At 60.7% G+C, this 122,518-nt stretch overlaps 4 protein-coding genes and 1 non-coding gene across 13 annotated transcripts; 4 read left to right on the top strand and 1 right to left on the bottom strand.

The window, feature by feature from the left end:
* The first annotated feature begins 14,176 nt into the window (after positions 1-14,176).
* On the top strand, positions 14,177-24,835 carry AIRE (autoimmune regulator). Its single transcript, XM_045852376.1, has 14 exons — positions 14,177-14,323; positions 14,930-15,104; positions 15,343-15,498; positions 15,845-15,919; positions 16,522-16,635; positions 17,202-17,344; positions 17,505-17,585; positions 18,495-18,610; positions 19,737-19,821; positions 20,369-20,551; positions 21,233-21,351; positions 21,474-21,576; positions 23,831-23,899; positions 24,506-24,835. The coding sequence occupies exons 1-14, from the start codon at positions 14,177-14,179 to the stop codon at positions 24,584-24,586; spliced, it is 1,647 nt and encodes a 548-aa protein (XP_045708332.1). The 3' UTR covers positions 24,587-24,835.
* Positions 24,836-32,195: 7,360 nt separating this feature from the next.
* Positions 32,196-55,703, top strand: PFKL (phosphofructokinase, liver type). The gene is made up of 22 exons (XM_045852580.1): positions 32,196-32,339; positions 36,723-36,796; positions 41,508-41,585; positions 42,906-43,095; positions 43,786-43,951; positions 44,437-44,481; positions 44,717-44,825; positions 45,070-45,165; positions 45,769-45,861; positions 47,697-47,822; positions 48,772-48,836; positions 49,336-49,399; positions 50,737-50,883; positions 51,204-51,274; positions 51,785-51,872; positions 52,517-52,669; positions 53,070-53,234; positions 53,544-53,605; positions 53,843-53,954; positions 54,563-54,662; positions 54,750-54,855; positions 55,144-55,703. Exons 1-22 carry the CDS (start codon positions 32,255-32,257, stop codon positions 55,289-55,291), a joined length of 2,343 nt encoding a protein of 780 aa, XP_045708536.1. The 5' UTR covers positions 32,196-32,254; the 3' UTR covers positions 55,292-55,703.
* A 2,648-nt stretch (positions 55,704-58,351) lies between these two features.
* On the bottom strand, positions 58,352-65,188 carry CFAP410 (cilia and flagella associated protein 410). Its single transcript, XM_045852548.1, has 7 exons — positions 64,991-65,188; positions 63,467-63,485; positions 62,043-62,089; positions 61,291-61,520; positions 60,180-60,354; positions 59,402-59,492; positions 58,352-58,772 (listed from the first exon to the last, which is right to left on the bottom strand). The coding sequence occupies exons 1-7, from the start codon at positions 65,065-65,067 to the stop codon at positions 58,641-58,643; spliced, it is 771 nt and encodes a 256-aa protein (XP_045708504.1). The 5' UTR covers positions 65,068-65,188; the 3' UTR covers positions 58,352-58,640.
* Positions 65,189-70,311: 5,123 nt separating this feature from the next.
* Positions 70,312-122,056, top strand: TRPM2 (transient receptor potential cation channel subfamily M member 2). Of its 9 annotated transcripts, none has more exons than XM_045852518.1 (33): positions 70,312-70,455; positions 75,231-75,501; positions 76,248-76,333; positions 80,155-80,323; positions 81,709-81,889; positions 82,431-82,597; positions 83,572-83,752; positions 85,019-85,080; positions 86,131-86,331; positions 92,121-92,223; positions 95,511-95,632; positions 95,895-96,248; positions 98,432-98,569; positions 99,828-99,957; positions 100,192-100,337; positions 101,209-101,321; positions 101,898-102,111; positions 102,639-102,757; positions 103,308-103,440; positions 103,873-104,044; positions 109,386-109,569; positions 110,871-111,052; positions 111,351-111,483; positions 113,343-113,430; positions 113,876-113,963; positions 114,597-114,754; positions 115,472-115,551; positions 115,861-115,962; positions 116,885-116,971; positions 117,542-117,647; positions 118,429-118,530; positions 119,948-120,064; positions 120,535-122,056. In XM_045852518.1, the coding sequence occupies exons 2-33, from the start codon at positions 75,337-75,339 to the stop codon at positions 120,658-120,660; spliced, it is 4,509 nt and encodes a 1,502-aa protein (XP_045708474.1). In that variant the 5' UTR covers positions 70,312-70,455; positions 75,231-75,336; the 3' UTR covers positions 120,661-122,056. The 9 variants fall into 9 exon arrangements, with proteins under 9 accessions (XP_045708474.1, XP_045708473.1, XP_045708479.1 ...); XM_045852517.1 differs by lacking the exon at positions 70,312-70,455 and adding an exon at positions 70,480-70,756; XM_045852523.1 differs by lacking the exon at positions 70,312-70,455 and adding an exon at positions 70,987-71,130 and having other exon boundaries at positions 80,155-80,314.
* On the top strand, positions 117,601-117,654 carry LOC123828130. Its single transcript, XR_006787424.1, has one exon. It is a non-coding gene; the product is annotated as a Z6 small nucleolar RNA (small nucleolar RNA).
* Positions 122,057-122,518: the final 462 nt, after the last annotated feature.

Raw genomic sequence — 122,518 nt, 5'->3', positions numbered from 1 at the left:
TCAGACTAATGCCAGATGTTAATAATAGTTAGGGGCACCTGTGAGGTTCATGGTAACTCTACATAGCTTTGCAAATGTTCTGTAAATATAAAGCTAGTCTAAAATTGTTTTTTTATTATATACAGCATCATTAAGTACAGTCACCGTGCTACACATTACCACTTTCACCTACTCCCCGCCCCCCCCCCCGCCCCCGGCATTGGGCAACCACCCACCTGTTCTCCGTATCTGATGAGGTCAGGGTTTGTTGCTGGGTTTTGTTTTTTTTTAAGATTCCACATGTAAGTGAGATCATGTGGTATTTCTTTCTCTGTCTGACTTATTTCACTTAGCAAAATGCCTTCGAGGTCTATTCATGTTGCAAATGGCAAGATTTCCTTCTTTGTATGGCTGAATAATATTCCAGTGTGTGTGTGTGTGTGTGTGTGTGTGTACACAAAACAATGTCCTCGTCCAGTCATCCATCTCTGGACACTTACATCGTGTCCATCTCTCGGCTGCAGTGAACGTGGGGGCGCAGATGCCTTTTCTAGTTTGTGTTTTTATTTTCTTTGGATAGATACCCAAAAGTGGAATTGTTGGACCATATGGTAATTCTATTTTCAAGTTTTTGAGGAATTCCCATTCCATTTTCCACAGTGGCTGCCCCAATGTATATATATTCCGGGCAACAGTACACAAGGGTTCCCTTCTCCCCCCCACCCTTGCCAACCCTGATTTCCTAACCTTTTGGTAACAGCTGTTCCTACTAGGGTAAGGCGGTACCTCACCGTGGTTTTGATCTGCATTTCTCTGATGATGAGGGATGTTGAGAACTTTTTTATATTCCTGTTGGCTATCTGTATGTGTTCTTTGGAAAAACATCTATTTGCATTTTCTGCCTATTTTTTAAAATCGGAGTTTTTGTTTGTGTTGCTGAGTTCTGTGTGCTTTTGAAAGTTAGCCTCTCATCAGGGAAATCACTTGTGAGTACGATCTCTCACTGAGTAGGCTGTCTTCTCGTGCTGTGGGTTTCCTTTGCTGTGCAGTGTTTTAGTTTGATGTCGTCCCCCTTTATTTATTTTCGCTTTTCTCGATTTTGCTTTCAGTGTCACGTCCACCAATGGCATTGCTAAGACCGTGTTTCCTTCTAGGAGTGTCATGGTTTCAGGTCTTGCATGGAAGTGTGGCATCCGTCTGGAGTTGATTTTTGTGCGTCGTGGGAGACCAGGGTCTCGTTTCATTCTTTTGTGCGTGGCTGTCCAGTTCTCCCACCACCATTCACTGAAGAGGCTTTCCTCCCCCCATTGGGCGCTCCTGGTCCTTTGTCATAAATCGACCACTTACGCGTCCGCTCATTTCTGGGCCCCCTGTCGCGCCCCACTGACCTGTGTCTGGTTTTGTGCTGGCACCACACTGCTTTAACTCCCGCGGCTTTGTGACGTGGTCTGAAAGGTGGGCAAACAACGCCTCCGGCTTTGTTCTCCTTTCTTAAGATCGCTTTGGCTATTTAGGGTTTTTGCGGTTCCGCTCAGATTTTATGATTGTTTTTATTTCATTTCCATGAGAAGCGTCATTGGAATTTTGACAGGGATTGAAGTGCACCTGTAGATCGTTTTGGACAGGATGGATGGTTATAACCATATTAATTCTTTCAACCCATGAGCACGGAATGTTTAGAATATGTATTCTAAATAGTTAATTTGTTATTTTTTTTAAAGTGGACGGAAGAGAATTGTTATTACTTTTTTGGTGAGAGGGTAATTGAGCCAAACCGAGGACACACGCCAGGCGGCAATATCTCAAATGTGCCAGAGAACAAGCTTTGCCGTTTTTTTTCTTGATCAACTTTTTATTTATTTATTAAAAAAATCATTTCTAAATTTTTCTTTTCTTTTTTTAAAATTGTTGTTCAAGTACAGTGGTCTCTATTTTCCCTCCACCACTCCCGCCCGCCCCCCCCCCCCCTCCCCCCACCCTCGATCCTACCCCCCCCTCGGCTTTGTCCGTGGGTCCTTTGTACGTGTTCCGTGACCACCCTTCTTCCCTTTCCTCCCTCCATTATCCGCCCCCCACCTCCCCTCTGGTTACTGTCCGTTTGTTCTTTATTTTACTGTCTCTGGCTATATTTTCATTTGTAAATTTTTCAATAACAGTTGACATGCGATACTGTATGAGTTTCAGGCGGACACCCCAGTGATTAGGCGTTACAGAACTTACTGAGTGGCCATCCTGATAAATCTCACGCCCGTCTGACACCACACGAAGTTATTAGAATGTCTTTAACTGTGTTCCCTGTGCTGTTCCTTACGACTCAGTGCTGGGGGCAGCGAGATGGGCACGGGCAGAGCGAGGGCGGTGGGTCGGGTGCAGAAGGTCCTCTCGGCGGAACGCCTGGGGTGCCTGGCGAGAGGCAAAGCTGGGAGAACGAGGGCCTGGCCCCCAGGGTGACCTTTCTGCCCTTAGCGTATCGCTGGGCCTGCGGTTTGGACCTTCTGACCTTTCATATCACTGGTCACGGGGTTTAGATCTCCTTCTGACCCCTCCTCCCTAGAAACAGCATGGAGGCCTCAGCTGAGTTTCACCCCCAGGCCCAGAAAAGCAGCAAAACCAGGCAAGCGACACCCTGGCTGCCTCGGGACCAGCTGCAGTGACTAACGACCCCCTGCCCTGCCACCAACCAATCAGCGGAGACCACGACCCTGGAAGAGCACACCTGGAACGGCAGCGAACGTTCTACTGAGATCCTCCCCTAACATTCCTGCCTGCGAGGAAGAGATAACCTCAGGACGAAGGGTCCAGCACCTGCTCCTCCTCCTGGGAGCCTGTCCATGCCTCTCCCCTTACCCCTCTTCTCCCCCCATGGGCACACACCTCCTAAACTCTAAGGGTCCCCAGGAGATTTGCAACCAGGGGAGCAGCGGGCAGCCATGGCTCATCTAGGGCTGACCCCCCGAACCTGTCTCCAGGGCCTCCTTTTCCCTGGCTTCCCGGGGTGCTGAGGCAGCCCACCCGGCCTCTCCGGTTGCTTCTTCTGTGCTGAGCCCTCCCCTGTGTCGCTGTCCCCAGCGTGAATAAACACCCGTCTCAGGGTGCTCTGGCTGCGGCCAGGGAACTCTCACTTGCTTCATCGCATTTTGTCTTGACTGAAACCTTTCTTTCCAGAAGAAAAGAACCGAAGTCTCGTCCTCTCTCTGGAACCCCGTGACCGGCCTGTGGCCACCAAGCTGTGCTTCTGAATCCCGTCACCTTTGCCCCCCTCCCCTGGGCCCCCTCCCCCCTGGCAACTGTCCAAATGTCCTCTGCGTCTGTGAGTCTGTTTCTGTTCCGCTTGTTCACTCCTTTTGTTTTTCAGAGTCAATTGTTGGTAGATAGGTGTTTATTGCTGTTTTACTGTTCATCTTTCTTATCTTTTTTCTTAAACAAGAAGTTTATGTAAACAACAGGACGCTTGACTGGAAGGGAACACTACCTGGGATTCATTTCGTTTAGAGTCATTGACCCCTACCTAAAAACAGATTGCCCCACGCATAACAGCTACGTACAAAAAAGTTATAAAATTGTCCTTGGTTTTACAATGATAAGTGAAAACATTAAAATTCTCCAAGCAAACAAGGTATGCAAGGATTTTTTAATTTTATTTATTTGTTTATTTATTTATTTACTTCGTTAAACAGTGAGAGCAAAATAACTTACCAGAATATAAAGGTGAGAGCTGAATGCGCATGCCCCTGAGGGAGAAAGGGGGAATCTTCACGGAACCAGTATTTTTCCCCACCCCATCTCCACGTGATGTCCATCCAAATATACCATTGGCTGTTTAGTTAAAAAAATGCAAATGCTTGTGCACGTACATCAGTTACTTTACGTATGATAAGGAAGTGGGAAGAGGGAAAATGAAAGAGTGGAGACAGAACCCCACGGTAGCGGTCAGGAGGTGGTGAAACCGAGTCGCAGTTTTTGGATGGAAGGTATCTCCTCGGTCAGGAGGACAGAGCGCTGGGGGAAAGCAGGGGCTCCCTTTTCATTAGACGCCTGTGTCTGCGGCCGGAACACGCCAGCTGCGTCCGCCCTCCCCACTGTGCAGGAGTGTCTGTCTCACTGATTGGCTGCTCGCAGAATCGGAATCTGACCTGCTCTTTGGCAAACAAACCCCGCCGTTCACCATAGGCTTTCATTAGTTTACTAAGCGGTGTGTACCTCCTACTCTTAACCTGTGCCACAGAACCACCCAGCCCCGCCACCTTCAAATTAATGTGATAGAGCTCTGGCTGGCATAGCTCAGTGGATTGAGCGCAGGCTGCAAACCAAAGTGTCGCAGGTTCGATTCCCAGTCAGGGTACGTGCCTGGGTTGCAGGCCATGACCCCCAGCAACCGCTCATTGATGTTTCTCTCTCTCTCTCTCTCCCTCCCTTCCCTCTCTAAAAATAAATAAATAAAATCTTTAAAAAAATTAATGTGATCGTTGCTCTCAGTCTTGACTCCTTCCCTGGGCTTTTCATCAGCCACGGCGAGAGCCCAGGTCTCTTCAGCTGCTGATGCACCAAGGAGGTATTGGGGCCGTGCCGGAGGAGCACAGCAGCAATGCCAGGAGCGGCTGCTGCTTTTTCTTCTGAAAGAAGACCCTTTAGCATTTCATATGATACTTGTTTGGCGGTGATGAACTTCTTTAGCTTGTTCTTGTCTGGGGAGATCTTCATCTGTCCTTGGATGCTAAACAGTGGGTAGAGTAATCTTAGTTGTGTGTCCTTGCCTTTCATGACCTGGAATTCTTTCTTGCCAAACCCTTCTAGCCTCCAAAGTTTCTGTTGAGAAAGCAGCTGGGAGTTTTAGGGGAGCTCTCTTGTAGGTAACAAACTGCTTTTCTCTTGCTGATTTTAAGGTTTTCTCTCTTTGTCTCTAACCTTTTGTATTCTAATTATAATGTGTCTTGGAGGCGGCCTCTTTGGGTCTGTCTCGTTTGGGCCCGTCTGTGCTTTCCTGGACCTGTATGTCTATTTCCTTTACTAGGTTAGGGGAGTTTTTTCTGTTGTTATTTTTTTCAAATAGGTTTGCAAATTCTTGCTCTCTCTCTCCGTCCAGCACCCTCATGATGTGAATGTTGGTATATTTGAAATTATCCCAGAGCCTCCTCATTGTTTATGGATGTTTTTTTTCTTTTTGCTGTACTCACTGGCTGTTTTTTGCTCCCTTATAATCCAAATTGCTGATTTGATTCTTGGCTTCATTTTGACACCACGGGTGGTTCCCTTTAGTGTATTCTTCATTTCAGTTAGTGTGTTGCTTCATTTCTGACTGGTCCTTTTTCATGCATTTAGGTTCTCACTAAGGTCTTGGAGCATCCTTATAACCGGTGTTTAACTTATAACTCTGCCCCTAGTAGCTTGCCTGTCTCCATTTTGTTCAGCTCTTTCTCTGGAGTTTTGTTCTGTTCTTTCGTTTGGAACTTGCTTCTTTGTCCCCCCCTTTTGGTGACCTCCCTGTGTTTGTGTCTGTGTATTAGGTAGAGCTGCCATGTCTTCCAGGCCGGGAAGAGTGGCCTTATGTAGCAGGTGTCCTGTAGGGTTTAGTGGCACAGCCTCCCCTATACCTGAGCTGGGTATTCGAGGTGCACCCACAGTGTGGATTGAGTACACCCTCCTTTTGCAGTGGAGCCTTGATTGCTGTTGGCATATCAATGGAAGGGATTTACCCAGGCTGGTCAGCTGCAAGGACTGGCTGAGACTACTGTCCACCGACCTCTGACCACTGCGGAGGATCAGCTGTGCAGGGAGGGGCCCACCCCAAAGAGCAGGACTTACTTTAGTGGGGCTCTGGTGCCCACCGAGTCCACCCCTTGAGTGTGTCCTTTGCAGAGGAGGTTGGGTGGTGACATCTCGATGTGGTCTGAAGCTGTCCACTGGGTGAGCTGTCTCTGGGGCCTTCCAGGAGGTGGGGGCAGGGGGAGGCGCTGGTGGTCAGTAAACAGCCCTCAGAGGAGCTGACCTCTTGGGGACTGGCTCAATTCCCAGGGCCACCTGCAGAATCAGACCCTGGGATGCTCAGGCTGCTTTGCTGGCCGCTGGTGCTGGGCCCAGCTGGACTTTGGGCCGCCTGTCCTCGCTGCAAGCCCTAAGATCACACGTGGGAGAGTCCTGGCCGGGAGCACAGGGTGAGACCTAACACAGCTTCTCCACCTCCACAGAGCCTCCTGCTGTGCTAAGCCTCCCCCACCTGCCCTGGGCCACCCAGCGTGAGCTACAAAGTGATCTGCAGACGGCTGCCACTTGTGCTGGGCTTGGAGGTGCCCAGGTGAGACCAAGCTGAGAACCCAGGCAGGCTGCCGCTAGCGTCAGGCCTGGGGCTACTTAATAATAGGTGCTGGGTGTGCTGACGCCAGATGCTGCTTTTTTGAGCAATTTTAGGAAAATCCAAAGCATGAACCAACACAAGCCATTTGTATGGAAGAGCCACTGGAAACAGCTTGGGTGGGCCCGCATATTGGATGGATGGGGTCTCAGGAAATCACTGGGCTGGGGCAAACAGGGTGTGAGTCAGGTTGATGGAGTCTAGGATATGGCACCCGCCTGCCAGTTCTGTCGGGGAAGAGGACTCATCAGAGGAACAGTGGCCTCTGCCAGCACTTCTGTCTGGGAGAAAGCTGTGCCCCAGCTCTCGCCCTGATGCCAGATCCCCTACATGTCTCTGGCGCCTTTGAAGCTGCTGCCCCAGCGCTGGAGCTCAGAGGGAGGGAGTCCGAGTAGGTCCGTGCATGGGCCCTTTAAGAGGAACTGCCTATGACTCCGTCTCCCTCAGCTTCAGTCCTCACTGGTTTTGCAGCCAGAGGTTATAGGGACTTCCTTTCCTGGCATGGGAGCCTTGGCATGGGGGGCCTGGTGTGGGGTTGGGACCCCTTGCTCCTCAGGGGGGCCCTCCACAGTTGAGATATCCCTCCTGACTTTTATCCACCGCACGTGAGTGTGGGACCAGCTCATTCGTGTCTCCTCCCTGCCACCAGTCTCCGCGTGACTTCCCCTTTAACCCCCTAGTTGTAGGACTTCCACCCAGCAGGTCGCAGGTGGTTTGATGGTGGTTGTTCTGTAGCTTCGTCGGAGCTGTAGTGTGGTTGTGGGAGGAGGCGAGCACCGTGTTTCCCTGTGCCGCCGTTGAGAGAATGCTGATGACGGCGGCGGACTCTTTGTCCTCACGTTGGAGTAAATGTGTCTTAATTGCTTCCCCCTCCTTTTGTTTTGTTTATGTTTTTTAACGCTAGATTAAAAATGGTTACAAGGAGTAGGTGCGATTGGAGTGCAGGCTCATCTGTGACCTGACTCCAGGGTCACATCCCAGCCCGTGCCCCACCTGTCTGTGTTGCTACTGATGACAGAAAGGGAATGTGGGTGCTCGAGGGCCCGCGACAGCTTCACGCAGGGACGGTCTTCTCACTGTTGGGCCCATACAGCAGAGGGGGCATCCTGGCAGGCAGGAACGTCTGGCCCTGGCGCGTGGATGTTGGGGCTCGTGGAGGGTGCCACCCAGGGTGGGTGGACAAGCGCTGGTGTGGCCCCAGGAGGCTCCCATGCAGGTGCCTTCCCATCGGAGCCTCTGTGTCCCTGCGTGTCCCACTGCCTTTTGGCAGAGACCAGTGTCGACTTGTGTGGGGGCAGGGGGAAGGCCCCGGTGGTCAGTAAACAGCACTCAGAGGAGCTGACCTCTTGGGGACCGGCTCAATTCCCAGGACCACCACCAGAATCAGCTCAGGCTGCTTTGCTGGCCGCTGGTGCAGGGCCCAGGTGGACTTCAGGCTGCCTATCCTCGCCGCAAGCCCTGAGATCACACAAGGGAAAGTCCCTGCCGGGAGCACTGGGCGAGACCTAACACAGCTTCTCCACCTCCACAGAGCCTCCTGCTGTGCTGAGCCCTCCCCACCCACCCTGGCCTGCAGCCCAGCAGCATCCACGCCCCGGGATGGTGGCACCCCTGTCTCCAGGGTGTACCCCTGCCTTCCTGTGGCCAGGGCATCCTCGGGGCTGGTGTGGGAGCTGTTAGGACCCGCTGACACTCCCTGCCGAGCCCCTACCCGCTCAGAGCCACGCTGGGCATGTGATAAAGCCCCTCCTGGCCTAGCGGGGTGACCCACAGCTCGGTCCCGGCTGGGTTCAGAGGCTGGTGGAAGCCTAGCTGGGTCTGAGCGTGGCCATGGAGGGCTCCAACCAGCTCGACCTGCCAGGGTCACCCTTGTGTCCTCACCGTGGTGACAGACACCCCCCTTACCTCAGCCCTCACGCTGTCCTTTTGCATTCCTGCAGTGTCCCCCAGAGGGACGGGAGGGTCCCTGGGTCACACACCAGGCGCTGGAGAGGGTTTTCCAGCAAGTGAGGCAGAGAGGCGCTTGGCAGCTGGTGGACCAGGGAGAGCACAAGTCAGCCAAGGGGACAGTGGGGGCCAGCATCCTGAAAAGGCGGCAGGCAGGGCTGGATGCACTGTAACAGCAACCAACCCAGGCTCAGAGGTCCCAGGGTCCCCCTAGGGCAGATGGACTGGTAGGACCCTACCCTCCTCTGTCCGGAATGTGAGGCCACCGCAAGGGCAGGGGACATGGTGACCCCTCCCTGTTTCAGTGGTCCAGTCGCCTGACCACCTAGTGAGAGGGTGTGGGGAGTCGTGATGTTTTCTGTTGTTCCCTGGGGTTTTTTTGACCTAAAAAAGAGGTAAACGGAGGCAAGCTCAGTAAGAGGAATTTACTCAAAAAGGGCGGAGGGAAGAAGAGCAAGCTGCAGGCGAGGTCCCTGAGGGTTTGGGGTGGGCTGCATCTCTGGGCATGGGATGTAAGGACGGAGAACTAGTCAGAGTGAGTTAAAGTTAAAAACACGAAGACCAGCCTGGAAAACTTCCCATCAGACAAAGCGACACAGAAAAGAAAACAAACCCAGCCCAGCCCAGACGGCTCCCCCTGAGTCACCTCCCGTCCCCGCCTCCGGCAGCTCTTCCCCAGGTGATACCAGGTCCCCCTGCCAAACCCCTTCCCGCAACATCCAGGAGAATTCCAGCACTATCAGCCGTTTGCAGATCCGGTATTTACGGGAAGGCAGCCTCTTTGTTCTCAGTTTCGTCTCTCTGAGATTCTCCAGTTTGCCTCCTCTGGTTCTATTTCGGATTGTAATTCTTTCATAGGTGAATGAATGAATGAATGAATGAACATTCATTCTTCTCCTGAAGACAAAGCTGTTGGAGTGAAAGTGAAACTGGCCCTTTCGCTGGCCCTGACCTCGCCAGGACCGCAGAGTGGTGACCCGCTGGTCACTCGGGGCCACCCCTGGCCCTCGTCCTCCTGTCTGCCGCCCCTCCCCTCCCCACACCCAACCTGCTCTCCTGAACGCTGGTGAAGTCCGTGCTTTCAGTGTGGAGAGAGGAGGCAGCCGCTGACATCGGGGCACGCGTGTGCTCCTGGGGGATGTCAGCAGCCTGACAGAGCTGGCCTCAGACGAGACTCCTCGGTGACCGTGACGAAGACGTGAGTGGAAAACCATCAGACCCTTCCGTGCCCTGTGAGCACAAACACAGGGGCAGGCGCCACCACTGATATGGCCAGACAGCTCCCTCTCCTGGCCAAAACAGGCAACTGCCTCATCATCCCTGAAGACAGGAGCCCCAGAACAATGACGCTGCGTCCCAGGCCCCGTCACCGTGGGACTGTGGAGTCAAACTTTTATGAAAATAAAATCTCTCTTCTCTGTTTCTTTTTCAGCTCTTTAGTATTTGTCCCTGTGCTGACTGGGCCACAGGGGCGGAGGGCGGAGGCTGGCCGGGAAAGCTCCAGGCTGGGCACTGGCCCGGCAGGGGAAGGGCATGGAGGGGCCTCTGCCCTGTGAGGCCATCCTGGACCTCCACGCAGGCATCCCAGGGTGAGCGAAGGCAGAATAATGGGGAGCCTGTCAGGGTGGTGGTCCTCCAACCTGCCGGCCCCCTTCCCCTGGGATGTTTGGCGGAGGCTTGCCCTCAACCTTGACCTGGCCCTGGGTGCTGGATATGGAGGGGGGCCGCTGCAGACCAGCGAGGGCCAAGGTGACCACGGACTCTGAGTGTGGAGCCGTGAGGAAGTCCTCGTGAGGGGCTCAGGCGGGCCTGTGGCGCTGGCCCACAAGTCAGCTGGGCGACTCCAGCCTCCTGGGGGCATGCAGAGGCCTGTCGGGGATGCAGGCAAGGGGGGAGCCCACCCTCAGCCTGGCTGAGGGGTAGAGGGGCGCCAGGACAGCGCGGAGCAGTGAGGGGACAGATGTGTGGGCCCATGGAGAGAGCAGAGAGCCAGCCCCTCACACTCAAGGACAGGCCGTCTTTGACAAAGGAGAAAACGTCGTGCAGTGGGGGAAGGACAGTCTTTTCAACAAACAGTGCCGGGACAACTGGACACCCACATGCACACGGTGACCCTCAACCCTTGCCGCCTTCTCACCACGCACAGAGGTCGGTTCGAGGCAGGTCACAAACTAAGTGTAAAACATTGGTGATAAATGCCCTGGCTGGTGCGGCCCAGTGGATCGAGTGCTGGCCTGTGAACCAAAGGTTTGCTGGTTCGATTCCCAGTTGGGACACATGCCGGGGTTGTGGGCCTGGTCCCCAGTGGGGGCGTGTGTGAGAGCCAACCACACATTGATGTTTCTCTCCCTCTCTTCCTCCCTCCCTTCCCCTCTTTCTAAAAATAAATAAATAACATCTTTTTAAAAACGTTGATGGTAAAGCAACCAGCACGTCCTGTAGAAGGCGGGTGGATAAGCACACTGTGGCCCGTCCAGACAATGGAACGTTACTCGGTGCTCACAAATGAGCTAGGACACCATGGAAAGCCAGGGAAGAACCTTGAAGGAAAACGACTAAGTGAACAAAGCCGATCTAAAAAGGCTACAAACGGTCCGGTTCTCACAATGCAGCATTCTGGGAAAGGCAAAGCTACGGAGACAGAAAAAAGGATGGGGGTTGAGGAGGGGGTGGGGTCACCAGGCAGAGCGCAGGACTGTTGGGCAGTGAAACTACTCTGCATGACACTGTGGTGGCGGATGCCGGCCATCACACCTTTGTCCGAAGCCACAGCACGCACACCCCCGGGCGGGAATCCTTGTGGGAACTGTGGACCCTGAGTGATGATGGTGCCAGGCGGGTCCATCTGCTATAACAGGTGCACCACCTGCTGGGGATGCTGATAGTGGGGGAGGCTGTGCGTGCATGTGTGGGGGCGGGGTGGGGGGTGCATGGGAACTCTCCGTCCTTCATTTTAAAAAGAATAAAAAATAAAATCTATTTTGCAAAATTGTGGTTGGGGGCCAGCGTGGGGCCATGCAAGGCCATGGCTCACAGCCCTCCCTGTCCTCCAGCAGGTAATTCCCCCCTCAGTCCTGGGTCCCCTCCACCCCGGGGGGCAAAAACATATGTTAGGAGTTCCCCCAGTGCTGCTCCCTATTTCAGGGCACCTCTCTGCAGGGGGCATGCACCTGACATCGTCACCGCCCTCCCCCCACTCTCCTGAACCCACCCCACACCCCCCAGCCTGGCCAGTGGCCTCCAACTGACTCAGCTGAAGGTCGGCCTCAGCGCTCACAGGACATGGCCGCCGAGACGCCGCTGAGTGTCTTGGTCTCCCGGACGCTTTCTGGCTGGTGTCCTCACGCCCTTCCCCAGTCGCCCTGTATCTCAGGGGTGGAGCAGCCACGGGAAGGCTGGCCTTTCCCACCTGCTCTCTCGTACTCCAACTTCAGGGTGTGAAATGCACCAACTACCCGCTGACCTCCAGGCTGACACCTTCAGCCAGACCTCCCTGGGATTCTGGACCTGAAACTCCCCCTGAAGTCCCTGCATGGTGTCACAAAACAAACAAACATACAAACAAAAAAACCCCACAGGCCAATATACCTTGTGAATATAGACACAAAAATCCTTGACAAATCACTAACTAGTTAAATGCAACAATGTATGAGAAGAGTGATACGCCAGGACCCAGGGGGCTTTGTTCCAGGGATGCGAGGCTGGCCCCACATTCAAAAGTCAGTCCATGCCACTGACCATATTGAGAGGCTAAAGGAGAAAAATCATGTGATCATATCAACCGAAAAGCATCTGACAAAATGCAACACCCATTAGGATAAAAACTCTCACAAACATAGGAATGGAAAGGGACTTCCTAAACTTGATGAAGAACATTCACAAAAAACCTACAGCTCCCCCACAAAGATCAGGAACAAGACAGGGGTACCCGCGCGCACTACTTTCATTCAACGTGGTTCCAAAGTTCTCGCCACAACAATGAGGCTGGAAAAGGGGACAAGAGACACACAGATGGGAAGAGAAGACACGAAATGCCCCTACTGACAGAAGGCGTGGCTGTCTTTGCACAAAACCGCAAAGACTCCATAAAACTGGAAGTGGATGGATGGACACATACATCGACGGAACAGAATCAAGAAGCCAGAAATAGACCCACAAAAATAGGCCCAACCGATTTCTTAAATGAAGTAACTTTATTGTGGCAAAATACACATAACCTAAAACATCCCATTTTAACGACTGGGAAGTTTGAAATTCAGCAGCAATTGGCACATCGCAAGGTTGCGCAACCACCCCCTCTCTTTCCAACACGTTTGCATCACCCCAGTGGAAACTGCACACTCACCAGGCAGGCGGCCACCCCACCCCCACCCCAGCGCCCGGAAACCAACAATGTGCTTTCTGTCTCTGTGGATTCGCCCATCCTGGGTGTTTCATATCAATGGGGTGATACATTATGTTACCTTTTATATCTGACTTTGCTCAGCCTAATGGTTTCAAGGTTCACCCATGTTGTAGCGTGTATTAAAATGTCACCTCGTTTATGGCTGAACGTGTTCTATTGCACGACTGACCGCGTGTTACTCATCCACCCTCCTGTGGATGGACATTTGGGTTGTTGCCCGCGCCTCCGTGGCTGCTGTGACAGTGCCGCTGTGCACATGGGTGCACCGTATTTTGCACACGTTTTTGGCTGAGTGCACACCCCACCCGGGAGTGGGGCTGCGGGGTTGCAGGGCAGCTCAGTGTCCGACCTACTGAGGCACCGCCAGCGGGGGAGCTGCCACGCTCGCTCCCTTGCAGGGGAGGACCGGGGCCTGGGGGAGGCCCGACAAGCGGCCGGCAGGTCGCTGCCCCCGGTGCCTCACAGGGGGACTGAGGCTCACCTCCAAGGAGGCAGTGGCCCCGCTCCTGGCCCTGGCCAGGCCCTTGGCCCCTCTGTGGGTCACACCGGCCACCTTCACACGCCCTGGCAGCTGCTCCAGGTCCCCTGTGGAAAGAAAGGCGCTATCCTGGAAAGCCCCACCTGGTGGAAAGTCCAGAATTCTACGAGAGCCTCTTTGCTCATCGCCAAGCACACACAGGGCTGGGGGACGCCCTCGGCTGTCAGGCTCGGCTGGAGGACACGGGGGCGCCTGCCAGGGGTTCATGGCTTTGAAAAAGTGGAGTGAGGACGGATCTTACTGGCAGCTTTTACTTCCCCTGGAACCATGTCTCACGGCCAATGGCCCCTCAGTGGCCGCTCAGCGGATGGGGAGATAAGCCGCTGGGCGCAGGAGTGGCGATGGAGGAGGAGAGTGCTCTCGAGAGGGTGACGCCCAGCTACTGGAGGCCATGGTCACGGGTCACCCCCAAAGCCACGGTTCCCTGGCACCCCTGGGTGCCCTCGTGTGGGAATTTGGGAGTGTGCTGGCCTCGCAGGTGCCACTAGATGTGCGGTGAAGTGGCTCTGCTTTCCTCGGGCTGGGCCCACGTGAGCGCACAGGGGACTGGGCAGGTGGATCCAGAAGCTTCCTTGGCAAGGGAAAGAAAGGCCGGCAGGGTGCATGCAGGGGCAGAGTGGGGGCCGGCCGGCGGCGGGACCACTCTCACTCTCACTCAGTTGCAGGGAAGTTTCCAGGCCTGCCCCCCACCCCCGGAAGCGCCCCGGGCCCTGATTGGCTTTGGGGCAGCGCAGCCTTTGCTCTTTCCGTGGGGAGTCGGGTATAACCGGGCCCCGGCGGCCCCAGCGCTCAGCCCCACAGCGGCGCCCGCCCAGGTGTGTCCGCCCTGGTGCTCGGAGCGGCTGCGAGAGCCTGAGCAGACACGGCCCGGGCATTTCCCAAGCCCGCTGGCACCCCGTGGCCGCGGGACCCCAGGCGGGGAGAGGAGGCCCCCAGGCTCGCTCCCCGGGACCCCGCGATGGCAGGCGAGGCCCGCGGCGGAGACGCGGCGCTGCGCCGCCTGCTGAAGCGGCACCGCACCGAGATCGCTGTGGCCGTGGACAGCGCCTTCCCGCTGCTGCACGCGCTAGCCGACCACGACGTGGTCCCGGAGGACAAGCTCCAGGTGGGCGCCGGTCCGGAACCCTCGGCCTCCTAGCCTTCCCCGCACCCCGCGCCCAGGAGCTGGAGTTAGCGCTGGGGAAGAGAAAGTAGTTCCAGGCAGGCCGCCTCCTCCGCGCTCCCCACTCCTCCGCGCTCCCCACTCCTCCGCTTCTAAGGCGCCACTCCCCTCGCCCCTAGCCACCCCCTTGCCCTGCCCAGGAGCCAGATCGATGGTCCCCAGATCGATGGTCCCCAGAACAAGTTAGAGGCTGGCCCCTGCCTCCCATGCCCTAGCCTGCTCCAACCCAGCCACCAGCCTGGGGGATTGTCTCCAGGATTCGTTCCAGTTGTGACCCCAAAGCGGATCCTCTCCCAGCCCTCCCCAAGCCTGTGTTCGAGTCAGGGGCATGGTCCCCTAAGATGTGTTCCAAGTGGGGACCCCTCACCCCCACACCCCCATGCCATCCTCAAGCTTGCCCCAGGCCGAGGAATGGACACGGTGCCCTGGGGTGGGGGGGCAGCAGCCTCCTCTGGGCTGGCGGCCACCCTCTGGTCCCACAGTGGAGGTGGGAGAAAAGGGGGTACAGGGAGGCACAGGCAGGGCCCCCACCGCCTGCTCTTGCTTCAGGAGACGCTGCGTCTGAAAGACGCGGAGGGCTGCCCACAGGCCTTCTACTCGCTGCTCTCCTGGCTCCTGACCCAGGACGCGGCTGTGATCCTGGACTTCTGGAGAGTCCTCTTCAAGGACTACAACCTGGAGAGATACGCCCGGCTGCAGCCCGTCCTAGACAGCTTTCCCAAAGGTGGGGGTGCTGGGCGGGGGCCTGGGGTCCTGTGTGTGGGGGGTGGGGCCGAGGCTCCTGAGTCCCGTTGCTGAGCTCCAGTGGGACCTGTAAGATGGAAGAGGGTGGGAGTTAGGGAGACCCTGGGCATGACCCAGGGCCACCTTGAGTCCTCAGAGGCGAAGGCCTCAGGCCCCTTGTCCTCCTTGCCGGGGGACAGTTCTGGGCTTCGGCCTCCACTTCCGCCCATGCCTTGCAGACGTGGACCTCAGCCAGCCCCGGAAGGGGAGGAAGCCCCCTGCTGGTTCCAAGGCCACAGCGCCGATGCCCAAACCCCCCACCAAGAGGAAGGCCCCGGAGGAGCCCCGGACTGCGCCGTCGGCAGCCCTGTCCCCGAGGGGCACCTCTAGCCCAGGTGTGCAGTCTGAGGAGCAGGTCTGGCCACAGATCCCCCTGGGAGCCTGACACCTCCAGCTCTGGGAGCCTCTGTCCCAATGGATCAGCAGGAGCCAACGTGGGGAGGGGGGTCAGGAAAGGTCCCCTTTGGGTGCTTAGTGGACACATTGGAGGTTGTCCCAGTGCCCATGAAGCAGGCAGGCGCGTGCCACTTCCTTTTCACTGACGTGGAGAGAAAGGGAACGCAGTTGGAAGATGGGCCCCCCCGCCCCCGGCCCCCATCCCCCACCCTGTGCTCTCCACCCTGCCTGCCAAGTGGCTGTGGGCAGTGGAGAGCTGGCGGAATGCTGCAGCTCCCCCTACAGGCTCCCAGGCGAAGGCCAAGCCCCACAAGAAGCAGGAGAGCGCCGCGGAACCACAGCGCCTGCCGCTGGGGAATGGTGAGCCCGCCCCAGAGCCTCTGCTCCCGGGCCAGGGTCAGGGGGCTTGGCGGAGGGGGGCGCGGCTGTCCTCTGAGGGCCTGTCCTGGGACCCGGGACCACGCTGGCCCGGCATGTCACCCCGAAGCCGCATCTGGGAAAGAGAGCGCGCCCCGGACCATCCCCCCTGCCCTTTAGAGCCAGCTGAGCTTCCCTTCCTCCAGAGAGTCCTCCTTGGTCTCTTGGCTGGATGCAGTCTGGCCCTCCCAGCCCCAGAAACAGGACCCCAGAGACCCCTGTGGGCACCTGGTGCTGACCCGGGCTTAGGCCCTGGGTACTCTGCCTGCCTCCCAGCACGGTCGGGCCCGTGTCCCAGGGTCCCTGTTCGTTCCTGGCTGCCGTGTTCAGTTGTCCCTCACATTAGTGTCACACACACACACACACACACACACACACACACTGTCTGTGTGGAGGGGCGGGGCCCCCTCGGAGACCTGCCCCAAGCTGAAGGCAAGAAGGAGGACTCTGCCTCCAGGGGCCTCCTGCTCCCCACGTCCCGCCTGGAGTAGGTGCTCGGGCCGTCTCCCCAGCTGACGGCCCCCCTCTGGTGCCCCCTCCCCCAGGGATTCAGACCATGTCCGCGTCGGTTCAGAGGGCCGTGGCTGTGTCGTCTGGGGACGCCCCAGGCGCCTGCGGGGCTGTGGAGGGGATCCTCATCCAGCAGGTGTTTGAGTCAGGTAGACGCGCTGGTCCCTGGGGTCCACATCCCCCGCTTAGCTCTCCGGTGGCCCTGGGGCAGGCAGGACCGGGGACAAGGCAGCCAGCATCCCTGGGGGGTTCTGCTGTCTCTGGAGGGGTGGTGGAGGGGGTGGGGGGGGCACTGAGGGCTCCCCATGGGGGAGGGACTCCCGGACAAGCCAACCTGGAAACTTCTGGGCCCCCTTCCTCGGTCTCTCTGTGTCCTCTCCTTTTCTCTCAAGGACACCTGTCATTGCGCACGGGGCCAGCTCGAGCCCATTTTAACCAATTACACCTGCAGAGACCCTACTTCCAGACAAAGCCCCGCACCAGCTTCCCAGGTGCATGTGGACTTGGGGGGCTGGCAGCACAGTTCCCCAGCAGCCACCTCCTGGGCCCAGGACCCCGGCCCCAGACCTGACTGAGGCACATGGGGGAGAAGCGGCATCCAGCCGCACAGCTCACGGCCTCTCTGCCCCTGCTGGCCCCTGGCCTGGGCCTGCAGTGCGGCTGAGCAGGGCCCTTGGGCGGGCGGGCAGCCGGGCCACTCAGCGTCTCCCCCCAGGTGGCACCCAGAAGTGCATCCAGGTTGGGGGGGTTTATACCCCCAGCAAGTTTGAAGACCCAAGCGCAGCAAAGAGCAAAGCCCGCAGCAGCAGTGGCCTGAAGACCCTGGTCCGAGCCAAGGGGACCCAGGTCGCTGCCCCTGTAAGCGCTGCCCAACCGCCTCTGGGGAGGCACCGTGGCGCCCGCCCCAGGGACACACGATGGCAGCAGCATGGCCTCTGGGTCAGGAGCTCTGCCTGCAGGTGGGGGCTCCCTGCCCCGGTGTGCCCCTCCACTGGCGACCCTGTCTTCTCCCTGGCAGGCTGGAGGGGATCCGAGGGCCAGCCAGCAGGGCAGGGTCCTGGCCCCTGCTGCCCTCCCCAGCGAGCCCCAGCCCCACCAGGTAACTCCCAGATGAGGCGGGGTGCGGGGGAGGAGCTGCCCCAGTGGTCACAGGACAAGGCCTAAGCTCCCATTTATGGGGCAGAGCTCTTTTTCTTCAACACTGCCTTTTTTTTCTGATAACACGCAATTGTAAAAATTCAAATAAGTCGGAGAAAGGCTTCCCGGGCTTTTCAAACCATAGCGTTTGGTCCAGGTGCCAGCTGCCCCTCATCGCACAGCTGGCCCACGGCTGCTGCAGCGACCCCTGCTGGCAGCCCAAGTGCCACGCCTGTGCTTGGGCTCCCTCCCAGCACCGAAAGGAGGCAGAATCCCACAGAGGTCCCCACCCCTCCACAGCAGACACTGTCTGGGCCCTGGCACCCAGGGGCGAGTGGGCTCCATGCCCACCCCCACCGATGGGGCCTGTGAGGATTGTCACAAAGAGCATGTTCACTGCTGTGGAGGGCTGCCCAGCCCGGCAGTTCAGGGGGCTTCTGGGGCAGGGGGCCCCCAGGAGGGCATGGTTGGTGCCATGCAGGCCAGGGCACCAGCAGACTGGAGGCCTCAGGGGGAGGGAACCGCGGGGGCCCAGGGCCAACAGGAAGGGCCTACACCTCCTTGCCCTGAGAGGAAGGGGCAGCATGAGCAGGGGGGGGGGGGGGTGGGCGTGCAGTCTAGGGGCCGCCTGGAGCCCACGAGAAGCCGGCTTTCTAAAGGCCTGTTCTTCCCAAGAGAGGAGGACCCGGGAGTGTGCAGGGGCTGGAGTGGCAGGGATGCAGGGGACTTGGGGGGCCGGGGAGCAGGCATTAGCCAGCAGCGGAGCAGGCATCAGGGGAGCAGGGGACCTGCAAGGGGGCGGTTCTGGGGGCTCTCGGGGAGGCCGGGCCACACCTCTGCCCCCACAAGATGTGGGCCCCTCCCGCGTCAGAAGAATGAGGACGAGTGTGCCGTGTGCCGGGACGGAGGGGAGCTCATCTGCTGTGACGGCTGCCCGCGGGCCTTCCACCTGGCCTGCCTGTCCCCGCCGCTCCAGGAGATCCCCAGGTGAGCCTGGCACGCCGGGCACCTCCGCAGCACCCGTCCACCCCCACCTGGTTTCACAGCCACCTCTACCCGCTGACCCTGAGTGGGAGGCTGCCCAGAAGTCTCTGTGCCCCACGGGTGGGAAGTGAGGCCCACCTTCGAGGGAGCTCTGGTTCAGGTCACCGGGCCGTGTGGCTGGGGCCTGGGCTGCTCTCACTCCACCGCCTCGCGTGGCTGCACTGTCCCCAGCCTGGGCAGCAGGGCCCTGAGGCCCCCTCAGCAGAGCGAAGGCTGGAGGCAAAGAGCGGTCAGCCCGCCCCATCTCAGTCCACACTCCGGGGCGAACTCCCACCAGCAGCTGACTCCCCACCCCCAGCCCAAGCAAAGTCAGGGGTGCCAGAAGTCACAGAGTGGCACCCCAGGGGCAGGTCTACCCCCTGGCACCCCTCCCTGGCCCACCAGGAGAGTCCCACCCTCTACCACCCGTGCTCACAGGCCACGGTGGTCTGCAGGCAGGGCCCGGGGCAGGGAGGGGTGGAGCTGTAGCCCCGGCTCTGGCCCTGCTCACTATGTGACCTTGGCCGGTCCCGTCTCTCTAAGCCTCAGATGCTTCTGCACTACCATGTGGGGTTGGGCCCAGGTCATTGTTCAGCATCCATCCCACAGACCCTGGTGGTCTATCATTCTTCTGTCCTCTTCCTTCCTGCCCTTGACCGCCTCCCTTCTGCTGGTCACCACCTCCCTGATGCATGCAACCTGGTGGGTCCACGGGTATAAACACCCCAGTGCAGGGCGGCGCCGCCTGCAGACCCGGCCCGTGACAGCCAGGCCCAGGCAGCTGCGGGGGGTGAGGGTCAGGCACTCTCGGGGCTCCTCAGAGAAGCACACGGGGCAACACGGACCCGGCAGGTGAGGGCCACCCCCAGGGGTAAATAGTGGGCGTCCTTGGCCCTCCTGTCCACTGGCCAGGCAGGTCCTTCCAGTGTGGCTCTGCCCGCCCCCTGCCTGGGCCCATTTCCCTACCTGTGAAAGGAAAGGGTGCCTTGGAGGAGCCCTCCGGCCTCCCCTGAGTTGTGGGTCTGGGGCTCCGCCACACCTGCCGCCTTGCCCTGCATGCCTCTGGCCGGCGACAACCCAATCTGAGCAGCGGGACCTGGAGGTGCTCCAGCTGCCTGCAGGGAAGAGCCCAGCGGGACCAGCCCCGCGCTGAGGAGCCCCCGGCAGAAACCCCGGTAAGCGCAGGCCCGCTTCCAGGCCCTCTGTCCTCCCTGGAGCCTTGCCTGCTGGCCGCTCGTATGGGTCTGGCCTGCCCGGCCGTTGAACCATGTGTCCCCCCACCCCCCATGGCCTGGCCACGTCCATCTGACTTTCTGCAGTGGGGCCTGAGGGGTGCCAGCTCCTGGGTGACGGCCCCTACAGTGGCCTGTTTCTTGGTGCCTGGATGGGGGCTGCAGCTCTGTCAGCCCAACACAGGGGGTGCTCTCTGACCCCTGGTAATGTTCACCCCCAAATATTGCAGTGTCTGATGCAGCAGAGACATGAAGGATACAACCCACGCCTGAGTGTAGATAGAGTGTTTGCTCTGACGGTCCCTGAGGCCCCAGGCACCCCATCTTTAGATGGGGAGAGGGTGGAGGGCTGAGGAGCACAGAGCTGGGACTGCACCTGGGCCTTTCCAACCCAGCACGGGGGGGCCCTTCCCCAACACCAGCCCGCAGTTCCCAGCAGTTGGTGACGCCCTGGGTGGAGCCCCTCTGAGCGCTGACCCTCTGGTTCCAGGTCATCCTGGGACTGCGGTCCTCAGGAGAGGAGGTGAAGGGCCTACTCAGGGAGCCCCCGGCTGGGATGGACACTGCCGTGACCTACAAGCACCTGCTGCCCCCAGCTGCGGCAGCCCCCCTGCCCGTACTGGACCCCTCTGCCCTACGCCCCCTGCTGTTTGTGGGCCCTGAGGGGCAGCAGGTGAGGGGCTGGGGTCCTGGAGTCCTGGAGTCCTGGGGTCAGGGGGCTCAGGGCCTGCAGAGCAGCCTGCAGTGGGAGGAGAGGGACAGCAGGGGAAGCGACTGGAAGGGGAAAGTGGGTGGGAGTCTAACTGGGGTCCGGGGTCAGGGCTTGGGGGAGGCCTGTGGCAGGGGCAGCCAGACTGGCCATGGGGAGGGCAGGTGGGGAGCCGGAAGGAGGCACGGGGGTTGGGTGCTGTGGGAGAACACCCAGAACAAGGTGGGGGGCTCTGGAGGGATTCCTGCTCTGTGGAGACATTCTCTCATTGTTCCAGAACCCCATGCTCCACTCCCAAAAGCAGGACAGTAAAATAGGGTAGGGTGGCATTTTGGGGAAAACCCAGGTCCCCCAGCTCCTCCTGCCTCTTTTGGCATGTGCCATTCTAGGGACCTCTCAACCAGTCCTAAAGGGGGTTCACACCCACCAAGGGGGAGCGAGGTTGGAGCACCAGGTTTCTCCGGGCTGCAGCCCAAACGGTGAAAGGCGCCCCAGTGTCCCGGGGATTAGATCCCCAAACCGCCCCTCTCCTGTGTGCGCCCCACCACGCTGTCCAGCCCCGCGCATTCCTGGGTCAGGGCAGAGGACTCATGGTGCGTAGTGAGCCCCTCCCGGCCCCAGGACACTGCTCCGTTTGCCCCGCAGGGTCCGGCGACCGGCGCGCGGTGCGGAGTGTGCGGAGACGGCACGGACGCGCTGCGGTGCGCGCACTGCGCCGCCGCCTTCCATTGGCGCTGCCACTTCCCGGCGGGCGCCCGGCCCGGGTGAGTGTGAAGGCCTGGGGGCGGAGCGGCGGCCCCAGCGGCTCCGGGAGAGACTCCCGGTTACACCCCACAATTCCCGGCCCAGCCGGGGCAGCCCACAGCCTGTCTTCCACTCCGCGCAGGGCCGTCCTGCGCTGCAGATCCTGTTCTGGAGACCCTGCCCCGGCGCCGGGGGAGGGGGCGCCCGCCCCGAGCCCGGCCCGCCCGGTTACCGGGCCCGCCAAGGTTAGTGCCCCAGTGGGGGAAGGGGGACCCGCGGGGTGACAGGCGAGGGGAGCGCATCACGAGAGCAGGCTCTGGCGTCGGTTTCGCGGGTTTGCACCGTACCCCGCCCCCCACCATGCGTTTCTTATTTATATGCAGTCTTGTAAAAAAAACGACTCTTTTTATAATTTAAATCTATGTAAAAAGAAACTCGTCTAAGCTGCGGTGACTAGGAAGTCACAGGTGGAATGCACGTCTGCGCCCAGAGCTTCCCTAGCCCTCGGCGCCCCTCCCCCAGCCCGGGAGCGCCCCTCCCCCAGCCCCGGAGCGCTCCTCCCCCAGCCCAGGAGCGCCAGGTGGGGTGGGGTCGCGGCGAGCGGAAGGAGGCTCCGCAGCGGGAATGAGCACGCACTCGCCACGACCGAGGGTGACCCACCCGTGTAATCACCCCGTTCACGGAGTAAGTCCAAATTCACACAGAATTGTTATAAAAGTGTCCGAGTCCAGCAGGATGCACCTGGAAGCAAGATCTCAAAAACTGAGCAAACGCCTCCACAGAATCACAGATTCTCCTCTGCGTTGGTGATGAAGGAGGGGCCATAAGGAAGGCTCCTCGGAGGCGGGAGAAAGTGAGGCAGGAGCGGATCATGGACCTTGAAGACCCCTAGCTCTGTGGAGGGTGGTCACGCCTTAGAAGGCGATCCGAAAGGGCGCTGTTCAAAGGTGTGGTCACAGAGACAATGGGTACAGCCTCAGGCCAAGATAAGCCTTTTACCAAAGAAGTTTTCTGCCTGTGACCACCCACCATGCCCTGCCCAGTTAGGAGTTTCTGATCAGATGGCCCAGTGTGGTTACTTTGCATAGAACCCCTTTCTGTCCACACCCCAGTCCTCTAGCAGGCCTGCATAGGGACCCTTTGCAGCCCCCTCCTGCAGCCGGGAGTCCCTGGGGGAAGTCCCTCTCTCCACCCCTCCACCTTCCTCTGTCCAGGAGGAAAGGCAGCCCAGGCCCCTCAGCTCCCTGGGCAGGTACTTCATCCCGGGCTCCCTCAGAACCTGGGGGGTCCCGTGTGTCCCCGTCAGGAGTCCGCAGAGGGTGGCGCCTCTTGCCCTGGCTACTACAGGCGAAGGCCTTCCTGGCCACCTCCAGGGCTTGGAGGAATCTCTGGGGGTCTCCAGGGGTGGTGACGCGTGCTGCCCCCATCCAAGCTCAAGCTGCTTCCTAGCAGAGCCTCGAGCTCCCCGACACGCTGTGCGGGAGATGGCCCCCCAGGCACTGCACAAGGCCCCGCCCAGCAGGCACTTGGCAGGACCACCTGGCAGGACTCAGAACTGCCTGGGCCCAGACCCTGCTGGAAGCCCCCCTCATGGTCCCCGCCCAGCTGCACAGTGTATGTCCAAGCCAGCTCACCAGCGCCTCCTCCAGGCAGCCTTGGGGGTTGGGTGTCCCAGGATGGGGTGCCTCTCTCTAGAACATGCTTCCTTTATTGAGACCTGGGTTCTTTCCTCTTTTCATTATATTGTGAGATGTCATGCCATTTTGGAGTGAAAAGTTGCAGCTCCCTTTGCCCCGCTTCCCTAGGCATAGTCACGTGGCCCTTACCTGAACGCTCCTGCACACCTTGGGGCTGTGCCCCTCCTCCGAGCACCCAGGGCTGGTGGCGCCCCGCAGGGCCTGTGTTGATCAGACCACCCCAGACCTCCACCAGGTGGAGGTGCTGACATTTGGCTGTTTGGAGCTACCAACCCGGCTATTTCACCTGGTTCCGAGTGTGACTTCTCCCCTCCCAGCCGGGAGCCTCACTCCCTGCTCTGGCGCCTCGCCCAGTGGCCTGCTGGCCCTGGCCGAGCTTGTCGGATGGCCGAGTGGCTGGCATTGGGACAGGCACTTTCCTCTCTGGGCCTCTGTTTCCATCAGTGACAGAGTTCCCTAAGTCACCTCACATGCCCCAGAGGGCCACATGCAGCGTGGGGAGGCAGGCAGGCCTGGGCGCTTGGGGCAGCCAGCCAGCTTGCGGAGGTGTAGGGCCCTGGGCCGGCAGCCCCAGGCTCACTCATACCCACCTGCTGGTACCCACTGCCCCCAGAAGGACCCAGGTGTTAGAATTCTGTTCTCAGGGACCCCCAAAAGAAGTACCCACAGCATCCCCAAGGCCCTTGCACCTGCCACCCACCCCCAGCCCACAACGCACGCCTCTGCAGGGAGTCCTGTTTCTATGGGGGTGTCCCCAGCAGGGGTGTGGAAGTTGGGGTGACCTTCCTTTCCTGGGTTTTAGGCAGGGGATGATTCTACTGGTCACGAAACTGTCCTGCAGAGGGATGACCTGGAGTCCCTCCTGAGCGAGGTAACGCATCACCTGGCCGGGCCTGCACCTGTCCTCCACCTTGTCCTTTACTGCTGTCCCCACCCCCACCCCTACCTCCAAGGCAGCCAGCACCCAACCCAGGGAGCACCCAGGAGCACCTCTAGGAGACCCAGCCCTGGGTGCACCAAGCACCCTGGTCATTGAGCTCCAGCATGGCACTGACCCCTCTATGCAGAAGGGCGCACAAATGCACCAAGGGAGCCCCAAACCACCCCCATTCTAGCTGGCTCAGTGGTCCTGGTGCCTGGACATGGGGGCCAGGGGCTGCAGAGCCCCAGCACCCGGGCCACCAAAGCCTGCGTTGGAGGCCATGGCTTTCCCGGGGGCGGAGGCGGGGGGCGCCTCCGAAGCCCTGCTGTGTGTGGATCTCACCCCCGCCCTCGAGCCAGGCCTCTCTGCCCAGAGATGAGCAGCCAGATTAGTTGGGAAGAAAATGTGGCCATTAGGGGCCTCACCTTCTGTTGGCAGGAGGTCAGCACCTCCAGCCGTCCCCCTAGCCCAAGGGGCCAGATGTGGGCAGGGCAGGCCCACCTGTCCCCGGAGGTTCCAGCCAGGACCATGTCCTTGTTCTGCTCTGTCCCACAGCACTCCTTCGATGGCATCCTGCAGTGGGCCATCCAGAGCATGTCCCGCCCACTGGCCGAGGCGCCCACCTTCCCGTCCTGATGCGGGAGGGCCCGGGCCTCACGGCGTGGCGAGGGCAGGGGCTCAGCGAGACCGGACCCTCCCTTCCGTCCCTGCACCACTGGACCCCCGAGTGCCCACCTGTGCTCACGGTGACTCTGCTCTGAGAGGGACAGAGGGGACCTGCTTGCTCACCCTGGAGCTGTCTGGGTGAGGGCCAAGAACTGGGAAGTTCAAGTGCTGTCAACACCGTTTGTAAACACAGCCCATCTTTGTAAACACAGCCATCATGTGCGCTAAAATTAAAGTGGCTTCTGTGTGGTGTTAACCTGCTTTCCAGTGGGTATGTTTATTTTGGGGGTCTGAGCACCCGTGTTTCTAGCACCCGGAGTGTAGGCTGAGGGGCTGGATGGGGACTGGCCGAAATGGGAAAGGCCTGTGAGCGGGGCTCACACCCAGAAGGGAACAGTGCCCTCTGCTGCCGGAGCGCTCCAGCGCTGCCCAGGGGCCTGGAGTCAAACCCAGGGCTCGGTGTTCTGCCTGGTCCCACCCACCTCTGCCTCTGCCTCTGCCCGGCTGTGCTCCTCCTTGCCGCTCTGTTCCTTGGGGGCCAAGCTCACCCCTCCCCAGGGCCTTTGCAGGGCTGCTCCTCCTGCTCAGATTTCCTTCCCTTTGCAGTCTGTTTTCTCAGCATTGGGAGCCCAGCTCCAATGCCACCTCATTCATTCATTCATTCATTCATTCATTCATTCAAGAAACCTTCCTTGTGGATCTTCTACATGCTGAGCACTTTTCCAGGCATGGGGTCCCAGAGGGATATTCCAGTGGAGGAATGGATCACATGCAAGACTCACATACAAGAGGACAGTGGCCTCGGAGGGGGCGACTGCTGTGATCAGAGGCAGGACAGGGGCGGGGGGGCAGGATCATGCTGACTTCGGATGTGGCTTTTGTTCCCACCCAGGGAGGCCCAGGCAGGGAGAGAAAGCAGGAATACAGATCCCAGTGCAGGACCCCCAGCCCTTGGCCTCCTGGGAGTCCACCTGCCCCACACAGCCTCTCTGGAGACCCCCTGGGCCCCTCTGCCCGCACAGGGGCTCTTTAGGTGGTGTCTGTGGAGTGGGGTGGGGGAGGGGCAGGCCCACGTAGGACAGCTGGTGCCTAGGGTCTCTTTGGCCCTGTCACCCGTGGACTCGGCGTTCCAAGGACAGTGTTAAGAGGCTGCACTTCTGTTAATGCTCCCAGGGCCCTGGCGGGGCCCTGACGCTCACCCGCATGGGGTAGGTGCCCCATGCCTCTTGACTGAGCAGGTGTGCGTGAGTGGGTGAGCCGCTGTTCCAGGCTGGGCCAGGCCAGGAGGGCAGCGATGGGCCAGGCAGCCACGGGACAGCAATGCCAGGGGGAAGGAAGGAGCCATGCATGCACTTGGAGTGTCTCAGCTTGCAGGCTGGATCCTGCTCAGGGAGGCACACAGAGAAGGGAAGGACCAGAGAGCAGGATTGGGAGGGGCACCCACTGCAGGCACAGGCTCCGTCATTCGTCATTCGGAGCAGGGGAGGAGGGAATAGAGCGGGACCCTCCCCAACTCTCAGGGCCCCGCCCACCTAAGATCCCAGTGCTGCTGAGCCCTGCCCCACCCCAGGGGGACCCAGGGCTGGATGAAGGTTGAAGAAGCCAGTGGGGGTGGCAGTGGGGTGCGTGTTGGGGAGCTGACCAGGGCGAACCCGGATGCCACGGGCACCCTGCCCATCAGGGTCCACACCCCCTGGGGCAGCCTCACCGGGACATCCTCTGCCAATGAGCACACACGTGGGCCCGGGCCTCCGCCTGGCCTGGTGCGTGGTGCAGCCCTGGCACCACCGGTCTCACCTGATGGGCCCTGGGGACTGGGACACCCCGGCTTCATGGGAATCCCTCCAGAACCAGTCCATGGAGGCCATCCCCTGGGGGCTCCGTGCTCCCACTGGTGGCCCAGTGTCACGTCCTCAAACCCAGGCTTCTCTGTAGGAGATGGCCTTCAAAGTGCGGGGGCCTGGTTGACAGGTTGGGGGCTCAGCTGTCACTGTTCTGAAATTACTAACGATTTATGAACAAGGGGTCTGAGCTGCATTTTGTGCTGCGCCGCTGCCCTGCAGCGCCTGGCCCTGTTTGGGGACTGACAGGGACTGGTCAGGTTGGGGTCTTGACTAAGAATCAGGTGGAGAACCTGGTGCATGTGGACATGCCCAGTGGGCTCAGAGACAGACAGTCAGACCCGAGGCAGCGAGGCAGGCTGGGCTCTCGGCTCCTCACGTCAGCCGGACTGAAGGCTCACCTCGCACCTCGCTCCTGCAGCAGGAGGCCTGTCACCTGTGGACTCGGCGTTCCAAGCATGGTTTTGAGAGGCTGCATTTCTGTTCGTTCTCCCAGGACTCTAAGAACGCCCCTCTGGGAGGTGGGTGACCGCCCCTGAGGGCAAGGGTCCCAGGGCTCTTAGGCACAGGCTGCTCAGTGGGGACAGGTCTCCTCATTCCACCTGCCGCAGCCCACCTGGCTCTGAGCTGACGGATAACTGACGGGTCCCCACGGTGCGTTTTGTGTGCCGAGCTGCAGCCCCCACTGCCCCTGAGAGAGACAGAACCCCGCTGAGGAAGCCCTCCCCGCAGAGGTGACGGCAGCTGCGACCCGGCCTCAGATGGGCTCCACCTGCTGGCCACGGCCTCCCTCCATCCTGTCGGGGCATGGTCCCCTTTGTGACCAACTGTCCACTTCCGTGGAGTTACTTGTCCACTGTCCATCTCCCAGCCAAACCCTGTTGCCAGGGGCAGGTCTGTGTTGTTGGTGGCGCATAGCCCAGGCCGGCCAGAGCCAGGCTCACGGCAGATACTCCGGAATAAGTGCATAAGACCTTAAAATGAAGTAAATGTCCAGCAGTCAAGGACATGTTGAGAAACAATGTTATAGCCACAGACTGGGGTATTAGCCAAATAATAAGAGTAATAAGCATGCCCTGGCTGGGTGGCTCAGTTGGTTGGAGCATTGTCCTATACACCAAAAGGTGGGGGGTTCAATCCCCGGTTGGGTCACATACGGGAGGCAACCGATCGATGTGTCTCTCTCATATTGATGTTCCTCTCTCTCTTTCCCCCTTCCTCTCTCTCTAAAAATCAATAAACATGTCCTCAGGTGAGGATTAAAAAAAAAGCCTGGTGGATGAACATAGATTAGCATTACATTATATTCTTTATTTAAATATATAATATCTAGGTATACACACATAGCGTGTGTGTATGTATGTATACACATACATATGTGCAGAGAGATGGATTTAGTTAATTTGTTACCTACCTATGCATGCATAAAGAAAAAGTGTGTATTTGTATATATTTATATATACATACATAGAGAGAAACAGAGAGATGTCTATACTTAGTCTATCTACTTATTTATAGAGAAAAAGTGTGTGTATATATATTTAGAGACTATATTCAGGATTGGGCAAAAGTAGGTTTATACTTGTGGGTATGCAAAACACAGAGTTTATCTTGTATTACTACTTATTAATTGTTGTATTATTTTGCATATGAACAACTGCAAACCTGCTTTTGTCCCATGCTGTATAAAGAGAGAAGGGAGAATATGTACAAAGAGAGAATACAAGGTCTGTCCGGAGAAAGTCCAGCCGTTGTTAATATAACGAGAACGGTTTGCACAACACCGATGTAACCTGGCAGCCAAGGAGAGCGGACTGGAATGCGCATGTGTGAACAATGATGACTTCGCTGTACTAGTCAGCGGGGGATGGTAGACACTGTCGAGTGAGCATGTGTACTGTGTGGCCGTCACATTTGAAATGACTGAGACAATAGAACAATGAACCTGCATCAAATTTTGTGTTAAGCTTGAACATTCTCAGAAACTATTTGGATGATTCAGAAGGCCATAGCTATGGGCAACTGGTGCTCGGGAACTTCATCACGACAACGTGCCTGCTCACGCATCACGTCTTGCCCAGGGGTTTTTGGCAAAACATCAAATCACCCAGGTGACTTAGCCTCCCTACAGCCCAGATTTGGTGTCCTGTGACTTCTGGCTTTTCCCCAAACTAAAATCACCTTTGAAAGGGAAGAGATTTCAGATAGTTGAAGAGATTCAAGAAATACAACAGGGCAGCTGATGGTGACTGGGAGAACTGTGTGAAGTCCCAAGGTGACAACTTTGAAGGGGACTGAGGCATCATTGTCCTGTTGTACAGTGTTTCCTGTATCTTGCATCTTCTTCAGTAAATGTCTCCATTTTTCATATTACATGGCTGTATACCTTCTGGACAGACCTCGTATATGTATGTGTATATAGAAATGTGTGTATATGTACGTGTGTATATGAGTACATATACCTGTGAGCGTGTGTATATATATGTGCGTATATATATGCAGAGAGAGAGAAATACTGGAAGAAAACACAACACAGACAGTTGTATTACAGCAGGGGGTTACAGAGGATTTTTCCTTTGTAAGTTGTGATGAATGCTGCCATTCTGACTGATTTCTGAACAGCTGCACAGGCGTGACTTCCGAAAGGCAAATCCACTTCAGGCCGACAGTCAGCTGCCAGCCCGTGCACCTGCGGTGAGCTCCCTGGGCTGGGTTGAGTGCCCAGCGCGTCCCAAGCCCAGGTCTGCCAGTCTCAGCGACCCTGTGCATGAATAAATGAGTGAGTGAATGAATGAGCACCACTTCGTTCTCCCACGGGCTCAAGTGTATTGTGGGGGGAGCCAGCTGCCACGTTGTGAGGATGCTCAAGCAAACCTGCAGCCCTGAGGCCACACAGGGAGGGGGGGAGGCCTCCGCCAACAGCCACATGGGGGCGCCATCCCAGACGCACCTCCTCCAGCCTTCACGTGACGCAGCCCAGCCTGGTGGTGGCTGCAGCCTCTCGAGAGATCCCGAACCACAACAGCCCAGTGGAGCCACTCCCAAGCCCCGACCCTCAGAAACCACGAGATAATAGCTACTTGTTGCTGCTTCCGGCCGCTAAGCTTTGGGGTCCTTTCTTACACAGCAGCAGGTATCCAGCGCTGCTAGTTCCCAGGGAAATGGGCCAGCCTGCGGCCCATCTCCTCCGGGAGCCTCCATCCAGCAGGGGCTGCGGTGGCCTTCCCTGGCCTGGCGACATTGCATTTGCCCCTTAGCTTTTCACCGTGAAACCGTGTGTTTTTAAAAACACGCACGGGCACACCTACACATGTGAGAAAACTAGAAGAAAAGCCAGGAAGTGACGCTCAGACACGCCAGCACACTGGCCGCCCCGGAGGTGGCGCACGATTCCGTGCGCGTGCGCGTTACCCTGGGCTCTGTGCGCGCTCCTCCAGGTCCTCGCATTTCATTTCCCAGTGAACCGAGAGCTCGCTGTTCCGGCCCCTCCCTGCCCTCGGCGATCCCGTGCCTCCATGGCTTCCAAACACTTCGCAAAATAGAATACTGTTTTTTTTTAAAGAAAAATATAAAACATTTTTTTCTTGGCCTCTTTATTTAGTATTATTATCGTTTAGGACGAGAACACTTCCCAGAAGATCTGCCCCCGCGGTGAGGTGGACATGCGCGCTGCAGCATCACCGACCACACAGGCTCCACGCGGGTCCCCAGAGCCCCGGGACCTTCTGGACCTGAAAACTTATCCCCTTCCACTAATACCGCCCATCACCCCCTCCCCCAGAGTGGGATATTTTAAAGTAAACTTTCTGTTAGAACATAATGCATAAGGAAAAATGCACAAATCATAGATGATCGGCTTGCTAAATTTTCATAAGCAAACACACCTGTGTCACCACTCAGCCCAGAACGGTACCCTCTTCTGGCCTCAAGCCTCCTAGCGGCTGTCTGGCCTTTCGGACACAGCCCCTGGGTCAGCGCTGCCTGGGATGGACACCTTCCCTCGCAGCCCTGGATCCCGTCGCAAGTGTCAGACAGGGCAGGGGTCTCCAGGTCTGGGCGGTTCTTAATGTTATTTCTGGATAAATGGCGAAACACAGCACCGTGTTCTGCAGACGCGGCAGCAGACAGGAAGAGCTGACAGGCACTCAGCTGGATGCCGGGAGCCGACTGCAAAGAAGAAATCATACAATCAACCAACCAAAGATGGTGTGTGAGTGATGGCTTGGCCTCCCTTTGAGGAGGCAGAGCTTTGGAACATGAACTGCTGTCTCCTTTCTTCCTGCAAGGACGGTAAATAAAACCACCTAGTGACAACATGCCTCGGTTTTGAAGAGAGCACCCAAGTGAAAACCCTTTGAGTTCAGAACCGGGGGGAACGCTCCCACCAGCTACCAGGCTCTCTAAGGGCTGGGACAAAGCCCCTTCTGCTGACCACACTGAGTCCCTACTGGGTAGGGGTCTGGGGACACCTGGCTCAGCGGAGGGGCTCTGTCACTTAGCCCGACTGATTGTGAAGCTGGAAAAGCTGGCGATCTTGCTGCCGGGTCACCACCAGGGCTAATAAGCAGAGATTGGGATTGATTTTTTTTTGTCTTAAAGTGGGGTGGGTGGGTGGGTGGTGGTGGTGGTGGTGGTGGTGGTTGGTGGTGGGACTGAATTTTTATGGGTGCTTTATTCAGGCAGCCAGCGAACTGAGAAGACAGAGGGTGGCTTCATTCCAAGCCAACCTTGTTTATAAGGAGGAACGAGTGCAGTCCAGAGATTTGAGACTCAGGAGAAAGGTTAATCAGATAGAAGCTGCAGGGAAAGCTGCGGTTTCCCCAGCATCCTTTCATCTGTGGATGGGTGGTACTTTATCTGTGCTCCGGGTAATTCATTCTTTATCTGTGTCCTGGGAGGGTGGTATCTCTCCCGGGAGCACGAGGGCTCAGACACCGTGCCTGGGGCACAAAGGTCGAACGGGGGGGGGGGTGTATCTTCAGTTCCCGAAACAGTAGCTTTTTCTATTTGCTCGTTACTAAGCGTATTCATTATCACCTAAAACTAAACTTTTTCAGCTCTCGAGCTCCCCCATCAGCTGGACCCTCTGACCGTCCAAGGTAGAGGCCACCGTCGGCCCCAGGTCCCCACCCCTCCAAGATGCCTGGCATGCCAGAGCTTTCCAAGGGCCAAGCGCCTATTCACTGAAGTAACGAATGAGTGCGGCTGCGCTTCGTCCTAATCCCACTGGGCGTCGTAACCGGTGGCCCCTCTGGGCGGCCCCTCAGCTACGGCTGGAAAGCTGTCACTGCCAGAGGACTGCTTGCAGCCATGAACTTCCTAAGAAAAAAAAGTCAAAATAGGCCTGGGCCTAGAATGACAACTTCTGCACGTTCCTTTTGCAAAGGTCTGTGTCTGCGTGGCCCGCCTCCGGTCTGGCTACGCTAAGGGCAAGCCTTTCCTAACGCCTTGAAAAGCTCCGCTAGGTTGGGTTAACAACACCCGGACCATTACAGAACGGACCCTCAATAAAGGGAAGCCTTTGCTGAACAGGTTTAAACACTCAGAACAGTTTGCCAAGTTCTCCCGAGGTCGCAGATCCCCACTCGTGGTGGTGTTGGCCACCCCCGGACCCTGGGGATAGCTGCGGGCACTTTCCGAGCGGTGGCGCTGAACCCCCGTCGGTCGTCCCACTGGCGTGGGCAGCGGTGACCTCACACGAGGACGAGGGCGGGGCCCGGGGCGGGGCGGGGCGGAGGCGGGACCCAGGAGAGCTTGCAGCGCGGGCAGAGAGCGAGTCGCCAGACTCGGCGCCACCATGGCCACCGTGGACCTGGAGAAGCTGCGGATGTGCGGGGCCGGCAAGGCCATAGGCGTGCTGACGAGCGGCGGCGACGCTCAAGGTGGGCGGGGCGCGGGGTCTGTGTCGCAGGCGGGCGGGGGGCGTCCACCTGTCCCCCCGCCACTCAGCGCGCGCGCCTGCCACCGTCGGCCAGGACCTGGGCTCCGCGACTTCCCGTCTCCGGGGTCAGCGACTTCCCTTATCTGATACCTCCAGTCCCCCTCCTGTCCCTAACGCTTCTCATCGGTTCCCCTGCCCTCCCCGCCGCGCCTGGTCGCCCGCGTACGTGCCGCACGCCACGGCTTCCGCGCCCCGCCCTCGCGCGCCCGCGGAGGTGTGTCTGCGCTCCGGCGGTGGCCCGGGGATACTGCGCGCGGGGCAGGCGCAGGGGCTGGCTGCGGTCTCCCCTCCCTGCGGGGAAGCTCCCCACCCCGCTTCCCGGAGGCACGTGTCTGGAGACCTGTTTCCTGAAGGCCGTGCTGAGCTGGTCGGGTTCCGGAATTCCATGAGAGCCAGGCTTTTCCTGGTTGTGAAATGAGACCTGGGGACACTTGAGTCCTGCAGCCACCGCCTCCAGGGCGCCTCTGTCGCCTGCATCCCTCCAGTCCTCTCCCCTTTAACCTAGCTGGCGGGGAGGGCGGGGAGAGGTAGCATACCTACCCAGAACAGCCCCTCAGTCTCGTTTTGAGGCCAGTGAGGGAGGGGGTACCTGGGGGAAGTGGCTTGGGGCTTGCGAGTTCCCTTTAGCTCAGACCTGTTCTCACTCCCCTGTACAGGGGAAAACCTGTCAGGGTCCTGCAGTCCAGGCCTCGGGGAGAGGAGCAGGTACCCTGCCTGGGGGGCGGGGGGGGCGGGGGGGGCGGGGGGGGCGGGGGGGGCTATCCCAGCGGCGCCCCCACCTGGCAGCCCAGTCTGGTCCTGAGGGCTGTTTTTCAGCGCCTCTGACCTGGGCTGGCCAGCTCAGCACCTGTGGTGCTGGGCCAGGTGGCTGTACCCTGAACCCCAGGAGAGACCTTGAGTAGACCAGGAAGAAGGACTGGAAGGGAAGGAGCCAGCACCCTCAAGCCGCACAGCTGGGCTCGGTCCGCCTCCCTCCAGATCAGAGAGTGTGGACATCCCCACCCCTACCCCCACCCTGCCCCCACCTCAGGAACTCCTCAGGGACTCCCCGTTCCCCACTCAGAGGTGGAAAGAGGCTTTTGCAAGCCAGGGAAGGAAGGAAGAATTGGCCTCTGTCTGTGTCCCCAACTGCAAGGGGCCTTTCCAAGGATTCAGGCTGAACCCTTAGCGCCTGGCCTGGCTGGCAGTCAGTGTGCCCTCCTGTACCTCCACAGCCCCTGGCGGCCGGCGCTGGCTGCCTGTCCCTGTCTGCCCCATGGCCAGGGGGCCTGGGCTGGGGTGAGCGGGCTCCGAGGGTAGCCTTGGGGAGGACACATCCTCCTGTGAGATTAGACTTCCGGAGAGGACACACCCTGAGAGGGCTGGACCGACCTCACCAGACAGGCCCAGAGGGGCCGGTGAGGCCCCGACTTCCATGGGTGGTGCGGACAGAGTGGTCTCCACCCCACGCCGCTGCCTGCGCGGTGGAGGCAACCGCACCCGGGGGGTTGGAAGGGCACTGCGTGCATTTAGGTCAGGGTGCAAAGCTTGTCTGAGCTGTGGCCCTGGTGCCTCTCACAGAACAGGCCGCGCTTCCTGGACGCGGCTGGAGTGTGGCCGTCCACACACCCTCTGGCTGACCTTCACGCCTTTCTCTGAAGTCGCCGCTCCCCCAGAGCTCTGGCAGCCTCCACGTCTCTCCCACCCACAGACACGGGGGCGAGCCATGGTTTCTGGTTGAAGCCACACTGGGCAGGACCGCACAAACTCCCCCAGCCTAGGGCTCTGCCTATGCCTCGACACAGACGCAGGGCCAGGGGGTTCAGTGGCAGAACGTAGCCTTTCTGGTGTGTAAGTTCTGGACCCAGGCCGCAGGTGAACCCCCACCTGGCTCCCGCCGCTGCCTCTGCGATCCGGCTCCAGACGCAGGTGCTCGGGCTGTCTCCAGGCTCGCCCCACGGCTTCCACGGAAAGGCTGACCTCATGGAGACCTGGTGGTGCCCCCTACGCCCTCCCGGGGCTGCCTGCCTGGGTCCCGCATGGGCCCTCGAACGTCTGTCCTCCTTTGTCCTGTGAGTGCCCTCCCTGGTTGGCGCAGGGCTGACAGCAGTGGGCTGAACGGGGGACACCCTGATGGGCACTTGCCTCCACCCCCCCACCATGCTAGTCTGCTGCTGTCGGGATGTGCGCACCAGCCAACCTCCGGAGCAGAGGGCTGGACCCAGGTCCCGGTTGGCCCAGCCCTGACCAGCCCTGTGACCTGACCCCAGCACTTCCTTCCCTTGGGCCTCAGTTTCCCCTTTTGTAAACAGAGGGGGAGGAGGCAGGACAGGCCACCTGGCAGGTTCCTTCTAGTCAGCCTGGAAGCGGCGTCCTCTGCCAGCTCGGGGGCCTTACTGACCGCAGGCAGGGTCGATAAGTCGAGGGACGGCAGTTGTTTGAGGATGTCAGGGGACTTTGTGCAGAAGAAATGGGAGCTGGGTGAAGTAGCCCGTGCCGCCCACCGCCCCACCCCACGGCCACCGCCTGTGCAGGGCCTGCCTGGTCTTGTCGATCACTAGGACACTGATGTCCTGTATTTGCAGGTGAGGGTTGAGCTTCCTGACTCCCCTCCACATCTCGTGTGTCCCAGCCAGGCCGTGTCTCCACGTCACCTGTTACTATAGTGTCCTGCTGAGCCCGGTGTCATTTCACTGTCACCGTCTCGTACGTTTTGTTTTCCTGGGAGCTGCCCGTATAAAGCCCCAGACACACCGACCTCAGTCACTCGGGCGGCACGGTGGGTTTCCTCCGGCAGGAAGTCATGGGACGTACCGCCCCCCGGTCCTCTCGGAGGGACGAGGGTCTCGTGCTCCCTTGGCTGGCACACCGGCTGCTCTCCTGCCTGCTCGGCCCACGGGCCCGGGGACTATTCTGAGGAAGAAAAACAGATGAAAGGGCTGCTGTCTCCATGGCATCCGGTTCCGGTGGGGGCGTTCTTCTCCAAAGGGCTGAGGACGGTGCTCTACTCCTGGGGTGGCTGGAGTCCGCCAGGCTGGCTAGTGAGGTGGCCGTGCCCTCAGGCTGGCCTGTGCAGCAGCTGGCCGAGGCAGGGGTGGGTGACCGGAGAGGTGTCTGGATGGGATCGCGGGCGTGAATCCCTGGCCACTGCTCTTCCACCCCCATCCCCTCTCCTCCCCCTGTTCTCAGCTGCTGGCCTCCTTCCGGCCTGCCCACGGTGGGGCCTGCACCGTGAGCCTGCGGTGGGCCCAGAGTGGCCTTGCCAACGAGGGTTGCTGGGGAGGCAGATACCCCAGAGTGGACTGCCTGCTACCATGTTGGTGCCCACTGTGGGGTTGATGCTGTCCCATCTTCCTCAGCGCCTCCCACCCCACCTGGGAAGGCAGGGCGGGCAGGGCAGCCGGTGGCCCGTGAGCCCCCCCCAACCACGGGCAGCAACTTTCGAGCTTCCAATCTGGGCTCTTGGGGCAGCCCCGCTGTCTGGGGGGGAGGTGGGGTGCTCTCCGGGCTCCTGCCCCCATGGACAGACTCTGCTACCCTACTTCCACGCGCTGGAGGGACACGAGCCATTCATGACTTATTTAGAAAGGGGGTTCTCCGGTTTCAGCCCTGTGTGGAGGCTGCGAGTGTGGCCCCTGCCCTGACGTGCGGGCGCCCCATGCCAGGAGCCCCGGGTGCTGCATGTTGAGCAGCTGGAGCCTCGGCTGCATGTGGGGACAGGGCGGCTCACTGTGCCTGAGGAGGGGTTGGGGTGCCCTCCGCTGCTGGGGCTCTGGCAGGTCCCTACGGTCCCCCAGGGCCTGGGCTTCTCGCCTGTGGATGGGGTAGAGGTTGAGAGTCCTGACACTGAAGCCTCCACGTGGACCACAGGGGATGCGAGGGACCCCGGCAGCCGCGGTGCTCCCGCAGGACGCCTGAGCGACAGGCACTGCCCGCCCCCTCGAGCTCAGGGGCCTGGACGGCAGGGGCTCCCGGCGTTTGTATAGGCCTCCCGGGCAAAGGCTCCCGAGGGCGAGGACAGGCCGCAGGGTGTGCGTGTGCCCTCTAGCCCGGTGCTGGGATGACGGCACGGGGTGCTAGGGACTGGATGAGCCTGAAGTGACGTCTGCACACGCCTGGTGGCCACACTCACACTCAGGCTGAGTCAAGCCAGATGAGGGGGTTTCCTGGTTCAACACTGGGGCAGCTTGTTTCCCAACGCTCCCAGCTGGAAGGACTGGGCTTCCCCCTGTGCCCTGGGGCTGGGCCCCCCCACTCCCGGCTCGGTGCCCCCCCTGGAGGAGGCTGCTCTAGGGTCCCGACACCTGTGCATCTCTGCTGACGGTGTGGCCTGATTTCCTGGCAGGTATGAACGCCGCCGTCAGGGCTGTGACGCGAATGGGCATCTACGTGGGAGCCAAGGTCTTCCTCATCTATGAGGTAGGGCTGAGCGGGGTCCAGGCCCCACACCGTTGGGCTCAGCAGGGCATCACGGGGGACCGAGGGGCCACACCTGCCTTGTCCCACAGTGGTCACTGCTGTTTCAACTTGAGGCTTGGGCCCAGAGGGAGGGGTGAGTGACTGCTCCGGGGTGTGGGTGAGGAGCCTTTCCCCTAGCCTGGGTCCTTGTTTGGTGGGCCACGTGCCTGGGGAGGCAGGAATGCATAAGCTGCTGTCTTCCTCCTCGGAAGCCTCGGACCTCAGCCCCCACCTGTCGCCCCGCCCTCCTGCACCCCCTCACACACACACAGCCTGTGCGAATCCTCTAGGTGACAGCAGCAAACAACCTCCTTCGGACCAAGTGGCAGAGTACTGTTCTCTTTCGTCCTAGCCAAACTTCTGCCCCCAGGGCCTCATCCTTCACCTAAATCCCCGTGTCACATTTGGGGCTGACTCACACACACACACACACACACACACACACACACACACGGCGGAATTCCTTCATTGCCTCGTGGTTTCCTGGAGGCACTAGGTTATTTTGTTTTCATTTTCTTAGGCAAGAAGTAGCAAAGCCCGGCCTCTCTGCTTTCCCCATGCCTCCCTCCTCACCCTGTGGGCTGTCCCCACCCCTGCCCCTGGCCCCACGGTGGCCCGGCCACACCCAGCCGTGGCTGCAGGAATAAATGAGCAGCGGTTTGCAGGCCCCTCTCTGCTGCAGGGCTCTGGCCCCCCGATGAGGCTGGGGCCCTGCAAAGCCCCAGCTTGTCTTTGGGGAGCAGGTCTTCTTAGACTCTCAGCTGCTGGATGGGGGGGGCCCACACCCTGACAATGGTCTAGAGTCTTCTGGAGGACGGGGACATTCTGCAGGGAGTGGCCTAGGTTTGGTGGCTTCCAGGCCCGGAGGGGTGGGTTCAAACCCTGCCTGAGGTTGTCCCCCTGTGACGGGTGCATCCCTTCCCCTCCTGGACCCTCCGTTTCTTCTTCTATTAAGTGGGGATACCGACTCCTTCTGTGTGGGGAGGTTAGGGCACAGAAGCGAATGCGAGCTTGTGAGTTCACATTCACCGAGAAGGGCTCAGTGAGTGGAAACGGCTTTCATTCGCCCAGGAGCTGAAACTGAACCCCTGGGCTCCGAGTCCACGCAGAGTCGCTGCCAGCGACGCGTGTGGCCTGCAGCCGGTTCTGGGGCTGCCGGGGGCCTGCCCTGGGTGGGGGAAGGGAAGGGATGTGGGGAGGGTTGCGGTGGCACAAAGTGGACCGAGTTGTGCAGACACATTCTCGAAGGTTCCAAGGCTAGGTAGGAGAGGAGGGTTGTATCTGTGAGGTTTTTCTTAAAATGGTGTTTTATTTTTCAGGTACAGCTGACATACAATAGTATGTTAGTGTCAGGTGTACAATCAGTGACTAGACATATGACTTATAAAGTGATCGCCCTCACAAAGCCAATGCCCACTTGACACCATACATAGTTATTACAATGCTGTTGTCCACTGGGCCCGCCCCTGGACGGTGTCGCTTCTGCAGGTGGGTGGTTGGCACTTTGATGTGGCCTGAGGCTGTCCACTGCGGGCTCTGGGGCCTCCTGGGGGGTGCAGACCGGGTCAGTTGCTGCCTGTGTCCTGCCTGGAGACGCCCTGTAGGAGCTCCAAAGCGACCTGCAGGTGGCTGCTGCTTGTACTGGGCTTGGAGGGGCCTGAGAGGCCCAGCCGGGAACCAAGGCCGGCTGCTGCTTGTGCTGGGCCTGGGGCCACTTAGCAAGGGCTACGGAGCACGCCGAGGCCGGATGCTGCCTGCCTAAGAGGTTTTAGGAAAGTCCGCAGCGTGAACCAAGGCCGGTCATGTGTATGGGAAGTTACTGGAAGTGGCTTGAGTGGGCCCAAAAGTTGGGTGGGAGGGGTCTCAGGGAATCACCGGGGTGGGTGAGGCGAACAGCATGAACCAGGTTGATGGAGGTTCAGCCGCGGTGCCTGCCTGCCCGCTCGGTGGGACCGGGGATGCCCTGCAAAGTAACATCGGCCTCTGCCAGCACTTCTGTCTGGGAGGAAGCTGCCCCTTCTGCCCTCACCCTGATGCCAGACAGTTCAGTGCCTCCCCGCATATCTCTGGCGCCTTTCAAGCTGCTGGCCCAGTGCTGGAGCTCAGGGGGCGTGAGTCCGAGTACGTCCGTGCGGGGGCCCCTGGGAGGAGCTGCCTGGGACTCCAGAAGCCCTCCGACTCAGCCACAGACCCCACCGGTTTCCACGGCCAGAGTCACGGGGACTCCTCTTCCTGGCACTGGACCCCTGGGCAGGGGGGCCGGTGTGGGGCTGGGACCCCTCCCTCCTCGGGGGACCTCCCCAGCGGGGACACCCCTCCTGGTTTTTAACCACCACACAAGGGGTGGGGCCGTCTGGGCCTGGCTGCTTCTTTCCACCCTGAGTTGCAGGCCTGTGTTCAGCGAGGTCTCGGGCGGTTCTGAGTGATGGTGGTCCTACCGTTTACTCGTAACTCTGATGTGGTTGTGGGAGGCGGTGAGTGCCACGTTACCCACACTGCCATCTTGCCTGCAGGCTGTAATCTCCGTTCCCTGTATTCTGAATTCAGCAGAAATGGCATGCTGGAACTTACAAAGGCTAGACCAAAAAAAGTCTAAAGCTGTCTTCCAAGTCCCTCAGTGGAGATTTGGGGCGGGGGGAGGGGGCAGCTGCCATTCGAGAAGTCCTACCACCCTGAGGTTGCTGTGCTGTGAGGGTGGCCCAAGCTGCCAGGCGGAGAGGTCGGCTCAGCTCCCAGTGGCTCCAGCCAGCGTAGCCCAGGCTGGATCACGGAGGATGAGAAGCCCCGTGATCTGCAGGGTGCCGTCTGCAGGACCAGGAACGCTGGCCTAGGAACGCTGGCGGTGTGAGTCCCGTTCCCTGTCCGTCCGGTCCTGAAGGCCTGAGAGCCAGGAGCACCAGTGTCCCAGGGCAGGAGGAGGTGGGGTCTTGGCTACAACAGAGCTGTGTCCTGAGACTGTGATTGGAGCCGGTGCGCCGCGGGGTGGGCAGGGCCCAGGCTGGCTCTGTGCCTGGGCTCTGTGCCCAGTCCTGGGTTTTATAGACTGAGATCTGCCTGTCGGTGGAGTCGCTTGCTCCGGGCAGTGCCTGCTCTGGATTTTTGGGTAATTTTCCTGTTTTTCTGTGCAGGGGTGGCGGTGGCAGGGCTGGCTTGTGTCCTTGTGGTCAAATTCCTGGCCAGAGAGTGGGGGAGGGAAAGAGGCAGGGAAGGGAAGGACATAGCCCAGCCTAAGCTGTAGAAGGTAGCTTGGTGGTCCCCAGATGGGGGGGGTCTCGCTCCTCCTGTGCCTGAAGACCTTCCTCTAGTGTTCCTGCTCGCCAGCCCGGGCTGGGCTGTAGGCCCCGAGGTGGAGAAACACTGCACCCTTCCTCATGTAGTGGCCCACCTCCACTCTTGGGGGTGGGGGCATTTGCCCCACGCCCCTCCACGGCCTGCGGCCCAGGACCCTACAGACCTGGGGGACAAAACCACAAGGCTGGAATGGCCAAAGGGAGGAGGCAGAGAGGGAGTAGATGCCCAGAGCTAAGCTGGGTTCCAGCGCCAAGCAGGAGTGGTGGCTCATCCATTACTTCACTGGAGGGGCTGGAGGACTGCCTGGAGGAGGCGGCCCTGTTTATCTGAGCTCGGTGGTGCCACGTTGTTTCACCACTTATAAAATGCACCCGTCCTCTCTCCAGACTGTGTAAAGAACTCCTGATAAGAAAGGAGTAGCCACACAGTAGGGGTCATAGACAGGACACCTGACCAGGCGCTTCTCACAGAGCTGGTCCAGACGGCCAGTGGCTTATGGCGTAGACACACAGCATGTGGTCACCTGGGAAACTGACACACTGCCACCTGCAGGGACCCACATGCAGCCGCCGGGGCGAAGACTCGCACGCCCGGTGCTGTGGGGTGGAGCACCCGGAAGCCCGGCTGCGTGGCTGGCGGGTGAGGAGGCCAGCAAAGCCCGCGGGTGCCCGTGAGCCGCCGGTGGCAGGGCACGTGCCCCACACTCAGGAGCCCTTGTGCAGGGGACGCATGTGTGTTCTCAGCAGCCTTGTTTCTAACCGTCTCAAGCTGGAGACCTCCACATGTCTGCCATGGGTGCACAGGTCCTGACGCTGGGGCGTGCCCCGCGGTCTGGGGGACAGCAGCGGGCTCCAACACAGCTGCACGCAGTGACGTGGGGCTGAGGGAAACCCAGACACGGGGAGCAGACGCTGCTGTCGTTTCTGTGTCTAATCCAGGCCCTTAGGGGGCAGGACCATGGGTTCCTCTCGGAGGGAAGGTCCCAGAAGGGCAGAGGAGTGCGGGGCGCTGGGCCGCTGGGTGCTGGGCACGGTGGCCTGGGTGTGGCTCGAGAACCCTCACCTAGTGGGCCACCTGTGGCAGAAGTGAGTTCCCTGTGAGGTACACTGTGCAAAATGCCCTCGCCAGCCCCACAGGGGTGTTCCGGAGGCCCATCTGGGTGCCCTGGCGTCACCCTGGACAGCCAGCCCCTGACCGTTGGCCAACCTTGGCTTCATCATCCAGGGCCCTGGGGTGGCAGGGGCGGGCCCGGTGGTCAGGACCACTGGGCCTGCTTCCTGCCGGATGGGGTTTTGGCCAGGTTCCCGGTCCCCTGCTCTCAGGTGAGGGGTTGTCCGGCTGCTGCGGGCGCCTGTCTCATGCCTGCGCCCCCCGGTTTCAGGGCTACGAGGGCCTCGTGGAGGGAGGCGAGAACATCAAGCCAGCCAACTGGCTCAGCGTCTCCAACATCATCCAGCTGGTAAGGCCCGCGTGAGCCCTTCGTGTCTGTGAGCATGAGGGTGCACACCGGAGACACGCGGACACACGGGTGCATGCACGGGAGCGCCCCCGTCCCGCCTGGGCTCAGCTCCAGGCCGGCCGTGCCACGGGGCTGCCGTGGGTCGAGGAATCACAGGGGCCCTGACACATCTCCACTGCAACAGCTCGCCCTCCGTTGCAGCTAAGGGTGCGGGGAGGGGAGGACATGGCACAGCATCAGAGTGGCCTCTGTACCTGGCCTCCCAGTGACCAAGGCCAAGGCTTCCCTCCAGCTTACTGAGGGTGGGGGGCAGGCACCTTGCTGGGCCAGGACTCAGGAGGTGGCTTTCGAACCATGTCTCTGTGGGGAGTCCCTCATCCTCCCACAGAGCTGGGACAGTGGTGCAGGCATTTGTCACCTGTTTATGCCAGGCTACCAGGTGACACCTGGCTCATTCAAGGGGCTGGTCATCAATCACGAGGCACAAACGGGTCAGTGGGAGCAGCAGACAGACGGTTCTGGACCCCAGTACCTGGCCGACCCTGAGGGGGCCGCCCACCACTCCTGCCCAGAGCAGATGGCAGTGATGGGCTGTGTTCTCTTGGCACCTGGGGACAAGCGGGTTTGCCCTCTGGCCCTCGCTGGTCCAGCACATAAGCAGGGGGCAGGACATCCAGGGACGGCTGCGGGGTGCCGTGGGGGCAGAGGAGGGAGGGTTTGGGCTCTGCCTCCAGGGTGACACCACTGGGCCAGCCCATTTACGCCTGGGGCCGGCCCAGAGTGTCCCAGGAGGGGCGTGGTGGGCGGGGGAGGGGTGGGGTGTGGGGCTCTTTGTTCTGGTGGTTGGGCAGACAGGTGTGTGGGGGCAGGCAGGTGTGTGGGGAGGGCTCCCTGGTGGAGCCTGGCTGAAGCTGAGCGGGTGGCCGTCACGTGAATGCTAGCCTGAGCTGCCCCGTCCCCTTGGAGCTCAGGGTTCTCCCGCGTTGTTGCCTGGCCCGTGCACACACGTGTGTGCCCCCAAGTGTGTGTGTGTGTCCACACCCATGCGGCCCCTCAGTTTCCAGAGCCTGCTCACTTGGTTCCCTTGTTTGAACTTCCCAGTCCTGACAGGTGGATATTCTCCTCATCATCCATCTGAGGAGGAAGGCCCAGGGGGTGGGGGCTCCTGCCTGGGCTTCTCCAGGAGGCCTTGGACTCCGCCCCCTCAGTTCTACAGGGTCCACCAGTCCCCTCCCCCCCCGCCCAGCACCAGGTCCCTGCAGTGTCCTCACGGGGTCCCCCGCTGCCCTGTCGGCCACGGCTGCTGTCCCCCCTGTGCAGGGCGGCACCGTCATCGGCAGCGCGCGCTGCAAGGCCTTCACCACGCGGGAGGGGCGCCTGGCAGCGGCCTACAACCTGGTGCACCGCGGCATCACCAACCTGTGTGTCATCGGTGGAGACGGCAGCCTCACAGGAGCCAACATCTTCCGCAGCGAGTGGGGCAGCCTGCTGGAGGAGCTGGTGAAGGAAGGTGGGGTCGGGGCCAGGGCCTGCCTGGGCGGGCGGGGGTTGCACGGAGGCTAGCGCACCTGCCTTGCCGCTGCTGGGCCGTGGGTGCGGGCAGGGTGAGGGGAGGCGGGTGAGAGTCGTGGGCCTGGCCCAGCCGAGGTCAGGACAGCGACCCTGGGCGGCTGCAGAAGCCCTCGGCTGGGTTTGGCCGGTTGAGCCAGAGTCCCTGGAGCCCAGCATCCGGGACCGCCAGGCCTGGTGGGCGGCCGTCCTAGGCTGACTCACCCCACGCTGTGTGGGCCAGTCTTGTCTGTAATTGATTCCTGGGCGTGGGTTGCAGACTGTCATCATTTGCATAAGTGTAACAGTTAATATTCGGTAACACCCAAGGCACCTAGTCACAAGGTTGCCAGTCGGGGAGCGACCTCTTGAAATTCAGTCCCTGCCACTTGTGTGGGGTCTGGGAATGAGGGACACAGTCACTAAGGTGGCCCTGGAGGTCTCCTGCTTGCGGTGAGGCGTCTGTACTCAGCATTAGGGGTTCAGCAACCCCCTCCCCGCTTGGGAGTCCTGTGGCAGGACCGGGGTAGGGGGAAGCCGGGCCTGGGGACCTTCCCGGGCCACACTGCCGCATGGGCAGGGGGAGAGGTGGGGTCTCTTGCCCCGTGCTGTGGCCAGTGGGCCTCAGCCGGCCCCCGCTGCTGCTCCCCAGGCAAGATCTCGGAGAGCACGGCTCAGACCTACTCGCACCTGAACATCGCTGGGCTGGTGGGCTCCATCGACAACGACTTCTGCGGCACCGACATGACCATCGGCACGGACTCGGCCCTGCACCGCATCATGGAGGTCATTGACGCCATCACCACCACCGCCCAGAGGTGAGAGAGGCCCCCGGGCTGCGCCGGCCCAGGCCCGCCTTCAGGCGAGCAAGCGGGGGACCTGTCCTCCTGGCCAGGGGTGAGGCCGCCACTCTGCAGGGCCAGCAGGGGCCCTGGGTGCTAGTGCATCCCTCGGGGGGTGGGGGGGTTGGTCTTTGTACTGCTGCTAGCCAGCGATGGCCAGGCCCAGGCAGGTAATGGCCTTCAGCCCCACCGGCAGAGGTCAGTGAAGGCTGGCCAGGTATCCAAGGCCCCATGTGTCTCGGACGTGTGGCTGCCCTGCAGACCAGCAGGGCTGTCTGTCTGTCTGCTGCTTCCGTGCTCACCTTGCCACCCAGGCACTCCTGAGGCAGCGCTGGCCGTGGGTGGTGTGGCTCAGCCTCTGTGGCTCGAGGGCGGCTGTTTCCGCCGGCCTGCGAGGCCGGGCGGGGAGCCTAGCTCATGGAGGCTCAACATGGACGCCTCTGTCCTGTTCCTGTCCACAGCCACCAGAGGACCTTCGTGCTGGAGGTGATGGGGCGGCACTGCGGGTAAGGGGGCTGCCCTGGTCGCTGGGGGGTGCGGGGGCAGCCGGGAGCAGAAGCCGGGTGTGGTGCCTCCATGACACCTGGCCCAGGGCAGGGGCTCGTTGAACGCTGTGCATGTGGGAGTCCACCTCTGGGGCCGGTTGCAGGGGGGACAAAGGACGTGAGGCCCAGGTGACACAGGTCTGGGGTCCGGGCTGCTGGGTCCAGCCCCGAGCAGGTGGCCTTCCTGCTCCTCCAGGTACCTGGCCCTGGTGTCCGCCTTGGCCTCGGGGGCCGACTGGCTGTTCATCCCCGAGGCGCCCCCCGAGGACGGCTGGGAGAACTTCATGTGCGAGAGGCTCGGCGAGGTGAGTGCGAAGGGTCTTCTCACCTGTAGCCATTTGCCTCGCCCGCCCCTAGCCGGAGGGCCCCATTCCCAGGCCTGCAGCAAAGCGGTGCCCCCAGCCCGCCCCTCCCTGCTCCCAGGAGGGCCACGGGGTCCCTGCTGGCCCCTCCTCCCACGGGTTGTGGGCCTCAGGAAGGGCCGGTGGGTGGCAGCTGTGTTGGGGCAGGTGACCGAGGTCGCTGAGCCCGGGGACGTCTCTGACCCAGACCCGCAGCCGGGGGTCGCGGCTGAACATCATCATCATCGCCGAGGGCGCCATCGACCGCAACGGAAAGCCCATCTCATCGCACTACGTGAAGGACGTGAGCGGAGGGGCCCCGGAGCCGCCCGGGGGGTGTGGGTGGGACGGAGGCAGGGCCTGGTGGCGGGTTGGGCCCTTTATCTTCAGCCCCAAGCACTCTCGCTGGGGCTCTCTCCCCGGGCACAGGAGGCTCCCGGGGGCTCCCTTGGGGACAGCCCGGTAGGGGGTGTCCCAGACGTCCTGCCCCAAAGGCCAGGGCTTCCCCCCACACCCGGTGGGAGCCCTCCACCCACTGGTTTCCAGTCTGCATTCCGAGCATGTTCCTGCAGGGCCAGGCCCGCCTGGGACCCCCCCATCCACACACCCACCTGGAAAAACACAGGCAAACATGCCCCTGTGCACCCACTCACTCACTCACATGGAAATGCACACACGGACACGCACACCCACGTACACAGAAACACATCCACACACTTACACACTATGGACCTGAACCCAGGGCCAGCTCTCTGCCCCAGGGACCCTGGGGCGCTGACACCCTGGGATCCCTCAGGCCTAGCAGGAAAGGGGTGAAGGCCAGGGTTTGGGGCCTGTGTGTGTGGGGGTGGGACAGTGGGGGTGGGCAGCGAACCTAAGAACCCCCTCACTCTCTCCCGATGAGCAGCTGGTGGTGCAGAGGCTGGGCTTTGACACGCGTGTGACTGTGCTGGGCCACGTGCAGAGGGGAGGGACCCCGTCAGCGTTCGACCGCATCCTGGTAGGTGGGGTGTTGCTCTGGTCCCCGGTGCGTGTGTGTGTGTGTGTGTGTGTGTGTGTGTGTGTGTGGCACGTGAGCCTCTCTTCACTGTGCCTGTGCTCACGGGTGAGACCGAGGTAGGCCCCTCCGTTGCTCTGCGGGGGTGGGAAACGCAGACCTGGGGACCTGTGCCCCTGTCCCTGCCCCATGAGTCAGCAGCTTCTGACCCCCCGATGGCGGCTGAGGCAGATGCTGGGAAGCAGCGGCAAGGCCTGCAGCTCAGCCCTCCTGCGGTCCGATGCTTGGCGGTTCCGAGAGTGGCCCATAGCCGAGGCCACCCCAGTTCTTACCCGTGGGGGAGCCAGGCGTTGGGGAGGGGTGTGCTGGGTTCTGGCCCCAGTGTGCCATTCTCATCCTGATGACTGCTGGGTCCCCCCTCGTCCTCTGCAAAGTGGGAGCCAGGCTGCAGACAAAGGGAGACAGGGTCTCGGGCCAGGGAGGCCCCACGGGTGGTGAAGTGCCTGCGTGCGAGGGCTGGTCTCCCCAGGGTGGGGGATGGATGCCGCCTGGGCCGCCATGCTGGTGTGAGGCTGGATGACCTGCTCGGACCCTCAGCGAGCTGCAGCTGCCGTACTGCACCGAGCCTCTCCCAGGGGGCAGTGCGTGGTCTCCCCAGTCCCACACAGAGCAGCAGGACCCTGGCCTCACAGAGGCGCCGTGTCGACCTGGCCGGGTACCTCTGCACCCTGCGTGAGGCCTTGGGTGCACTCGGAACAGCCTCCTGATGGTCCTGGGACGTCAGGGCCGAGCACCGACCCTCCACCGAGCCTGGGCGGCAGAGATGGGCCACAGTGGGCCTGGGGTCTCCCTGGCTTGCGGGAGAGCCAGCTGGCCTGCCGGTTCATGGATGCTGGCGGAAGACAGGCGATGCCTGCGCTGGAGACACAGGACAGTGTGTTGCTCACAGCCGGGGCAGCAGCATTTTGTCTGGTCCCCGAGCCCCGCCCCCACAGGGTGGCACCTGCACACGCATGGGTCGGGTTACGGGGGGAGAAGCCTGAGCTCAGGGAGCCCCAGGCATCCCTGATGAGCCACCAGCACGTGCTCCTGAGGGAGACTGGAGCCTTCTTCTGTGGCTGTTGCGGAAACAAACCCAACCAGCTGGCGCCTCGCTCCCGGAGGGGCAGGAGGCAACAGAGGCCCGGGGCGCGGTCTGCAAACAATGCAGGAGCAGGGGACACACCTCGCTGAGCTGAGCACAGCGACTGCTCGCCTTGCTGTCTCGCACGCCTGTCTGTCCCCGTCGGCTGTGCCAGGACCTGCACTGGGGTGAAGGGAGGGTGGTCCCTAGATGTTTTAGCTGGCCCAGCCCACCAGCCCACGTCCTCCGGTGGCACACACGCCAGGGGAGCCCCGACATAACGGAGTCCCAGTCGAGAACCTGTGTCCTGGGGGAGAGAACCCTGGAAACCCCGTTCCAGTCCTGGCCCTTCCCGTCGGGCTGCGTGACCAGGGGCCCGCCGAGCGACTGCGGTCCTGGGGTGCGGGGCCACACTGCCCCGGTAGAGCTGTGCGGGACCCCATGAAGCGGTGCTGGGTGCGCTGTTGTGAATGTGGCGTGTTAAGTTGCTGTTTCTGCCCTCATTTGTTCTAGAAGCTTTGTCCGGTACATGTGGGAGGAGCTCTGAAAGTTGAGGGTTTTCACATGGCGTGGGTGCTGGCTCAGTGGGGCCCCCCCGAGCAGAGAAGGGCCAAGTGAGTGCGTGTGTGCACTTGTGTGTGCCCGTGTGTGCACACGTGTGTCCGTGCGTGCCCGCGGAGGGGTGGCACCTGAGCCCTGCACCTCCCCCGCTCAGAGCAGCAAGATGGGCATGGAGGCGGTGATGGCGCTGATGGAGGCCACGCCCGACACGCCGGCCTGCGTGGTCAGCCTGTCGGGGAACCAGTCCGTGCGGCTGCCCCTCATGGAGTGCGTGCAGGTGGTGAGTATGCAGCGCCCCCTGCCCTCAGAACCCCTGTCCTCCAGGCCCCTCAGGGCTCCGGGCAGGCTGCCTGCACAGGCCCCGCCCCCAGCCTCGCCTCCTCCGTGTGTGTGTGTTGGGGGAGGGTGGTGCCGGTCCTGTCTGGGGGTGTGCTGCCCCGGCCCCCTAAGCCGGCCTCAGAGTATCAGAAGCCAGCAGTCCTGGGGAGCGGAATGAGCACGACCGCAAGGTGGGAGGAGCCCTGCGAGAGTGGGCGGAGCCCAGCGAGAGTGGGAGGGGCCCTGCAAGAGGCTGGGCTGAGCTGTCACTCAGCTTCCTGGAGCCAGTGGCCATGGATCTACCTTGCAAATTGGGTGGTGCAGATTGGGGGTGTTGGGGGCAGAGATGGGAAGGAGGAGGAGTGGGTGGCTGGAGCCACTGGGTGAATTGCGGTAGACCGCGTGAGGGACATTTGATGTGGCCGGAGAAGGGGCCTCCAGGAGGGGGAGTGGGAAGGGAGACCAGAGAGGCTGAGAGGCTGGGCGTGGGGCCACTGGCCCCTGCCCTGCAGGTGGGAAGGACCCTGCAGCTGAGGGTGGGAGGGTGGGCAGGCGGAAGTGGGAGACTGGGCCTCCCTGGTGCTTCCCTTGGAAGAACCTCCTGCCGTGACTTCCACCAGCTCTGCTTCTGGGCAGGCTGAGCGCTGGCTATGGGTCTGGGGGCCAGAAATGGGCCTCAGCCTCTGTTCCCAGGACCCTGGCGGGGTCCCCAGAGGCTGAGACAGAGCCAGGGTGGCTGGGAAGGACCCCATGACCAGGCCAGGTGGGGCGCGCCCAGCCGCAGCCAGCTCTCTCGATCGCTGGCCTTGGCAGGGACCGCTGCTGGGCAGGTCTGGGGCGGGCCCACCGAGTCAGGTGGCTGCTGTGCATGCTCCAGGCCTCCCCCAGCCCGTGCTTTCCTCTCCTTTAAGACCAAGGAGGTGCAGAAGGCCATGGACGAGAAGAGGTTCGACGAGGCCATCCAGCTCCGCGGCAGGTGAGGGCCCGCGGGCAGGGTCCACGGCAGACTCCTGGCAGCTCGCACACGGCCGTGCCCCCGCACACAGGACATGCGTAGCTGTTGAGGGGGCCTCTGAACCTCTCCGGAGACCCCTCCTTCCATGCATGTGTGGCCTAGCAGTCTGCAGTTAGGAAGGGGGCCTCAGTGGTCCCCGAGGAGGAAAGCAAACCGGCTGTGGGGCAGCCGGTGGACGGGAGCTGCCCACCCGGGGCAGGCTGGACTCTGGGACTGGCTTAGCTGAGAGGGGTGTTGGGATCACGTGTCCTGTGGGGTCTTCCACCACCTAGTGACGGCACCCAGCCTGGGGTGGGGACAGCAAAAGAGAGGATGGGCCTCCTTCATGGCTGAGCAACGGGCCAGGCTCTGTGCTCTCTTGTGTGGCTGTGGGCCGTGGGACTGGGCTGTGGCCGTGGGTGGGGTTGGGGAGAGGACCATGGGTGTGGGCTGCACAATGGCCGACCGGCTTTCCTTCCAGGAGCTTTGAGAACAACTGGAACATTTACAAGCTGCTCTCGCACCAGAAGATCTCCAAAGAGAAGGTGAGGCGGTGTAGGTGGCAGAGCCCGTGGGTCAGGGTTGGCCCGTGGGGTCAGCCCGCTGCTGCCCGCCCAGGGGGCAGGGGGCTCCTCGCCGGCCCAGCTAGGCCAGGTACCTCCCTCCTGTGGGGCCTGGGCTGTGAGTTGGGAGGGTCAGGCCCGGCCTCTGCTAGACCAGCAGCTGCCAAACAGCCAGTGTCCCGGCCTGGAGATTATGTTGGCCGCTCGCTTCTCAGACAGTTGTAAGAAATTAAATCAGGCCCACAGAGGTAGCTCAGGAGAGAAGGCATCGACATTTACAAGCCATTTCAGGAGAGCTGACCCCCTGGGGAAACAGCCTCTTTTCAAGAGGAGAATGGTGGCAGGACTTGTTTCTGAGGTCCTGGGGGACAAGGAGAGGGCCCCATCATACCTGGGTTGGCCGGTGGGTGCTGGAGCTGCCGCCCCCCGGAGCTGCCACCATAGGGGTGGCCACCGGGGGAGTGGAAGCCACCTCGTGGCAGAGCCTGCAGGGTTGGTAAATGATTGGTGTGGCCTTTGTCACTGACATTGTCACCACCTTGAGGAGACCTCTGCAGTGTGTCTCTATCCATGTCACCGTCCATGGTCCGGCCCCCCTTTTATTCCAGGAGCTAATGAGGGACGGGCAGCAGCCCCCTCCACCTGCCCCCACCCGACACACACAGCAGAGTGGTCTGCACGTCCCCTCCCAGAACTGGCTGGGGCGGAACCGCCTCTGGGCAGCCGGGGGTGTCACCAGGACCCGCTGCCCGGCGGGGCCCCTGGGCACCTGTGGCCACAGAGGCCGGGTTCGTACATAGGTGAGACGGATGTGAAGTAACCTGTCAGTAATGCCTTACACGTTGATTGCAGGTGGAGGTGATACTATTTTGGTTGCACCAGGTGAAATGAACCAGAGTAGTATCATCTGCTTGCTTGTACTTAACGTGGGTCCTGAAAACTTACAATGGCGGTGGTCCTTTGTCTCTCTGTGCTTTCGCACCACCAACCAAAGCCTTGGGGGTGCTGGATGCTGACCCCCGAGTGTGGGGTGAGCGCTGAGGCTGCTGGGCAGGCGTGGACTCTGGCTGGAACTGCCCTGCAGCCAGGCAGGGGTGCTAGGCCAGTAGGGACCACACCCTGCTAACGCCCGTGGCCAGCCCCCTGCAGTTTGTGAGCGTTTGCGCTTCCCCAGAAGCTTGCGGTGTCCTGAGGACGGATACTTGCCACTCCTCCTGGGGTCAGGCTGGCGCGAGAGGCTCCCTCCCATTGACCTCGGTCTGGTCGGTGGTCCCTCCCCACCCCCGTGCTCATGCTCTTGTCCCGTCCCCTTCTCTAAGACCCCGTTCTCCCTGGCCATCCTGAACGTGGGGGCCCCGGCGGCCGGCATGAACTCGGCCGTGCGCTCGGCGGTGCGCTCCGGCATCTCCCAGGGCCACCGGGTGTACGTGGTGCACGACGGCTTTGAAGGCCTGGCCAAGGGTCAGGTAGGTGCGCGGCGGCAGGGCCTGCGGGCCGTCCGCTGACTTCCTGCCCACCACCCTCCCACCACCCAGCTTGCTCACAGGCAAACCAGGGACTGGAACGGGCCAGTGAAAATGCGGAAACGGCCAGTTCGGGGCCCATGAAGGAAACGGATCAGAGGATGGGGGAGAGGGGTTAGCTCCTGGGGTGGGGGCACGGGACCACATTAGCCGCCCGGCCCAGGCACCTGGGACACGCTCCCTCTGAGCACAGGCCCGTAGCCTGAGGAGGAGTCAGCCAGCACCTTGGCCTGTGCCCCTGAAGCCGTGCCTCCTTCCTGCAGGTGCAGGAAGTCGGCTGGCACGATGTGGCCGGCTGGCTGGGGCGCGGAGGCTCCATGCTGGGGACCAAGAGGTGAGCCGCTGGCCGCTGGGAGATCCAGGGTGCACACTCAGTGGGAAGGGGGGTGCACAGGGAAACCCATCCTGGGCTCTGGGCTAGGCCCCCCTTCCAGCTGGTGACCAGAGTGGGCTACAGACCCCCCCTGCCTGGGGCTTCCTGGCTGCGGGCTCACCTGGGGTCACCTGCGTAGGGGGAGGCTGCTAGGCTGCCCCGTCCCTGCAGAGAGCGCACACAGGGAGGCCCCAGGGTCGAGGGGCTCCTCCATCCCCTGGCAAGTGCCCGGCAGGGGCACTGAGTGGGTGCCGGGCTGCCCCCTCCCCGGCGGGCCCCACGGGACTCAGGCACTGAGCCTCTGCGTCTGCCTCTGCCCGGGAATTGTGTGCACCCTGCCCCCACCCGGGGCCCACACTCTCCTGCAGTCAGGTGCAGGCCAGAGGCAGGTCGGGTGCAGGTTGTGTGTGTCTTTCCAGCCCCGTGGCCTCTGCAGATGCCACGTGTCCACCTCACTGTCTCCCCCTGCAGGACGCTGCCCAAGGGCCACATAGAGAAGATCGTGGAAAACATCCGCACGTACAACATCCACGCCCTGCTCGTCATCGGAGGCTTCGAGGTGAGGCCGCCGCCGGGGATGGAGCCTGGGCATGCGGGGGCGGTACCTGAGAGCATCTCCCTCTGTCTGGGGTGCTGGGGTGGCCCTTCCAGAGACCCCGTGTGCAGGGCGGTTGTTGCCAGGGTCCAAGGAAAGTGGCGCTGGGCTCTGGGAGGTTTTACCTTCTCCCGAGGCTTCACAGCTCAGACTACAGCCAGCAGTCGGGGTGCTGGCGGGAGGTGGGGGCAGGAGCGGGGGTGGCTCTGGCCAAGGGACAGGGAGCAGCACTCTGTCTGGTCCCTGCAGAGGGGTGGGGCACTGTGGGCAGGGGTCCTGAGCGGCCTCGCCCCCACCTGTGTGGCTGCCTCACAGTGTGGCTCTCAGGAGGATTTGAGCCACCGGTGCTGCTGTGTGACTGTGCTGTCAGCAGCCCTAGTGACGGGCAGACAGATATTCTTGCTCTCCCTTGGAGGAGCCCCAAACCCCCGCCAACTGTAGGGAGTGGGTCGGGTCAGGGCAGCACCTGTGGGCCTCCTTCCTGTCCTCCCTAAACCCCACTTTCCTTGGCCAAAGGGGCTGAGGAGCTCCTTGCGGGGGGAGGGGGTCCTGCCTGCCCGACCCACCCCGGCCCAGCCTCTCGGGTCCTGACCGCCCACCCCCCACAGGCCTATGAGGGCGTGTTGCAGCTGGTGGAGGCCCGCGGCTGCTACGAGGAGCTGTGCATCGTCATGTGCGTCATCCCCGCCACCATCAGCAACAACGTGCCGGGCACGGACTTCAGCCTGGGCTGCGACACCGCGGTCAATGCCGCCATGGAGGTAGGGCCTCGCTCGAGGTGCAGACGCCAACCACCCACCCACCTACTTGAGTTCCCTTTTCTCAGTTCGGAGTGAGGAGCATTATTACCTCTCACGTCATCATTAGTATCTGACCTCTGGTGTACCACGGCCAGCACTGGCAGTGGGACCCTCCCCCTATACAGATCAGGGAGACCCCCACAGTGATGTCCTTGGTCCGTACCCAGTAGATGCCGGTGACACCCCCGTTGTCCTCCGGGGGCAGAATCACCCCGGCTGAGGGCAACCACATGGCCTGTGGTGAGCCCACAGCCTCCTCCTGACCCTTGGTCAGCTTTGGAGGGAAACTGGGTCCCTGCATGCAGCATGGTGGGTCCCCGGGGCCCGCCGGGGAGGACTCTGACCACCCCTGGCCCCCCAGAGCTGTGACCGCATCAAGCAGTCGGCCTCGGGGACCAAGCGCCGGGTGTTCATTGTGGAGACCATGGGGGGCTACTGTGGCTACCTGGCCACCGTGACCGGCATCGCCGTGGGGGCGGACGCCGCCTACATCTTCGAGGACCCTTTTAACATCCAAGACTTAAAGGTGAGCCGGGCTCTCGGCCTTCTCCTGCTTCGGGGCTGAGCGGGTCCCTTCCTAACATACATAGGAGGCTGGGCCTGGCCGAGGAGCTGCATCCCATTGCCTGTGGGGACTCTGGCCTGTGACCTACCTCGCAGTGCCCTCCTGCCACCCGCAGCCTGAATGCACCCCCCATCACCCCTGGGTCACATTGACCCCACCTGTCGGGTGGTCTGGAATGTTCCTTCCCAGACCACCTGCCTCCTGGCTGTGGGGGGCGGTGCTGGCTGCTCTCCCGGCCCTGGCTCACTGGGTGGTCCCTGGCTCCTGCAGGCCAACGTGGAGCACATGACGGAGAAGATGAAGACGGAGATCCAGAGGGGCCTGGTGCTCCGGTGAGGCTGCGGGTGGGCCTGGGCCGGGAGGAGGGTCTGCCTGGGCCGTGGCGGGGGCTTCCAGACCCTGGGCTGTGGGGTCAGAACAAGGTGGAGGGGGCCGTGGGGAGGGGCGGGGCGGGCAGAGTCGCCATTCCCCAGAGGCCTGTGGCCTGGCCCAGCAGGCTCCCCGTCCGTCGTCGGGGAGGCCTGGGCGGGCTCCCACTTATAACTCCGGTCCCCTGTCCTTCTCCCCAGAAATGAGAAGTGCCACGATCACTACACCACGGAGTTTCTGTACAACCTCTACTCCTCCGAGGGGAAGGGCATTTTCGACTGCAGGACCAACGTCCTGGGCCACCTGCAGCAGGTACGGCATGGGGGAGTGTGGCCCCTGCCTGCATCTGCACGTGGGCCAAGGGGCCCAACAGGATGCAGCAGGATGAGGACCTCCTGCACGCACAGCTTCCTGGGGCCCCCGGGTGCAGGTGGTTGCCTGCTCCTCCCTCCCAGCTGGGACCGAAGCGCTTATCATCCCATCCCTCAGGCAGGGACACCTCGCTCTGTCTGCTGAGGCCTCCTCACTGGCCAGGAAGGGCTGGGCCAGGCCCCCTGTTGTCACCTGTACCTGCCACTTCCCCTCCCTGTCTCAGCCACCTAGTGGCCCTGCAAGGAGCCAGAGTTGTGAGGTTTCCCAGCCCCGCATGAGGACTGTGTGTGCCCCAAGGGCTCCCTCCCCTGGTGCCCCATCCAGTGCCTAGTCTGCCCACCGCCTGCCCTCTGGTACAGTGGCGTTCGGGCCAGATCTGAGGCGGAGAGCGGCCGGGGTGCCACAGGCAGAGGAGGCGGGGTGTCAGAAACTGGAGGGCTCACCGGAGGCCTCCGCGGGGCCCAGGTTTGGGACTTGTGGGGACAGGGCCTGCCTCGGCCGGTCCCCGCCCTGCAGGCTGGACCGTGGTCTCACCCGCTGTGTTCCAGGGCGGGGCTCCAACCCCGTTTGACCGGAACTACGGGACCAAGCTGGGGGTGAAGGCCTTGCTCTGGGTGTCCGAGAAACTTCGGGCCGTCTACCGCAACGGTATGTACGTGGGGGAGGGGGCTCCTCCTGCCCTCGCCCTCTGCCCCGGCCCTGGGGGCGGGGCTGAGTGCGTGCCTCTGTCCACAGGGCGGGTGTTCGCCAATGCCCCTGACTCGGCCTGTGTGATCGGCCTTCAGAAGAAGTCAGTGGCCTTTAGCCCTGTCACCGAGCTCAAGAAGGACACTGATTTTGAGTGAGTCCCTCCCACGTGAGGGTGGCCAGCGAGTGCGCAGGGATGGGAAGGGGTGAGCCGGGCCAGCTAGGCTGTCAGGTCTGAGTGCACACACTCCCCGCTCTGTCCTTGGTGGGGTCCTGAGTCCGTCCTGGGTGCTCACCCCAGAGGGCCAGGGACCCGACACCACCACTGAGGGCCACTCCTGTGGGGCGGGCAGGGCCAGGGTTCGGAGGAGGGGTGTGGTCCCAGGTGGAGGCTGCAGCTGAGGAGGTGCCCTGACCCCTGCCCTGCCCCGCCCCGCCCCAGGCACCGCATGCCCCGGGAGCAGTGGTGGCTGCACCTGCGGCTGATGCTGAAGATGCTGGCGCACTACCACGTCAGCATGGCTGACTATGTGTCTGGGGAGCTGGAGCACGTCACCCGCCGCACCCTGAGCGTGGACAAGGGCTTCTGAGGCTGCCCGCCACCCCTCTGGCTGCCACGCCCTTCTCTGCCAGGCCGCCGCCTGGAGCCTGCAGGCAGGCAGGCAGGCGGTGGGCAGGCTGCGGCCCTCTCTCAGCCCTGCCCTGGGGGGCTCATGGCCTCGCCTCCAGGACAGAGCACCCAGGGCACCGACCTTCCGGCCCCAGGGGACACGGAGCGTCCTAGCCTGGACACACTGCCCCTCCTTGGCCCCCCCGCATGGCCCTGAGTCTCTCCCCATGCCGGCCCTTCACCCTCACTAGCTCTTGGGGTCCAGCGCCCGGGTGTTTGTGCCAAAGGCAGTGTGTCCCGGGGGGCCTTGCTGTGCCCCTGCTCCTGAGCACTGGGCGCTGTGGTTGGGCAGAGCTTGTCATCTTTTGTAGGAATAAAGTCACCCCAACAGAGGAGTGCCATTGATCTGTGGAAAGTAGGGCCCGTGGGACTCCGTAGGGAGGCTGGGCCTGCTGGCGGTCGGCAGAGGGGTTGTCCCTTGTCCCCTCTGGGGCTGTCCTCAGGCTCCGGGGCTGGGCTGGGTCTCCGAGATATGTGTCCTCTGCAGCCACACTCTCCTCCTATGACCAGCAGGCGCCTCTCTGCTGACGGGGCGGCCTGAGGCTCCCCGGCCCTGTCCCGAGCCCTTCCCAACTGTCCTAGGGGTGACCTGAGACCCCTCAGCCTTGTCCTGAGGGGTGACCTGCGCACCCCCTGCCCTGTCCTGACAGGTCACCTCAGCACCTTCAGCCCTGTCCTAAAGGTGGCAGGCCTGGCCTCCCCCAGGCCAAGGATTTCTCAGCCTGCACCCCAGGCTCTGAGCCTGACCTTTACTGGCCCCCAGACGTACCCTGGGCTGGGGTCTCTGAAGCAGAGTCAAGGGTCCTGGGCAGGTGGCTAATGTGAGAGAGGTTGGGGGAGATGCTAGTGGGGGTGTACAATCAGGGGCGGGGGGAGGCACCAGAACCTCATCGCCAGGGCCGGGGGCTGACCCACCAGGAGTCCCAGGGCCGCCCTGAGGAGCCTCCACCCGCAGCGCAGCGCCGACGCCCAGGAGGGTGAGCTGGACTGGACTTCGCCGAGCTGTGCCTTGGCGGGACCCGGCACCCCTGAGCTCGCGGCCCCATCCAGGCCTCTTCCCACCGTGGCTGCCTGGGCACCGAGTCCAGGGCTGCTCCAGCCTGCACCCCCGCCCTCAGCCGCTGCAGAGGCTCAGGACGAGGCTCTGGGGCCCGTGAGGTTTTGTGGGGAGGCCCACAGGCCACATCGGGGGTTCTGGGCAGAGGGTCTCCTGCTGGGGCCTGGCTTGGTGGCTCCAGGGACCAGGTTGGGCCTTCACCCCTCAGGCTGCCTTCATGCCCTGACAGGACGTTGGCAGGAAGCCTTGGTCACTCCGGGGAACAGCAGATGTAGCTGGACGAGCCCTGTGCTGGGGGCCTGCACCAGCCTCGCCGCGCTGGCCCAAAAGCCTGAGCGCTCCTGGGTGCTGGAGCTGGGCGCTGGGACCACTCTGCCTGCCATGAGTGTGGGCTTGTCCCGGGCAGGCTGAGCCACGCGTCCTCCTGGGCCTGTCCTGTCCTGCGCAAACTGGGGCCGGCAGGACACACACAGGGTGTGACGCCAGGATCTGTGGCGTCCAAGATCCCTGCTTTCAGGGCTGCTCGGGAAGGGCAGAGCAGGGACTACCAAGTGCCAGAGGCCATGGCTGAACACGCTGTCCTCGGTCCAGCACGGGGGCTCCAGAGGCCTCCCAGTGAGCAGGTGGCCGGAAGGGGGGGCCTGGTGGGCTGGCGGAGCCTCTCATTTGGCAGGGGGCCGGATGGGGGGCGGTGAAGGGCCGAGGCGGGCCGGCAGCTCACCTGACGGGTCTAATGCACAGGTTCCCGAGGTGCACCGTGTCCTGGGGCAGGCGGGAGGGAAGCTGCTGTGAGCCCCGCCTGGTGAGTGGGGAGAGGGCGGGCGTCCGTAATTCGACGTAACCGCCCCCACCTGTTCTGACCAAGGCACAGCTTTATGGGGAGCAAAACCCCATAAAGACAGGAAGACCCACCCACAGCTACACTCTGGATGGCCCCCGGTGGTGGCCGCTGGTCTCCTGCTGCTCGGAGCTCGCCCCCGTGTCCTGACAAACCACAAGGGCCCCACAGACAAAGCCCCCACCTCTGCCCGGGGCTCCCCCAGGCTAGTGCTGGGAGGCCTTCAGCGGCCTGAAGAGCCGGCCCCACGGTGCAGCTTCATCTAGGAGGGCTGTGGGCTGCCAGACGCCGGCACGCCATCACTGGTGTCTTGACTTGTCCATGTTGTGGCCGTCACCTCCTTGACTGGTGTGGCTCTCACACAGACCGGTGCCCTCGGCTTTCACAGGGAGGTGGGCATTCCCACCCAAAAGGGGGGGGAAGGGGCAGCAGGAATAACATCCTGTCCCCCTCCCCAGCCCGTCCCCCTCCCCAGCCCCAGTCATTTCTGTAGTGGTAAGAAGGGACTTGTCTCTAATGGCTTGGAGGAGGGGGGTGGGGCCGTGCTGCTCCCCTTCCTCGGCTCTCAGGGGCACACGGAGGCCTCCCGGGCTGCAGCACCCCCGCTGGGTCACGTGCGAAATGGCAAGGCCTGCGACTCTCCCCACAGGAAGCAAACATTCCAGATGCAGTTTCCAGGAGGCCCCCCTTCCCCAGCTGGCTGCTTCGCCTGCAGCCGCACCCGGGCCCGCAGGCAGACGTGGCAGGCCGGTCCCTGCACGGCCCCTGACTCGGGGTCTGCACAAACCCTCGGCACTGCCTCGGGGCTCATACAAAGTCAAGTGCCTTGTGCCCTGCCCACCAGCCAAACGCAACGCCCCCAGGTCGAGGGCGGCGGCGGCGGCGGCAGCTGTGCTGCCCGTGTCTGCCGGTGCGAGTCTGAGGAGGGAGCCCGTCTGGAAGGAGGCCATGGTGCGGGAAGGCTCCCGTGGCCCAGGGGTCTGCCCCGAGGCTGAGCCAGAGGCTGGCTGGGGCAAGTGCATGAGCAATGGCTCTCAGCTTTGCAAAGAAGGCCACGTCTGTCACTTAGGAAACCTGCTTCCGGGTCAGACTTGGGAAAATGTTTATTGGGGATAAGGGTCCTGGGTCAGGTGTGGCTGCCCGCACAGGAGGGCGCGGGAGCGGGGTCTGCCCCGCCAGCCCCCAAGTCCCCTGCTGCCCTCTCCGGGTGCCATCCGGAGAGACAGCTCGGCCTTCCTGGGCGGGCTGAGTCTTCCTGAGGACCCAGTCCTGTGTGCTGGCGCTCAGCCTGGGTCCGGCCGTGGCCCTGGTGGTCAGCCCCATCGTCCAGGTGCTCGGGAGGCGCTGGGACTTCAGCGCAGGGTCCCTGCCGGGTCACTCCATGTCCTCCCGCAGCTCCTGCCTGTGCAGGGCCTGCAGCCGGCTGACCACGGCCTGGTGCACGGCCTCCAGCCCCTCAGTGTCCAGGTCCCGCAGCAGCAGCAGGATGGCGGTCAGGACGTTGTCCTGGGAGCACAGAGTCGCTGGCTGAGCGCCGCGCCTGGCGAGGCCAGTCTGCCCCGCCACGACGTGCCGGAGCCCCGGCCCCCGGTCTGCAGTCCCTTGTCTGAAGCTCTGGGGTGATGCCTTGCCTGGAGGGCAGCTGGCACCTTCCACGGACGGGCCCCAGCCCCCCACCCCTGCCACCTGCTCCTCCCGAGCTTCCTATTGTAAGTGGCCACCGAACAAATGCACAAGGATGACACAGGCGGCGTGCGGACACCTGCAAGTGACCAGGACCCTGGCGGCATCCCCCAGCAGCCCCCTTCTTGCTAGGTCAACAACCCGTCCTCCTGACAGGGAAGGCTCCAGGGCCCCGGGCCCTGCTTCCTGGCCCACTGTGGGGTGACACAAAGCCACCTCGGCCAGGACGAGGTGTCCCCAGGCCAAGTACACAGCAGCAAATCTCTGCAGCTAACGTGCTGCCACGACCCTTCCTCCGGCCCCACAGGCACGGGCTTTCCCGGAGCCTCGGGCCCGCGGTCCCGCACACCCAGGCAGCGCCTCTGCCCCTGGGGCCGGGCTGCGCTAGTCTCTGTGGTGTCCCCGGCCCCACCCCACAGCTGCCACGCCCAGGGCCCCCCCATCACACTTACCCTGTTCCTGAGACTGCTCGCGGCCTCCCTCTGTGGGAAGGAAGGAAACCGGTCCCGGGCCGGGGGCTTCAGGCTGAGCTGTCCCTCGACCCTGTGTGGCGGGGGGATGGTACCACATGAGGCCTGAGCGGGGCCGGCTCCCTCGGGGCACAGCGAGGAGGAGACAAGGATGCCTGATGCCCGCCGTTTGAAGGGGAGCCCCCACAGCGTGACGTTACTTCTGGAGGGACAGAGGCCCTGGACGGGAGGGTGGGCAGGTGCGACAGTGACTGTTTCTCTCTGATTCCCTGGGGGATCCTGCCCAGGGTCAAGGGTCGCGGCACTACACTAAGATGATGGGTGCAGGACTCCAGGGAGACAAAGCGGGTTCATCTGCTCTGTGCACTGAACCTGGCGGCCCTCTGCAAACAACTGTCTCTGCAGCGTTACCCACGGTCAGTTTCTGCTCATAACTGGCCGTGACAATCAGAGAACAGCCTCAGAGGTCACCTCCCCTCTCACAGGGGCTCCTCCAGTCGGGACTCCCTCCTCCAGCTGGCCCCCGGGGGCCCCAATCCACCTCCCCAAGTGCCACCTCCCCGAGTCCACCACCAGGCACCCCGTGCCGGGCTGGTTCCGCACTCGCACTCACGCCGTGCCTTGGGCGTTCTCTTGGCCATCAAGGGCCAGAGGAGCAAGAACCCCCCTGGGCAGCTTGCTGCCCTCCCTCCCCGCTGAGGGGAGTCCTGGGTGGCTGCTCTCCTCGGGATGGCGGGCCCAGGAGAGGCCCCTGGCGCACCTTGCCTCCTCCTCGTCGCTGAAGCTCAGCCGGTCCCCTGGGGTCTCGGCAGCGGTGTCCACGGCACTCAGGGAATAGGACAGCTCGGGCCCGCCGTTCCCTGTGCTCTCTCTGCTGGGGGCCGTGACCTCCTCTCCCTCCATCACTGCCCGGGACAGCTCCTCCTCAGTCACAGCTTCGGGGGGGAAGGAGAGGGGGCAAAAACTCAGGGGGGCCCTGCCGCATGCAGGCCCCACAGGCTGGGCACTCAGCACAGTCTGCCTCAGAAAAAAGGTGTCTGTCTGTGCACCCCGACAGTCATTCCGCAGCCCTGCCGTGAGCGGGACACACAGCCGCCGGCTAAGGACTGCTTGTGAATCTGAGTTTCAGCATTTCCTGAAAGCAAATTCTCGTTTAAAAAAACGCACAAAAAAACCCTCAAATTAAATTTTAAAAACGCACAGAATACACCGCCTTCATTCCATTTGACTTAATTGCCCTGGAGTTTATTTATATTAAAATTGTTCATCCGGGAGAAAGATAACTGTGCACATAAAGGCGAGCACTAAGAGCCGGCATGCAGAGGACGCTGGGCACACCGGAGCGGGGCCCAGCCCCCGGGGACGGGCGGAACCCCGGAGGCGGGGGCACAACGCCCCGGTGCCCTCGGCACAGGGCAGAGGCTCGCATGCGGCTCCCGAAGGAGGTGCAGGTGGCACTCCGCACCCCGACAGGCAGAGGCCAACGGCAGGTAACCCAAAGCTGGGAGCACAGGGGCACCACCGCCCTGGGTCCCTGTGGACCAGCAGTGGCTGTTTGGCCCACCCGGACCTTCTCCCACGTTCCAGGGCACGTGGGTGAGTGTCTGGGCACAGAGGTCTCAAGAGAGGAAACAACGACAAAAACAGCCCAGTGTGGGTGGGCAGTAGGGCAGACAAACAAGTCACGTGAGGTTCACCCAAGGTCCCGTGCTCTGTGTGTGGGGCTGCACCCCCACCACAGAATCCCAGGGGGTTCCTTCCCGAGGCTCCAGAGGAGGCGGCACCTGCGACGTCCTCGAGGCCAGGGGTTTGCGGAAGGGGCAGAGGAGGGCGGGCCCCTCTGGCTGGGGCCGCTCAGTGCGGACACCTACCCTGGTTGTCCAGCTTCTGCAGGTTCGGCAGGGTGCGTAGGACGGTCATGCGGTAGAGGTGGGGGTCGGCGCCACAGCACGGGTTCTCGGCCAGCCACAGCACGCGCAGGCGTGGCAGGCCCTTCAGGTAGGAGAGCTCGGCCAGGCTGGCGATGCGGTTCCGCCGCAGGTAGAGCTCGCTCAGCTGCCGGCACTGGCTCACGGGCTCCAGGGTCGACACGCTGTTGACGCTGCAAAGACAGCACCGTGAGCACCTGTCCGGCCTTGCCTCGTGTTACAGAGAGGGAAACCGAGGCACAGAGGCCTGAACTTTGCCCCGGGTGGGAGAGCTGGAACTCGGCCTGGGCACAGCTGCAAACTGTTCGTTTATTCCACGAGAAGGCACCGGCTGCAGAGGCTCAGGCTGGGGCTAGGGGTTCCGTGAGCACAACGCGGTCAGCACGGGCACCCACCGGGCGACCGAGGAAGGTGTGAGGCATGAGTGGAGGGCTAGTGAGGGACAAACGGGGTGGTGCGCCCTGTGATCGGGAAGGTCAGTCACTGGGAGGCTGCACTCATGCATCCGCAGCGAGGGCAGGCGGGGACGCAGCAGCGGGGCAGGCCCAGGTGAAGCTCCAGAAAGGAGGGTGGAGCTGGGTGGAGCGGAGGAGCCAGCAGCCCTCCCAGACTTCCCCGGGGGGTTTTCAGATTCTCTGGGTCCCCCTCCTCTTTGAAGCCCCCGTGGCTTGGAGGGACAGCAGGCCTTCAGGTACCTGAGGGTGATCACTTCCAGGCTGGGCATTTCCCGGCATATGGAGATCTGGGGAGGAAAAGAACGTGGCTGCAGGCACTGCTGGGCGCTGAAGTGGCAACATCACGTCTCTCCACCAGCTCAACGGAGAAACAGCACGGAGCCCCTGCCACCTCCCCGTCCCAGGCCTAAGTGAAGTGGCCTCCCTCCCCTCCCTCCCGTCGTACTAACTGCACAAGCGCACATGGGCTCCGAGTTCCACTCTGCCCTGCAGCCCCGCGAGTCCCTCAGCCTGGAGGGGAAGTGGACGCTCTAACACTCTCAGATGGCACCGTGCGTCCAACACCGCTGGCCACCAAGACGGAGCAGTCGTCATTTTGGAAGCCCTCCAAGGACATCAGGTAAGGGGACCTCGGTGCCCCTATGGTGGACAGAGAACCTTTCTACCTGCAGTCCCTGCCTTATAGGAAAAGGACTTCAGCCCCTTCTTGCCAACACAGCCTGGCAGGATTGACAGGGTTGAAAATGGGACCTCAGATTGTGTTTACACTGTTGGTTCAGAGGGCAAGCGCAGCCATGGGCTTGGGGGGGGGTGTCCAGTGGTGCAGACCCCAAGTGTCTAGGTGTCTGCCATTCACCAGGCATGAAGCAAGATGGTCCCCAACCACAGCAAAGTCGTGGTCTGGTCAGGACGCTTCACGGTGCAATGGAGTTTTGTCCTGCTACAAGGGGCGTGTTTTTGTTTGTTTCTTCTGCTAAGTGTGCAGCTCTTCAGCTGCTGCCTGAGGCGGACTCAGCTTCTCTGGACAGCCCAGTAGCTCAGCAGCATTCCAACTTTGTTTTTAAGGAAAGCTACAGTTCAAGTTACAAAAGATAAGATAAGGGAAGAACTGAATCACTGGCACTCAAACTGTGCACGAGCTGTGGGCATTCATTCTGGGAGCGAGAGAAAGAAGACACCTGCTCACAGACGCACAGCTCACTCAGCTCTGTGCACTGCTCCCTCACCCCCCAGGTCCAGTCTCTTCCTGCCACTGGGACGGGGCACGAAGCAGGGTGTGACCAAGAGGAGGAGATGAAGTGGGGACCCTCTTCCTCGATGACACTAAGCCCAAGAACCCACAGGGGTCCCCGGCTGAGTATCCTTCTCCGTGAAGTAGGCCCAGCCCTGGGGTTCCTTCCCAGGTCAGAGCAGGGCTGCCCTCCTCTGTGAGGCCTGTGTGGGCACAGGAGCCTCTCAGCAACACGTTTAAAGCGCATGTGCAAGAGAACTTCAAAATAAACTTGAGAATGTTTCTTTTAATTAGTGGTTCTGCCTTAGAACAACTGCTAAATGTCAGAGCACCAGACCAGAGCTGAGCTGAATGCGTGCTGTTCTATCAATGTAACAATTCCCTTGAGGAAGAGGCTGCGACTTTAGAGATCAGGGATCCGCACGATACTTACATCTGTGAGGCGGCTGCCCCTGGGGGAAGAAAAGATATACAGGCATTAATTTTGTTAAGGGTTAATACAAAAAATTAAAAATCAACTCCAAAAATGAACAACAAATGCCTACGAACTTTAAGATAAACTTTCAATGGTAAAGTGAAAGCTTGCCCAGGTAACTGACGGAGATAGTCAAAGGTCGTTTCAGGTTGACTGCCAACAAAAGCAGATATACTGGGTGCCCAGAGCCACTGCTTAGACTGAGGAGCAGTAGAGGCCGCTCCATGGGGAGGACACAGATCGACTGATTGTCAAGACCATGGCAGACGGATCATTTCCCTCACCGACATAAACAAACAAAGGAGTCTTTATATGAGGCCAAGTTCAAAGGCTAAACATGCAACTTATGAAACACTTTGAAAAGCCTGAAACAGCTTGTTGTTTCTCCCTGCTTAGAGAAGGTATGACCATCCCATGTCAAACAAAGAAATGCATTATTGAAAATGAATGACGGGGGACATTGTGGCCAAAGTGCCAGATGGGCCAGAGCAAGGAGAAAAGCTTTTTAATGAACAAGCAGGGCTCCTCCACTGCAGTCAAGTGGCTGACCACAGCAGCCAGAAGGTCTGCTCTTGGCTGAGCTCCCTATGCCCCGCCTGAACTGTCCGGGTCACAGTCACGTGTGAAGCCTCGCTCTGACTCCCCGGTGAACACCTGTACCTCTTTCGGGAGTTCATGAAGCGCTTCTGGTCCTGCCTTGCCCCCATTAGACCACCCTGCGTTGGAACCTGCACTGACCCTATAGCACCTCTATCCTGCCGTCACCTCCCAGACACTGTCACCTGGGGACAGCTCCTGTCTCACAGGATTCAGTTACAAAAATGATTAAGTCGTTGCTGAAGTGTCTCAGTTCTCTTTCCTTTCCCTTAGAAATGGTTTTAATCCCCTTGATCAGCAAAGCCTTGATCTCCCACCTTGTTGGCAGACTTGCCTCCCAATGAGTGGCAATGCCAGAAACCAGACCTGTCCACAGAGGGAACCACCTGTCCCACTAAAGCTGTCTTCCCAAAACAAATCTTCAAGGTGGTTCTAACTTTCAAGCAAGGAGAGCAAGTTTGGAGACTGTGTCCAAATCGGCGCCACCAGGAAGGGTGGGGTGTGTATGAAAATTCTAGAACGACCTTTGCCAATGGCCACCTGAGCTTGTGGCAGCACCTCCCAGAGGCTGTGGGCTCTTGGGACCCGGAAGGCCAGCCTGGGACCGGGGACAGAAAGGCTGGGCTGGAGGTGCCCTCCTCCACCCCGACAAGCCTCTATAGAGGCCGTTTTCGGCCCCGCCCCAGAGCACAGTTGTAGGGTTGGGGGCCCCAAGTAAAGGCGGAGGTGCTGAGCGGAGAGGCCCCAACCCAGGGCGCGGTGCCCCATGCCAGGGCGGAGGTGCCGAGAAGGAGGCCCCAACCCAGGGAGGGGGTAGCGGGCGGGGATCCCCGCTCCGGGGCAGGGATGCAGGCAGGGTAGAGGCCCCCGGCTTTTGGGCCTCACCAGCAATTGAGCTTCCTCACGTTGTGCAGCTCGGAGGCCTTGGCCCGGGACAGGACCATCTTGCGCGTCAGCTTCATGGCGATGGGCCGCAGGGACCCCAGCCACCGGCCGGGCCCTGGACCCACCAACTACCCCTAGAGGATTTCGGCTCTGCCGCGGCGCGTCTCCAGGGGGCGTAGCCCACGTCGTTAGGGGCGTTCCCTGCGAGCCCATTGGCCTTCTGGCGAGGGGGCGGTGCGGCGCGAGCGTAGTGGGGCCATCTGGGCTTCCGCTCCCCGCGATGGCTCCGCCCCCTAGCGCCCCCAGGGCCAAGCACCCGGTTCAGCGCAGCTTCGCGTACGGACGCCAGGCTCTGACGTCATTCTTCAGCGACCTGAAATGGTAACCCTCTTTCAGTCCCCAGTCCCAGCACGAAGTTCTGAGCTCCAGCCCCGATCTCCGATCCCTCAGAACCGAGCCCTGACCTCCGAAAGACATGGGGCCAGCTTTAGCAGGGATCTCACGAGTATTTAACCTTTTAGAATTTAAAGGTTACCTGGGATGCAAATTACATTAAGGCATTTGGGATCTCAGATGAGTTAGGGGTCTCAAGACCAGCCTTCTTTTCCACTAGGCCCATGTCCTGCCTTTGGTCTGCCAGTCAGAGCTCTCATACACCGGCTTTAGTTGCGGCCTTTTGGGCACCTGGCCCAGGTATCAGGAGAAGAGGGTGGCTCGTGTTGGAAGCCTGCAGTCACAAAAGCCAAGGTTTTGGTGCTGGCCTGCAGGGGCACTGTGGGTCCATCACAGGGAGGAAACGGTCCAGGAATATGATGGCCCAGAGGCTGGAGAATGAGGAAGGGTGCCGTGCTCAGTTTGGCAATGAGTGGTTGGGTCGGTGTACGTTTTGGGAGAATAGGGCGCCTCGGTATGTTCCAAGTTTGTAGCTGGCAAGCAGGAAGAGAACTATCTTGACTAATGAGGCTTGAGCTAAAAGAAACCGACACCGGGCTCAGCCTTGAATAGAGTGGCGGGAAGCTTCCAGCAGGCCTATGCTGTATGAGCTTGCAGAGGGCCCTTGGCTGACTCAACTGTTCACCCACATCAAGTGACAGGGACAAAGCAGGAGATACCAGGGACCATGGAGAGCAGGCTGGGCCAAGAGGTGGTCCAGAAGCATCCAGAGAGACTGTCCAAGGTATGGATAAGCATGCTTTACCGCAGATGGGAGAAAGCAAGTGTGTGCAGAAGCTGGTTCTGGGGGAGGCCGGGTGTCGTACATTGTGACGATGCCATTCGACCATTGGCTGATGGGAAGAGGGCTTTAGGGTTGTTGGTTCCAGGCTTGACTGCACCTGGCTGAGATGGCCCCTTCTCCTCCTACACGGGCTGGTGTGTCCCAGTCACATTTGGGGCAGGCCGTGCCAGGGAGTGCTGTGGCCTGGGCCCCAGCCCTCCATCCTTGTCAGTCACTCGAAGTGGCATCTGCCCCATCCCTTGACAGTGCCCAGGGGGGTGGGCCTTCCTGCGAGAGGACTGTGCCCGGAGGGTTTTGCATAGGTGATGGGGGTGCGGGAGAGGGGTGTAAAGACCCCGGGGGTCTGCCCAGAGCGGGTCAAGGATTGGGACTGAGGACGTGTTATTTCCCAGCACAGAGGAGTCACTAGAGGGCAGGGGCCATGCCCCCTGAGTCCAGGTGGCGCAGGCATCTGACAAGAAACACCTGCTCCTCTTCTCCACTGAGGCCGGGGCCAGGCCCCAGCCAGGCCTCCGCAGAGCGGGGAGTGGGAGGACACAGACAGGCTCCCTCGGGCGCTCCTGCCGCTCTTGCCTCCTCTAGGTGGCTGATCAAGAGGGTGCTTGGGTGTGAATTAGTTGAAGGTCCTTGTGAGTCAGGTGACATTTGTAAAGCGAGGACTCTGCACAGTAAGGACAAGTGCGGTGGCTTGAGCTGTGTCACTGTGCCTTCCCCAGAACTCCCTCCCTGTGTGGCTCCAGGGGCACTTGCCCCAAAGAGAAACTGGCCTGCATGTCGGAAGGTGGAAGAGGAACAGTGGCTGTCACTCCCCGAAGGTGGCCAGAGGGGGCAGACGAATGGGATGGGTGGTGGAGTCTCCCCTACAGCCTGTGCTGTTCTTTCCAACAGTGGCCCTGCTGGGGGTGGGGGTGCTGCTCAGTGACCCCCCTTCTCCAACTTCTCTTTTTGGATGTCTAAGCCCCTAGCTCCTCCCAGAGTTGTGTAAAGTGAGATTACTATAATATATTTTGTATTTCATAATTCTCATAGGGGTTTTGCTTCCTTTAATGAACCCTGACAGAAGTGCAACCAAATTTGCTTAAACCAAAAGAGAAACTTCGGCTCACATCATGGAGAAGACAAGGGTACGGCTTCAAGCATGGCTTGATCCAGGGTCTATCTTAGTTATCCATCCAGGCCTCTACCCATCCCGACCCCTCCAATTGCCGAATCCAGGTGCTCCACACCCTCCACTCCAGGCCACACCCTAACAGGGTCAAGTCCCGTGGGAAGAATGCTTTCTCCCAGTGAGCTAGGTGGAAGTTTGGAGACTGGCCCGGCATGGGTCCCGGGCCACCTAGAACCTGTGGCCGTGGCTGGCCGTGCGATGCCTGACTGCGGGCCTGAGCGGAGGAGACCCAGAGGGACACTGGAGGAGAAGGGAACATCACGGCTACCTGTGGGCCTCCGTGGCTGAGGGAAAGGCGGCCACCGCACCCTGCCCTTGTGCTCTCTGCTCAAACTGCGTTATTCGCATGGAGACTCCCCTCTCCCAGCGGTTGCTCTGGAGCTTCCGTTCACAGTGTTCCCACGTGGACAGTGCCTTGGGGTTGTCCCTGTGGGCCTGGTAGTCTCTGCGCTCTCTCTCTCTCTTTCTCTCTCTTTTCTTTAAAAGGAATTTAGCCCGGGCTGGGTGTCTCAGTTGGTTGGAGCATCATCCCATGCACCAAAAGGTTGCAGGTTTGATTCCTGGTCAGGGCATATACCTAGATTGTGGGTTCAGTCCCCGGTTGGGGTGCCCATAGGAAGCAACCAATCGATATTGGTTGATATCACATTGATGCCTCTCCCTCTGCCTCTCAAATCAATAAACACATCCTCAGGTGAGGATTAAAGAAAAAGTAATTAGCATCTGTAAAGACCTTGCTGTCTGAATCCAGTTCTAACCCAGCTGTGAGTCATGAGCTTCATTTCTGCCACTGTCGGTGCCCAAACCTGCGCAGCTCCCCAAACTGCCCAAGCAGCATCTCCTGTGTACCTCCAGGGACTCCTCCTTCTGGGACCACAGGGAGATGGGAGGCCCTCCTTGTTGCCAGATGGCCTGGGCCCCGTGCAGTTCTGGTGATGGCGCTGCTCTGGCAGAGACGACGTGGACCCAGGGAAGGGGTCTGCTCCCCTCCCGGCCGCCCACAAGCATGCCCCTCTGCCGATCGCTGGTGGTAGGGGCACACAGGCAGGCCCCTGAGGCTCAAGAGGCACAGCTCCCTGGGCCACCTGGCCTCAGACAGCACCTGCTTGGCAGGGACACGGCCTGGAGCTGCTGGTCTTCAGTGAACAGAACCCTGCCTTCTGCAGTTGGGCGGGTCCGACACTCCCGGGCCTTAAAAGGTGGGAAGCGGGTTTCTAGCAGTCACTGCCAGCAGTGCTGGTGCCGGGAGAGGGACTCCACTTGGGCCAAGCTGGCAAAGGTGTTCTGACCACACAGCGCGCTGGGCCTCCTCTTTGCTCTGTCCACCCCCGTCCTGCACCGAGGCCACAGCGTCTCATCTTTCCAGCTGTGCAGGAGGGCCGTCAGTGGCTGCATCACCAACTGCCCCAGGCCTAGCATCTCAGGACAATGGACATTTACCATCTCAGTTTCTGAGGGTCGGGAGTGTGGGAGTGCCTGGCTAGGGGCCTCCCATGAAGTCAGGCTGTGGGCCGGGCTGGCGTCTTTGATGACCTGGACGCGGTCTTCCAAGCCCATTCAGAGAGCCGTGGGCAGGAGGTTTTCCTCTCACCACAGGGCCTGCCAGAGTGAGTGCTGGGGGGGGGGGGGGAGGGACAGAGAGGGTGGGCCCCCTTGGGGGTCCTTGGGCAAGTTCCTTAGGTCGCCTGAGCCACAGCTCTGTCACAACGAACAGAGGATGAGGTTTCCTGCCACATCAGATCTCATCTGCAGACACGGGGAGGTCAGCGTGGCGCCCGGCAAGGCGGGTGTGCATGGTGACCTCCTCCAAGGGCCCTGAGGCTGGTGCTGCGAGGCCAGGAAGGAGGGGCTGCAGACACACTTCAGACCTGCATTCGGACCTGGAACATACACGTAGAAGAGAGGAAGGGTGACCTGCATTTACTGACTCTACCCAGTGTCCTGAGAGATCATGCAGGCGAGGGGTCCTTTCCAGCTCCAGGCTCATCACCATGGCTGCAGGAACGCCCCATTAGCGTGTCCTGGGCAGGTGCACGCAGCCACGACGGCACCTGCAGCAGCTGCCCCACCGGCTGTGTTCTCTGCACTCCAGTGCTGCACCTTCACCCTCGTTCACGTTCACATTTCACGGGAGGGCTTCTGTAACAGGACGGTTCTGGAATGCAAGTGACCTGCTGACCCAACATTAAGAAAAACGACGGTGTCCCCTGGCACGCAGCCCACGTCCCTCGTGCCCGCTCTAGACCAGGAGGCGGCAAACCAGCCCACCGGCCCGCCCCAGCCACTGCCTGTGCCTGTAAGCGACGTGTTGGCACCTGGCCGCGCCCACCCATGTTTCGCTAACGGCTGCCTCCTGGCCGCAGCGGCGGAGCTGAGTAGTTGGGACAGAGACCGTGGGCCGGCAGAGTCTGAAACATTGACCAGCCGGCCTCACCCGCCTTCCGCTGTGCCCCTGTGCACTGTTCTCGGCCAGAGCACGCCGGTGTCACGGGGTCAGATTGCCATCTTACTCCGTGATTGCGGTTTTCTTCTGGCTGCCAGGGCAAGGGACTTTTTTATCTTGGGCAAGATGTCCCCGCTGTGAAAAAAGCCCCAGCTCTGCACTGCCTCTATCAGAACTTGAAGGAACTCTGGGGTAGGACCAGAACGTGCTGTGTTCCTGCCTCGCAGGCGAGCGCCTTCTTACTTCCATGGGAGGGACGTTTCGTAATTGCCCTTGCTGTGGCGGCCTGGCAGACAGAACAGGGCCTTCTTGTGCAATGTGTGGTTTTCTAGAAGGGAAGGGGCCGTTCGGGGACAACAGGAGCACAGATGTTTTGTCAGAAGCCTGTTTCCTGAATTACTTTGCCTCAAATGAGGCTCCCAGGGGGGCCTGTGGCGGTTGGAAGCAGAAGCCGGCTGACCGGCTCAGCTCCACCGCACGGCTCCGCCATCATCCCCGCCTCATGAACTATTAACAGCCCCCAGCATGCTTTCCGTCAGTGGGATGGCGCCCCTGGGACGGCGAACTGCATGGGGTTCTGGACGCAGCTGCTAACGTCCAGCGGGGGACGAGGGCAGGTCTCAGGCAACTTCCCGGGCTGCGGCAGGGGCGGCCAGCTTTGTCCTGTAGCCGGCAGCCTCCTGGTGCCGACGGGCTGCGGGGCTCTGAGGGTGGACGCAGCGGTGATGGGTGGAGGGCTGTGCACCTGTGGGGTGTGGTCCAGCGGGGGAGAGCTACGGGGTCCACAGTGACACCCCCTGTTGCCCGCTCCTGTATTCCGTGCTGCTAACTGCTTTGCGGGAGAGGCTCCGGCTGCCTTCACGCCTCTCAAAGTGTCTGAACAAAACGATCAAGTGCCGCCCTGCACAAGGGGCCCTGGTGGGTTCTGGCCCCTTCCCCACGGCTGCTGGAGGTCTCTGGATGGCAGGATGCTAAGACAGGGGACATCTGCCAGCCCATGGACCCGCAGTACTGCCAGCTGTCTCCTGTGTGGGGAGGCAGGGGCAGGTGGAGAGGGTAGGGGCTTTCCAGAGGAGGGCGCTCTGGGCAAGCGCAAGGACGCTAGGTCAGCGAACACAGTGGAGGAAGTGAGGGGGTAGCTGGTCAGCCAGGAGTCAGCTGGCAACCCTCAGGCCCTTTGGAGAAGCCACAGGACACTCTTCACTTCCTGGGACTCCCAGCAGGGGCCCAGGGGTGGCTGTGGGGCATTCTGAGCTGGCAGCCCGAAGGAGAGGGCAGAGGGCCTCTGTGGGGTGAGAGAATTGTGGTTTGGACCTTCGGGAAAGCCGGGTCTTTGCAGGTGTCAGAACTCAGTCTCTGCCAGTCCTGGCAAGGGCCAGCACCTGCCTAGTGGGGTGAGGCAGCTGCAGAGTCCAGGGGGGCTCTCTGGGGGTGGCTTACGAGCCCCAGACCCACTTGAGTCTCACGCCCCTCCTGCTAGCACCCTCATCCCTTCCCTGCCCCACCCCCATTTGTGGGTTTAGGGCTTGCGGAGAATGGCTGTTGAACTGAGAAACTTGCCTCTAGCCCCTCAGGAGGCAAACCCCCCGCAAGAGTGCCGGTCCAGGGGTCTCTGGGGAGGCTGGATTCCGCAGGTCAGGTGTTTGGGGTAGGCTGGCTAGTCCTTGGCTCTCTCTGCCGGCGCGGGCCGCCGCCGCAAGCTGCGCTCTCCAGCTGAGTGACGCAGAGCGCGCTGCGGACCACGCGGAAGGTGCGGAGGACAGCGGGCGCGGGGCTCAACCTCGGCTCCGCTCGGGATGCAGGCGGTCCTGCGGGGCCAGGGCGGCGGTCCTGAGCAGCGGCGCGAGTAAGGCGGGCACGGGGCGCTCCCAGTAGGTTCACGCTCTGGCCGCGCTCTGGCCTCGGTGAACACCAGCGGGGTGCAGTGGCGAGGTAACCGGACTGGCGCTGGGTGGAGGCGCTGGGTGGAGGCACGGGCCGGGGAAGAATGTGCCGCGGTTGGGGGACGCGGGCTAAGGTGCGTGCGCACCCGCCACCGGGTGCGGAGACCTTGGCTCTCGCCAGCAAGGGCGCGGGCTGGGGCATGGCTGGGACGCAGGGAAGAGTGCAGGCTCACGGGTCGGTGTGGGGGTCAGGGCGCGGGGAGGGGCTGGGGTGCAGGCATCCACTGAGTTGCAGTGCCATAGCCTGAAGGGCTCGGGGTCACGGTCTCTGCGATGGGTGGAGGGGGGGGGCATTGTCTGTCCCGGTGTGTGTTGCTGGGACCTGGGTGATAACGTAGCTGATCTTGGGCCCTTGCTCTGGGCTGCGGGACAAGACCACAAAACCCACTTCTTCTGCCCGAGATGTGTAGCCATTTGTCATCTCCAAATACCTTCATAGCCAGGAGTTCAGAAGACGCCGGGGAAGGGGTGGCAGGGAGCAGCTACACGGTTGAGAGAGGAAAGGAGAGGTGGGTGCACTGCCAGCCACTGGCCAGCGTGCCCAGGGCCAGCCACACATAGCAAGTCCATCGCTCTGTCTCCTGGTCCGTCTTTTGGGCTGAGGTGGGTGGGGCACAAGGAGCCCCTGTCTCTGTGAGTTCCCATGGTCTTGGGTCCACGTGGCAGCTGTAAAAACTGTACCCAGGAATTTCATTCTTTTGGCTTTGGTGTCTGTTCCTGAGGGTAGGTGTGGGCTCCACCAGGGGTGGGCTCAGAGCTGAACAGATGGTGTGGGCTGCGTCTCCCTCCTGCACCTGAGCTCTGCCCTGCGAGCTGCCCCCCCCCACCACACCTCCAGCAGCTCTCTCCCCCGGGGGATCGTGCAGTGCAGAGCTCAGGTGCAGACGCACCTGCACGTGGGTCGTGGTCGTGTGCAGGCTGCTTGCTCTGTGAAGACAGCTCCGCATTCTGGTCAGGTGTCCTGCACCAGGTGACGTTTGTGGGTGTGCGTCTTGTATGCCATATTCTTCCTGTGTGCCTGTCCCTCTATCATCTCTCTATCTACCTATCAGTCAATAGTCTATCTATCTATCCGTCCTCTCGGAAGTCATGCACTTTCCCATGCTCTCAGCATGGGGCTGAGGCGGGCAGCCGTCTGAGAAACGTGCACGAGAACAAGAGCGCTTCTGAGTTTCGTACGACGAGGTCCTTCATGGCACACACATCTCTCTGCCGCTCTGCCCATCTCATTCCTGCCATCCTGTCGTCCTTGTCCTGTGCAGCACCCCGACAGAGTGGCTGTCTGCCTGTGAGATGTCCAGGGCCTCGTTTTCCTCTCTGGCAACTGGGAACCTTTCTAGCTTGTCTGTGTCCTTCAGAAGTGGGCTGTGTGGCCAGGTGAGCCACTGCCTGTGACAGCAGGTGGCCCTGCAAGGGCCACCCAGGGGTGAGGTGTCACCTGCACACGAGTGCTGGGCCAGGACCCTGGAGGGACTGTGGAGCCAGTGCTGGTTCCTGTCACTCTGTCTGTTTGGGCTGCTGTCTCGGAACACCACAGCCTGGGCGGCTCATAAAGGACAGAAGTTTATTTCTCCCAGTTCTGGAGGCTGGAAGTTCGAGATCGGGGTGCGGGCAGGGTTGGTGGGGGCTCCCTTCTGGGGTGCAGACATCTCCTTGTGAGCTGGCATGGCAGAAGGTGGCAGGGAGCTCTCTGGGGTCCCCTTTCTAAGGGCACTAATCCCTTCACGAGGGCTCCAGCCTCATGACCCACTCGCCCCCCCAAAGGCCCCACCTGCAACGGCCCCATCCTGGGGGTTAGGGCTTCGACACGTGAGGGGTCACGTTCAGACACAGCATTCCACTCCTGTCCCCCCCAAATCTGGGTCCTCCTCCCATGCAGAATGGACTCACTCCACCCCGGAGTCTTAACCCGTCGCAGCGTCAACTCTCAAGTGCAGATCCCCACCTAAACCTCGTTTGGATCCGATGAGGGTGAGACGTGGGGCAGATTCGTCATGAGGCAGGTTGCTGTGAACCTGCGAAAGCAGACGAGTCATGGGCTTCCAAAATGCGGTGGCGGGACAGGCACAGGAGGGATCCCAGACACTGGGGTGGGGTCCTGCCTGGGCGGGGACCCCATGTCGGGGGCTCTGGGGGTCTGAGTCTCTTGCCCCGGTGGCTCCGCTGGGCCTTGCAGTGGCCTTGCATGACCCGGGCAGAGGGCCATGTTCCTGCACCTCTGAGTGCCCCCATCCTTCGAAACCTGGTGAGAGGAGCTGCCCCCCCGCCCAGACTCGTGCACGCCTCGCACAGCAGTGTAGGCTCTTTCAGGCGCCACCTCCAAACTCTCCCAGGCTTGCTGGTCATTCAGTTCCAAGGCCATGTCCACATTTGCACGGTTGGCCACAGCAGCACAGTATTACCTTGGGGAAGGTGAGCCTCCTCGGGGGCAGGCCTGGATCCGGGAGGGGGCCTGGCCGAGGGGCAGCGCAGTGGGAGGGAGGGAGGGAGGATGCAGAGGCGAGGGCTGGCCTGCGCCCTGGACGGCCCGAGAGCATTTGCCTGAGGTCAGCCGCCAGGTGGCTGGATCGCAAGTGCCCTGTGCTGAGCCGAGCCGAGCCGGGAAAGGGCCGGCTGGGTGCCTCCCTCCCCGGCAGTTCCCTCGCACCTCCCCGGAGCCCGTGACCGCGTGTGGAAGCCGGATGAGTGGGCAGGGGAGGGCCTGTCCACGAGGGACCGTCACATGTGGTGGAAGGTGATGTGGCGGAAAGGGCTTCCAGGTGGGGGAGTGAGGTGAGACCTTGTGCCTCTCTTGCCCCGAGAGGCCCTTCTTCACACCTTCAGGGACACCAGGTGGAGCAGTGCGGCTCCACGGACGACCTCATGGGGTGACACGGTGGGGCAGCATGTGGACGATGCTGTGGGGCGACACTGTGGGAGGGGACCCCGGGCATCATGGCTTCAGGGCGTTGTGTGCTCAGTGCACCGTAGGGGTGGAGTCAGTGGCCTCAGCGCTGAGAGCAAAGGGTCTGAGGAAAGGAGAAGTGTTCTTTTTAGAGACTTGTTTTGTGGGCAGAGAGCTGTGCCTCAACCCGAAACTACTTTGTGCTTAGTAGGGTCTTTTTTCTCTTTGGAAAATGGAAGTGGTGAGCAGATGTCAGGATGCACGGAAACGGGGTGGCGTGCGCACCCCACGTGGCCGGCCAGCCCCCCCAGCTCCTGGTTGCTGCTGGACACGTGCACGCTGAGTGGCCGGTCGGGGTGGAACGCTCTCTCTGGTCCTGCGCAGTGGGCCAAGGTTGCCACCCTTTTAAATGGGCGCCTGGGGGTGTGGCCTGTGCTCCCAGATGGCCAGGGACCCCAGCTGAGGGACAGAGTTCGGGCAGATGGACAAACGGCCGGGCTCCACACTGGAAGCCTGATGGGCCATCTCAAGACAGCTGCCTCTTTCCCCCTCCAATCTGTTTTAGCCGCCCCCTCCCCAGCGTGTTTCTGGAACCCGTGGCCTAGCCAGTCTGAGCAAAGCCTGTCCTGAGGGAGGCGGGGACCCGTGGAGGCTGCAGCGCGGGCGTGAGGATGGAGCCCTCGGCCCTGACGAAAGCTGGCTCCAAGCAAGAGGAGGGCTTCGGGGTGCAGTCCAGGATGGTGGCAGACCTGGGCCTGGTCCCCAACCTGCGGAGAAGCAACAGCAGCCTCTGCAGGAACAGGAGGTCGCAGTACCCGTTCAACAGCTGTGAGAAGGTAGGCTTCCCGTGGCCCAGTGACCGCGGGAGCGGGGACGCCCTGCAGGGCAGAGACTCCCGCTCTGGGCGCTGCCGCCCAGGAAGACCTGGAGGGAAGAGGACTGGAGAGAACGGGGCGGGGTGGGGTGGGGGGAGGCCGTGTCCGTCCCCCCATCCTGCTCCCCAGGTGGGTGCTCTGGGTAAACACTGTGTCCTGGGCGAGGCTCATGGAAAGCTGTCACCCCTGACCTCGTTGCACAGTGACTTCCTATCCTCCATCCGACTGGGGAGCCCCCCCCGAGCACCACCCAAGTCCGGGGCTAGCCGCGTGGAAGGGCCTGGATGAGACCTTGGGGACGAGCACGCCTGAATGTCGCAGTCCCTGGGAGGGGGGAACGAGAGCGTCTCAGCCTGCCGTCCCGCCAGGACCCAGGGGGGCATCCTGACCCTCATCGCCACCCTCCCGCCACCCCACGGTGTTCCCAGGAAGGCAGTGCAGTGATGGCGTGCGAACCGTAAAGTGCCGGACACATTCCAGTTGGAAGTGCTTCCGCGGGTTCCCACATCCTGAGCCGACACCTGAGCGCCCTCGTCAAGGGTGGTCTAACCCTGGGTGTGGGAGGGCTCGGGCCCCCCTCTTCTGACAAAAGCCCCTGGAAGCTCGTTGGGAGAACAGGGGGTCAGAGGGGGGTGTAGGGCGTGCAGGTGTGAATCCTGCTGGTTTCACGCCCGAGGATCTCAGAGTGCCACTTTCACCCCCGGCAGGAAAGTCTCAGCACGTGGATTCCCGAAAATATCAAGAAGAAACAATGCATCTACTTCGTGGAGAGCTCCAAACTGTCTGATGCCGGGTAAGGGACCCTTTCTCTGTTCCCACGCGGAGAGGCTGGTGGGAACAAGACCGAGCAGGCCTGGGCCGGGGCCGGTCCCGCGTGTACCGGCCTGGGGTCAGCGGGGCCTTGAGCTCACCCCTGAGCTGGCTGGCGGGGGGAAGGAGTCCCGCCCCACCCTGCTTTGCAGCTGAGGTGCAGAGACTTTGGGCGACTGGCTCAGGTCATAATGTGGCCGCTCTGTAGCGAGGCTCGGCCCCACTCGGTGGGTCCCGCTCCGTGTTGCCCACCTCGAGGGCAGCTCATGTGCCTCTGGAACAGCGTGTGGGGCTCAGGGACTGGAAGGGGCCTCGGGGGCCACCCACAGCTCAGACCCCTCACTGAGGAGGGCACTGAGTCCAGACAGGCCCACCAGCCTCGAGGTGAGCCAGGCCAGGCGGGGCCACCAAGGCTGCCCCCATGGACAGCAGGGGCCACTTTGCCTCCAGGCCGCCAACCTTGCCCTCCTGGGCTGTGGACTCCCCAGCCGGGCGCCCCTGACTCGGGTCAACCCGAGGGCACCTGTGGAGGGACGCCACACGTTCGTGTTCCTGGGGCGGTGGTTCCCTCGTTTTATTAAATCCACCGGAGTAACACTGGTTAATAACATTGCCTGACTTGCAGGTGCTCAACGGTACACTTTGACAGCTGTGCATGCCACTGCGTGCTCGCCACCGGAAACCTAATCTCCTGTCACCATAGGTGTGACCCCCTTTACCCTTCAGCCTCCCCCGCTTCCTGCCCCGTCTGGCAGCCACCACACTGTGGTCTGAGTCTGTGGGTTGCTTATTTTGTTCATTTGTTGCTTTCTGTTTTATATCTCGTGTGTGAGAGAAATCATACGGTTCTTGTCCTTTTCCACCTGACTTATTTCACTTAGCGTGATGCTCCCAAGATCCATCGATGTTTTCGCAAATGGCAGTATTTTATCTTTTTAACGGCTGTGTGATATTCCATGGTGTCTATCAAACATGCACACTAAGCTTATGGACCTTGGTCCCAGAGGGGTTATGGTAAATTTGACCCCAAAGGCAAGGAAAGTAAAATAGAAAAAAATATAAATGAACAGACTCCATGAAACTAAAAAGCTTCCGCACAGCAAAAGAAACCATCAACAAACCAAAAAGTAATGAACCGAATGGGGGAAGGTATTTGCAAAACAGTACCTCTGATAAGGGGCTAATATTCACAATACATAAAGAATTCATACAGCAAACAATCCTATTTAAAAAGGGGCAGAGGATCTGAACAGACACTTTTCCAAAGACATATTTGTGCCCAACAGACATGTGAAGAGAGGCTCAGCATCACTAGTCATCAGGGAAATGCAAATCAACACTCACACCTGTTAGGCTATTGTCACTAAGACAAGAAGTAGGTGCTGGTGAGAGCATGGAGAAAGCGAAACCCCCGCGCACTGCTGGCGGGAAGGAGAGATGGTGCAGCCGCGGTGGGGAACAGCGTGGGGGCCCTCAGAAACTGAAGACAGGAGCTGCCGTGCGACCCAGAAACCCCTCCCCGTGGGGACTCCTTGGGGACCAACAGAGCGTGGGTTCTAGGCTGTGTTTCCCTTCTGGCCACATCGCAGTCTGTGCCGTGCAGCAAACGGGCCATGCTCCTTCTTACTTCCTGTCACCTGGAGCGCTCCCACATAGCCTTCAAGGCCTGGTGCAGATGCCACCTCCGCCGTGGAGCCCTCCTTGACCACTCCCCGGGGAGTAACGTGTTCCTCCCGACGCCCTTTGCATAGTTAGTTCTCTTTCCTGAGTTCTGCCCTCTGACTGAGGCAGAACCACTTTTCGCTTCCCGTGCTGGACGAATCGTCGGCAGCCAGCTCACACGAGCTGGATAATACGGGAGGCGGGGCGTCCCGTGTGGCGAAGATGGACGATGACTGTGACCCGGGATCGGACGTGAATGGTCACTGCCGTTTCTGGGGTGCGGTGATATGCCCAGGAGTGTCGTCACTAAAAGTGCCCTGTGGGGGTTGGGGGGGGGCAAGTGACACCCTGTCTTAGCTCCTTTTCAGACAACAGCCCGCATTTCTCACGGTGGCCCTAGGGCAGACCGAAAGTTAGAGAAACTTGCCCCGTGCTCCCGCTGACAGCTCTGCGGCGGGTGACCTCGGACGACCTTGGTGCGTGATCAGAGTGTCAGGTTTACGGCGTGCCTTCCCAAGCGTACTGAATGCTGCACGTGGAGCTCTCCGGTCTTAGTTATTTTAAAATAGGTTTCTAAAAATAGCCTTGGAGAGAACTTGTGATTCGCAAGCTTCGCACATAGGAATCACTGGTTTCAAGACAATTTGAAGACTGTAATCTGGTTTCTGGTTTGTAGGGTTCAGGGGTGCCATTGACTGAGCCCCAGCCCTTTCCTTCTTCTGAACTCAGAACCAGCGGAGAAACGTTGACAGTGGCCAGTGAGGGCTGGGGTGGGGAGGGGTAGGGGAGGGGAGACAGCTTGCATCTGAGGCAGAAATGGGGCTCCTTCCTCCTTTAGTGCTTCTGTCCGCCTTGCAGAAATGGTGCTCAGTGTGCGTTTGGTTCTGAAAACTTCCAGAAGCACCTTTGTTGGCACGAGGTTTAATGCAAGCAGTTGCTACAGCGAGCGAACAGGTGGAATGTCCCGCTCGCTCAGGGGTTACCTGAGAGCGCGAGAGTGCGTGAGTGCGTGAGTGTGTGCAGGTGGGAGACGGTGGGCAGCAGCTCCGTCCGGCTGCAGGGAGGAGCCCGGGGGGTGGGGAGGAGGTGCCGCCCCCTGCAGGGGGCCGGCGGAGCCGTCCCGGGGAGGCCCATGTAGGCCAAGCGCCGGGAGCGGTCCCCGACCGGTTTCTGGGTCGGCGGTTTCCAAGCCGTTTCCTGCACTGGGTCAGGCCGGCTTGGCGTCGCTGCGGATTGAAGTTCTGATCGCATCAGAAGGCGGCAGTTTGGAGCGGAAGGAGAGGAGGCCCCAGGGTTGTCACAGGTGGACGGACCGTTAGAAACCCGAGAATCTGGGGCAGCCGTGGGCCAGCACGGGAGAGCTCGGGGCCTCGCCCTGCACCTCTGCCCTGCCTCGGGCCATAAAGCGGGGCCACGTGGGCCATTCCCTAAGGTGCCCCATGTCTTCCGGAGGGGTCGTAGGGGAGGGTCAGAAACACGGGTGGCCAGGGGCCTGCTTCATGAGCAGGGAAGGGACCGTCTGAGGGGACCAGGAGCACTTGGGTTCGGGGCACGGGGTGGGTCTCTTGTCCTTGGTCCTCTGTGTGGTTAGTAATTTGCATTAATAAAATACCTTTATCAGTTACTACCCATCTACGTACTCATCTGACCTTCGCAAATTCTGCAGGGGTGGGGGCAGGGGTGTCTTCTTTCTTCCATTTAATGATTGAGAAACTGGAATTCAAAGCACCTGAGATCACACACTTAGCAAGTGGCAAGAAACCTGTTTTCTTTCTCCTGGTCAGTCCAGTAGTCTCTCCCCTGTAGCATCTGGCTGAGGCTTTAGACTTTCTTTCTTTTTGTTGTTTTTTTGTCTCATCTGTATCTAGACTTGTAGGTCATTTGTTAACTCTCAGAAGGTAGGAATCTAAAACATGTGTAGATTTTTAGTTAAACAAGGTGTGATTGGCTGGGTGAGGCCGGGGTGCCTCCTTACTGCCCCCATGTGGCCATCACAGACACTGCAGCTGTCTCCTTACTGCTGGGTGAGGGTGGGAGTCCCCGACTCGCCACTGGGCCTCCTCCCACACCCTCAGTGGGGAGTGGGGGGCAGGAGGAGGTGGGGGCACCTTGGTACCCATGGTGACCTCACGGCCTTTGCAGGAAGGTGGTGTGTGAGTGCGGCTACACGCGCGAGCAGCACTTGGAGGAGGCCATCAAGCCCCACGCCTTCCAGAGCAATGAGTGGGACCCGAAAAAGCACGTCCAGGAGATGCCGACAGACGCCTTTGGTGACATTGTCTTCACAGGCCTGAGCCAGAAGGTGGGAAAGGTTGGTTTCCATCACCCCGTTGCCCTGACTGTGGACCAGAGCCCGCCCGTGGTGACCCCCAGTGGCCAGACTTCTGGGGTGGGGGCGGGGGTGGGGGTGGGGGCTGGCTGAAAGCCCGGGGGCGCAGAACTCTCCCAACATAAGGGATGGGGCGGGTGGGGCTCCGCCCAGCTGCCAGGAGACACACGGTGCTCTCAGCGTCCTGGGCTCCCGCAGAGCAGGTCGGGGCTGCAGCCAGGCAGTGGTGGGAGTAAATTCTGCCCTGGAGGCCCCGGGCATTCTGTCAGGCCTTGGGGGGCACAGGTCAGGAGGGCTGGCTGTGAAGAGGTGGGGAGCAACTCCAGGGCGGCCGGGAGGGTGCTGGTAGCAGAGGTAGGAGGCAGCCGATCAGGGTGGATGGGGTCCAGCAGAGCTTCAAGTCTCAGGCTGGTCCCTCGGTCAGCAGCATCAATAAGCAAGTCCCCAGGCCCACCCGATCTGTGGAATCAGGGGCCCACTCACCTGCGTTTTAACTAGCCTTCCGGTGTCACAGCCCCAGACACCACTGTCCCGTGGGGCCTGGTGGGACCCCTTAGTCCTGTGATGGGTTTCTGATTGAACCCTGAACCTTGTACCAGCTGGGTGAAGCTTCTGCCCTCAACATCTCTGAGTTGCTGAGATTCTGCCCGCGTGGCTGTGGAGGTGGAACGAGGAGGACCCTGGGGTCTCCAGCCCCAGAGTCACCCTGCGTCGGCACCATCATGTTTCGGGCGCTTTCCAAGCCCCGGTCCCTTTGAGCTGCGCTCCAGGCTGGCTGGTCTCCCACTGGACAGGAGGAGTTCCCCAGGAAGATAGGGACGGGGGTCTTCTGCAACACGGGGGCTCAGAGCGAGAGCGGACCCCGAGGGGAGGGTCTGAGGACAGCTGACTTCACATGACAGCCAGGGCGTGGGGACCCAGGACACGGGCGCTGGCCGTGGGGGAGGTGGCACTGGGCGAGGAGAAGGAAAGGCGCTCCGGTGCCACGCCAGGGGGGTTGGCGGCAGGCATGGCTCCTGCGGTGAAGCTGGAACTGGGACGAGAGGCCTCAGGCTGAGGAGCTGCCGGACAGAGAGGAGTAGTGGTGGGGGGGGGGGTGCTGCGGCTTCAAGCCGTCCTCGGGGGCGCGAGGGCGGTGGGCTGGCTGCACGACGCCCCGTCGTTCCCACCGGCCTCTCTTCCCGCCCTCGCCTCCCCCTGTCTCTCTTTGCGCACCCTGCCTGGGCAAGGCTGCTTGGACTTGCTGGACCCAGACCCAGGGCCTGAGGGCTCCCCTGCCGGCCAGGGCCGGATGTGGGGTTTCTGAGCACTCGGGTGGGTGCCCACTGACCTGGGGTCCCCTCTGCTGTCTTCCAACTTCCCTGCAGTACGTCCGCCTCTCCCAAGACACTCCCTCCAGTGTGACCTACCAGCTCATGACCCAGCACTGGGGCCTGGACGTCCCCAACCTCCTCATCTCGGTCACGGGCGGGGCCAAGGACTTCAACATGAAGCCCCGGCTGAAGAGCGTCTTCCGCAGAGGCCTGGTCAAGGTGGCGCAGACCACAGGTAGGCAGGCCCAGGACACTGGGCCCAGACTGCAGGTAGGTCCCGGAGACAGTGGACGGGCTGAGGAGACAGCACCAGGCGAGAGGTCCCTGCGAGGCAGAGTCGGGGCTTTGGGCCTGGCGGGCCCTCAGGAGTCGCTAAGGCCATGCCTGGCAGAGCGGAGGAGTGCCCGGTCGGATGCACCCGGCCTTGTCTGCCAGCAGCCCTGTCCTCCACAGCCGCCGCCGCCCCGGGCTTGCTCAGTGGGACACACGTGGCTCCACTTAGCTCCCCGACGGCGAGGCCCTGCTGGGCGTGGGCAGGAGGCCTGGGAGCCTTGAGCCGCCGCTGCCGGTGGGGAGAGGAGGCCGGAGGAGGCCGTGTAGGTCAGGGTTTCTATGTTCACTAGTCCTTTCAGACCTGTGCCTGAAGGTGGGTTTGACAGCCCTGCAGGTGCGGGGTCTGAGGGCCAGAAGCACGCGGGGCCCTGGGTGTCAGGCATGTGCGTGGCAGGGTGCACGCTGGGACCCACGGCCTGCCCGCCCTCTGCTCCTTCCCCCAGGAGCCTGGATCATCACGGGGGGGTCCCACACGGGCGTGATGAAGCAGGTGGGCGAGGCCGTGCGTGACTTCAGCCTGAGCAGCAGCTACAACGAGGGAGAGGTCGTCACCATCGGGATTGCCACGTGGGGCACCGTGCACAACCGCGAGGGCCTCATCCACCCGACGGTGAGCCGCGAGGCCTGTCCCGGGTGGGCAGCTCGGGGAGGTGCTGCTGGGACCTCACAGGTGCTGCAGTGGGTAGACTGTCATCTGGACACCAGCATAAATGCACAACGGAGGGAATGGCTGGACAGGGACAAAGGAGACTGGGGCTCGAGTCCCCCTGGTGACCCGGGACAAGTGGCTCACTTGGCTGGACCCTGGTTTCCTGTCTTAAGACCCTGTAGGATGAGTTTATATAAAAGTCCCTAACTCGCCACTACTGGCAACCATAACAGCCGCTCGGGCGGGAACTGGTCTTGCGGGAGGGAGTAGCGAGGCCGGGGCCACACGGGCAGGAGCAGCTGGGTGGACGGGACCCGCCGTTGCCTGCGGACAGCAGGGGTGAGTGTGCGCTGCTCCAGCACGAACCCTGCCGGCTCCGCGTCCTGGGGCCGCTGTGGTTAATGACCACAGACGTGGAGGCCTAAAGCAACAGAAGTGTCCTGTCCCGCAGTTCTGGGGGCCAGAGCTCAGGTCAGCGTCACTCGGCCAAAATCAGGATGGTGGAAGGGCCTCGCTCCCTCCAAAGGCTGCAGGGAGAAGCCATTCCTGCCTCTTCCCTCTCCTGGCAGCCGCCTGCTCTCCTTGGCTTGGGGCCGCATCCCTGCAGTCTCTGCCTCTGCGGTCACGTGGCCGCCCGCCTTTCACCATTGAATCTCCCTCTGCCTCTGTCTTACAAGTACACTTATGGTGGGGGCATTTGGGACCCACCTGCAGTCTTGCAGGGTGGTCTAGGGTCCTCTGCCCACGTTGAGACCCTTAACTTAGTCACAATTGCGAAGTCTTTCTCCTAATAAGTTCGCATGCACAGGTCCCAGGGATTCGGACCTGCTGTCCCTGGGGGTCGCCACCAGCCTGTCAGGCCCCCGTTTGTAGCGTTCACCACATACAGAACCTCTCAGCCACATGCCCGCCTCTCCCCTGGCCACCACCCCCAGGGCGGCTTCCCTGCCGAGTACATCATGGACGAGGAGGGCCAGGGGCACCTGACCTGCCTGGACAGCAACCACTCCCACTTCATCCTTGTGGACGATGGCACCCACGGCCGCTACGGGGTGGAGATCTCGCTGAGGTCCAAGCTGGAGAAGTTCATTTCGGAGCAGACGAAGGAGAGAGGAGGTGGGCGAGGGAGCACATGTCCAAGGGTGCCCGGGGTGGGGCGGGGAGCAGGCTGGTCGCGGTGACGGGGACACAGCTGGCTGGGACTGGGCCGTGCGGTACGCAGGGTGAGCGGGGGCACTTGGGGCACAGTTAGAACACATCCGGTTTCCCAACACCTGTTCAGGGGGGTCATGTTTCCGTGCCCCGGTGGCCGGGGAAGGAGAGTGAGGGCTGGCCCTGGCGTTTCCGCTCACTGTCAGGCCCGAGACCGCCCTGCGCGGCCTCTCTCGCGCCCAGTGTCAGGCCGGAAACAAGAACGTGTGTGCCTTCTCCATCATGGGTGGGACGGATCCTGGGACAGTGGGGGCCAGACAGTGGGGTTTCGCACAGGCTGTGGGGAGGGGTGTGGGTGGGACCTGAGCTCCCGGGGGTCTAGCTCTGTACCTGGGCTCACGAGGCACCTCGAGAGCAGAGCTGTTCAAGCTTTGCTGCACACGAGTCCCCTGGGAGGCTCGTCCATCGCCGCCTGGTCTCTGGCTCGGGTCTGGCAGGTCTGGGTGGGCGGGAGCTCGCACCCCGAAGTTCCCAGGTGGCCCTGACCTGCTGGCTGGGGACCACACTCGGAGCTCCCCGCTTTGACTGAGGGACCCGTGCTGGGACTGTCCGGGATATGTGAGTGTGTGGTGTCAGTGAGACTGACTGGCACTTGGAGGGAAAGTTTGCTGCCCGGGCAAAGATATTTCTGAGGTCTTCCTGAGACCCCTGGCTGCAGGCTGGATGGTAGGTTCTCACCGTGGGGCTGAGTGTGTGGACGGAGGGTGAGGACTGGTCCCTGTGGTTCTGACACTGCTCTCCCGGGCTGCACGGCGTGTAATGCCCACCCCCTTGGGGCATCCCATGGCGTGCCCAGACTCGGGACGCCGTGGACGGGCTGTGGGAAAAGCAGGGAGTCGTTGCAGTCTGCTGGGCAGTGGCTGGGGGGCCCTGGGTGTTGCTCCGCCGTCCAGCCCTCGCCTTCTCCTCCCACCCAGAAAGGGTGCAGGGCTGGCAGGTGTGAGGAGAGGAGCCATTGCGGGGTCTGGAATTTGCTCACTCACGTAGAACAAGCAGTCGGCGTGTGACTCCAGAGCGTCAGCCTTTAGAAGCTGCTCAGCCCCCCGTGACGTGTCTCCCAGCTGACGCTTCTTCGCGATGAGGCTGGGGCCCGCAGGGGGGAGGGGAGCGTCCCAGGTGGGGCTTCTGGGCCCCCCGCATCCCTCACCGGGGCTCTGTGCTTTGTCCTAGGCGTGGCCATCAAGATCCCTATCGTGTGCGTGGTGCTGGAGGGAGGACCCGGCACGCTGCACGTAAGTACTGGCCAGCTGGGTGGGGGGGGGCCCGGGGGATGGGGTCCTGCTGCGGGTGGGACCACCGGCCCGAGCTGCTGTTATCAGCGTTCCATTGGGGCGTTGGCAAGAGCAGGCAAGGAGCCTGCCCCCCGTGCGGTGGGGGAAGGGCGGTGCCCCGTGTGGCAGGGCCGTCTCCTGGTGAGGGGGAGAGAGCACCGGCCCTGGGCAGTCGACCAGTAAGCCGGGCTCCAGAGGGGACTGCACAGGGATGGAGCTGATGGCCCCTCCTCCCAGGGCCCCGGGGCGGCCGTGGGAGGTCTCTGGAACTCCGTGCCCACGCTCAGGCCCGTGGGACCAGCTGCTGAATGTAAGGCAGGTTCCTCAGTGGTCTGAACACGCTGCCCTTATTCAGAGCCCCCTCCACAGTGTGGGGTTCCCCTCGTTTGTGGCACCTCTGATGTAGGAACACAGGTGACATCACAGCCCGTCAGTTTGGGGCAGGAGCACAGAAAATGTCACTTGTGTTTCATGCTCCCAGGAGGAGGAGGAGGGAGACCCTGGGCTTTCCTGGGGAGACGGGGTGCGCCTGCGCCCCACTGCCTCCGTACTTGGACTCCCCCTCACATTCGCCCGTGCACGGGGCCCAGGCTGGGGTCAGGGGCCCCGTCCTGAAGTTGAGGGCCACCCTGGGTCCCTGGAGGTCTCCCCTTGTCATCCTGGTCTCCCCTGGGCCTTAAGGAGGGGGTGACCCTGGCCAGGCCGCGCCCTCTCTTTCTGGAGACGCTCTCGTGCTCTCTCTCGCCGGTGCTGTTGAGCGATAGGCCTGGAGGAGGTGGGGTGTCAGGCGCGCGTACCCCACAGAGTATTGGGAGTGGCCGCCTCTCCCCTCTGCCTGCCGGTGCTGCCGCCCCATCAGTGTTTTTGGTGAATTCCGTTTGCCCTGAGGTTAAAGCGCCCTCAGAGATTTCTCTATCTTGGCACCTGCATGCAAGGGGGGGTGAGGGTCAGGTCCTGACTTGCCACCCCCCCGCCCACCCCACCCCCCCGCCTACCCCCCCTGCCTTGCAGACCATCTACAACGCCATCACCCACGGCACCCCCTGCGTGGTGGTGGAGGGCTCGGGCCGCGTGGCCGACGTCATCGCCCAGGTGGCCAGCCTGCCCATCTCCGAGATCACCATCTCCCTGATTCAGCAGAAGCTGGCCGTGTTCTTCCAGGAGCTGTTCGAGACCTTCACCGAGTGCAGGATCGTGGAGTGGACCAAGAAGGTGAGGCGGGCAGGCGCGGTGGGCACCAGGTGTGGCCGACTCCCAGGTGCCGCTGGCCCGGGAAACAGGACCAGGACACGCGGGACCCAGAAACAGAGGTCCTGGGGGTTGGAGGCGGGGTGGGCACAGCAGTGACCTGGAAAAGACGGGGCCTGCGAGCCCCGGAGGTGGAGGGAGGGCCCGGGGCAGGTGGGCCCCCTTCAGGAGGCAGCAGGCTGCCAGGCCAGGAGGGGCGTGTCCCGAACCCGTCACCTGGAGAACAGCATCAGGCCTGGGCTGGGACGCTGCAGGTTCGAGAGCACAGCTGTTGTGGGGGGAGGAGCTGCTGGACTGGAGGCCTGGAGGCCGGTGCTGGGGCAGGGGGGTGGGGGGGGGGTGGGGGGGGGGTGGGGGGGGGGAAGGACAGAGGGGCGGAGCTGAGACTGGGGCAGCCAGGGTGCTGCTGCTGCCTGGTGGCAGCAGCGGTTGGCAGGGTCCCACCCAGCCTCCTCACCTGGGGAGCTCGGGGTCTCGGGGTAGATTCACAGGGGCGTTCCAGGGGGCCAGGCAGGGAGGCAGGCAGAGTGTAGTGAGGTGGAGTCACTGTGGCGCCCACCGCCACCAGGTGGCCCAGGAGGCACCTCCACGCCCCTTGGAGGAGTCAGTGGGCATGGGCCTCTCCTGGGGATCTTCAGGTCTGGTGAGCAGTCCGGGGCATCCCCTGGTCTCCAGGGCAGTTGGGGGACTTCGAGGGTCGGGAGGGACGTACTGAGAGAAAACAGAGGGGTTTTGAGCTGTGACCTGCAGTGGACAGGCCCCCGAGGCGCCGAGGGAGGACAGAGGATGCCCAGCCCTGCGCTGCCCGCCCTCTGCTGGTGGCTCAGGCTCCTTTTCCCTTTCCTTTGGCTTGATTTCCAGGGCCTGCTCTTTCTCTCTCTCCCTCGCTTTCTGTTTGGGGGTCACGTTAGATCCGTAGAGCAGTTGCATAGACACAGGTCTCCCCACCCCTCCCCCAGCCCCTCCCGCCGTTGCACCTGGCAGCCTCGGGGCCTTTGTCGGAACCGAGGGGTGACTCTGGTCTGTCGCTGTTGCTGAAACTCGGACTCTTCGGATTCCTGCTGACCCACGAACGTCCTTTCTCTGCCCCGGGGCCCAAACCAAGACAGCGGACTGTGTTTAGACTCTGTGTTTGTTGTCTTTTTCTTTTCCTCTTAAAGCATGACGTTAACTAGCCCTCCAGAGTTCAAAGACTCTCTGGAACATCACCATGTGGACCAGGTGACAGAGAGGCTGCCCATGCCCCCCACCCAGGGGCACCCTACCCCCAAGATCTCAGGTTGGGACCCTTCACCTGGTCTCCCGGCCCCACCCCTTCTCCTGGCCCAGGCAACTCATGGCTGTTATGATTAGGGACCACAGTGGCCCTGCAGCTCAGTAATTTTGCTCTCAAATGCATTAAAGGAATTTTTTAGCCCTGTGTGGTGAGATACATTGTTGCAGGCGAGCAGAGAAGCTGCGAGGACCCCTTGTAGACCCCGCCCCAGGCAGGGCGTTCACCGGAGTGGAAGGACTCCTGCAGGTCCTAGAGGCTGTCTGGCTCATCCGGAAGCCCCTGGTTAGTGGGCATGGACCTCAGAGGCAGCTGTCTCCCCAGTCCAGATTTCAGGGGGCCCCAGTGAGCCCACAGCCATGACCCCGTGCTCCGACAGTGTGAGGGAGTGGGGCTGGGTCAGCTGCTCAGGGGAAAGCCCTGTGTACCCCATTTCTCTGGTCATTCTGGCTGCTGTCTCAGCCACATCCCGGGCTCGCCTGACCCCTGTTTCCCGGCACGATTCTCAGGGGTCACTCAGCGCCTCTCCCGTCCTCGTTTCCCCAGCAACGAGTCGGGGCTGCAGAGTCGTCAGGGGCCATACCTTTCTCCAGCTCTGGGAACGGTGGCCCCGGCTGTGACGCCTCCTGGAAATTCAGTGGTCAGTGCCCGGCACGTCCTTTCCGGGGCGAGTCAGCCGAGTGGCTCAGCCTCAGCGATGTCTAATTTCAGGCCACGTGGGCAGTCCACGCTCACCAGCCAGAGACCACAGGGACGTGTCGCAGGCGACAGAGTGTGGGACAGACACTCCCCTTGGGAGCCCTGCTGCTGTGCTGGGGGGAGGCCGAGGGGCGGGGTCCTGGTGGGGGCTGGAGGGGCGACGGCAGGAGCGCACTGGGGGTGGGGGCGGGGCCCTCCCTTGGGTGTTCGTGGTGGCTCGGGGGCCTGTTCTTGTCGGTGCTGCTTGTGGTCTTGGGTGACCTCGTTCCTCGAGACCATTCTGCTGCGTGGTCAGGTCAGTGTGTGAAGACACGAAGTCAGTCCAGTCCTCACAGAGCCATCGGGAATGGCCGGTGGGCCCTGGGGCCTTTCCTGGGTTAGTTTCTAAGTTATTCAGGGGACTCTTTTTTAAAATATATTTTATTGATTATGCTATTACAGTTGTCCCATTACCCCCTTCATTCCCCTCCACCCTGTACACCCTCTCCCATCCACATCTTCCCCCCCTTTAGTTCATGCCCATGTGTCATAAGTTCTTTAACTTCTACATTTCCCATCCTATTCTTGCCCTCCCCCTGTCTATTTTCTACCTACCATCTATGCTACTTATTCTCTGTACCTTTTACCCCCTCTCTCTTCCTCCCACTGCCCTGTTGCTAACCCTCCATGTGATCTCCATTTCTGTGATTCTGTTCCTGTTCTAGTTGTTTGCTTAGTTTGTTTTTGTTTTTGTTTTAGGTGTGGTTGTTAATAATCATGAGTTTGCTGTCATTTTACTGTACATGCCTTTTATCTTCTTTTTCTTAGATAAGTCCCTTGAACATTTCATATAATAAGGGCTTGATGATGATGAACTCCTTCAACTTGACCTTATCTGAAAAGCACTTTATCTGCCCTTCCATTCTAAATGAAAGCTTTGCTGGATAGAGCAATCTTGGATGTAGATCCTTGCCTTTCATGACTTGGAAATCTTCTTTCCAGCCCCTTCTTGCCTGCAAGGTCCCTTTTGAGAAATCAGCTGACAGTCTGATGGGAACTCCTTTGTAGGTTACTGTCTCCTTATCTCTTGCTGCTTCTAGGGTTCTCTCCTTCATTTTTACCTTGGCTAATGTAATCATGATGTGCCTTGGTGTGTTCCTCCTTGGGTCCAACTTCTTTGGGACTTTCTGAACTTTCTGGACTTCCTGGAAGTCTATTTCCTTTGCCAGATTGGGGAAGTTCTCCTTTATTATTTGTTTAAGTAAGTTTTCCACTTGTTGCTCTTCCTCTTCCCCTTCTGGCACCCTTAGGATTCAGATGTTGGAACGTTTAAAGATGTCCTGGAAGTTCCTAAACCTCTCCTCATTTTTTTTTGAATTCTTATTTCTTCATTCTTTTCTGGTTGTATGCTTTTTTCTTCCTTCTGGTCCACTCCATTGATGTGAGGTCCAGCTTTCATTCCATCACTATTGGTTCCCTGTGCATTTTTCTTCATTTCACTTACTGTAGCCTTCACTTTTTCATCTAATTTGCAACCAAAATCAACCAATTCTGTGAGCATCCTAATCACCAGTGTTTTGAACTGTGCATCTGATAGGCTGGCTGTCTCTCGGTCACTTGAAAGTATTGGTTCTGGCACTTTCATTTGTTCTTCTGTTTGAACCATCTTTTTTGCCGGGAGGGGGGGGGTCTGGGCACGCCTGTTACATAGGGGCGGAGCCTTAGGTGTTCACCAGTGCACGTCAATGCAGTCTCTGGGTTGTGACGCTGTTTGTGGGGGCAGGGTCCAAGAGGGAACAATGGCGCTTGCTCTGCTCTTTGTTGGACCTCAGTTTCTTATGCCACTTCCCCTAAGCAAACTGGGCCTTTCTGGTGCTAATTCCCGTGTGGGTGGGCTTGTGCACGTTCTAGGACGCTGTGGGTCTCTCCAGTGATCTTTTCTGTGAGGCTGGGAGTCTCTTCCTGGGCCTCAACCCCCACACATGTTTTCAATCAGTGCCCTGAGGCTCTATTTCCCAGCACTGGGACCATGGGTTGTGCTCGGTGCCTCGCTTCACAACCTTCACAACCGCCCCCTCGCTGGGTCTGCCAGTTGCCACCCCTCGGCTGGGGTCTGTCAGCTGCCGCCTGTGCGCCCAGGGTCGACCCGCTGCGGTGTTGCACATCCGGGATGCCTTACGCGACCCCTCTCCGCCCAGCTGCCCGACTCTGCCCCTCCTACCGGTTGGGATGAACGTGTCTATTTTAACTCCTTGGTTGTCCGACTTCCATACACTTCAATTTTCTGTCAGTTCTGGTTGTTATTCTGTTTCTAAATTGTTGTCCCTATCTTGGTTGTGCAGGGAGGCACCGTGTGTCTACCTATGCCTCCATCTTGGCCAGAAGTCCTATTCAGGTGACTCTTGAATGGGATCTAACCCACTGTTGTTGCAAGGCACCTGTTCTAGTCCCCTGTCCATTGCTGAGTCGAGCCCCTGAAGATGGGGCTGATGCAGAGCCATCTCGGCCGTGCCAAGGGGGCGGCCCCTTCTTGTTACTCTGGTGATTCGTGCAGCAAACCCCAGAGCTTGGGCCTGCGCTGCTGGGGCAGTGGGTGCAGGGAGCGGGTGGCCTTTTCCCTCAGATGCTGTGACTGGTGCACGTGGACACCAGCCACGGGGGTCTCTTGCGGGGCTCTCAGCCAGCACCAAATAGCTGTGTGCTGGGGACACACTCGCCCTCTCTCGGTGCAGCTCTTTTGTCTGCCCAGCAGGGACAGTGACACTGACACTCAGAGGACAGGACAAGGACGTTTATGCAAAGGGCTGAGTTTTCATCCGCTCGTGTGCACTCCAAGAATGGTGTCTGCCCTGGGAGCCAAAGGCTGGGTTAAGTTCAGGAGACACTTTGGCGGGAGGATGGGTGGGGCTGGGAGACCAGGGGTTGTGTTGGAATTGAAGAGAAAGCTGCACCCTGGGGGAGGGGGAACGGTGGGGTCTGAGGGGTGGAGGTGGGGTGTTCGGGGTGGGGAGTGGCCCGTATGGGAGCCAGAGCAACAGGCTGGGGGCGGAGGGGGAAGGCAGGGGAGGCTGCGTGTGGCCAGTCTGGGGGCCTAGGGGAGGTGTCTGAAGCTTCGGGAACCATGGGGGACCCGTGGGACTTGTACCCTGGCCTCAGGGTGAAGGGGTTATGGGGAGCAGCAACTGGTAGCAGGCAGGAAACAATGTAATAGATAGGCAGATGGGTGATAGATGATAGGTACATAGGTGGGTGGATGGATGGAGTTGGTAGGTGTGTGTGTATATATATATATATGGGATATCTTTGTAGAAAGGTAGGTAGGTTGCTAGGTAGTAGGGCAGGTAAGTTGGTAGATAAGTAGGCTGGGCAGATAGGTGGATTCATGGATAGGTAGGTGAATGGATGATTGGATGGATGGGTAGGTGGATGGATAGGTAGATAGGTGGGCAGGCAGGTAGGGTGGGGAATGACAGGGCCTGGGCAGGAGGACCAGGGGGATAAGTCACATTAAGCAACGCTGGGCGTTCAGCAGACACCCCTCACAGGCGGGGTGGACAGGCCCCACACTGGGGCTGCGTTTTCTAACCACAGACCGCCGACAAACATCGCGTACTTGGTCCTTTGGCATCTCCACCTTCACTGTCCAGGGTGTGGGAGCCGAGGCATGGCCCTGGCCACACGGGCGGGCAGGACTTGTGCCCAGGGCTCCGGCTCTGTGTCCAGGGCCTCGCCTCCCCAGGTGCCCTTGGAGGAGGTCGGAGGCCGCTCGTCCCTGGGCCCACTTGGGGAATGCTTGTTGCAGATCCAAGACATTGTCCGGAGGCGGCAGCTGCTGACCATCTTCCGGGAGGGCAAGGACGGCCAGCAGGACGTGGATGTGGCCATCCTGCAGGCCCTGCTGAAAGGTGAGGGTCAGGCAATGTGGGGACCAGGGGAGAAGCCAGAACAAGGGTGCTGGCGGGGGGCACCCCGAGTTCTAGTCAGTCAGATGCAGTGGTCGAGGGTGGCTGGCGGGCAGGGGCGCCCACTGCCCATGCTGGGATACAGGCGTCCCTGTCACCTTGTCTCTTTACCTGAAACCGGAGTGTGGTCCCCAGCACTGCACCCCTTCCTGATCAGCATAGTCCCTCACAGAGCTTCAGGGTAAAAAGGAAGGACCTTAGAACTCCCTCCTGACTCCGCATCCTCGGCCCCACGCCTACCTCCCAGCCGCCCCCGCGGTAGAGCACCAACCCGGGGGGTCCCTGTGAACCGTGGAGCCCTGCGCTGCCTCCTGGGTCTGGCCTCTGCCCTCCGGCCGCTCTTCCTGAGCCCACGCTTCCTCTTTCCTCTTCTCCGCTGCGGGGGAGGCCAGCACTTCCCTGTTCTTTGCACTGGCCGCCCCCTGGCTATGCTGGGGACGCGGCCCCCAGGCGGACCCTGACGCAGAGCGGGGCGCTTATATGATGGGATGGCAAACGTGACCTTCACTTCTGTGCTCCTGCTCCATGCCCCTCTCATTGACAGAAGGGCTGAAGATGGCCCGTAAACCCTTGCCCAACGCATGAGATGATTAAAGCTTAGACTAGAGGCTTCCGTGCAAAGGCCTTTGTCTAGGAAGATTCTTGCCGGAAGAGAGAGGAGCCGGGAAGGGCTGGTCCAGCAGAGTCTGAGCCGCTCTCTCCGGGCGGCAGTAGGTGAACGTGTGGGCGGGGGGCAGGGACGAGGAGCCGTGACTCACCGCGTGACTGTCGGGTGGAGCAGGGTCTCAGGGTGCCCCCGTCACGGACGGGCAGCAGGAGGTCTGTCTTTTCTCTGAAGTGGACAAAGGACCAACAAGAGGGTCACCAGGCAGCTCGTGTCTGGGGAAATCCAAGGCAACCGTGGCCTCCAAGGCTGTGACAAAGGGCCCGTGGGGGACCCTGAGTCTGACCATCAGTGCACAGCGCTGGGAGAGGAAGAACCCCAAGATGGACCTCAAGGCTGAGGAGGCCCTCTGTCCTCAGTCTGCTGTGACGATGTTCAGAGGCAGCAAAGCTGATGCCATGGGGGTGGGTCCTTCTGGGCAGGTGCTGTGTGGCAGGGGCGTAAGCAAGCCCCGGGGCTGTGATGTCTGGGTCTCGGTGGGGGATACACGGGTGTAGACGGCAGTAAAGGCACAGAGCCATGCAGCTGTGCCTTTAAGACGTGTGCACTGGAGAATTCCGTTGACCTCAGGGAGGGGTTTAGCAAGACGGTCCTGGCGTAGCTCTGTGTGATGTAGGACGGCGTGGGGAGTACCTCCGTGTGTGCGGGGTGGGAAGAGGAGAGATCGGGAGAGCCACGGGGGCACAGAAAGAGACAGAGCTTATTTCTGGAAGCGAACACAGTGTAAGTGGTTGTAACTAGTTGCTTCAGGGAAGGGGGTGGGCTTCTGGGGTCAGGTGTGCGTGAAAATACACGTGGCTATAGAAATGCATTTGGGTTTTTCAACAACAGCCCTTTTTAAAAATCGATTTCATTGACATACAGTTTATATGCGGTAACCCCAAATTCTGAGTTTATTGCTCCATGGGCTCTAACAGGTGTGGACCCCCACGTCCCCACCTCAGCCCAGACAGCTCCCTCCTGCCCCTTTGCCACCAAACCCCCCTCCACCACGCCCTGGGGGATCCTCTCTCTGCCACCGCAGTTCAGAGCTCCGTTCTTCATGGAGTTCCCGAACTTCACAGAGACGGAGCCAGGCGTCCATGTTCCTCCGTGTCTCACTGCTCCCGCTCAGTGCTGTGGTTTTGAGGTGCTCCCGTGTTGTCACGGGTGTCAGAACGTGGTTCCTCTGTGCTGCCGCGTGGAACTCTGTCATGCATGGTAGTCTGTCGTCCATTCCCCCGTTGATGGACAGTGCGGTGGCCTCCAGTGTGGGGCTGTTGTGGACACAGCTACTGTATTTTGCCGTGTGTATAACATGCACTATTTCTTTGCCCAAATTTTTGAGGGAAAAGTAAGGATGTGCATTGTACGTGGGTATAATGATCACATACCACGGGTATGATAACGGATGCGATAATCCTGTGTATAATGTACACAAAACCATGGGTGCACATCATACCTGGAAAAACACGGCATTTGTTTTCATTCCTCTTGGGTCCACCTCTAGGAGCAGAATGACTAATTCTTTAGGGTGCATGCATGTTTTTAAGAAACTGCCAAACCATTTTGCAGAAAGAGTGCTCTGCTGCACCTCTGTGCAGCCTCCCCGCGCTGTGGGATCGTCAGTCTCAGGCGGCAGCCCTCCTGGTGGGTGGGAGGTGGCGTCTCAGTGTGGCGGCCCCGATGACTAGTGAGTGATGTGAGCGCCTTCTCCTGGGCTCCATGGCCATTTGGATGTCATCTCGGCGGGCTGTCTTTCCGATCATTTGTCCGTATTTCCGTGGTTGTCTTTTTATTTTTGCACTGTAAGAGCTTTGATGTATTCTGGTACCAATCCTTCGTCAGATCCAGGTGCTGGGTTATCTTCCCCCTCGCTCATGGTCTGCTTTTACATTTTTGTCCAGGCGTTTGTGAAGAGCAGGAGGCCTAAACTTCAATGCGTTTTAACGTGCCAGTTTGTTGCTTTATGGCTCACGTTCTTTGCAAACATTTCCTCTGGCCCTTGTGGCAGCTCTGCGGGCTCAGCTCTCGTGCCTCAGTCTGTGACCCCCCTCAGGCAGCCTTGTGTGGGGGGCGAGGTGAGGGTCAGAGTTCTCTGGCTTCTTTTTTTTTCCCTTCCCCAAACAGCTCCCTGTGTTGTAAAATGTTAAGCCGGGGAGAGCAAACGTAAACAAGCTGGGCAAACTATTTGTCCCGACGGGGCGGGGTGGGTGGCTCTGCAATGCAGACGGGAAAGGAATGGGAATTCTGACTGTTCGTGTGGAAGTGCCCGCCTTTTGGAGACGGAGACTGTGTGTTCTTTAAACTTAGGGCTTGACCAGGCAGTGGGGCTGGGCAGGGGAGCTGGGCTGGGGGCAGAATGGTGACCAAGACCCCCTGATTCTAACATGGGAGGGAAAAGCTTTGATAAAGACGTGGCGTGGGGGGGACTTTGCAGCTCAGCCCGGAACTTAATGAAAAGCACTGGGAGGCTGAGGCCGGGGACAAGCCCCGCCCCTCTGGCTTTGATAGACAGCAGAGATGTGGACCAACAATAGTCTGGAGCTGCATGTTGAAGCCCAAGATGCTCCATTCTTACCCGCAGCCTCTCGGAGCCACGACCACTTTGGCCACGAGAACTGGGACCACCAGCTGAAGCTGGCAGTGGCGTGGAATCGCGTGGACATCGCCCGGAGCGAGATCTTCACGGACGAGCGGCAGTGGAAGGTGTGGCTCTCGGGGCTGCCCTGGGGGGGCAGTGGGGGGGTGGGGGTGGGGGTGCTGGGCCCACACAGGTTGTGCCCTAGGAGCAGGGTGGGCCCTGCAGGATGGCCTCCGTCGAAATCCAGCCCTTCCCTCGGTGGAGGGTGGGCTGGCCAAGGTTCCCCCTCGCTGAAGTGGAGACAGCAGTTGTCCCCAGGCAAGGGCGCCGAGGCCAGGATCCGGGAGGCGGTGGCGCGGTGCAGCCCCCCATGGTGCTCTCTTTCAGCCTTCAGAGCTACACCCCATGATGACGGCCGCCCTCATCTCCAACAAGCCCGAGTTCGTGAAGCTCTTCCTGGAGAATGGGCTGCGGCTGAAGGAGTTCGTCACCTGGGACACCCTGCTCTACCTGTACAAGAACCTGGACCCCTCCTGCCTGTTCCACTGCAAGCTGCAGAAGGTGCTGGCGGAGGAGCCCGAGCGCGCGGCCTACACGCCCCCGGTGCCCGCCGTGCAGATGCACCACGTGGCCCAGGTGCTGCGGGAGCTGCTGGGCGACTTCACGCAGCCACTCTACCCCCGGCCCCGCTCCAGCGACCGGCCGAGGCTCCTGCTGCCCGTGCCCCACATCAAGATCAACGTGCGTGCTGGTGACGGGGGGCCCCCCCCTCCCTGCACCCCACCTCATCCCCACTACCCCCCAGGGCAGCCCCGAGAGCCTCACCTTCCACTGCCGTATCCCTGGGGTCTTCTAAAAAAATTTTTAGTTTATATTTTTATTAGAAAAGAAATATACTTCCTGCCATTGTCTGCTCAGCCACCATAACAAAGCCCAGCAGATGCAGCTTATTCTCCACAGCTCTGGAGCCTGGAGGCCTGAGACCACAGTGCCCGTGGGGCTGGTCTCAAGAAGGCTTTCCTTCTGGGCTGGCAGGCGGGCAGGCTTTCCTCTGCTTGCACCACGCAGGGAGAGAGGGCTCTGTGCTGCTTCCTCTTCTTAGAAGGACTGTCTTCCTGTCGGGTCGGGGCCCCATGCATACAGCCTCATTTACCCCTAACCGCCTCCTTAGAGACCTGTCTCCAAACACAGTCACACTGGGGGCTGGGGCTGCAACGTGTGAATTTGGGGAGGGACATAATTCAGCATAATTCTCCTTCTGAAAACTTAGAGTGCTATAAAAGGTTATACAAGGAAGATGACCCCCACTGTGCCCTGTACCCCCAGTCCTACTCAACAGGTGTAGTTAGTTTTCATGTAGTCGGGTCAGAATATTCCAGCCGTGTCTGCGGGAGGCGCCCGGCGTGTGTGTTGCAGCCATGGGAGAGGGTGCTTCTAGTCTCTTCCCTACTGGATGGGAATCCCGCGGTGTCTGTGTTAAGCACGATGCTGGTATATGCATGAGGGAGTGTTTGTCTCCTGATTCATTAAGGTTCTACAAGTGAAATCTCAATGCTGGATTTGTTGGTTTCCCTTTGGGAAGTTGAACTGCTCTTTAGTTTTGGAGAATTATTTTAATAGATTTCCTGGTAGTAAAATGTTTTTCTTGTTGTTTTGAATCTCGACTTGATTGCAGTGTAAGATGTGTTTAATATGATGCTGGATTTTGTTGCCAGTATGTTCAGTGTTTTTGCATCAGACTGGTTAAGGCTTTGATTGTAGTTTTATTTTGGGGCTGTCTTTGTCAGGTTCTGGTACCAATTTTACATCAGTCTTGTAAAACCCACTGAGAAGCCTTCCTTCTTTCTCTGCTCTGGAACAGTTTGTGTGGCTGGGATTCACTGCTTCTTACAAGCTCAGCAGACTCCCCTGTGAGTCCATCGGGGCCCGGTGCCTTTTTGGGTAGTAGCTCTGATAACTCTCTCAGTTTCTTTCCTGATGATTTCTTTGTTTAGGTTTTCTGTATGTTCTAAGATCACGTGGGGTTTTGTTTTTTTTTTTTTTTTCCTGCCAGAAGATGACCTACTTCTTTCAGGCTTTCAAACCTGTTCATTGTCCCGGGCAAGCTGTGCCTGGCCCCTGAGAGAGACATGGTTGTACCTCAGTTTTACATTCACACTCTGCTCCTCTTGACTCCGATGGATTTCAGATGCCCAGTTGGAAGGCACTTAAAGAGGGTCCGAAATGGAAGCTCACACTTACCCGTGACTGCCATTTAAGAAGATAAACTCATTTTTTATACAGACAAGCCTTCAGGAAATTTTCAAAACCACTTAAGGAAAGTGCAGTTTTGTGTGTGAGATGGGAAATGTGTTCTCTACCTCTGAGATTTGCTTCCAGGTTGTCTGAGTCTGTGTTTCCTTACTGGTCGGCCAGGACCCCTGGGTTCTTATGTCGCCATGTAGGCTGAGTGTGTCTGCAGCCCTGGTGCCCTCCCGTTCACGTGGCGCCTCAGTGTCTGTTCAGCAGGACATTTTCTGTGGGAGAAACTGTGTAGCTTTCTGAGGAGCTCACAGCCATGCATCTGTTCACGGACTCTGTGTTAGAATTCCTCTTCGTACAAAAAGGCTTTGCTCCCATCTGATAAGACGGAGGAATCTTGAGCTGCCTGGAGTGTGATCAGATCTGCAAATGTTACTGCAGGAGTTGGTTGGTATCCCACTTTCTGGATGTTTCTCTGTGTGTCCAGAAGGATGGTGTTGGAACCCCCCTGTTCAGGAGAACCATCTAAGGTGTGGTTGCAAATGCAGGTCACAGGGCTCACCCTTCAGGGACAGAGGTGAAGGGCTGGGCTGTGCTTAGGCCCTTCCCCGCCCCAGGCCCCACGGGGAATCTGATGCCAGCAGGGACCTGGGCGGGGGCTCTGACTGTCCGCTGCTCACCAGGTGCAGGGAGTGAGTCTCCGATCCCTCTACAAACGCTCATCAGGCCACGTCACTTTCACCATGGACCCGGTCCGCGATCTTCTCATTTGGGCCATTGTCCAGAACCGCCACGAGCTGGCAGAAATCATCTGGGCTCAGGTAACCAGACACGTGGTTCTGTGACCATGGTGACAGGGCTCCAGCAGCGAGCCTGGCCAGCAAGCCCAGAACCGGCAGCAGGCGGGGTGGCGCATGGCCATGGAGGGAGGGCAGCGGACATCACGACACCTGCAGGGACTCAGGGTGCTCAGTGTTGAGAACAAAGGGCTTGGCTATAAGCAAGAAAATACTTTTTTGGAAGGTGAGCCGCACACACTCCTGCAGTTCCATGCAGGGAGGAGGCTGGCCGGGAGGAGCCATCCTCCATGGCCCACGTGGGTTCTGGGGGTCAGCACACGAGCTGTGGCGTTCCTGTCCAGTAGGGACTTCAGGGCAGGCTCCATCCCTGGCAGGGCTGGGTCTCTCTCCATTGGCCATGGTGGATCTCAATGGAGGCCCTCTGTTCCTTAGATGGGAGTGGGCCACCATGCCCCTGCCCTGAGCCTGGTTTGAGCTGATTGTATTCTTAAAAGGAAAGTAAAATTTTATATACTTTTTCTCAGTGAGCCCCTGCTTTTTGGGCCTTGCAATTTCCACATTGCTCTCGAGGAGTTGGCTTCCTCCCCAGTGTCACTGGCAGCGTGGAATTGGTGGTGGTTCCAGGAGGTTCTCCCTCTCCCAGGGTGCAGGGAGGGTCAGTGGCTGGGCCTGGCCTGTGGCCTTGGTTGCTCCGTGTGGCTCAGGGGATGCAAGGACGAACACAGACTTCTGGGCTCTGACACGGGCCGCTCGTGCTGGGCCAGTGCTGCTTTTAAGGCTCAGCTCTGCCGGGCTTTGCTCGGAGAGCCTTCCTTGAGATTTTCTTAGTCTCCCTCTGGTGCCCGGGACTTGCGGTGCCACTGAGGCAGGGAGCCCTGACCCCAGGCAGAGACTTGCATAGGTCTGGCCCTGTTTCTCCCCATTGGCTGCTCTCTGACCCGCAGCCCCACACCTGGGGTTGACCAGATGCCCTGGGAGCTCTGGACCTTGTGCTGGCAAGACTGTGCTAGCAACGCTGTGTCCCGTCTGTGTTCTGGGTGGGCAAGCAGGCCTCCTGGCAAGCAGACTGCTCCCGCTGGCCAGTGCAGGAGCCTGGGCCCCATAAGGGCTTATGCATCCACTTGGATGGCACAAGTGGTCCGTATAGTCAGGAGCCACAGCAAGTTACAGCCAGCGGCCCATGCTGTCCCGGGGCCTCTGCCTTTACCGCCCTTTGGCAGTGTGTGTGGGGTTCCCAGGGCGGACGTGCAGATCCTCACTGTGGTTCCCCGGGCTCCAGAGCCAGGACTGCATTGCCGCGGCCTTGGCCTGCAGCAAGATCCTCAAGGAGCTCTCCAAGGAGGAGGAGGACACGGACAGCTCCGAGGAGATGCTGGCGCTCGCTGACCAGTTTGAGCACAGGGCCATCGGTGAGCTCTCCGGGGCCGTGGCCTGCGGCCACGCCCAGCTCTGTGTGTCACCCTGGGGCCCTCATCCCAGGTCTCAGCCCCTCAATGTCACTCTGTGTCACCTTGCGGTCCTCGTCCCAATCTCAACCCCACTCCTGCCCAGGCCGTGCCCCCTGAGGGGGCCGCTCTCTGACACTGTCCCCATGGTGGCGGTGGTGACCCTGCTGCTGTGACACAGACCCCCCCCTCCATCAGGGGTCTTCACCGAGTGCTACCGGAAGGACGAGGAGAGAGCGCAGAAACTGCTCATCCGCGTGTCGGAGGCCTGGGGGAAGACCACCTGCCTGCAGCTGGCCCTGGAGGCCAAGGACATGAAGTTTGTCTCCCACGGGGGCATCCAGGTGACCTCCTGAGGGCCTGCTTCCAGAAACAGCTGCCTGTGGTGCTGTCGGGGAACGCAGCCCCCACTCACATGGAGGGCACCCACGTGCACGCGTCTCAGGTCCCTCGGGGACCCAGGGACGGTGCCTGGCCCACTGGTCACGTGCCGTAGACCCCGTAGACCCTCCTTCCTCCCTGTGACTCCCTGTGACAGAAGAGGAAACTGACGCTGACTGAGAGTGGGGGGTGGGTTGTGAAGGTCATTGGTCACCTCCATATGGGGTGTTCCCACTTGGGAGCCCTGGCGGCCCCCCTGGAGGCCCCAGGAGCCGGGCATCAGTGCCACAACCTGAGGCCTCAGGAGGGACAGGTGGCAAAGGGCGGAGCCCCGAGAGCAGGGAGCTCCTCCGCGAGCGCCGGAGGCCTGGCATTCGGTGGGTGCCCTCAGAACACCGGCGTCCCCTTGAGCATGGCCTCGTGCCGTCACCATGTCCCCAGAGCATCATCATGTGCCGTGCTGTGTGGGGGCCTGGGCATGCGGTGGGGGGAGTCCTGTCGCCACCCCACCCACACACGTACACCCAGTGCTCAGAGGGGCCGGCTGGTGAGAACCAGGGAGGAGGAACCTTGGAGCTGGAAGCCCAGGTACAGGCCCCGCCTCTCCCCGCTTACCTCTGGGAGAGCCGGCCTGGCCCATCTGGAGCCTCTCCTCAGCTGGCAGGTGCTGGGGCCCGCCCTGTGCCACCCACAGCATCGCATGGTTGGGGACCCAGAGAGTGCTGCGCCTGAGCCTGTGGAGTCACTCACCCTGAGGGGTGGGGCGCAGGGAGTCTGAGGTCAGAGTCGGGGGGGAGGGGCCCCCATCCTGAAACTGGCCCCCTCTGTCCTCAGGCCTTTCTGACCAAGGTGTGGTGGGGCCAGCTCTCCGTGGACAACGGGCTCTGGCGGGTGATCCTGTGCATGCTGGCCTTCCCGCTGCTCTCCACCGGCCTCATCTCCTTCAGGTGCCGCCTGGCTGCAGGGCTGCAGGGCGGCCCAGGCTGCGGGGCTGCGGGGCTGCGGGGCTGTGGGGCTGTGGGGCTGTGGGGCTGTGGGGCTGTGGGGCTGTGGGGCTGTGGGCTGGGCCTGGGGTTCGGGACCTTCGATCCCAAGCGCCCCCACCGGGGGCAGGGTGCACGCATCCTCAGGGCTATGACGGGATCCTAGAATGGCTGGGATGCATGTGGGAATAAGGCAGAGGGAAGGGTGCCCCCCTGTGCAAAGCACCCACCCTGCCTGAGCATTTACTGTCTCCAAGCATCCACCTGCCCTGAGCACCTGGGTGGGATGAGGATGTGTTGCAGCCCTAATGGAACCAAGCTGCAGGCGCTTTGGGGGTCCAAGCTCTGCAGGGCGTCTGGCGGGGCCCCTCTGTTAATGGCTGCATGTGCAGGGCCACAGGGGGACATCCTCCCTCCCTGCTGCATGGTGTGAGCACCTGCGAGACCCCCCACCCCCAGCACATGGCCCGGTCCTGGGGTCCCTGAGGTGGCCGAGGTCCCCAGGCTGCCAGGCCCCTCACGGCCTCACTGTCACCGCAGGGACAGGCGGCCGCAGGCGCTGCGAGGCCTGGCCCGGGTCCGCGCCTTCTTTAACGCGCCCGTGGTCATCTTCCACCTGAACATCCTGTCCTACTTCTCCTTCCTCTGCCTCTTCGCCTACGTGCTCATGGTGGACTTCCAGCCCTCGCCCTCCTGGTGCGAGCACCTCATCTACCTCTGGCTCTTCTCCCTGGTCTGCGAGGAGCTGCGGCAGGTACGTCCCACCTGTCCCTGCAGTCCCGGGGGCCCCTGGTCTACTGGTCCCCTCCCACGGGCCGCGGGCTCCGTCGCTGTCTCACGTGCCCCTCGGCCCACTTTGCTCACGCTCCGTAAACACCACCCCCGTTGGGACCTGGAGCTGCAGGCCAGGCGGTGCCATCACCCCATCTGCCGGCCCCTCCTCGGCCCTCCCCTCCCCATGGCCCCCTGCAGCCGGGCTCCGTGGTCACCCTGGGGGTCTCCCCCTCCCCCTGGAGCTGCTGCAGGAAGCCAGGGTGAGCTGATTCTGACAGTGGGGAGGAGGCTTCCCCAACACACTCACTGGCATATTGGGCAGGGCTGAGGGCAGGGCAGCCTGAGGAGCTTGGTGACACCTCCTGCCCAGGAGCTGGGGGCGGGGGGGGGCGGTGAGAGTCCACCCCCTCCCCAGCTAGCCTGCTCTCCAGGAAGGGGAGAGCGTGTTACTGCGGGTAAGATGAGTGTGCCAGGGGGCCAGGCCTCGCCTGACACACCCTCTCACAGCTCCTCTACGACCCCGATGAGTGCGGGCTGGCGAAGATGGCGGTCCTGTACTTCAGCGACTTCTGGAATAAACTGGACATTGCCGCCATCCTGCTCTTCGTAGCAGGACTGACCTGCAGGTGAGCGGCCCTCCCCCCATGTGGCACCCACAGGGGCGGGCTCGGGACTGGGGTCAGAGGCGGTCACCTTTGTGGGCTCGGCTGCCTCTGAATGAGTCTGTCATCTGTCCAGTGGCCGACCCTGCCCACCCGGGGGACTGTGGGGAGAGCGGAGGATGGCTGTCCACGTGCATGGGTGGTGGGTCCGTCCCACCAGGGCCCTGGCTCTCCACTGCCCATCAAGGCCGAGCATGCCTGCCACCCTGCCATGGTCCCCTTTCTCCACGAAGCTCGAGGGACCCTGCCCAGCCTCCTGCCCCAGGATGCCTGCACAGCCTGGTTACCTGCCCGAGCCTAAGCTTCTAGAACTTTCTGGAGACTGCTCTCCCCACACCCCTATCAGAGTCTCTGCCCTTGAGCTCACACCCAGTTTTTAGTGTGTCAGGGCCCAGAAGTGGCCAGAGCTCTTTGCCTCCAGGGGCCACCCGTGGGCTTGGGCAGGGGAGCCGGTGGCTGGGGACAGGGGACACAGAGGCGGCAAGCTGAGCTGCCTGCCTCTGCCCCGAGCCAGGCTGATCCCGGCACTGCTGTACCCCGGCCGCATCGTACTCTCTCTGGATTTCATCATGTTCTGCCTCCGGCTGATGCACATATTTACCGTCAGCAAGACGCTGGGGCCCAAGATAATCATCGTGAAGCGGATGGTAAGGGGATGAGGAGCCCTGAGGCCAGGTGCAGGTGAGGAGCTCCGGGGCTTAAGCACACCCCTAGGTTCCCACGCGTCTGCTTTGCCCCTGGGCCCTCACCTCCTGGCATGTCTGTCTTGGGTCTTTTCCTGTATGTCACCTCTTCCAGGCAGCCTTCCTTGATCTCCACAGAACATTCCTGATCCCCGTGACAGCTCCAATGTTCCCCTCTGTGGGTCACAGTGACATCCAACCCCTTGTACCCATTGTGGGGTGTGCAGGGGATCAGGACATGGGGGCAGCCCCAGAGCTGAGCATCTGCAGTGTGGGTGTCAGCCACTGTCCCCCCACTGCAGAGTGCACAGGCAGGGCCCGGAGGGTGGGGTCCTCCTGTGGTCAGGACGGCACGGTGTGTGCGTGGCTGCAGCCGGTGCCGCCTTGTCTCTGCAGATGAAGGATGTCTTCTTTTTCCTCTTCCTGTTGGCTGTGTGGGTGGTGTCCTTCGGGGTGGCCAAGCAGGCCATCCTCATCCACAACGAGAGCCGGGTGGACTGGATCTTCCGGGGGGTCGTGTACCAGTCGTACCTCACCATCTTCGGGCAGATGCCGACCTACATCGACGGTAGGAGGAGGTCCCTTTTTTTTTTTTTTTTTAAGATTTATCTATTCATTTTTAGAGAGGGAAGGGAGGGAGAGAGAGAGAGAGAGAGAAACATCAATGTGCGGTTGCTGAGGGCTGTGGCCTGCAACCCAGGCATGTGCCCTGACTGGGAATTGAACCTGCGACACTTTGGTTCGCAGCCCGCACTCAATCCACTGAGCCATGCCAGCCAGGGCAGGACAAGGTCCTGACAACCGTGGGAAGGGAGGTCCCACTCCGGCAGGGGCACCGTGAGCCCAGGGGACAAGGGGATGAGGAGTGGGGGGCATGTCCCCACCTGCTCAGCACCGCCCCGGTACGGGAACTCCTGGAGTCTCCCCCGGGAAAGGAGGAGGCAGGGGCTCACACTGTCCACTTGAGGGGGGAAGGCGTCAGCTGGGGTGGGGACAGGTGCTGAGCTGAGGTCCTCACACAGCTTCGGCTGAGATGCAGGTGGGCCGAGGGTGTGGCCTGGGGCCCTGGGGCATCAGCGACCCACCCTCCCCAACTGGAGTGCCACCCTGTAGCTTCTCTTCCACCCCTGTCAGAAATAACTTCCTCCTTTCCTAGATGGAGAGAACACTTTTTTGGCACACTGAGTTTTTTCTTTCTGTACTAATTTTAGAATCTAACATTTAGAATCTAACTTTAGAGCATTTGCTTCGCCCCCCAGAGACAGCCCATACAAATTAGCAACCAGTCACTCCCCAGCGCCCCCTCCACTCAGCCACAGGCAACCTCCGACCCACTTTCCATCCCTGTAGAATGTCTGCTGTGGACCCGGCATCCACAGTGGGTAATGTCATGTGTAGTCTTCTGTTTCTTCCTTGTCCTGAGTTAATGTTTTCGAGAGTGTCCATGTTGTAGCCTGTCCTGGCGTTTCATTCCATTTCTGTGACTAAATAATATTCCATTGTGTGGATGGACCGCGTTTTGTTTCTTCCTAAGTGGGTGAACCTTTGAGCTGTTTCCACTTTTTGGCTACTCTGAACAACGTAGCTGTGAACAGGTATTTATGAGGGTTTGTATGGACATGTTTTTATTTCTCCTCGATGTGTAGCTACCAGTGAAACCGCCGGCTTGCATGGTGGCTACACGTTTAACTTTCCGAGAAACCGCCGCACTGCCGTCCACAGCGGCTGCACCGTTTCTCTCCCACCAGCAGTGCCCGAGGGTTCCGACTCCCCCTCATCTTCGCAGGCACTTGTTACTCACTGGCTTTTTTTGATTCTAGCCCGGCGGGCGTGAGGTGTGGCTTCGTTTTTGCATTTCCCTGCTGACTGATGATGCTGAGCACCGCTTCCTGTACTTACGGAGCTGTTTCTGTATCTTTGGGGAAATGTCTATTCCTAACCTTTGCCCTTTTTTCCCCGTGGGTGATTTGTCTTTTTATTGAGTTGTAAGAGTTCTTTGCATGGGGGTGCCAGTCCCTCAGCACATAGATGATTTGTGAATAATAATGTTGCCATTCTGTGGGGTGTCTTTTCACTTTCTTTATGTTGTCCTTTGCAGCACAAAAGTTTTTATATTGATGAAGTTCAAATCATTAATCTCTTATCATTCGTGCTTTTGGTGCCGTATCTAAAACCCATTGCCCAGCCCAGGTCATGAAGATTTATGCTATGTGGTTATTCTCAAAGCTTTATAGCTTTAGCTCTTACTTTGGGCCTTTGATCTACTTAATTTTTGTGTGTGTATAGTGTTGTTTTGTGTGTAAATGTTCAGTTATATCTGGATATTTGTTGAAAAGATTTTTTTTTTTCCTTTTGGAATGTCTTGGGGTCTTTGTTATAAATCAATCGATTTGTTATAAATCAATCGACCATCAATGAAAGGGTTTGTCCCTGGGCCCTTCCTTCTGTCCCACTGATCTGTGCGTCTGTCCCCGTGTCAGCCCCACACTGTCATGGTTACTGTCGCTTTGTAGTAAGTTTTAAAATCAGGAAGTCCGAGTCCTTCTTATTCTTCTTCTTCTTTTTTAAAAGAATAATCACTTTTTTAAAAAAAGATTTTATTTATTTATTTTATTATTTTTTAGGGAGAGGGAAACTGAAGGAGAGAGAGAGAAAAAGAAACATCAGTGTGTGGTTGCTCCTCACATGCCCCCAACTGGGGACCTGGCCCGCAACCCAGACATGTGCCCTGACTGGGGGTTGAGCCAACGACCCTTTGGTTCACAGGCCTGTGCTCAATCCACTGAGCCACACCAGCCAGGGCTGTCCACTTTCTTCTTTTTCAAGATTGTTTTAGCCTCTGGGTCCCTTGGATCCACAATGAGGTTTTAGATTAGCGGATCAATTTCCTTAAAAAAAAAAAAAGGCATCTAGGATTTTTTTTAAAAGATTGCATTTATTTGCCCTGACTGGCGTAGCTCAGTGGATTGAGCGCAGGCTGCGAACCAAAGTGTCGTGGGTTCGATTCCCAGTCAGGGTACATGCCTGGGTTGTAGGCCATGACCCCAGCAACCGCACATGGATGTTTCTCTCCTTTCCTCCCTCCCTTCCATCTCTAAAAAATAAATAAAATCTTTAAAAAAAGGTTTAAAAAAAGATTGCATTTATTTATTTATAGAGAGGGGAAAGGGAGGGAGAAAGTGAAGGAGAGAAACATCAGTGTGTGGTTGCCTCTTGAATGCCCCCTACTGGGGACCTGGCCCGCAACCCAGACATGTGCCCTGACTGGGAATCCAACCAGTGACCCTTTGGTTCGCAGGCCAGTGCTCAATCCACCGAGCCACACCAGCCAGGGCAGCATCTAGGATTTTGATTGTGAACATGGAATGTCTTTCCATTTATTTATGTCTTTAATTTCTTTCAATAACATTTTATAGTTTTCAGTGTACAAATTGTACTACTTTTATTAAATTTATTCCTAAGTATTCTTTTCATACTATAATAAGGAGAATTATTGTATTAATTTGGTTTTGGAGTATTTATTGCTAGTGTATAGAAATGTGCTATATTTTATATATTGATCTTGTATCCTGAATCCTTGCCATTGTTTTTGTTAGCTCTAGCCAGATGGTTGAGTGGACTCCTTGGGATTTGCGCTACAGAAGACCACATCATCTGCAAATAGAGATACTTCTCCTTGTCCCTTCCCAATCTGGATGCCTTTTATTTTTCTTGCTGAATTATCCTGCTAGAATCTCTGGTACAATGAAGAAGTACTGAGAACAAATCTCTTTATCTTGTTCCGGAGGTTGGAGGTGGGAAGTTCCAGTCTTTCATGACTGCGTGTGACACCAGCAGTGGGTTTTCTGTACACATCCTTTATCTGGTCGAAGAAGTTCCCTTCTGTTCCTGGTCTCTGGCGTGGTTTCATTATGAAAGGCTGTTAGATTTTTGTCAAGTGCTTGTTCTGCATCTGTCGACATGCTCGTATGGCTTCTGTTCTTTACGCTGTTACTGTAGTGTATGTAGTAATTGATTGTCAGGTGTTACACCCACTCTGCCTTCCTGGGATGTATCTCACCTGGTCACGGTGTACAGTTCTCTCTGTATGTTTCTGGCCTCCGTTCTCTAGTGTGTCGTTGGCAGTTTTTGCCTTTCTACTCACAAAGGACATTGGTCTGTGGATTTCCTGTGATGTTCTGTCTTCTCTTGGGATCCGGTGATGCTGGCCTCATGGAGTGACTTAGGAAGTATTCCCTCCTTTTTTTGTAGTTTGGAAAAGTTTTTGAAAGGTTGGTTTTAATTCTTCTTTAAATATGTGGTGGGATTCATCATTGAAGCCATCTGGGCCTGAACTTTTCTTTGTGTGAAGTTTTAAAATGAGTAATTCAATCTTTGTACTTGTTACAGGTCTGTTTGCATTTTCTTATTTCTTTTTCAGTCACTTTTCGTAGTTTATGTCTTTCTAGGAATTTGTGCATTTTTCTAAGTTATCTAATTTCTTAGTTCTTTGTAATATTCTTACAGTTCTTTTTATTTTTATTTTTTTCAAAGATTTTATTTATTTTTAGAGAAGGAAGGGAGGGAGATAGAGAGAGAGAAACATCAATGTGCGGTTGCTGGGGGGTTATGGCCTGCAACCCAGGCATGTACCCTGGCTGGGAATTGAACCTGCGACACTTTGGTTCACAGCCCACGCTCAATCCACTGAGCTACGCCAGCTGGGGCAGTTCTTTTTATTTTTGTAAGAGGGGTAGTAATGTCCTCTCTTTTGTTCATGATTCTAGTAATTGACCTGCTTCTTTTTTGTCTTCGGTCAGTATAGATAAAGGACTTTAATTTCGTTGATCATTTTCAAGAACCAGATTTTGGTTTTCTTCATTTCCTTTGTTTTTTTAAAAAATATTTTATTGTATTTATTTGCATTCTGATCTTTATTACTTCCTTCTGCTTGTTTTGAATTTACTTTGCTTTTCTCTTTTTAGTTTGCTAAGGCGGAAGGTTACGTTATTAATTTGAGTTCTTTGTAATATAGTTCTTTATAACTCTTATAGTGGGCTTCTATCTAAGAAAATTAGTAACACTTTCAAAAATATATTTGATTATGAGCCAGAACATACTCATTGTTGAAAAAATTTTTTTAAAGATTTGATTTATTTATTTTTAGAGAGGGAAGGGAGGGAGATAGAGAGAAACATCAATGTGTGGTTGCTGGGGGTCATGGCCTGCAACCCAGGCATGTACCCTAACTGGGAATCGAACCTGCGACACTTTGGTTCACAGCCCGAGCTCAATCCACTGAGCTACGTCAGCCAGGGCTGAAAATTTTTAGAATTCAAGGTAAAGGAAGATGTGGTCCCTAATCCCGTGTCCCAGAGTGAACCATTCACAACTCCGTATGTTCTGTGGAGATTCCCTCACGCCCCAGCTGAGTGGATATTTGTGTTCTGTCATGCACCCTCCACTCCGTCACCAGCAAGGGGCTGTACTCGCTTGGCAGTGACCTGCTCCGTCTGCCAGTCCATCGCCTCTGAGTTACTGTTTCCTCGTGTCTCCTCTTTTCACTACGTGTTAATTTCCTCCTTTTGACTTCTCCCCCACTGCGTGGGCCTCTCCAGGTTGGGACCTGTGGGTTAGCGATGACGGTGACAGTAGCCCTCCTGGAGCTGGCCCCGATCTGGGGCCCAGGAAATGGCTGGTGGGGACGGCTGGGTCCTGGGCAGGGGCACGTGCCGGCCCGGAGAACCCGACGGCTCTTAGGGCTTCCCTTGGCAGCCACACTTCCTGCCCTCAGAGGATGCTCGGGTGTCGATGGCGTCTCTCTGGGCTTTCTTCGGGGCTGGGCCGACAGCTGAGGCCGCCCAGGTGTGCGGGCGTCCAGGCCCCGTGACTGCATGCTTTGTCTTGTTCCCCGCCTCACCCCGTGCTAGGCGTGAACTTCAGCCTGGACCAGTGCAGCCCCAATGGCACCGACCCCTACAAGCCCAAGTGCCCCGAGAGCGACTCCACCCACCACCAGCCCATCTTCCCCGAGTGGCTGACCGTCATCCTGCTCTGCCTGTACCTGCTCTTCACCAACATCCTGCTGCTCAACCTGCTCATCGCCATGTTCAAGTGAGTGCCGTGGGGGGTGGGGGCTCGCCTAGGCCGCCGCCCTCCTGCCGTCACCAGCCACGGTGCGGGTGGAGCCTGAGCCCGGGACCCAAGACCAGGGGCCCTGAGGCGCCTCGTTCAAGCCTGGCTGCAAGGTGCTGGCCCCTCTCCCTGGTCACTGCTGTGTCCAGGGCACTGCTGCTGGGTGACCGGCAGTGCTGGTCATTCCAGCCCGTGGGCCACGATGCAGGGGGCCACGGGGGGCTGGGGAGGGCAAAGTCTCACTCCTCCCTGCTCCTGGGGTCAGTGGGGCTGTAGGGGGTGGACTCCAGGTTCATGGTCAGGGAACCTCCAGGTGCCTCGCAGAGGTCAGCCCCCCTGGAGGGGCGGGAGCACAGCCCCATGTGGGGGGGGCAGCAGGGTGTGCACACAGGGCTCTTGGGGGGCACGCTTAGCCACACTCGGCCCCTGTCCTCTTGGAGGGGACACTGCTTTGCAGGCTGTTTGTGCTCCTGCACCGAGAGCCGGAGGGGCAGCTTTCAGTGCTGGCCTCCCACGTCTCGGGGGAGGGGCCGGGCTGGGCGGCCAGCGGCCTGGCTGAGGCCTTTGCGGGTGCCGCGGAATGCCCGTCAGCACTTAGTGAAAATGCTGCTCTCAGACCCTTGTGAAAGTCTGTCAGTTCCCAGTTTGGGCAGGTTTCTCTTTCTCTTCCGCTTTCATCAGCTAAGTTGCTGAGGTCGTCACTTTCCGCTCCATGGGACAGATGCTGACCGTGGGCCGAAACCGAGATAGAGGCCGGAGGGGACCGGCAGGCAAGGGCTGTCCCCGCAGCAAGCAGAGCACGGGTGTGCCCGCCCTGCTGGCCAGCCCTCGAGCACCCCTTCCCTCTCAGACTCGCCCCCGCCAGGGTCCACCCACCAGACTACAGACGTGCAGGGAACACACTTGTCTGCCTGTTGAAGACGCGGCCCTCCTCTTTGTCAGGTTCAGCTGATGAGCTGTTTTTGGAGTTCAACTCCGGGGCAGCGTCTAAGCTCCCCACAGACGTCTGCATGATGGTATCACCAACGAGGTTCACAAACAAACTCTGACATCTGGGCGTGCTTTCTTTCTTCCTTCTCCCTGTGGTATTCCGAGTCCGGCTAGTCAGCTGCCTTTTTCTGCTTCTAGAACCCCCCTCCCGGGAGGTGTGTGTCGGCCGTCTGCGGGCCATCGCCCAGACTCCCGAGCGGTGAAAGGGGGCGTCGCCGTCCCCGCTGCTTCTCGTTGCCCTGCGTCTCGTCATTCTCGTGTAACTGGCGTGCCCCTTGCCTCCCCACCAGCTACACGTTCCAGCAGGTCCAGGAGCACACGGACCAGATCTGGAAGTTCCAGCGGCACGACCTGATCGAGGAGTACCACGGCCGGCCCCCGGCCCCACCCCCCTTCATCCTCCTCAGCCACCTGCACCTCTTCATCAAGAGGGTCATCCTGAAGATCCCGGCCAAGCGGCACAAGCAGCTCAGTAAGCTGAGCCCTCCCCTGCCTCCGGAGTGTGTGTGTCCTCAGCAGTCCTGGGGACTAGATGTGGGTTTGGGGTGTGTGTGTGGGGGGTGGCTCCCTCTAGAATCCAGGCAGCTTGGAGAGAATGCAGGTGGTTCAGGCCACTGACCTCCCACCCGCCCCCTTGGGGGTGGGCATGGGGTGGGCTCCGCTGGCCGCTCAGGGGGCACGATTGTGGGCAGGGCCCTCGAGGGGGCCGGGACCCCCTCACCTGCCCTCCTCACGCAGAGTTCGGGCCCCTCCATCTGCTCCCCACACAGAGAACAAGCTGGAGAAGAACGAGGAGGCAGCGCTCCTGTCCTGGGAGATCTACCTGAAGGAGAACTACCTGCAGAACATACAGTACCAGCAGAAGCAGAGGCCGGAGCAGAAGATCCAGGACATTAGCAGCAGGTATGGGAGGCCAGCGCAGCCCCCTCAGGGTCAGGGGACACTGGTTCCAAGACATAATGGGCACATAGGCCCCCCTGAGGGAGGCCCAGAAGCAGGTCACCTGGGATGGGAAACCTCCATGCCACAGCCCCTGGGAGTTATACTGACACCAGCCCGTGTCTTCCGGTGACCCACAGCCCTCCCTCTGGGTCTTGGGAAGGCCACCTGTGTGTGGGCGGGGCTGACCCTGAAAGGCAGGGGTGGGGCGGGCTGGCGGAGGGGCAGAGGCACCTGTCTGGGAGGGTGGGCAGTCCAGACTCTCAGGCCACTCGGCACTGTCCTAAGTTCAAGCCCTCGGTTCCTCCCGCCCCTCTCCCTTGCAGGGTGTGGGGTCGGTGTTGGGGGAGCAACCGCTCTGCTCCCTTCTCCCCATCCCACCCTCAGCCCTGTGGGCACTGGAAAGACCTGGCTGCCTTGGACACAGATAGTGGAGCGGGGGAGGGGTTGGTCCTGCGACCCGTCTGTGTCTCACTGTGTGGGCCAGGAGGAGGGAGGGGACACAGGGCCATGTAGTCACGACAGCCCCTGTCCCTGACACAGAGGTTCCTGCAGGCTGTGGAGAGGGTGTCTGGGGGAGTGGCCAAGAGCGTGCACTCCCTCCCTCTGCTTAGAGACTGGGCACCTGCCTCTCTTCGCCTCCCTTGGCTCATCTGTGACATGGTACCCATCACCTGGAGTTGCTTCCGGAACACAGGGGGGCATGCAGTGAAGCATGAGCACTTCCTGGGCTGGAGACATGCCTGGCACTCTGTCAGCACTGGTTGTGTCACTGTTGCACACGAGTGATGACGAGGGTGCCCCCGCCTGGGCACCTTCTCTCCTGGGTAGGCGAGGGGTCCCAGGCCCAGAGGCAGCATGGCAGCCCCACTGCACCAGCCCCACGGCACCCACGCTGCAGGGTGTGTGGGTGACGGGGTGGGATCTCGGGCAAGCTCCATCTGCAGATGAAGACAGTTCCTACGTGTCACCGTGAGGAGTCACAGTGGGCCAAACGCACTCTGTCACCTGCTCTGCAGCAGCCAAGCGGCACATTCACAAGGCTGGCTGGAGACAGGGCACAGAGCAGTCACGTGGCTTTCGGGAAATGAAGCAACACACAGCGAGGGCGGAAATTAACTGCCGGGCCCTCGGCGCAGTGGTGGCCTTCCTGTCCCCTGGATAACCGCTCCACGTGGGCTGCAGCCCAGCCTGGCCCGGCCCCCCTCGCTGACCGAAATGGTGGTCCACGTGATGACGGAGCGGTCTCATGGTCGGCACCGTAGAAGGCAGGAGACAAAGACACCTGGCCGTACACGGACGAGAGAGTCTGGGTGGATCCTGGGCGGATCCTGGGCCGGGAATTGTTTTACGCATAAACGCAGCCGGCCAAAGTTGGGTGAAATGTCCACATCGTAGCAAAATAAGACAAAGTCAGAGCTGTCCTTCCCAAAATGACAGCCCTGCCGCTCCTCCCCACACACCCCAGCAGTGCCCAGGGATAGATAGCTCTGCTGCTTGCGACTTAGGGTCCCGAGCTCGTGACCAATCCAGGTGAGAGTCAGGTACCTGTGCACCGCACACCTGCCTCTCCCGCCCAGGATGCCCCGTGGGCGGTCAGAGTGGCGGTGGGAGCCTGGGCATCTGCTGGCTGAGAGAGCCCTGCCTTGGGCACCAGGCGGTGTTCGGTCTGCACGGAAAGGCGTGTTACAGATACTCCAGACTAAGAGGAAGGTGCCAGAAGTCGAGGCCGGCGGAGCCGGGCCACTGGGTCAGACGGGCCGTGTTTCCTCGCCGCCCAGGCCCAAGGCCGGCCTGCCGGGCTCAGCTGTGTGCTCTTTCAGGGTGGACACCATGGTGGACCTGCTGGAAATGGACCGCCTGAAGGGCTCGGGCTCCATGGAGCAGAGACTGGCCTCCCTGGAGGAGCAGGTGGGTTTCGGGCCGGGGCCTGCGTTTCTGCGGCACAGATGCGAGGGGCCTGGCTGGCCCCTCTGCGGGTCGGTGGCTTTGACAGAGAGCACACCGGGACGCAGTGGAGAAGGGAGGTGGGAATGTCAGCTACCTGTTCCCGATGGGGAGAGGCGCCTTCTCTGTCCTCCAGAAAGTTCCACCGGAGTTCCCAGGCAGAGCTCTCGCACCCTGCACTGCCAGGCGGCCGCGTAGGGGCCGGCCTGAGGAACACACTCGCGCCTCCTTTGACTCGGCCGCTGCCGCGGGACCCCATGCTGGAGCCTGGCAGGGGCTGTGGGATTCGCCGATGGCTCTTGGCAGGGCCCTTGTGATCTGAGGCAGCCCGAGGAGTGGGCGGCCAGAGGGGTAGACCTTCCGGGTGGGGCAGGCGTGGACAAAATCCGGTTTGGGACGTCCCTTCCAGGTGGCCCAGACAACCAGAGCATTGCACTGGGTCGTGAAGGCCCTCAGAAATGGTGGCTTTGGCTCGGAGGAAGGAGCCCCCATCCTCGGTGAGTGGGGACTGTGTTCTTTTGAGTCCAGGGCCTGTGGGGGGGGGAGGCAGGCTCTTGCTGAGCCGGGAGGAGGCTGCCACATGAGTGCCAAGTGCGGCTGAGTTCCCCTCCGACTTGACCAGGCTGGCGGACTTTCCGAGAGGAAGTCTGGCTGGGCTGGGGGCCCCGCCCTCCTCCCGTGCATCTTGCTGCAAAGGGGGCAGCCCCGGGAGGCACCTGAGACCCAGCCACATGGACTGGGCCAGAGAAAGCAGATCTGTTCCTGGAATTGTGACCAGCCAGGACCCGGGCACGAGGAAGCCTCCTGGGAACGTGTGGCCCCCGGGGAGCAGAGGGGCCTTTTTCATTGACGGGTTTCCTGAGGGCCCTGCGTCCAGCTGGTTACCGAGAGCCCTGCTGGTAGCTGCAGAGCCAGGCGGGTGCCGGCTCGGGGGACGCAGCCAGACCCCAGACCTCCGTCCACTCAGGGACCCCGTGGGAGGATGCCCCTTCAGGGCTGGTGTTGGACCTGGGCTAGGGGAGGGCGAGGCAGCCCGTCTTTGGAAATCAGGACCGTAGAGGACACCCCAGCCCGTGGGCCAGGTGTCCGAGTGTGGCTGCCTTGGCCCACGCTCTCCTGGCTGTCCCCAGCACCCCAGAAGGTCTTGGAGGGGCAGGACCCTGAGCTGGACAGAGGGCAGAAGGTGGAGGACCTAGGTGACACCTACCACATCAACGCCCGGCACCTCCTGTACCCCAACTCCACTGTCGTGCGTTTCCCTGTGCCCAACGAGAAGGTGCCCTGGGAGGTGAGTGCCCATCCTGGCTGAGTTCCTGCCGGCCCGGGGTGGCCACCATTCTGGGGGAAAGCCGTCCCGCCCCGGACCCGTGACACAGCCGGCACCGAGGGGGGTCAGCGCACTGCAGCCTCATGGTGACACAGCGGACAGACGAGGAAACTGAGGCACGCGGGTCCACACAGCTGGAGGTGGCGGAGCTGAGCCCTGAGCCCAGGGCTCCCTGGGCCTCTGATCCGCACAGAGAGCACCGGCTGCCCCGCCTCCTCTAGTCGCCCCACTGTCCCGGGTCCCACCGTGCCCAGTGCAGGGTCACAGCCAGGTTGTCAGAGTGCCAGGCCAGTGCGGGCATCGGGGAGAGAGGGAGGCAGGCGCAGATGACGTGCCCGCCCCAACCCCTTGGGCTTGGTCTCCGCCTTTCCGGAGCATTCAGGCTGTCGCTTCCACTGCCTTCTCCCCAGTCAAGTCCAGCTTAGACGCCTGCCCAGCCTGGGGAGACTCCCCTGGACCTGGTTCCGTCTCCAGCCCCGGGGCTCGGGTCCCCACGCGGCACGCCCCTCGGGCCTGCCCCAGCTCAGACCTGCCGTGTGCGCCTCGGGGGGGCGGTGGCCCCAGGGGCCTGGTCTGAGAGCACTTGGAGGAGGAGCAGCAGCCGCCCGAGGGCATGGGGGGGCCTGGGCCTGAGCTTTGGGCAGGGACAGCCTGAAGAGAGACCACTGTTTCGTGCAGACAGAGTTTCTCATCTATGATGACCCGCCCTTCTACTCGGCTGACAGGAAGGACAAGGACCTGATGGACCCCACGGGAGAGTGAGTGTGCTCCTTCTCAGCCCCCCTCCCCTGTCTCACGCACCAGGGCGGGAGGGGGAGGGACTGGCTGGGGGCTCCAGAGTGACTGTCAGGAGCCCACTTGGGGCGTGGGCCTGCTTTCTGCCTGGACGGGTTGGCCCGCCCTCCCCAAAGGCTGGGGAGATGCTGGGAAGGGACATGAGGCGGGGGCACCTGCCACCCTATGAGGGGCCCTCCTGTCCTCTGGCCGGTGCCTCTCCGAGGTGTGGGCATCGCAGGGCTCTGCCCCCACCTTCTCTGATCTGGACGTGACCCCCCGTCTGCTCCCAGCACCCTGGACCCTCTGCTCAATATCACCTTCAATGCTATGGACGGATCCATAGACCGCCAGAGCCACCACGGCATCTACATGGTTCGGGACGAGTTTCCTCTGTGAGTGCGGCCCCAGGCCCGTCCACCTAGCCCGGCCCTCTCTGGGTCCTTCGTGGTTTTGCTTCCTGGGTCAGGTTTCCTCCCCACACACTGGGCAGCAGGCCCTGACCACGTCCCAGCCCCGGCCTGGGGCGTCTGGGGGGAAGGGGCTTCCTTCCTGGCCCCTGAGGAGGAGGAGGAGGAGGAAGAGGCTGGCGGGGGTGGGGACTGCCAGAGTCGGAGGAGGCTGACAGACGGCCAGGGATGTGGAGAGTCCCCAGGAGCAGGCAGGGCGAGGGGCATGGAGGGGGGAGGCCGCGGGGGGACCTCTGTGGAATGCCCTGGAGAAGGTGTGCCAGCATCTAGAGGATGAGCCAGATGCGTGGGCTGGGGGGAGCAGTCAGACATGGGTGAGGAATGTCCTCCTCCTGTGTCAGTGGAGAATTCGCAGGAATCCACCCTGGTGCCCAGAATTTGCTATTTCTGATGGGGGTGCGGGGGAGGAGACGGCCATGCCTGGTGGGAAACCTCCATCTCCGTGCCAGCGTCCTGGCCTGGGGAGCCGGGTCGAGACCACGTGCAGGGCCTGGTCTCCCCAGGCGGGGTCCAAGCTGGTGACTCCTTTGTCTGTGGCCACAGGCATTGGATGCCTCTGGGTGCTCCACCCTGACCCCCGCTGCCCCTGCCCACCTCACACTTGTGCTGTGTGGCACGATGGGTCCGCCCCGTGCTCTCCGGGGGGACAGGAAGGCCACTTGGACACCTTATGCACCTGCAGTGGGGCCAGACTCTTGCTCCCAAAGACACCCTTTTCTTATCCAGCCGCCCCCATGGTAAACCTAAAGCACCTGTCCCCCCCCTGCCCCCACACACACACTGGGGTCCCGAGGACCGGTCCTCCCAATGCCAGGTGGCAGGCTGAGCCGACCCCTTTTCGCCCCAGGAACCCCATGGGCCGCACGGGGCTGCGAGGCCGCGGGAGCCTCAGCCGCTTCGGACCCAACCACACACTGCAGCCCGTGGTCACTCGGTGAGTGCGCCAGGGGTGAGGACAAGCAGTCACCCCCCCCACCCACCCCATAGGGACGCACTTCTGGGCCCCTCCCCACGTGCCCAGAGAGCCCAGAGGACAGCTCTTACTTGGTACATGGTGGCAGCGTCGCAGCAGGGTACAATGACACACCCCGAAACACAGGCAGGGGTGTCCTGCCCCCTGGAAAAACCCGGGCCTGTTCCCCCACCCCACAGAGGCTCCCCTCGCTTCCCTGGGGGCCCCCTCCCTTACAGCCCCGTGGGAGGAGGGACAAAGTGGCCTGGGCCCACTACCATGGACAAACTGAAGCTGTGCAAGACTCATAGATGTGGACTGGCCAGGTCCCTAAAAGTATTCTCCCGAAGGCTGGCTGTTCTAGCCCTCCCAGCAGTCCTGGGAGAAGGGAGGACGCCCCTGAGGGATCCAGGCTGCAGCAGGTCAGACCCTCAGGACCGGAGAGAGGCTGGGCCCCGAAGGCAGGGGGTGGGTCCGCGGGGCTGGGGGCGGGGCCGGGGGCGGGGCCCTCGCGGAGCCTGGGGAAGGGAGTGCCAGCCAGTCCCTCTGCAGGTGGAGGAGGAACCAGGATGGCGCCATCTGCCGGAGAAGCATTAAGAAAGTGCTGGAAGTGCTGGTGGTGAAGCGCGCCCTCTCAGAACACTGGGCCTTGCCAGGGGTGAGCCGCCAGACCACCCATCCGCCCGCCCCTTGGTCCTTCGTCCGTTCCACCCACCGACTGAGCAGCCCCCACCCGCGGCCTCTGCCCCAGCTAGCGTGGACTCTGTCCCTGGTTCTCAATGACAAAGCCGGGCAGAGCCGCAGCCTTCAGGCCCCGGGAACGGATTCCAGGGCGCTGAGCAGCTCTGCACGTGACCCCTGCAGCCACGCCCCCCAGGCCCCCAAGGGAGGGGGACCAGCTCTGGGCACTGGGCACAGAGGGGTGTCTGCGGAGCCCACGCAGGCCCTGCCACCACAGCTGGGGGTGGGGACAGGGTGTCCCCAAGGTGGCCGAGGCAGAACGGACATGACGTGGGTTGTGAGGGACTCTGGGTAACAAGCAGGGTCTCCCAGATGGGTGGCGGGTGGGGAGGAGCCGTGTCCAGGGGCAGGTGGCCTCGGAGCAGAGCTGAGCGATCTGAGGGAGGCAAACAGGCGATGAAAACACAGCCCGCCCTCCCGATGGCGGCCGGGGCGGTGGAGGTCGGGGCGCCGGCTACCCTACACGGCTGCCGCAGGTGCCGCCTGCCCGCCTCCAGGGCTGTGCCTCTGGCCCCACCCCCTGCTGTGGAGCAGGCTGACGTGGGCAGGGGGCTCTGGGCAATGTCACTGCGGCCTGGAGACAGTCGGGCTGCCAGACGCTGGGCAGCCTGCGGCTCTGGGGGCCTGGCCGGCTGCCTGCGCCGGGCAGGTGGCCAGTGGAGGGTGGCCGACCTGCCTCTGCCTCCGTCTCTGCTCAGGGCTCCCAGAAACCTGGAGAGGTGCTGCCCAGGAAGCTGAAGCAGGTCCTTCAGAAAGAGTTCTGGCCGTCCTTCAAGAGCCTGCTGGAGCAGGGCACAGAGGTAGGGTGGCCCTCCTGTGTGTCCTGAGCCCTGTGGTGCTCTGGCCGTGAGGGCTGCAGGATGATCAGGGAGGGGGACGCGGGGCCTCCTCACCTTCCCCTTCTGTCCCGAGTGTCTTTGCTATAAGTCAGGGGACAAGCCTAGTGTGCGGCCTCCCTCCCCAAGCTCCCCTGTTCCCTGAGCACAGCTGCCTCACTCATGGGGGACCCTCACCGTCTGGGCGTCCCAGGGCGGAGGGATCTGGGGACATCAGCGCCCCGGCTTCTCCAAGGCCTGTCGGGGATGTGAAGCTGGGTCCTCACACCTTTGCTGGGCCTGTTTGCTGTATCGAGTCCTTTCTCGGTCACACGTGCAGCATGTGTTTGCGAGAACAGCCGTAGGCAGCCAGGTGAACGCGAACAGCGAAGCCACGTCTACACGCACACGCCACCTGTTTGCGCTCTCGTGCGCCTGGGCGGGCTCCACCCCAGCCCTGTCCGCACCGGAGCGCGCGCCCGCACCTGCCGCGAGAAAGGGCCATACGGCCTCGGCCTCGTTTCTGCGGACCTGGCCTCTCCACTGAGCTGGCGATGGCCTGTTTTTAGGTCCGTGTACACAAATCTCCCTGCTCTTTCTCACAACTACCTAACGTTGTGTAGCCCATGTGGACTCTGTCCTGTGACGTGCTCACACAGTCCTCTAGGTGGCCTCTGCGTTGTCGCCGGTCCTGTTTCTGCCGCCTGTCTGGGTGAAACAGGCGACGGCCGCTCCGGGCAGTTCTGACCTGCGAACCCCGCAGGTCCCCGCGGCTTGTCCCCCGTGCCCTGGTTTGCGCCCCGGGACACGGCCGTCTCCCTTTCCCTCGCTTTGTGAGCTAGTCAGCGGACTTTTTGGGGTGATATCCAACAGCACAAACCCAGCCCTTTCGAAGCAAACGGTTCGGGGGCACTTAGGAAGCCCACCGACAGTGCTGTGTGGCCGTCACCTCTAATTCCACAACATTTCCACCCCCCAGGGGAGCCCCTGCGCCCCCTCAGCGGCCCCCCTCCTCCAGCCCCTGCACCACAGTCTGCTCTCCGTCTCTGCATTTGCCTGTTCCGGGCATTTCTGCTAACTGGGTCGCACAGCATGCAGCCTCTGGTGTTGGGCGACTGTCATTTATTTACTTGATGTTTTCAAGGCCCACGGTCACTTTTAACCCTTCCAGGACCGTCCAGGTGGGTCCTGATGTCAGGCCAGGGGAAGCCGAGTGAGCTCTTGGGGCCCCAGTCAGGGAGAGAGCCAGGCCACGGGCTTGGGTGCCGTGGGCAGCTGTGCTCAGAGTGTCCCCGGGCGGACAGAGCTTGGGGACAGTGACGTCCCTTGCTCTGGAAGGAAGCCAACAGGGCTCAGGGTCCACTGGGTGGACTGGCCCGGCTCACTCCGCGCTGCCTCCCAGGTGTACAAAGGCTACGTGGATGACCCTCGGAACACGGACAATGCCTGGATCGAGACGCAGGCCATCAGCATCCACTTCCCAGACCAGAGCAGCGTGGAGCTGAAGCGGCTGAACTCTGTAAGGGGCAGGGCTTGGGTGGGAGGCTCCCAGGAGGGGGCAATGCGGGGCTTGGTGGGAGTGGGCTGCTGGGCCAGGGCCCCTGAGATGGGGTCCTCCTGGGGCCTGCAGCTTGCATCAGGGGAGGCCGGTTTGTACACCTTTATGGGATACTGCCCCCTGAAATGAGCTCAATCTCGCATGTCTCTACTTCAGAACTAGGACCACGAGGTCCCAGGGAACAAACCCAGGGCGTTATTTGCAGGACAGGACACCTCAGACTAAGGTGCCTGCCCTGTTCCCATGGGAGGGTTTCCAGAGCTCCGCAGGCATTTTCCGAGCTGGGCCCGAAGGGGTTTTGCTCCCTTGTGGTAAAAGCGCAGGCAAGACCCACAGCAAGGCCCAGAGGGACGGGAGGGCGTGGCGATATGCTAGGGGTCTGGGCGGGTGTGCGGTGGCTCCGGGGTCAGGATGTGCCTCTGTCCTTGCAGCACCTGCACACCAGCGACCCAGGGATGTCCATCCGATGGCAGGTCGTGGACAAGCGCATCCCGCTGTACACCAACCACAAGGCCATCCTCCAGAAGGTGGCCGCTCTGTTCGGGGCTTACTACTGACCCGCGAGCTCAGGCAAGGCGGGTCCGACCCCGGCCCCTCGGAGACTTAGGTGGCACAGGACGCAGCCTAAGGGGACCTCGGGCAGACAAAGGGGCCCGGCGTGGTGTGGTTTGGGAATCTGCCACCCCTCACAGCCAACTTGAGTTGCCCGCCAGACGATTTCGTGAACCAGAGGGTGGCGGCAAGGCACCCTGAGAAGGGAGCCCAGGCAGGGGACGGGCTGGTTCCGGTCACCTGGCATCTCCTCAGGGTTGCGGTGGCCACTGGGACCCCGCCAGCCATCACTGCCTCTCCCCAGCTGGCCGCCCGCCAGCTGGGGGACTGGAGCCTCTTGGTGGCCTTGGCCTTCGACATGAGCAGCGTGTCCCTGACCAGAGGAGCGTCGGCCCAGGGCCTCTGTCCTTTGGAGAGTTGGGGTTCCCCTGTGGCTCCCTCCTCAGGCCTCTGCCTCCACTGGGACCTGACTCGGACCTTCGCCTTGCCTGAGGCGGGCGCCATGGCACCCCAGCTCACAGTCCAGGCCACTGTCGGGGCTGAGCAAGGGCAGGAGGCTGGTGAGGGCAGGCCTTCCCCAGAGATGCGGAGCGCGCCTGCCTTCGCATGGCCCGGGCACCGAGGTGGGGCTCTCCTGCTCACAGCTCTCCCTCCACCCGCTCCCTGTGAGTGCAGGGAGGCGTGGGCAGTGGGCTCCGATAGGGGGCACCCCCTTTAGAGTCTCAAGTCACAACCCATCAGCATAAACCACCAGGAGCATCAGGACCAGGAATATTGTTGAACCTGACATTAAATTCGCTGTCCCATACCACCTGGCCAGCTCTTCTGTGCGTCCTGCCAATAAAGTTACAGATGCACAGTGGTCAGGGGCTGTGTCGGGGCCACCGAACTGCCCGCCAGCCTGCAGCCAAGCTTCCCATGGCCTGAGGACGTCTCCTGCGGCTGGCTCCCCACGGTTCCCCCGACCCCACTCCCTCTTCTTCTTTATTTTTTTTAAAGATTTTATTTATTTTTGGGGAGAGGGGAAGGGAGGGAAAAAGAGAGAGAGAAACATCAGTTGGTTGCCTCTAGCACACCTCAAACCGGGGACCTGGCCCGCAAACCAGGCACGCACCCGGACCGGGAATCGAACTGGCGACCTTTCACTTTGCAGGATGATGCCTGACCCACTGAGCCACACCCATCAGGGCCCACTCCCTCTTCTTCATTCTCCCGTGAGCACCCCCCAAGCTCTGACTCAGCACCCTTGGGCACTCTGACTTGGCTCCCCCAACATTGCAGGCGCTCGCTCAGGCGCCGTGAGGCCTTGGTTTTTTTATCCAGCATCGTAAACCCAGCCAAACTCGAGTTTGAGCGGCTGCACCCAATAAAGACATTTTAGACTTGTAGCCACACAGAAAACGTGTCACTCACATGTCCTTTCTGAGAGAACTTCTCGAAGATGAGTTGCGGAAACCCAGACACATGTATGGCCCGGCTGCTGTCACCGAATGCGGCCGGCGGGACGGCTCCGACCACAGACAGCAGCTCTCTCACGGCCCCGGGGGCCGGGCGTCCGGGTCAGGCTGCCAGCAGGGCTGGCTTCCGGCCAGGCCTCTGTCCTGTGTCCTCACGCGGCCTGTCCTCCGTGTGCTCCCCTCTCCTAAGCACCCCTCCCCTGTCGCCTCAGGGCTCCTCTCAGGACCTCATTTAGCGTCAGCTGCTTCCTTTGAGGGGCCGGCTCAGACACAGCCACACCGGGAGCCCAGGCTTCAGCACAGGCGTCCGTGGGAGGGACGGGGACTTTCGGCGCAGCGCACGCACGCCCACCTGTGCAGGGCGAGCTCCGTGGTCAGCAGAGGAACCACTAACACGTATGCTAAG

Source organism: Phyllostomus hastatus, unplaced genomic scaffold (genome assembly GCF_019186645.2).
Source record: "Phyllostomus hastatus isolate PE091 unplaced genomic scaffold, TTU_PhHast_1.1 phas_contig_948, whole genome shotgun sequence".
Lineage (NCBI taxonomy): Eukaryota > Metazoa > Chordata > Mammalia > Chiroptera > Phyllostomidae > Phyllostomus > Phyllostomus hastatus.
The sequence above is the reverse complement of the archived record's forward strand: the minus strand, read 5'-3'. Positions and strand labels throughout refer to the sequence as shown.

What these genes read in the sequence shown, in the direction of transcription:
- AIRE (XM_045852376.1), top strand. Translation starts at nt 14,177, where the DNA reads ATGGCAGGCGAGGCCCGCGGCGGAGACGCGGCGCTGCGCCGCCTGCTG. An exon ending in GCGCCTGCCGCTGGGGAATG is followed by an intron (nt 15,920 to 16,521) that starts GTGAGCCCGCCC and finishes CCCCTCCCCCAG; the next exon opens with GGATTCAGACCATGTCCGCG. An exon ending in GCGAGCCCCAGCCCCACCAG is followed by an intron (nt 17,586 to 18,494) that starts GTAACTCCCAGA and finishes CTCCCGCGTCAG; the next exon opens with AAGAATGAGGACGAGTGTGC.
- PFKL (XM_045852580.1), top strand. Translation starts at nt 32,255, where the DNA reads ATGGCCACCGTGGACCTGGAGAAGCTGCGGATGTGCGGGGCCGGCAAG. An exon ending in AGGTCTTCCTCATCTATGAG is followed by an intron (nt 36,797 to 41,507) that starts GTAGGGCTGAGC and finishes CCCCGGTTTCAG; the next exon opens with GGCTACGAGGGCCTCGTGGA. An exon ending in CATCGCACTACGTGAAGGAC is followed by an intron (nt 45,166 to 45,768) that starts GTGAGCGGAGGG and finishes CCCGATGAGCAG; the next exon opens with CTGGTGGTGCAGAGGCTGGG.
- CFAP410 (XM_045852548.1), bottom strand. Translation starts at nt 65,067, where the DNA reads ATGAAGCTGACGCGCAAGATGGTCCTGTCCCGGGCCAAGGCCTCCGAG. An exon ending in CTGGAAGTGATCACCCTCAG is followed by an intron (nt 61,521 to 62,042) that starts GTACCTGAAGGC and finishes CTGTCTTTGCAG; the next exon opens with CGTCAACAGCGTGTCGACCC. An exon ending in GCAGAAGCTGGACAACCAGG is followed by an intron (nt 60,355 to 61,290) that starts GTAGGTGTCCGC and finishes TCCCCCCCGAAG; the next exon opens with CTGTGACTGAGGAGGAGCTG.
- TRPM2 (XM_045852518.1), top strand. Translation starts at nt 75,337, where the DNA reads ATGGAGCCCTCGGCCCTGACGAAAGCTGGCTCCAAGCAAGAGGAGGGC. An exon ending in TCTCCCACGGGGGCATCCAG is followed by an intron (nt 100,338 to 101,208) that starts GTGACCTCCTGA and finishes CTCTGTCCTCAG; the next exon opens with GCCTTTCTGACCAAGGTGTG. An exon ending in CTGATGGACCCCACGGGAGA is followed by an intron (nt 115,552 to 115,860) that starts GTGAGTGTGCTC and finishes GTCTGCTCCCAG; the next exon opens with CACCCTGGACCCTCTGCTCA.